Genomic DNA, 144,179 nt, shown 5'->3' with positions numbered 1-144,179 from the left:
AAAGCATCATTGACAGAAGTAAAAATTCTTAATAGTTTACATTTCTCAGTTCTAGTCAATATCTGATGTCCATCTGCAATCCTGTTTAGGTTTCATAGCATTTCTCCTCTCCTCCATTTCTCCATTTCTTCACTATATTCTTTTCCTTTTTCGGTTTAAGCAAGCTTGATTTTTTGTCAATTGCAAGTAAAATGTTTCACTAAATAATAATATAATCAATTAATGAAGACAATCAATATGAGGACACATGTAACATAGTAAATGCTCAATATATTTAATTGAACCTGTTATTGAAATGTTATGATCTTTATAGCTTTATTTCAGACAGTAACCTTTATCTGACTTTGTCTTCAAATTCTGGGAAACATTTCGCCACTCAAGTACTTTCTACAATGATATTTAATATCCACTTCAAATCTAAGATTATATGAAATCATTTGTTTTATTCATAGGGCCAAATATTGAGGTATTACCTTTGAATAAACAAAGTAGTAAGTCATAGTTACATCTAATGAGTTAGTATTGAATTTGTGCAGGCAAATCAAAGACCTCCTCTTATGCAGTAGAAATGCTCATCTTAACTGTTATGTTAGCTTGCCATTGATACCTTAATCTTATTGACAAAAACATAAAAGTACAAAGCATTATATCAGTTTTGTGTTGGATGTGAAAAATCTGAGAGAAATAGACAATTGACTAGGAATCATGTTTATTTTTTGTTTTATTTCCACAAATGGCTATTTTCATAAAACCTTGTTTATTTCTTGATTTGTATGTCTCTGATCAATTCCTCCCAGAAAATGTCAGGTTTTTTTTTTTTTTTTTTTTTTTTTTTTTTTTTTTTTTTTTTTTTTGTGTGTGTGTGTGTGTGTAGCATATCTACTTTGTATTTTATTGCTTTGTAGTTATTTAAAGTGGGAGTATAGGTTTGGATCTCTTTGATCAATTTCTTCATATGCTAGTCCCTTTAATTACAGTATTGATTGCAGCAAGTATAATGGCACCCGTGACTTTATATGACACCCCATGTCAGCCTTCAGAGGAAACAAAAGCTTTGTGAGTGGTTCATTACTATTTATTTCATGACCCTATGAAAGTTTACATGTATCATCAATAGTGATATGCAAAGATTCATATTTCCTTGGCATAAGTTCTGAAAGTTAAGACAATTGTCTAAATCTTTATAGTATTGATATCTCTCCATGTTCATTTCCCTTGAGAGTGTTAGTATTTCTTGAGTTCAGCAAGGTCAGATAAAAGCATTTCTTCCCTCCTCTTATCCTTGATTGGCCATTTTGTTATAAATAATAAGAGCAAAACTTATAATCAAGGAGCTTATAATTTAGTTTGTAATTCTAGGAGCTTATAATTTAGTAAGAGAAATAAGTCATGGATACAAATAGTGGCAACCCAAGATGGCCTATTTAGTGGCATATATAAGACTGAGGCAGTAGGGAAGAGTGATTTTGGAAGGAAAACCTGTGAGGCTGCTGGACCTGTCTGAATCACTTTTTAGCTGCTTTCTTGCTGGTGACTGGGCAATAAGTATAACTAATGTACCCTCATTTTTTTTTTCATCTGGAAAATTGGAATGATAATAATATTTATTTCATTTGGCTGTTTGTTAGGAGAAAATGAGATAGTACATATCTCTAGATAATCATAGCACTCAAAATGTAAATAAAGCCTAATGCCTGCAGTAGAGGAAGGAAAAGTTATTTTTAGGTAATAAAATCAGGGAAGAAGTCAAGAAACAGGAAACATAATTGTAGAATGTGTAGGATTTCAAAGACTGAGATGGTGGGAAACCCATTTAAGTGATGGATATCAGTGTATGGACATGTTACACATAATCACAGGAAACTGAATAAATTAGTCTGAGAAATATTTAATGCTTATTTGTGTCAGTTTACCTCTTAAGCTTTTCACCAAAAGACTCCAAAAGGCACAGGGGAATGTCTGACCCTATGGAAAGAAACACCACCGCCATCATAGCTACCATTTCCAAAAGAATGACAAACATTTATCAAGTTCTTTGAATCGCCTGGGCTTGGTGCTTCATACGCACTATCTCAGCTGACTGCCAAAATAAGCCATGGAGGTTATTCTGTGAACCTCATAGTATGAGATAAGGAAAGTGAGACATCATTAATGTGTCAGTACACGTGGAGCCAAGACTTTTAGGGCATATGACTTTAGGACCCTCTTTCTAAACTACTCTGTATCCTGCTGCTGGGAATTTGATCCTGGGTGTACAATTTTGGGGAAGTCTCCTGTTCTATTATTATTATTATTATTATTATTACATTATTAAAATATTGAATCTAACTCAATTGAATTATATAAAATATTATGTAGAAATGCTATATAAGCATATATACTATTTTTAATTTTTTTTTATTAATTATAGTGTTACATATGTGTCCTTATTCTCCCATTACCCCCTATTTTCCCATATTTCTATGTAAGTGTGTATATATATATATATATATATATATATATATATATATATTTGTTTTATATAATATTTTAAAATACTTTTTGTGCAAATGTTTTTTTTTCTATCTATTTAGTAGGCTAATAATATAACAAGACTGTTCATTTCAGAAAACCTTATATTGTTAAAGTGTCTCCTTTCAAGGATATTAAGATATAACCTTGAAAGAGCTTCAGGCAATTTTTAATTTGCTTGTTGATGTTGCTTTTTATATGAAATTCTTATTCAAGACTTTTGCTGCTTCGTTTGAAAAAAAATTATAAATCTGATGTTCTTTCCTCAAATTTGCATGATTAATTTTAAAATTTTCTATAATATTAAAATTTTTATGCAATTTTTAATTATGGTTGGTGATAACAATAGCATTATATAAGCCTTTCGTGAAGTTTTACAGGTTTTGTTCAGTTTATGCCTTACAGTTAAATATTTATTATGAGGAATCATGAATCTCATTTGAAGAAAACTTATAAATAATTTTTATGGGGTTTGTAAGCTATAAAGATCATAACATTTCAATAACAGGTTTAATTAAATATATTGAGCATTTACCATGTTACATGTGTCCTCATATTGATTGTCTTCATTAATGGATTATATTATTATTTAGTGAAACATTTTACTTGCAATTGACAAAAAATCAAGCTTGCTTAAACCAAAAAAGAAAAGAATACAGTGAAGAAATGAGAAATGGAGGAGAGGAGAAATGCTATGAAACCTTATTCAAGTTTAGAGTCTATAGAATTAATAAGGGATACTTTAAAAGAAGTCGTTGTAAATATCTATATCTATCACATAAAACTACATTCAGAGATCATAAGAATCTGGCCACTCAGTGTATATATACTAGAGAGGCCTGGTGCATGAATTCATGCAGGGGTGGGGTCTGGCCAGTTTGCCCTGATCAGGGCTTATTGGGCTGGGCTGGCTGTTGGGAGGGGCCGCAGGCAGTTGGCCAGCTGTCCCTGCCTCCTGATCAAACTCCAGGTGGAACTCCTGGTTGAGGAGACAATTTGCATATTAACTTTTTATTATATAGGAAACTTTCTTATTTTGCTTAAGCATGTGGCCAGAGGTAAATTTCTTTATCTGTCATAATCCAATCCCTTCCAATCTTAAGAAAGAGAAAACATGTGCCTTGTTGAAGCAGATGTAGCCAGTGCCCTTCCCATGTCCCTTCCTACACAAATCTGTACCATGAAAGCTGTTACTGTGATACCTGGGACTTTCTGCTTATGGGTTTCCATGTGGCTGTGATTGCATTCTTGCTCTATGCACAAGGAAAGTTGAAAGGACCAGAGAGTTCATGCTCCAGTGAATGACAGAGGGAGACTCACTGGGTAAATATCTCAGCCTTTTCACCCCATTCGTTGGGATAATATAATCTCCCCTATGTATTCTAACTTGCTTATTACTTGCTTAAATCAGTAACTAGCCTGGTAACCAATCTTTTATTGGCTTTTACCCTTCCTGTTATACTGCCCTACTCCACTAGTGATGGCTCCTGGGATGGCCTGGCACATAGAGTACCTACACTTGATTCCTTGTCTCAGCAGCTGTTTCTGGGAGATTCTAGAAAGTTGGTGCCAAAATTGTCATAGAAGCAGACCCTCAAAATAAGATTTGGGAACTGAGTTAGTAACTAGTCAGATGGCCATAGGATCTTATTACTGGTGGTGAGCTAAGTAGTTATAACTTCTCTTTTGCTAAAATTCTCACCTGTGTTGAATTGGCATGGATTTCAAGGAAAGCAGAAACCTTAGTTCAGATAATACCTCTAGCTTTTGGGGAAAAAAGGGTGATTATAAATATAAAGATATGATATTAGTTGGCATATGATAACTGCTATAGAATGTTTTTTGCATATATGTTAAAAGTGACAGGCCTGAGGCAGCCAATTATTGACTGGGAGCTTGGTATGATACAAAAATACTCTCCAACAGTGGGAGGTCAAAATTCAGACAAAAATACAAGGTGAGCTGAATCTACAACCTGACAAGGCTGCTACACTGAGGTCAGGGCCCTGTTGGGAAAGGAATGGACACTGACTTGGGATGAGGATATCATGGAGAATACTTTAGAAACAAAAGAATAATGTACCAATATTTTACAGCTTCTATGTAATATGTACAGTAGGAACTTGGAGAATATGCTTGAAATTGAATGTTTAGTGTTAGACTGTGAAGGAGGGTGGAGAGTCAAATCTAAGGCAAAACAAAAGAGAGTTTGTTGATATGAGGCATATTCTGAGATTCAAGATTAAGGTCCTGGCAGAGACACTGTAAGCCAGTCCTAATATTCTGCTGCCATGGCTCCTTACTATTATATTTGGAAAAAATGCCAATCCACAGCAAAAGAGGTGGATTTGCCAGAACTTGGTTGGAAAATAGTAAAGATGATTTCAATACTCTCAATGATATGGGATGTTAGAATGGCTTTACTATGAAATACTGAAGAATCAATGAGTTGACTATGCTCCCTGATAAGGCTCAGAGAGTCCTCCTTTCTCTAAAGTTATAGGGAATGAACTAGTAGAGTACATCAATATTGTTGAGAATTAGGAGCTCTTTTCCATAGAAGTTAATGATAGGAACTTATTGTTATACAGAACTGGGCCACCTAGTGTCAGTGAGAATGATGGTAATTTCTAATTGTAGAGGCCATGCAGCAGCACTTAACTATTAGAGATATGGATATAATTATTGCAATGAACAGGAAGTCAGAATGATAACCAGAAGGCCAAATCTTCGGGAAATCCTGGATAGCTAATCCATTAGAACCTAAAGAGACAGAATTGGAAAGCACAAAATCCCAAATGTAAAAGTGAAAGTGGTAGAAAGCCCTCAATAGAATACCACTGATTACCGAGCAGTCACTGGTGGCAAATTGATTGCGTTGGGGCCCTCCATACTGAAAAAAGGGAATTCATCCTTATTGGTATTCGAATGATTCCCCAATTTGTGTTTACATTTTCACTTGTAGAGCCTTTACCTGCACCAGTGCCCAGGGGTTCAAGATTACATACATTTTGTGAGCAATTGCCTTTTATTTATGCTGAAGAAGTTACAACAATGGGCACTTAGCCATGGGATTTACTGATTCCACCATAAACCATACTCTTTGGAAGTCACTAGTCAGATAGAACTTTAAGCAGGCTTCCAAGTAACGATTCCAAGTTCTCTCTGCATCTCTGGTAATGTATGATGTCCCTTTACTGATATCCTTCCCTTCTTTGACTCATTTCTTCATTCCCTACTGATATTTCCTAGGATCACCATCAGAAATAATATACTGGCACTTGAATCAGTGTCCCAGAGACTGCCACTGTGGAATCCCAAACCAAGAAACATATTTGACTTAAAAAACAATGGATAACTAAATGATATGTTAATAAATAACTTCTATCAGTTAGGTATGGGTTTAGCAACAAATAATAGAAAAACATACAATTAAAAACTTAAATACACAAAGATTGTCTAATATAACAACAAATTTGGAGATCTTTAATGAAGTACTGATATGGTCTCTCTATTATGCCTACAAGACCCCGGATCTTTCTCAGGCTTTCACATACACATTCTGTTGCATCATGTCATAAGAAAGCTGCTATATTCCTAGGGTTACATCATTTTCGCAGACAAAATGAAGTAGGAAAATTTTAGGGAAAAAGACAGAATTAGCAGACATCTGCTTACATTTCTCAGTGGGAATGATGAGAATATGGATCCCCTAGCAGAAAGGAAGTTTGGAAAGCTGAAATTTGAGTAGTTGAATTGATAACTTTTGCAGTTTTTGTAATAAAAGCATGGGAGAAAGAGGATGAAAAGGGAAGTATAATTAATTAACAACCATCCCACAGTGCTACCATATAAATAGGCTGACTCAGAATTTGATTTTAAAATTTTGTCCTAAATTCTAATCTAAATATTTTTTTCTGTTTTCCATAAGTAAATACCTAAGCTGAATGTTAAACTATAACTCTCTAGACTCTAGAATGTTTTTTAAAGGAAAGCACTTAAAATAATTTATTATATTTAGTTGTAAAGTTTTTCATGTCCTATTTATTCATTACAAATCTATATACCAAATATCTACTAACTTTCTTTCATGAACACAGCAGGCAAGATTTCTGATTATTAAGCTTTGTCAATAATTTCCAAATAATTTCTGATGCTTATATCTCTCCAAGTACAAAGACATTCAGAGTCTTTAGCCTCAAAAAAAAATGTAAATTTGTTGAATTTTAAAAAGCACAAAATATAAAAAAAAGTGAAAGAGAATATACCTGTTTCTGCCCATAACCTTGAGTATTGGCTATATCTCTCTCAGTAACTGTTTGCTGTCACCATGTCCCTCCTTTGTACTCATGCTATCTACAAAATAGCCTCAGATGAGAGTTGGCACTAAAAAATTTATTTTTTGTGTCAACAAATAATTTTTGCCTTTGCCAGTTTTATCTGTTAGGCTAACAGTATCACATATTTTTTAAATTGCTAGTTCTATTGGCACTCATATTTTTAAACTTCCTAGAAATGATGTAACAGCAAGATTTTTATCACCACAACTGGTAGACACCTGGGTCATTTCATTGACCATTTAAGGAAATATTCCAAAACTATAACAAAGCTATTTCTATGTGCTTATTCACATCACTCTACAAATTCTCCAAAAACTGTTTCTGTATTTAAAAAAACAACAGCAGCAGCAACAACAACAACAACAAAACAATCCAAAACAAACAACAAACAAAAAAACCCAAGGAGATTTTCTTTAGGTGCATAATATTTTTAAAACAAAAACAAGTATAGAATTATGACCAACATAAAAATTTTAAAGTGACCTTTAATTTACAAAGACAGTCTTTAATTATATCAATAGAATAGTTTATTTAAAATACAGTTGACCCTTACACTACATGGCCTGTGAGGATCAGGTCAAATTGTATCTCCAAAATCCGCCAAGGGGTCCTGGATTGTGAAAGGGCACAAACCAGGCCAAGGGACGCCACCGGTGCACCATCAGGGCCGTGGAGGAACAGTAGAAGGGCTCCGAGGCATGCCCGGCCCATCTCACCCAGTCATGATCAGCTGGACCCCAGCAGCAAGCTAACCTACTGGTTGGAGCATCTTCCCCCTGGTGGTCAGTGCACATCATAGTGACTGGTCCAATGGTCCAATGCTCAGAGGGACAACTAGCATATTAGGCTTTTATATATATAGATAATTATTTAGAAATATTTATGACCGTTTAACTTCTGTTCTTAAAAGTTTAGCTCCATTGAGGTAGAACCAATATAAAAAATTTAGTTAATTAACATATTCATCACCTCACATATTTTTTTCTTTGTTGTTGTTGTTAACAATATTTAAGTTGTACCTTCAGCCAATTTTAATTATATAACACATTGTTATCAACTATACTATTAATTTCCTAGATCCTAAATATAGATCCTTTACCCCCCTGCTTAAATTTATTCATAGGTATTTTAACATTTTTGATGCAATTATAATTGGGATTTTTTAAATAAATGAACTACATTTTTTTAAAAAATCGATTTTTATTGATTTTGAAAAGGAAGGGGGAGGGAGAGAGAGATAGACATCAACGATGAGACAGCATCATTGATCAGCTGCCTCCAGCACGCCCCCAATTTGGGATTGAGCCCACAACCTGCGCATGTGCCCTTGATTGGAATCAAACCTGGGACTCTTCAGTTCACAGTCTGATGCTCTATCTACTGAGCCAAACCAGTTAGGGTGGTATTGTTTTCTTAATTTTTCTTTCCGATAATGTGTTAGTGCATGGAAACACAATTGATTCAGGGTTTGTATCCTGAAACTTTAGTGAATTTATTAGTTCTAACATTATTTTGTGTGTGAAGTTTTTAAGATTTTCTTTATATAAGATCATATCATTTACAAATAGACAATTTTACTTGTTCCTTTCTGATTTGGATGTCTCATTTATTTTTCTTGCCTAATTGTGTTGACAAAAATTTATATTACTATGGTGAATAAAAGTGGTGAGAGTAGGCATTCTTGTCTTATACCTGATTTTAGAGGAAAAGCTTACAGCTTTTCACTATTGAATATGATGTTATTTAGCTGTGGGCTTGTGAGATAGAGCCTTTATTTTGTTGGTGTACATTCCCTCTATAGTTAATTTGTGGGGAGTTTATTAAAAAAGAATGTTGAAAATTGTCAGATGACTTTTCTGCATCTATTGAGATAATCATATGACATTTTACTTTTCATTTTATTAATGTAATGCATCACATTGATTAATTTTTGGATGTTAAAACAATTTTGCATCTTTGGCATAAAAGTCACTTAATGGTGATATCTGATCATTTTAATGTATTATTAAATTTTGCTTGCTGATATTTTGTTGATGTTTTTGCATATATGTTCATCAATGAAAAGGGCCTATAATTTTCTTTTCTTATAGTGTTCTTATCCGGTTTTGGTAACAGGCCTTATAAAATGAGTTTGAGCGTATTTTCTCCCCTCTTATGTTTTCTTTTGAATAGATTGAAAGTATTGCTATTTGTTCTTTAAATATTTTATAGAATTCACTGGTGAAGCTATATGGCCCTGGACTTTTCTTTGTTAGGAGGATTTTAATAACTGCTTCTATCTCCTTAAATTTAATTGATCTGGTCGTATTTTTCTACTTCTTGATTTAGTCTTGGTAGGTGGTATGTTTATAAGTACTTACGCATTTTGTCAAGGTCTAATTTGTTGGCAAGTATTTATTCATGGTAGTTTCTTATTATCCTTTGTATTTTTGTGGTATCAGTTATAATATCTCCACTTTTATTTCTAAATGTATTTGTCTCTTTTTTCTTATTAAGGGTAATTAATGGGTTTTTATTATCTATATTTTCAAAAACCAGATTTTATTTCATTATTTTTTTTCTATTCTGTTTTCAGTCTTAATTTATTTCCACTCTGATTTTTTACATTTTTTTTACATTTTACTAACTTTGGGCTTAGTTTATTATTTTTTCCTAGATCCTCGACGTATCAAGTTAGTTTGCTTAGTTGAGACTTTCATTTATTAATTTTTAATCTTCTCCAGAGTATATGTTTTTATATTATTTTTTAAAAAGTGAGTGGAAGGAAGAGGAGAGAGAGAGAGAGAGAGAGAGAGAGAGAGAGAGAGAGAGAGAGAGAGAGAGAGAGAGAGAGAGAAAGAGAGAGAGAGAGGCATTAATGTGAGAAACATCAATTGGTTGCACCCCCCGCCCACCCTCCACACACACACACACACATGCTCTGAAGGTGGATTGAACCCACAACCTAGGTATGTATCTGACATGAAATTGAAACCCACAAACTTTTGATGTGTAGGATGATGCTCCAACCCACCAAGACACCCTGCCAGGGCACCATGTGCTTTTTAAGTTTTCTTTGTTAGCTTAAGAGTTTTCTTTGTTAGCTCATTTATTTTTAATTATTGACACTATTACAGTTGTCCCTCATGATCCCCTCCTTTGCCCACCTCCACCCAGCACCAGTCCTCTCTCTCCTGGACTTCACCACACTGTTGTCCTGTCCATGGGCTATGCATATATGTTCTTTAGCTAATCTCTTCGCCTCTCACCTTCTTTTATTCAAACTGCTCTGACATCTGTCAGTTTGTCCCATGTCTCTGGTTCTATTTTGTTCGTCAGTTTATTTTGTTCATTATATTCCACATATTAGTGAGTTTATATGACATTTGTCTTTCTCTAAGTGGCTTATTTTACTTAGCACAATAATCTCCACTTCCTTCCATGCTGTCTCAAAAGGTAAGCTTCTTTTTCTTAACAGCTGCATAGTATTCCGTTGTGTAACTGTAACACAACTTTTTTTTATCCATTATCTTCTGATGGGCACTTGGGCTGTTTCCAGATATTGGCTATTATAAATAATGCCATTAAGAGCAAAAGAGTGCATATATTCTTTCTATTGATGTTTTGGGATTCTTAGCATATAGTCCCAGAAATGGGATTGCTAGGTCAAAAGGCAGTTCGATTTCAATTTTTTAAGGAAACTCCATACTGTTTTCCAGAATGGCTGCACTAATCTGCATTGCCACCAACAGTGCACTAGGGTTCCCTTTTCTCCACATCTTCACCAGCACATGTTGTTTTTTGATTTATTGATGGTAGACATTCTGGCATGTGTGAGGTGATACTTCATTGTAGTTTTAATTTGCATCTCTCTTATAATTAGTGACATTGAGTATATTTTCATGTTTATTGTTCATCTGTATGTCCTCCTTGGAGAAGGGTCTATTTAGGTTCTTTGCTCATTTTTTAATTGGATTGTGCATCTTCAGGGTATTTTGTATAAGCTCTTTATATGTTTTGGAAATTAATCTCTTATCAGATATATCATTGGGAAATATTTTCTCCCTTTTCATTTTGTTGATGGTTTCTTTTGCTGTGCAGAAGCTTTTTAGTTTGATGTAGTCCTGTTTATTAATTTTTTTTCATTTGTTTCTCTTTCCCTAGATGATATATTAACAAAATATTGCTCCCAGAGATGTCTGAAATTTTTCTGCCCATGTTTTCTCCTAATATTTTTATGGTTTTTTGAACTTGCATTTAAATGTTTTATCCATTTTGAGTTTATTTTTGTGTATTGTGTAAATTGGTGATCCAGTATCATTTTTTCCCATGTATCTGTTGAATTTTTCCAATACCATTTACTGATTAGACTTTCTTTACTTCATTATATGCTCTTGCCTCCTTTGTCAGATACTAATTGATCATAATAGTATGGATTTATTTGTGGGCTTTCTGTTCTGTTCCATTGAGCTATATGCCTGTTCTTGTGCCAGCACCAGGCTATTTGATTATAATGGCTTTGTAGTATAGTTTGATATCTGGTATTGTGATCTCTCTAACTTTGTTCTTCTTTCTAAATATTGCTGTGGCTGAGTTTTTTTTGGTATACATTTTTAGAATATTTTTTCTAAGTCTTTGAAATATGCCATTAGTATTTGTAGGAATTGCTTTGAATCTATAGATTGCTTTCTGTAGTATGTACATTTTAATGATGTTAATTCTACCAATCCATGAACATGGTATATACTTCCAATTGTTTATATCTTCCCTTATTTCTTTCTTCAATATCTTACATTTTTCTGAGTACTGGTCTTTTAATTCCTTAGTTAAGTTTATTTCTTTTCCAATTACCTTTTTTTTGTTGTTGTTGTTGTTGCAATAGAAACTGGAATTGTTTTCTTAGTTTCTCTTTCTGAGAATTCATTCTTGGTGTATAAAAATGCCATTAGTTTCTGAATGTTAATTTTGTATCTTGCTACTTTGCCTAATTCATTTATTATATCAAGTATTTTATTTTAATATATTTTTATTGATTTCAGGGAGGAAGAGAGAAGGAGAGAGAGAGATATAGAAACATCCGTGATGAGAAAGAATCATTGATTGACTGCTTCCTGCACATGCTACACTGGGGATTGAGTTGACAATCTGGGTATGTGCCCTGACCGGGAATCTAACCTTGATTTCCTGGTTCATAGGTTGACACTCAACCATCAGGCCGCTCCAGTCAGGCAGATCAGTAGTTTCTTGGGTAGTCTTTAGGGTTTTCTATGTATAACATCATGTCATTTGTGAATAATGACAGCTTTACTTCCTCCATTACAATTTGGATGCCTTTTATTTCTTATCCTTGCTTGATCACTGTGGCTAGGACTCCCAGTACTATGTTGAATAAAAGTGGTGAAAATGAACATCCTTATTTTGTTCCTGATCTTTAGGAAAATGCTTTTAGTTTTTGTCTCTTAAGTAGGATGTTGGCTGTAGGTTTGTCATATGTGGTCTTTATTATATTGAGAAATGATCCCTCTATTACCAACTTGCTAAGATTTTATCATGAATGGGTGCTAGATTTTATTGAATGCTTTTCTGCATCTATTAATATGACAGTGTGATTTTTTTTGTCTTTCATGTTTTTTATGTGATATATCACATATATTGATTTGCAAATATTTTACCAAACTTGCATCACCGGAATAAATCCCACTTGGTTATAGTATATGATCTTTTTAATGTATTGCTGAATCCCATTGGCTAATATTTTGTTGAGAATTTTAACATTTATGTTCATCAAGATTATTGGCCTTTAATTCTCTTTCTTTGTAGTGTCTTTATCTGGTTTTGGGATCAGGGTAATGTTGGCCTCATAGAACCAGCTTGGAATTGTTCCTTCCTCTCGCATTTTCTAGAATAGTGTGAGGAAGATAGGTGTTCTTTGAATGTTTGGTAAAACTTCCCTGTGAAGCTGTGCAGACCAGGGCTTTTGTTTGCTGCTTCATTTTCATCAGTAATTATCAGCCTATTCAGATTTTCTGATTCTTCCTGATTGAATTTTGAAGGATTGTATTCTTTTTTTTCTGGGACTATGTGCATTTCATTCAAGTTGTCCTGTTTGTTGAAATATAATTATTCATAGTATTTTTTTTAAATTATCCCTTGTATGTTTCTGGGTTCAGTTGTTACTTACCTCTTTCATTTCTAATCTTGTTTATTTGGGTCCTCTCTCTTTCATGATGAGTCTGTTTAAAAGAAAAACAATCACATGATCATATCAGTTGATGTAGAAAAAAACATTTGACAAAATCTAACACCTTTTCTGGATAAAAATTCTTATCAAGTGAGAGTAAAGGGATCATACTTCAACATAACAAAAGCCACATATGACAAACCTACAGCCAACATCATATTCAATGAGCAAAAACTAAAATCATTTCCCCTAAGAACAGGAATAAGACAAGGATTACTACTTTCACCACTCATCTTTAATTTTTTATATTATTATTTGGGTCCTCTCCTTTTGTTTCTTCATGAGTCTGGTTAAAGGTTAATCAATCTTGCTAATCTATTCAAAGAATCAGCTTTTTGTTTCATTGATCTCTTGTGCTTATTTTTAGTCTATATTCCATTTATTTTTGCTCTCATCTTTAATTATTTATTTTTTCATTCTTTCTACGTTCTCTGGGCTTTTCTTGCTTTTTTTTTTTTTTTCCTAGTTATTTTAGGTGTCACGTTAGATTGTTTGAGAGTTTTTTTCTTCTTCTTGAGATAGGCCTGAAATGCTATGAAATTTCTTCTCAGGACTCCTTTGCCCTATTCATGGATTTCAGGTTGTTTATTCATTTTCATTTGTTATTAGGTAATTTTTATTTTTTCCTTGATCTCATTATTAACCCATTTATTGTTTAAATGCATGCTATTTGATTTCCGTGTTTTTCTTTTTTTAAAAATATATTTTATTGATTTTGTACAGAGAGGAAGGGAGAGAGATAGAGAATTAGAAACATCGATGAGAGAGAGTCATCCATCAGCTGCCTCTTGCACACCCCCTACTGGGGATATGCCCGCAACCAAGGTACATGCCCTTGACCGGAATCGAACCCGGGTCCCTTCAGTACCCAAGCTGACGCTCTATCCATTGAGCCAAACCGGTCCCGGCTAATTTCCGGGTTTTTCAATGTTTTTAAGTTTTTTTGTTTTTTTTTATTGTAGTTGATTTGCAGTTTCATGCCATTGTGACCCAAAAAGATGCTTAACATGATTTCCAACTTCTTAAATTTGTTAAGAATTATATTTTGTTTTAACACATGGTCTATATTTGAGAATGTTCCATGTGCATTCTACAATGTATATCCTGCTGTTTTGGGGATGAAATGTTCTATAAATATCAATTAAACCTATCTGATCTAGTGTATTGTTTAATGTCATGGTTCCTTGTTGATTTTCTGTCTGGAAGATCTATCCAGTGATGTCAGTGTGGTGTTAAAGTCCCCTACTAAGACTGTATTGCTGTTGATCTCTTCCTTAAAGTCCACCAGGGTTTTTGAAAACATATTTAGATGTTCCTATATTAGGTGCATATGTGTTTACCAGGATTATAGCCTCGTTTGATAGATACCTTTAGTATAATGTAATGACCTTCTTTGTCTCTTGCTATGGCCTTTGTTTTGAAGTCTATTTTGTTGGATATAATTATTGCTTCCCCAGCTTTTTGTTGTTGTTTTCATTTGCATGGGATATTTTGTCTATCTTTTCACTTTCAGTCTGTATGAATCTTTTGTTTTAAGGTGGGTCCTTATAGGCAGTGTATGTGTGTGTGTGTGTGTGTGTGTGTGTGTGTGTGTACTAATAAAAGGATAATATGCTAATTAGGGCAGATGTCTTTCCGGATAAAGACACAGTGGCTGCCTGAGGCTCAGGCAAGCCGCAAATGGTGGCTGCCACTGCCCAGGGCCAGCCCATGGCTCAGGTATCCATGGTAGCCACCAGTGGCAGCAGCAGCAGAGTTATGGGGGCGGTACCTTCCCCTGATCAGCCAGGTCTCCTCCAACAGAGGAATGCCAGTCTGCAGCTTAGGCTGGAGGCCTAAGCAGAGGTAGTTAGGGGTGATCAGGCTGGGAGGGGGCCAACGTAGGGGCAATCAGGCCTGGGGGGTAAGATAGGGAAAATCAGGCTGGCAGGGAGATGTGGTGGGAGCAATTAGGCCAGCAGAGGGGCATGATAGGGGCAATCAGGCTGGCAGGGGGCCAAGGTAGGGCAGGCAGGCAGAGTGGGTTGGGTGATCAGGCAGGCAGGCAGAGGGGTTAGGGGTGATCAGGCAGGTGAGCGGTTAGGAGCCAGCAGTCCTGGATTGCAAGGCGGACATCCACTGAGGGGTCCCAGATTGGAGAGGGTGCAGGCCAAGCTGAGAGACCCCCCCAGCCCACTGAGCCTCTACTATATAGATATGCCATGTTTTGTTATCCATTCAGCTACACTATATCATTTTTTTTTGGGGGGGGGGGAGAATTTAATGTCACTGCAAAGGTTTACTTTCTGTAAGAGCCTCTGGCATAATCAGGAGGATGGTGCTGGACTCATTTGAGGGGGAGGTGCTGTTCAGTCTTCAGGAAAGATGGTGGGTGTGCCCCTCCCTCCCCCCTTCCCCCCCCCCCCCCCCACATTCATTTGCTTCTGTCCTGAAATTTGTCCCTGAACTCATCAGGCCAGAGCTCCTAGTAGTCAGGCAGGTTGAGTGTCTACATTAAACCAAGAGGGTGTTTCTATCAGCTCTGCCTTGAGGGGGAAGCATCAGTCAGGTTCCTGGGAAAGTGGAAGGAATGGCCCTGCTCCAAAGCCAGTCACTGACACCTCCTGAGACTGCTCAGAGTTCTAAGCTCTAGCTTATGCCTCTGTCTCCTCAGTAGGTCTTAAAATGCAAGGTGGGATGAGTGGGATTCCAGAGGGTGTGGTAATTGCTTTTCCCTAGGCTGCTGCTGCTGGAAAGGGACTGCTCCTCTTAAGAAAAATGACTATTGAGGTTTCAGAGGGTGATCCAGCACAAGGATCTGGCAACCCCTCTCCCAGGTCTCTCCTGAAAGCCACTCACTTTAGACATCTCAGGCAACTCCAGTTCCCATTGACCTTCTTCTATTGCAACCTAGTGTTAATGGCTGCAAGGGAAAATTTTGTGTGTTGGCCCTTTAAAAGGGTAGTTTTTTCTGCAGTGAGCTCTTTCTCTCCAGCAGCTTTTCACAGATGGATGTTACCTGGGCAACTACCTGTTCCTGGTCTGGTGCTCAGGGCTGGGGGAGCCTGGTGTGGGGTCTAGCCTTCAGGCCCTCAGGGGGAACTCCTGAAGCTGAGATATTCCTTTTTAACCTCTGTCAGCCACCCACCTGTGGGGCTGGGATTAGCCCCTTTCACATCTCCACTTTTCCTACCAGTCCCTGGGTGGCTTATGCCAGTCTTGGTTAAAGGTCTTCTCTTCAAATAGTTTTTTTTAATTGGTAATTCAAGGTGATTGTTATCCAATTTAGTTGTAATTTCCAGTTTGGTTCTGGGAGAAATTGCAAGCAAGATCCACCTATTTTGCCACAATCTTGAACAACTTTCTCCAAGAATTCGTTTTTTAAGAATTAAATAACTGAGTGCTCTGCTCACCTTCCTGCCCCTGGGGAGAAGACTCTGTAACCTGGCCAGATTGTTTCTGCTGCCACTGCCACTGTGCTGCCTGGCTCTGTGGTTCTTGTTGTCATAGCTGAAACTTTTTCTAAGTGCTTTGTTGTGGGGTCATGTGAGGATATAACTCAATTTCCCCTTTTAGTCCGTTGAAGGTTGTCTGCCTGGCCAGCGGCCCAAAGGAGCAGAGCAGCTCATACCTCATTGTCTTCCCACATCCTTGGCAGCTAACAAACCTCACCAGATTCTCTCTCCTTGGCCTGCATACAGGCTGCTCCCAGCATGGCTCTCCGCGCCGCCCTCCCCCCGTCCCCCCCCCCGCCGCCCCACCTGATGAATCCCTATCTGACCTTGGCAGAGTGTGGAAACTCACCATGAGCACCATGAGCTCGTAATAAAGGCTATGTCCTTCTTCTTTGGTCCTCAGGGTGGTTTTTTCAGACTATCAAAGAACAGCATGGTGCTCCCGGGATCGGAGCTCCTACATTACACTTGTTAAAATATATGACTAGTTTTAGACTAGTCATCCAGTATTAAGGAGAGAGTCAGAAAATATAAGATGAGAAAATAGAAGAAAATGAAACCATTTCAAAACCATATTGATTTTAGTGAAAATCATTTAATTTCTAAGTGTTTCAAAAGCATTTTCTGCATAATTTGTTTGATTGCTAGTGTATTTGAGGATAAGAACTGAAAAAAAAAATTTAAAGTATTTTTTGTTCTGAAAATTGTTATTAGAATAACGTTTCAAACCAATGCAATAGAATGGGTGCTTCAAAAGCAAGGAGCTTTAAAAAATTCCTCACTTAGTAGTAAGTTTGATAGTTTGGAAATTTAGGTTCATAAACACTTCAGTATTATTTGGTTGACCAATGTGTGACTTCTTAAAATATCCTGCATGGTAGCAAAGAGTCTAAAAGTGTTATCACTCATGGAAACATATTTGTTTTATAAAGGGATTGATTTGATACCTTTCAGAATATCCTAAATGAAGAAAAGAAGTAATTTTTGACATGAAAAGAGACATTTTGCATCCAGAAGTTGATTAAAGTTTAGTTTAACAAGTACAAGAAATTGGATCAATAAATTAGAAAATTTTAGCCATTTGTGTGTGTATGTAGAAACCCACACATGAAATCTATATGTTGATGTTGACTAATGTAACTCCATCAATTTAATAAATAAAATTTAAAAAATATAAATACAAAGTAAGTGTTATTCTTATTTTTAAAAAACTTATATTCTTTTAAAAATGCAGTAGGTACATTTGATTGTATATAAATTATACTTCAATAACTCTAATTTAAAAATTTTAATGAACTTTTGACAATATTCAAAAAGATTCCAGATGGGGCATGCTATTCAGAAACTATTAATAAAATAACTGTTGTATATGAATTTTAAACAAAACACAACCAAAATAAAAACTTAAAAAAGGAAAAGAAATTCAAACATTATATATATATATATATATACAATACACACACACACACACACACATATATATATATATAATGTACATATGCAAAGTGTGACTACTTGATATACATATATACATTGTAAATTACCACACCTCTTAAACATATCTATCAGCTCACATAATTACCATTTTTTTTGTGTAGATGGAGATAATGCTTAACATCTAAAATAGCAAATGTTTGATATGTTTGAATTTCTTTATTCTTCAAATATATGATAAGTATTAACTTATTAAATAAGTATTATTTAATGTGTCAATATATTATACACTTTATCCCTAGAATTTATTAATTTAACTGTTAAGTACTGATCTAGCACTCAACATAATTATTAACCTGTTAGGGTATCTTCTTTCATGTATATTATAAATAAGTCACTGACAACATTACTTTAAAATTTTTTTAATTAAATTTATTGGGATAACTTTGGTTAACAATATTAAGTAGGTTTTAAATTTAGATTTTTATAACACATGATCGGCATATTCTATTGTGGCCCACCAACCAAAGTCAAATATATTTGACCATCTTTAACCTTACCTCCTTCCCCCTGAAAACCACCATACCATTGTCTGGGTCTGTGAGTTTTTGTTTGTTTTTCTTGTTTGTTCACTTGTTCCTTTTAGTTTTATAAAGTCAGACAGAAAAAGTTAAGAACATTTCCTTTTTTTTTTTAATGTCCTTCTTTGGTCTTTGAAAACCAAACAAAAGAGAACAAAAGTGAACACATCTTCTTTTTAGATATTAAAATATTACCAATCAAATTATGGCCATGTCTAGGAACTCTTAGCCTTCAAATGCTCACTTAAATTGATAATATGAATCTCTGATTTGTAAAGTATAACTATCATGTGCAACTTATTAATATTTCCATGTTTAAGGGGTATACTTTGCAGTCAACTTTACTTACAGGCTATAAGCAAATTTTATTAATTCCTCATGTATTTTTCTTGAACTTTGTATGAAATTTACCATCTTCCTCCTTTTCCCCAGTTATAAATAGAGGGCCATTTTTTCCATAATTGAGAGAAACATTATTATGTTTAAAAAAATCCTAACTTCACCATTGAAGAACATTTTTATGTGTTCCTATGTTTTATTTAAATGGTTAAGGATGAGTGCCGGTAGGCAAGCAAAGGGTGGTGATATATTTAGAACTAACTATATGCAGAAAAAAACATATTATTACCCATTCAGTCAAGGGAAGTTCTACTTAAACTTAATTTTGTATTTTATATGGTCCTATGGATCTCTAACTTCTTTTGATTTGATATGTTCAAATCTCCTTATTCCAAATTTTTTATTGAGCGTATATTGCATTTTTTTAAAAAAATATTTTATTGATTTTTTACAGAATGGAAGAGAGATGGATAGAGAGTTAGAAACATCGATGAGAGAGAATCATCCATCAGCTGCCTCTTGCACACCCCTACTGGGGATGTGCCCGCAACCAAGGTACATGCTCTTGACCGGAATCGAACCCGGGACCTTTCGGTCCACAGGCCAACACTCTATCCACTGAGCCAAACCGGTTTCGGCTATATTGCATTTTTGTAAGTGATCTTTAAGATCTCTTTGAGGTATAAAATTCTATAATTCTATGATGTATATGAGCTACTACATTTTAGAGTATACAAATTGACTTCCAGTATGCTATAAAAATATTTTAAATTTTCACTTGAGGATGTTTTTATTAATTTTTAGAGAGATGAAGAGCTGTAGGGAGAGAAACATCAGTGTGACAGAAAAACCATTATGTTGCTTTCTATATGTGCCCTGACTACAGATTGAACCCACAACCTAGGCATGCATCCTATTGGGAATCAAACTCACAAACTTTTTGTGTTTGGGACAACACTCCAGAAAACTAAGGTTCCTAGACAAGGGATGCTATAAAAATCTCAACATAGACTATCCATAGTCTAGTTGCATAATATATCTTAATTGAATCATAAGAATTAAGAATTTTTCCTCTACTAGTTTAAATATAGGCATACATATAAATATAATAGTCTAAGTAAATAATCAATTATACAATTAAAAATACATACACAATACACACACACACACACACACACACACACACACACTTTCTCTGAGTGGCCAGATTATTATGATCTCTGAACGCATAATAATCTGGCCACTCAGTGTATAGCCTATATAATAAAAGGCTAATTGCAAATTGACCCCTCAATCAGGAGTTCAACCAGCAAGCAGACTGGCCAACTGCCCATGTCCTCTCTCCCTGGCCAGGTTGGCAGGACCCCACCCATGCAGGAATTCATGCACCTGGCCTCTATTTTATTTATATATATATATAATGTTTGGTATAAACTGTGAGTCCATCTATTATTATTGCAAAAATCTTGATAGCTTTTTGTTTTCTTTTTTTAGGAAAAAAATATAATACTTTTCAAATTCTTTCAAAGTGTGTTTTAAGTATATTCTTTCAAACATGAGGAACACACAAATCAATCAACTTTATTAGCTAAGGAATTTCCTAATGCCCAAGCTGCCCTAGAAATTAACCTATTGTCAATATGTGCACATTAAAATTTAAATGAAATTTCTACCTGAGTTAGTTGATTAGTGTTTGCTAAATTAGTCCACCTATTTTATTTGGGTTGGCAAGCACATTTTCCTACATGCCATGTGTCATGTGATTGACAGATTCGTTTGATGAAACTATAAGCAATCACTCATTAATATCTCTTTAGCCTGAGGCAACTTAATTTTCCATAACTGTGCTTTATATTGGGTCACCTATCCTGGCTTCCCAAAATGTTCATGATGTTCTCTAGTAATACCAGAAATTTGGAACCACCTGTGTGCATTCCTTTGATTCACAGGAGTACTGATGATTTATGCACCTCGTTCTTTAAAAGATTGGATGAAAGAGACTAGAATGCCTTGTGTTTCAAAGCACCATTGATAAATTAATTCTAGTATTACAGTCCCTGCAACAGAATTTGGTAAGGATAAAGCTTAGTTAGTTGTAGTATAGTACTTTTCAAATAACAAGCACTCAGCAAATAAATTGATAGATCAATTAGGTCAGTTTAGAAAATATTGGTGTTCTCTTGGGAAAGACCTCTTCAATATCATCAATGCTTATCATTAACATTGGATAACTCTGACAAAAAAATCCAAGGTCTACAGTAAATATTTGTTCTGTAGTAGTAAGGAGGAATCCTGCACCAAAGCAGCAGACATCCAATATCAATTAGTTTTCTGTGCTTGACTTGCTTTATGATTGAGAGTTTGGAAACCTCAGTAGAGAAAGAAAAATGGTTTATGTAATTTCCTTTGGCCTTCACTATAGCCATACAGGTTGCCATCTAAATCAACTTGCAGTTGACAGCAGCTGCGACCAGAAGTGAATTGCCTGTATTCAGATCCATGTGTCACGTTATGACAATGAAATTAGGGAACAAAATACACCAGTAATCATAATAGTATTTTGCCTTAAAGTAGAAAACTCACAACCCTCTATTATGTCCCTGAAAGTATTTACAAATGACTTGAATTGGAACAGATTATTCTTTCCACAAAATACAGTGCATGCTATTTCATCATGTCTTGTAAGGTTTTACAACCTTCAAAAGAGTTAATGTCCAATGGTTGATTGGTTTTATGCTTTTGCTGGCCAACTCATATTTTTTAGGCTTAACAATTTCCAGGGGCAGTTGCTGAAATTTCAGAGCATAAAGTATTTTAATATAGGAAAAGAAAGACAAAGACTAAAAAAGAATTTTGCCAAGGAACATATATCATCTCTTTGGCCAGAGACATTTAACTGATGTGACATAAAGAAAAATGCTTCATATTAGTGTTTTGTTTCAAGACATATATAATCATAATGTCATTTCTGACTCCCTTTTCCCTGATCCTGACATGTTAGCTATGTTCCAGTCAATAAGTTATAGAAAGGCTGTTTCATTACCTGGCATTAGCCTCAGAGATACAGACCATCCTCCTATATATTGAAAGGAATGTGAGCTATGTAGAAGGATATTAATGTGATGGAGAAATACCCAAATTCTTCCAACAAAATGGTCAGTGCTCCATATCATTACTTGTTGCCTGAAAGAGATATTTTAAAATATCTCCAAAATGACCCTTTCTTAGACTTCAATAACTTAACTCCTAACTAATTATACTGCTATAAAATGAGTAGCTAATTATGCTTCTACGAGGTACTCTAAAGTGTCCAATTATGGGTCTAATTAGGAGGGAAGGGCATAAAGTAATGGGCCTTTATTTAGAAATGTTATTCTCCTGATACCTTCTAAAGTGGTTTCTGTGTTTTGTTTTATGTATTACATTTATTGTACCTTTCTGCAACTTGCTCAGATTTATCTCAATAGGACAAACATCTGTCACATTTTTGCATACTGCTTTAATTTGATTGTCCCTGACCCCTTAGGCAAATACAGACAGGTGGAAAACATACTGGCTATTTCACACAACATCTGTAGTCACTTTAACCAGTCTTTTTTACGGCTTATCACAGCATGGGAGGGCTGCAGAAACCAGACTGCTTCTTTCTTGTTGTAGCAGAGAGGAAGAACCAGGTGGAATTCTCCCCTCTCTTTGCTCCAGCAACTCTGAACACTTAACATTTACAAGTGTTGGCTGAAGAGAACAGCTGCCTGGATGCAGGACTGGTCTTTACCACTTAGGGGAAAAGAGAAAAGTTAAAAATGGACAAGGTATGCCTTCTAATTAAGCCATTATCTTTACTATGTAACTTCAAAGGAATTTAATAAATGACCATACACACAAATACATGCTCATGCACACACACGGACACTTGCACACATACACACACATACACATTCACACACAAAATGTCTTTAGCAGCAATTTGATGTGATTAATGAGGCTTCTCTGGCACATCTTGAGGACAGCATATTAGTCTCAGTTAATGACTCTTGCATAGCCTACTCAAAGAGCAATATATCCTTATTAAATGTTTCTAGCATAGATCTTGGAAAGAGCTTAAAATATCCTGTGCTCAATGACCCTATTTCCAATGTTGGTGAAGAAACATACACTGAAATAGCCAGGAGTTAGCAGAACATGATTACTATAGTAAAATATTAAATTACTATAGTAAAATAGTAATAGGTATTACTATTTTTATTAAGCAAGACAAAACACACACACACACACACACACACACACACACACACACACACACACACAGAAATATAGATGCTCTAAAATGCTCTACATGACAATTCTAGTCTATAATAATTATTTAAGTCAAGAAATTTTCTTTGTAACTAAATTTTTACTTTAATCCAAGTCAATTTCCTCTTGGATTGACAACATTAAAAATGGAGAAAAATTGCTCAGCTATTTTGTTATATACACACTTCATATTCATTCTCCTGTCTTCTTCGCTATAAACTAAACTTAACTTCTTTATTTGTTTTCATTGGAATTAATTCACATCTTTTAAAGTGAGTTTTTCTTATTATTTTAATTTTTCCTGGACTCTCTAATATTTTCAGTGTGTGAAAAAGACTACCTCTATCACCCAGAAAATAATTAAATTATCTCAGGTGCATTTAAAAGTGAAGATTCTTGGAACTCCATTTACCCAATTAAAAATCTGTGGTTGGTTCCCTGATCAGGTGGCTAAGTCAGTTGGAGCATGATCCTATATCAAAGGTTGTGGGTTTAAACCAGTCAGGGCACATACCTAAGTTGAGGTTGAGGGTTTGATCTCTAGTTGTGGTTCCTGTGGGAGGCAACTGATCAATGTTTCTCTCTCTTTCTTTTTACCCTATTATACATATGGGCTATACATATAAGTATATAGTCTTTGGTTTATCTCTTCTCATCCCCCAACTACTCATTGAGGTTTGTCAGTTTGTTCCATACCTCCCTTCTTTTTCTAAAAAATTTTATTGATTTTTTTGTGTGTGTTTACTCCCTTTACTCCCTTCCCCAACCCCTCCACTCATGCCCTCACCTCCTGTTGTCTATGTCCATTGGTTAGGCTTATATGCATGCATACAAGTCCTTTGGTTGATCTTTTCCCCTACTCCCACCCTCCCCTACTTTATCTCTGAGGTTTGATGGACTGATTAATGCTCCTCTGTATTTGGATCTGTTTATGTTGTTCATTATATTCCATAAATGAGTGAGATCATGTGACATATCTCCCTTCTTCAAGGCTTATTTTGTTGGTCAATTCATTGTGCTCATTAGAGTCCACAAATAAGTTAGATCATGTGATACTTGCCATTCTCAGTTTGGTTTTATTTCACTTAGCATAATATTTTCCAGGTGCATCCATGCTGTCCCAAAGGGTAAGAGACCTCTCTGTTTTATAGCTGCATAGTACTTCATGGTGTAAATGTACCACAATTTTTTTATCCATTCATCCACTGATGGGCACTTGAGCTGTTTCCAAATCATAGCTATTGGAAATAATGCTGCTATGAACATAGGGTGCATATGTTCTTTCTGATTGGTTTTAGGGTTTTTAGGATATATTCCCAGAACTGCTAGCAGGGTCATCTTAGACCATCGGAAAACTCAGATTTTTACATTATGATTCATTAATAGTAGCAAAATTACAGTCATGAAGTAGCAACAGAAATAATTTTATGGTGGGGGTCACCACACATGAGGAACTGTATTAAAGGGTTACAGCATTAGAAAGATTAAGAACCACTGTCCTACATGTTTAAGGTTCAGTATTTGGAGTCATTTTGACTTTTTCTTTCACAATGAAGCATTGTGACTTCTCTCCTCAGCTGAAGGTTAATCAGAAGCTATTGCTCCCTCCCACGAAAGCCTGACTGAATTATATGCACTCCCAGAGCTCTCTGAGAATTTGGAAGTTCTTCCAATAAATTATTTTCAATTATATTATTAACATTTGCATTGGGATACAACTAATTTTCTATTGTTATAAATAGTATATACAGAAAGAGACTACTACCCACTAATTACCTTTCATTGGCCAAAGCAGAATAATATTCTATAAAAAGGAAAGGACAATATATTTTACTTCAATTTTCTCCTGTGATTTTTAAAAACTTAAAAAAGAATCTTTAAAACTTTTCTGGAAATCTTACTAAAGGATTTAAAATATAGATAATAATATAAATTATCTATTCCTGGTATATCACACATTACCTGTTTTCATAAATTTAGCTAATGGTGATCATATAATTTAAATAGCTACACACAAAATTTTAAAACATACATGTCACAACACTCCACCCAACTTAGGGTTTCCCCTCAAAACTTGGAAGTATTTTTTTAAATCCCCTGATTTTGATGTGATTAAATCAGTTCATATTTTTTTAAAACCTTGAGTTTGTATCTTGGGAGAAGATAGGGCCCTCTTTGACCGCCCAGATAATAGGCCCTTGCTTCTTCCTGCTCTACCTTCCTAAAGACCATTTCCACCTAGTCATGGGGTCTCAATTATCTTCCTCAAATTTGCTTCTTAATCTAGACTTTATGTACAAAAAAATCTTATTTTTCATGTTATCACTAAAAGTTAAGTCTCTGTCTCATTTTTCCTCAAACACAGTTGTGCCAATTTCAACACCTGGCCTTTATTTGTGTTGTTCTCTCAGTTGGAATGTCAACAGATATTTATTGAGCAAAATCATTAAGAATATGGCCTTTTGAAGTCATAAATAACTAAAGTGAGATTTCATTCCATCACTTCAGAGCAGTGTGATCTTCAGTAATCACTCTAAAATTTGGTTTTCTCATCTATAGCTTAGAATTAATGGTGATTGCTATGCAATGTTAAAATATAAACTGAAGCATATTGAAATTTTTAAGAGTTTATTTCATCAAAAATTGATCTAAATCAGACAACATCCAATCTACAAGTAGAAAGGAGCTCCAAGGAGGTGTACAAAATGAAAGACTGTTGTGTGCAAAGGAGGTCAGAGACAAGGAAGTGAAACTAGTAAAAACGTGGGTTGGTTATTTTAAGGTTACTTTCCCTTGTGGCTTGGTAGAAGTCTACCAGGTAGATTATTTAACTAGTATTGATCAGGCATTCTTAATGGACTAGTTTAAGATTCCATTTTTGGGAAAGCTGAAATTGTAATAAAGTCTCAGTTTAGAAATGTAAGGCTTAGCATAAATGATTTTGTTTTGGGCCTGCTGATTTTTATCTATTTATTTTTTAAAATAATCCCTATTAGATTAGAACATTAAATGATATAACTTATTTATTCATTATTTCCAAAATGTTTAAAGAATATTTTTGTTTATTTATTTATTTATTTATTTATTTTTACAGAGATAACAGGAGAGGGATAGAGAGTTAGAAACATCAGTGAGAGAGAAACATTGACCAGCTGCCTCCTGCACACTCCCTACTGGATATGTGCCCACAACCAAGGTACATGCCTTTGATGAGAATTGAATATGGGAACCTGAGTCCACAGGCCAATGCTCTTTCCACTGAGCCAAACCAGTTAGGCAATTATTTGCAAAATTTCTGGTACAAGTAAGTGATCAACAAGAGTTGCTTACTGATACATATGTTGGGAGAGGGGGTGAGGAAGGGCACGTCTATGATTCATTTTTGGAGGGTGGTAAGTACTAAAAACTTGGTTATGGCATGAAATAGTATTTTATATTTTATACTAGAGGCCTGGTGCACAAAATTCATGCACGGGGGCAAGGGGTTGTCTCTAAGCCCAGCCTGCACCCTATCAAATCTGGGACATCCCTCTCACAATCCAGGACTGCTGACTCCCAACTGCTCACCTGCCTGCCTTCCTGAGTGCCCCTAACGACTTCTGCCTGCCATCCGAATCACCTCTTAAACACTCCCCTGCCAGCCTGATCACCCCCTAACCACTCCCCTGCCAGCCTGATTGATGCCTAACTGCTTCCCTACCAGCCTGTTTGCCCCTAACAATCCTCCCCTTCAGGCCTGGTCACCCCTAACATCCCTTCCCTGCAAGTGTGGTCACCCTTAATTGCCCTCTCTTGCCAGCCTGGTCACCCGCAACTGCCCTCCCTTGTTGACCCGGTCACCCCTAACTACACTCCACTGCCAGCCTCATTGCCCCCAGTTGCTCTTCCCTACAGGCCTGGTCGCCCCCAACTGCCCTTCCTTGCAGGCCCAGTTGCTCCCAACTTCCCTCCTCTGCTGGCCTAGTCACTCCTAACTGCCCTCCCCTGCAGGCTTGATCACCTCCAAATGCCCTCCCCTGCTGGCCATCTTGTGGAGGCCATCTTATATCCATATGGGAACAGCCATCTTTGATCACATGGGGGCAATCATCTTGTGTGTTGGAGTAACAGTCAATTTGCATATTATACTTTTATTAGATAGGATAGAAGCCTGGGTCACCAGGGTGTGTGGCTGGCCTGCAAACCACCACAGGCACCTCACCGAGCCTGCTCCATGCCCCAAGGGAACCCCTATTCTGATCTGGGACATCCTTCAGGGCAAACCAAACTTCACCCATGCACCAGGCCTCTATCCTATCTAATAAAAGAATAATATGCAAATTGATCATCACTCTAACACACAAGATAGCTGCTGCCATGTGGTCAAAGATGGCTGACCCATGTGGACATAAGATGAACTTATTTCTGCTCTTATATTTATTATTTCCTTTGTGCTGCTTACTGTGGGCTTTTCTTATTACTCTCTTTCTAATTCTTTTAGCTGTAGGGTTAGATTGTTTTTTATCACCATTTTTTTCTTGTTTTTTTGTTTGTTTGTTTGTTTTTGTTTTTTGGGGGAGGAGGCCTGTAGAAGTATGATCTTACTTCTTAATTCTGCTTTCACTGTACCCCATAGATTTTGGATTGATGTGTTTTCATTGTCATTTGTTACATGGATGCTTTTTATTTCTTCTTTGATCTCTTTGGTAACCCAATCATTTTTTAATAGCATGCTACTTAGCCTCCAAGTGTTTGATATTTTTATTGCTTTTATAATACGTGATTTCTAATTTTATGCCATTGTGGTCTGAGAAGATGCTTGATATGATTTCTATGTTCTTGAATTTGAAGAGATTTTGCCTGTGTCCCAATATGTGATCTTTTAAAAGTTCCCATGTGCACTTGAGAGAATGTATAATCTATAGCTTTGGATTGGACTGCTCTGAAGATGTCAATTAATTCCATCTGATCTAGGGAGTCATTTAGGATTGCTGGTTCTTTGCTGATTTTTTCTTTAGAGAATTTATCCAGTGTTGTCAATTTATCCAGTGCCATAGTAGAGAATTTATCCCTACTATGATTGTATTGCTGCCGATCTCTCCCTTGATATCTTCCAGAAGATTTTTTAAATTTTTTTTTTAAATGTATTTGGGTGCTCCTATATTGTGTGCATATATGTTTATCCGAGTCATATCCTCTTGTTGAAGTCTTCCTTTGAGTATTATGAAGGGGCCTTCTTATTTCTTATTATGGCCTTCACTTCGAAGTCTATTTTGTCAGACATAAGAATTGCTACCCTAGTTTTGTTGTGTTTTATTTTGTTTTCATTTTCATTTGCCTAAAGAATTTTTTTCCATCCCTTCACTATCAGTATGTGTGAGTCCTTTGTTCTGAGGTGTGGCTCCAGTAGAAAGCAAATATATATGGGTCAAATTTTTTTTATCCATTCAGCTATGCTATGTATTTTAATTAGAGCATTTAATTCATTTATGTTTAAGGCTATTATTGATAGGTACTTGTTTGTTGCCTTTTTTATTCTTTATGCCTGGGTTCCTTCTTCTCTTTCTGTTACTTCTTATTACAGCAGTTCCTTTAGCCTTTCTTACATTGCTGGCTTGGTGATAATAAACTTCCTTAGCCTTCTTTTGTTTGTGAAACTCCTGATTTCACCTTTAATTTTGAATGATAGCCTTGCTAGTTACAGTGTTCTTGGATTCAGTCCTTTGCTTTGCATCCCTTTGTATATTTTATTCCATTCCCTTCTGGCCTGATGTGTTTCTGTTGAGAAATAAGCTGATAGACTAATAGAAGAACCCTTGTAGGTAATTTTATGTCTCTCTCTAGCAGCCTTAAAAATTCTGACTTTGTTGTTGACATTTGCCAATTTAATTATGATGTGTCTTGGTGTCAGTTTTGGGGGTTCATTTTGTTTCAGACTCTGTGTGCTTCTTGGACTTGGGTGAGTGTTTTCTTCCCAAAATCTAGGAAGTTTTCTATCTTTATTTCTTCAAACAGGTTTTCTTCTGTAGTGCTTTCCGGCATGAAACAGCCCATCAACCCAGTCCCCAAGGGCTACCTGGGGCTATTCGGAGTCTTTATTTTCTCTGCAAAGCTCACAACTGCACTAGATGTCCCGAGGCTGCTGGGAGAGCCTGGCTCTTCAGGAGAAAAATGGCTGCTTGGGTTTGGAGGGTCCAAATGTTTTGATTCCAGATTCCCAATCATCTCTCCCTGTCTTGCTCCTCTCCACAGCCTCTACCCAGTCTCCACTAAGCTTCACCTCCACCTGCACCACAGCCTCAGTGAGTGTAATTGAAAGGTCCTATGAACTGGGTTTAGTGAATAAAAGCAAGGACAAAACAGAGGCAAAACAGCTGGGCAACTGCTAGTTTTCCTCTCCTCCCTCCCCACCCCTGCACCACACTGCTCAGGCAACTCTTCAGGCTGCTTTTCTGGACACAGTCTCTCTCATCTGTGGACTTAGATCTAGACTCCCCAGCCACCAGCAGCCCTGTGTAGGTGTAGCATAGTTTTTTAACCCACTCAACTGCTGATCGGCACTTAGACTGTTTCCAAATCATAGCTATTGTGATTGTGTTTGTGTTTTCTTGTGATATATCCTTTCTGATTGTGTTTGTGTTTTCTTGTGATATATTCCCAGAAATGGGTTTACTGGTTCTAATGGAAGTTCTATTTTTTATTTTGAGGAAATGTCATACTGTTTTCCACAGTGTCATACTTCAGCAGGAAGGCAGGGGAGGGTTGAGGAGGAAGGTAAGAGATCAACCAAAGGACTTCTATACATGCATATACTAATAAGCATATCCAATGGGCACAGACACTAGGGGGATGAGGGCATGTGCCGGGAGGTGGGAAAGGCCAGGGGAGGTTAGTGGGGGAACAGGAAGACATAGGTACTACTATTTGCAATACTTTAAGCAATAAGAAAAAGGAATAAAAAAATCAGGATAGTTTAGGGAGCCTTTGGGACAACTAACTTAAAGACTACCAACATTTAGAACATTTACTAGTACATTATGGGGGTGCTAGGAGCAGAGAGAGAGCAAGAAATTAAAAACCCATTTAAGAAAAATAATGATGGAAAAATCCTTTAGTCTGGTGAAGGAAATAGACATACAAGTTCAGGAACTGCAGCGAGTCCCAAACTAAATGAATTCTGAGAGGCTCAACCAAAACACTCAAAATTAAAATGACAAAGGTTAAAGACAAAGAGAGATTCTTAAATGCAGCAAGAGAAATGCAGTTAGTTACAAGGGAGCAACTATACAATTGTCAGTTGATTTCTTAACATAAACTTTGCAGGCCAGAAAGGATTGGCATGAAATATTCAAAATGATGGAAAGCCAGGACCTACGATCAAGATTACTCTACCCAGAAGAGGTATCATTTAGAATTAAAAAAATAATAATAAAAAGCTTCATAGAAAAGAAAAAGCTAAAGGAGTTCATTACCACCAAACCAATATTACAAGAAATGTTTAAGTGTCTTCTAGAAGAAGAAGAAGACAAAAGATAAAAATATGAATAATAAAATGGCAATGAATACATATCTGCCAACAATTAGTTTAAATGAAAATGGATTAAATGCTCCAATCAGAAGACATATGGAGACTGAATGGATAACAAAACATAACCCTTACATTTGCTGTCTACAAGACACTCACTTTAAATAAAAAATGCACAGACCAAAAGTAAATGGATGAAAAAATATATTTTATGAAAATGTAAACAAATATAAAAGCGCTAAAATAGCAATACTTCTACCAAACAAAATCAGCTATAATGAGATAACCAAGGACCCAGCAATTTCACTTCTGGGTATTTATCTAAACTAAACCCAACACATGAAATTGAAAAGACATGTATTCTTATGCTCATTACAGCATTATTTACAATAGCCAAGATATGGAAGCAACTCAAGTGTCCATCAATGTGACTCAGCCTTTAAAAAAAGAAAAGAATGGAATCTTGCACTCTGCAACAACATGGATAGAGAGGATATTGTGCTGAGTGAAATAAAACAGAGAAAGACGAATGCCTCATGATTTCACTTCCATGTGGAATCTAAAAAAACAAAATACAAAACAAAAAAACACACACAAAATAAACAACCAAGTAGACCAGAAACAAGACTCATAAATACAAAGAACATTTTAACAGTTACTAAATAGAATAGGACACTGGAGGGACAGAAGACAAAGGTGAAGGGCTTAAGAAGTAAAAATCCATAATTACAGAATAGCCATGGAGCTCTAAATTATACTATTAGAAATATAGTCAATTTTATTGTAATAATTATTTGTGTCAGATAGATAACTAGATTTATCAAGGTGATCACTTTGTAAGTTAGATAGATGCCAAATCAGTGGGTTGTATACCTGAAACTAATGTATTATTTTATGTCAATTGTAAATAAAATTTATTTTTAAAAAGTTTGTTGTGTTGTGTGATACATAAATTGGAAATTTATTTTTTTTCTGTAGAAAATAGTAAAAACTATAACATTTCTATATAAAAAAAACTATAACCAACAACCCCATTTAAACCAAGCAGTAGTTGACTGATACATTTTAAATATGGTTTGAATTCTGAATTCCAAGGGAAATTTAGCTTCATTTATTAAAACCACATTTCCTTAAAATTAAGTTACATGAAATAAAATATCCAGTTATCTTCTCCCTTATTCTTGATTTATGCCTGATTATTTTTAAAAAATTAAATATATTTTATTAATCTTTTACAGAGTATAAGGGAGAAGGACAGAGAGTTAGAAGCATCGATGAAAGAGACATCGATCAGCTACCTTCTGCACACCCTCTACTGGGGTTGTGCCTGCAACCAATGTACATGCCCTTGACCGGAATCGAACCTGGGACCTTTCAGTTCACAGACTGATGCTCTATCTACTGAGCCAAACTGGTTTTGGCTATGCCTGATTATTTTTTTAGGTTAATCCACATCAAGACTTTACCTGTTCCTTGCTAAGGGAAAGGTACTATTTCCTTTTAATCTGCTTGACAAGGTACCATTCCTACACAAATTGTGAAATGTTTTAGTTGTTATTAAAGTGTGCTCAGTATTTGAGTAAAACCAGAATCTAATAAATTGTAATCCACAAGGCACATGAGTTGTCTGTCATCAAGTACCTAAATCCCTGTGGCTTGATGGGAAGTCATGAGGAACAGGAGAAAAAGTGATAAAATTGACAGGTGGATCAGGAACAAAAGCCAAGAGAATTTCTGATAACAGAGAACAATTCAGTCAGGATTCAAGGATAGAAATGAAGTCCAAATAGAAAAAAGGATGCTGCTTCAAGAATCAAGAGTTCAGTTGGCTATTTATTGCAAGGTGATCATGTTAAGAGGCAGTTAGATATAAAAACTTAATTAAAAGAAGCAAGGCCTTAGAAAAAATTTCTGTTGTTCAAATAATTAAATGGAAATAAGGCAGGCCATATAGTTTAACTTCTTCCATCATAGTCTATTCCCTGAGATTCCCAGTACAGAATTTCTAGGAATTTAGGTGATAAGATAATGCCACTCTCATGCACCTGCATCATGCAGAAAGTTTCTCAGAGGAGTAATATTTGAAAACTCAGACAAACAGTGGTCTGCCCAGGGCTACATTAAGTTTTACAGGGTCCTCAAAGTAATGACTTAAAATAACCATATAGTTTGTCTTAAACAAAATGTCTCTAAGCAGCTAAAACTTTTCAAAGGAGTATGACAGGATGAAATAGATTTTATTCTGTGGCTATAGAAACTAGGCCTTTGAGAAACTAAATTGGATCATTATACCTAAAAAAAACTCCAGTTTGCATTAGAAGTTAACCTCCAGAAACATTAATGACCCATTAAGTTTTCACCACTAAATGAATGCCTTATTATTATACATCTTCATTTGTTCTTCTCTTTGCTCTTCAACAGATATGATTTTTTTCTTCTTGCTTGTTAAAATGTTTTCAGTGTTTTTTTTCTTTTTATTCTTAAGCAATGTAAATGTCAACCTTCTGCTCCCTTAATTTCTTCTTGATAAATAATGTTATTCTTACAATAGGAAATAGAGTATATTATAATCAAACACCATCTATCCAGCCTCCTTCCTTATAAAGTTATGGGACCATTTTATACATTTAGAAATTCTTAAAGACACTGCTTTCTATTAAAATACTTCTTTATATGTATATGTAAATAGATAGATATAGATATATAAAATCTGTGAAGAATTTACTAAAGCATGAAACACCACATATTGAGCAGCTAAAAATATTATCAAAATGCATATAATGATGACTAATCTATATTTTTCCTATCAAATGTATCACCATCTTCCAAATATAGAGCATATCTTGCATAAAAACTTTAGTATATCTCTGCTAAGTTTGAAATCTTGCTTTGAAACATTGCTCAGTATTAATTTTCAGACATGTAGGTAAGGAATGCCAAGTACAGAACAAAGTTTTGACTACTCAAAGTGCTCCTCCAGAGATGATTTGTGGTTTCTTGATTGGGCAATTGCATTAATGCTGACACGGAGAAGGGAAGAAATGAAGAGAAGTTGATATGGAATGTTAGTGAAAGATTCATCATTCTATTATCTAAGCACTTGTTCAGTGTCTATAGGGTGCTAGGCTGAGGATATAACAGTGAGTCATACAGCTATAGGCTCACCCTCAAGGAGCTTATGACCTTGGCTAATCACATAGGAAATTATTTCTTCTGTAGTAGAAATTCCATAAAATTTTAGGATCTAAATCACACATCTATAGTCATTAATTTCTAATAAAATTGTAGCTGCATCTTATTAGGATCCTATGACTCTAAATTCTCTAGTCTGAATAACTTCCCAAGCAAAGATTTGTATAACTTTTTGTGTGGCAATTTTCTGTTTCTAATTAATCTGTCTATGATATTATGTTCAGTATTACCAGACTCTTAGCCTGCAGTTCCCTTTCTTCTTGCTATCTGTACAGGTTCTGATACTACTGTGATCTATTCTTTTCAATCACTTTCTCATGTTTTCTCCCAGTGATCTGGATAAAAACCTGCTTTGGCCTATGCAATGTGCTCAGTCCTCTACTTCCAACCAGGTGCTGTTACCCCTGCTTTTGGGTACTGGATGGTAGGAACACCTCTTTTATACCATTATTCATTGATTCCAGAGCTTAAGCACCACATATAGCTGTGACTTTAGGATCTTCCCCTAGGCCTGGCATACTTCTCTGCTTGTTCTTCAACATACACTCCAGGTTTTATAGTTTTCAGAATTCATTCATTTAACACATATTAAGCTAATACTAGTCATTGTGTGTGCTCTGGGTAGTCAAAGACTAATGTGATACATTTTCTGTTTTCAAGGAGCTTAGAATAGAAATACAGAGAAGTCAAGTGACCATTATAACTTTTAGCAATGAAAGTTAAGACATACAAATGGCCAACATATATATGAAAAGATTCTCAATTTCACTGCCTATTAGGAAAATGCAAATCAAAACTACAGTGAGATAATACCTATTAGAATGGCTATTATCAACAAGACAAGTAATAATAAATGTTAGAAAGATTGTTGAGAATTTTCACTGGGTGGAATGTAAACTGATACAGCTGCTATAGAAAATAGTATGGTGGATTTTCCTAAAATAATTAAGAATTATTATTAACATATAACCCAACAACCTTTCTTCTGGGTATCTATCCAAAAAGTTGAAAACATTTGTTTGCAGATATTGGTACCCTATGTTTATTGCAGCATTATTCATGGTGGCCAAGACCTGGACACAACCAAAGTGTTCTTTAATATATGATTGGGCAAAGGAGTGGTACATATATACAATGGAATACTACTCAGTTATAAGAAATGAGAAAATACTGCCATTTGTGACAACATGGATAGACCCTGAGAATATTATACTAAGCAAAGTAAGTCAGACAGGAAAAGTCAAGAATCAAATTATTTCACTTATAAGTGGGGTATAAAATTGAAAGCAACAGGTGAACAAACAAGACAAAACAACAAGCAAAAACTCATAGACACAGCCAACAGTCTGGTGGTGACCAGAGGAAAAGAGGATGGGGGAGAGGTAGTCAAATGTAAAAGGAGTCAGATATATGGTGACAAAAGGAGATTTGACTTTGGATAGTAATTGCGCAATGGAATGTTCAGATGATGCATCATAAAACTGTACACTTGAAATCTATATCTTATTTACCATTGTCACCCCAATAATTAAGAAAACAGAAATATAAAGACTAATGACTGAACACAGATAGAGAACATATGATTGACTTGCCAGGATATGGGAGACAAATCAAAGCAGGCCTATCAGGGCAGTGATAAATAAACTAGACCATAGAGTTCTAGTAGAAGCTATTCATTAAAGTGGTATAATGGGACAGTGGAGTTGAGGAAAGGATGATGATATTAGGGAGACAAAGGGGACAGAAAGGAAAATCAGCAAATATAAATGTCAGGATATAAGAGAGAACATGTTCATTCTAAAATTGCAGAAGTGTGTGCATTAGTTTTGTGAAAAGTGAGAATAGAAAGAGAAAAGACTAGACAGGTCATGGGTCCAGGTCAATATTTGTATTCTTGTGTATCTTATCATCACTTGCTGCCTTATATGAAGGACTTATTGTCAGCTGTATTTTTCTGCACTGACATTTCTACATTCTCTCAAGGTTTTCCAACATCATTTCATAATTTCATTTCTTTTAATAACTAAACACACGTGACTAGAAATGTGTTTTGAAATGTAGGTTTATGCCAGGTCATAGAGTGTCCTATAACTTCCATATGCCACACAGAAAATTCTGGCTGCCTTAAATGGCAAAACAATGAGTATTTTTAATGTTTGGATAAAGTTACATCAGCTATGTTTTATGAGGTTGACAAAATGAGATATTAATTGGTGAGGGGTGAAATCTGAAGGATAAAGCAGTTGAAGACCATCTCATGTAGTGACTGAGAACATGGACTCTTGTGGGCTGACTCCCTGGGTTTGAATTTATTCTTTCACATATGAGGGAGATTGTCTGGGAAAGTTACCTCACTTCTCTATACCTCAAAGGAAGGATTATAATGGGAATAACTATTTCAAAATATAGTTGTGAAGGTTAAATAAATTAATACAAGTAATGTACCTGTAATAATGCTAGATACATGGAATCATCCAAAATATATTTATTTATTATGTCATCAAAATACTCCATGATGATAAAGACCCATGGTGGCACACAATGATTCATTTTAAAACAATTCCTTTAAAATTGTGTTTATATAGCAATTTATGTCTGGTGATTTGAGATTGGTATTAGCTTTATATTTGTATAGTTTCCTGGGGCTGCCATAGCAAAGTAATAAAAATCGTGTGGCCCAGAAAAACAAATATATCCTATCACTCTCTGGGAAGCTAAAAGTCTGGAATCAAGGTATTAACAGGGCCTTCTCTCCCTGAAACCTACAGGGGAAGGGTTCGTTTTTTTTTTAAATCTCTTTCAGCTTCTGGTAGCCCCAAATGTTCCTTAGCTTGTGGCAGTATAACTCCAACCTTATAGGGCATCCTCCCTAAGTCTCTTCACATTGCTTTCCGATGTACATGTCTGTGTGAAATTTCCTTCTTTTTTTTTTTTTTCTGATAAGGATGCCTGTCATACTGGATCAGGGCCCACCTTAATGAACTCACCTTAACTTGATTACACTTACAAAGAGTCTCTTTCCAAATAAGGTCACATTCTGAGTTATGTTAGGGCTTCAACATATCTTTTTATGGGGAACATAATTAAATTCCTATCATTACTTCAGTTATCATAGTAAAGTATTAATTTTCATAAAATTTTACCAGTGAGGCTGAAATTTAGTAAATAAAAAGTATTATTACCAATCAAAAGTAGTGCATGGTGCCGAAACCAGTTTGGCTCAGTGGATAGAGCGTCAGCCTGTAGACTGAAAGGTCCCGGTTCGATTCTGGTCAAGGGCATGTACATTGGTTGCAGACACATCCCCAGTGGGGAGTGTGCAGGAGGCAGCTGATTGATGTTTCTAACTCTCTATCCCTCTCTCTTCCTCTCTGTAAAAAAATCAATAAAATATATTTTTTTAAAAAGTATTGCATGGTTTTATTAATATAGGGTTATTTTCCATATTAGTTTATTGTTCTAGAATTAGAAAACAATACAAAACATCTACACTAATAAAAGAAAAATATGCAAATTGACCATCACTCTGCTATGCTACCAGCCAATAGGAGTGAGTATGCAAATTACCCAACAAAGATGGTAACACCCATAGTGGCCAGGCAGTGGGCACCCAGCAGCCCCAAACCCCAGATCAGGGACACAAACCCGCAGGGAGGCCAACACGCAACAGCCCCAAGCCCAGCCATGGTGGCCGTGGGGCTGTGGGGGGCCGGATTGGGACACAAACCTGCAAGGAGGCTGGCACTCCATATCCCCAAGCCCTGCAGCTGAGGTGCTGGGGCTGCTGGGGGTGGGGTGGGGGAGATGGGAGGAGGCAGAGGAGACACAAATCCACAAGAAACCTGTGGAAAGAAAGATAAACTATCATAATGTTATATCCCTTTCTACAAGATGAGAAAACTGCCCCTGGTTTATTTAGTGATGTGGCCCACACCTTTCTTCAAGCACAGGGTATGTTATGAACCACTCTCAGGAAGGTCTGGTCTAAATACAGACTCCAGGGAGTAACACTACTGTGGCAAATCATGTAAGAGAGGAAACAAGCTTTTATTGGGTTTATTCTGAAGATCAGAGAACATGCCACCCCAACATATGCTATGTTGTTATATTGATGATCTTGAGCTGCAGATGCTTGAAAATGCACACAGAAGCTTTCACTGAATTCTCCTGATCTGCCTAAAATCGGGCCCCCCTAAAGGATCTTAAATGTCATAGGTCCCCTTGATAGGAGAAGTGTCATCAGGCAAAGGAGACTGACTCCTGTCACAGGACAAGAGAGTAGAAGTTGACATCAAACCCAAGCTTTGCTACAAACTATTCTCCCCCACCCCCATTCATCTTTCCTAAAAGTCATTTACTCTCCTCTAACAGGCCTACATCTCCCATCCCCTTTCCCTAGGAAGAAGGTTTTTAAATCTGCATTCTAAGCCACTTTGAAGAGTTACTTATTTTTCCCTGGGATCTCCCACATGTACACAAGGTACACATGTTAATGAACTTTTTTTTTTTTTTTTTCTTGGTGATCTCTTTCATTACAAGGGCCTCCACTAAGAATGCAGAAAGGTAGAGAAAAACTATTTTTCCTCCTCCATAATTCTATCTCAGGAAATCAAGTCCCCAGCTGAACAATGATGTTGGCTTAAGTACCAAGCAGTCCCAGCTGATCGGAGGGAAGCTTCTAGGGAGAAATCAATGATATTGGCATCAAAGTGGGACGGAAGGCAAACTCATGGTTGCTGGCGGGAGATTAAAGTGGTTCAACATTTTTGGAGGATGATTGGCAAATTTGATAGAAATGTTCAAGGTACATCTAAGGGTCTTCTGAGAATCACATCTGCTGAGATAGAGCACAAGTGCATAAGCCCTGGTCAGAACCCAGGATGCTACTGTGGGCTCCCCTTCCACAATAGGAAAACCTGGGAATAACCTGCATTTTTAGGACAAGGTGGCATCTATACTAATAAAAGGGTAACATGCTAATTAGACTGAACATCTTCCAGATGACTTCCAGATATTCTTCCAGACATCCTTCTGGACAAAGCTATGTTGGCGGGGCCAAGGCAGAGGAGGTTAGAGGTGATCAGGCAGGCAGGGCAAAGCAGTTACAGGTTGGCAGGCAGGGGAGAGCAGTTAGGAGCCAGATGTTGTGAGGGGTCCCAGATTGGAGAGAGTGCAGGCCGAGCTGAGGGGAAACCCTTCCCATGCATGAATTTCATGCACTGGGCCTCTAATATATATATATATATGATGTCATATAGCAATGCCTGGCTTCCTCTCCATAGCAACTAGTCTTCTTTTTTCTTGCAGTTTCTTCAGCCCAGGAGCATGACTTGCTTTATAGCCAGGTGCAAACATTTTACATTTTAACCAAATGTCTGTGAAGCATTTTTCATGCCTCATCTTATTTGATCCTCACAGAAGTCCTGGAATAGATAGGAGACTTGGTGAAATCCTATTTTCTTTTCATTAGCCGGAAAACGGAGATTTAGAAAGTTTAGAAACTTGACCGTACTGAAAAGAAGTAATAAATGGTGAACCTTGAAAATGATTTCAAGTTTTCTCACTATGCAGAATATAGTCCAACACTGCTTCAGTTAAATAGTTTACCCTTTGTCCTCCCTGCGTGATCTACAATAATAATCTGCTTTGTGTTGATATTTACTACTGTGTTGCTGACAATTACCTGAAAGGGAAATTGGGGTGCTTCACTGAGCTGGAAAAAGTTTAGTTAAATCAGAAAGCAGGTCTAAATAAGCAGGTTTATTCTATATATGTAAAATGCAAAGTTGACTTACCCATGCACAATACATAAAAAGCTCTTGCTGGTGCCAATCACACACATATGTTTCAATTTGTCATTGTTGATCCAGAATTTATTTGACACTTCTATTATAGAGAAAGGGTGAATAGTGATGTTAAAATATTTCTTCTAATAAATTTCCTTTCAATGTGCACTAATTAGTGCTCTGGACCACTAGTTTTAAATAAGAAAGTGGTGAAGAAAATTAATGAGTTTATTTTATTTTCTTGTAAAAAATAGCATAAATTTAATTTGTGATCCATTATTTTAATATGACTGAAACCAAAACATTACCTCAGAATTTTGATAGAAGCTAAAAAGAAAAACAAAAAAAAGAAAAAAACACTATGATAAGAGAAAAATATTAGATCTGATATGAGTACGGGGGTTTTCAAAACGACTTCCACTTTTAGAGAATTAACCTTGAGAGCTGCTTTTCCATGAAAAACATACTTAATCTAATATAACGTATAAGGAAAGGATGGGGTGGACCATACATTCATCACATTCTAAAATAATGTAGTGGCAGAAACCGGTTTGGCTCAGTCGTAGAGAGTCGGTCTGCGGACTGAAAGGTCCCAGGTTCGATTCCGGTCATGGGCATGTACATTGGTTGCGGGCACATCCCCAGTAGGGGGTGTGCAAGAGGCAGCTGATGGATGACTCTCTCTCATCAATGCTTCTAGCTCTTTATCCTTCTCCCTTCCTCTCTGTAAAAAAAATCAATAAAATATATTTAAAAAAATAAAAAATAAAATAAAATAATGTAGTGGTACTTATACATTAATGTCCACATTTTTCATATTAAAACTACATTGATGAAAACTGGAGGAGGAAATCAGTAACCAGAAATTTAAAAAATAAATTCATAATGATATTTAACACTTAGCAGACATTTTAAAAAAAGATTCACTTTTGAATTTGTAAGGTTTATAGAACAAGAAGAGGAGTAATTGTATTTTAGATATTTGTTAGGACAAGCAAATAATGAATAATAAAGTCATTAAAAGCAATTTTACAAAAGGGAGTAAGTAGTAAGTGCTAAGAGATTAAAAAATCCAAATTAACCATTTTTTTTTCTTCTTGTACTACATTACACTCATACATATTGATTTTTTTTATATATGGGAGAAGGGTAGAGAAATTGAAAATAAAACTACTAATGACAGCTTTATCAGATATGATCCAAATGTTACTTCATGTCAAATAAACAAACAACCACAAGTGATGCTCAATAAATAATTAAAAAGGACAACATTTTTTGACAGGTTATTAAAAACTCATGTTGATGATTATCTGAAAAATGACGATAGTGAAAAAAAAATTTAAATCATGAAAAAGATTAGACATAAGCCAGATGAAGAAATGTGATTGGCCTTCCTTTTTAAAAGACAAAGAAAGGTTATGAGCAAAATATGCAATTTACAGGAGATAGACTTTAGAAAAGGCTTTCTCTGAAGGATTGAATATCAGCTGCCAGCAAATTAATTTGATATTATCATGAGAAGGCTAACCCCTATTTTGTAAAACTACTGTTTGGAATTCTCTGCATTGTTTTAGACGGCCTCTTATTCTAAAAAATAACTTTGCTTTCTAGCATGCTTTAGCTTGCTTGAATAATGAGTTAGATAAACTTAACTGTCTGACCTTGTAGGCCAGAGACTAGATATGCCCATAATTTCAATGCCATGCCAGGTGCATTTTTTAATTGGATAGAACTGTGTTGTTTTCAAGGCCAGCAGCGAGATAACCAGTAAGTGCACACTGGGCTGGCTCTTTAAATAATAAAAAGGTAAATTCTGCTTGTAGCCTTGCTTAGAATTTGAAATCATTTTCTCTAAGCCCACCTCAGTGAATAAAGTGTGACTCCAAACTCTCCGGCATTGTTTGATTATTCCAGTTCTCTGTAACAATCAGAAAATAATGTTCATGTTGATAATAAATAAAAATGAAAAGAGAGGAGGGAACAAAAACTTTAATAGGCATTATTATATAAGGCACTTTGTAACTGTTATCATATGGATTCTTTATAAGAATTTTGTAAGATACATGTTATTCTCAGTTGACATATGAGGCATAGGAAGTGCAAGTAACCAACTCCTTGTTACATAATTAGTGAGTAGGGCAATGGCATTGAAATACTTTCTCAGAGTCTGAGCCTACTATCACATAAAACATCCCCAAGAACAAAACTTATTTTCCAAAACTTATATGTAAAAATGTCACATTTTCTATCCACTGAAATTTCTGAGGGCCTAGAGGCTTTTGTCAGCTATTCCCCAAGACAGCAGTTACTTGTTTTAGAAAATTGTAGTTTATAAGCTTTTGAATAAAGCAGAGCACTTTAGCATAGCAAATGACATGGAAAATACATTTGATTTAATGCTGTTGATGAGAAAGTATCTCCCTTTCAACGTATTATTGAAATGGCAAGTCCACAAATGTCACTACCACTCTCAGACTGGGCACAAGACCCTGCATCTGGGCCTGCTGAGGAAGAATCAGAAGCCTTTCAGAGAAGCTTTCTGAATCAAAGTGCTAGTTCCTCCCATAGATTCTAGCTTCCCTTCTTCTGCAGCTTCATTAACCTTTGTACGACATAAACATTTATAGATGCAAACCTCCCATATCAATCAACTCTAGTCACCCAATTTTAAAATCAGACTTGTTAGTGACATCTCTGGGTTTGTAAAGAAAATTATGGTAACTTAAATTCATAAATATTCCAGAGCATATGGAAGAAATGGGGATGGTTTCTGTTTTGGACCTGTGGCCGTTAACTGGTTAACTGCATATTCCATAATTTAAGATTTTCCTCAGAGCCCTGCTTCAGTATTCCTTCCCTTTCTCCTAGGTTTGTTTGCCTTTTGTTTCTATAAAATTAGTTCATGAACTTAGTCCACCCCTGCTCCTTTCAAACGGTTAAGTGGAAACAATTTGGGTAATGCATTTTAAGGAAAAATGACCTTATTTGTACTCAAATAATTTTGAAGAAAGTCTATGGTTTTATTATTTTGTGTATGTCAAATGTAATTTTATTGGAATTAAATCAATGAGAGAAGAAATGAAAATTAAGAAACTGTGAATAACACATTTACTTTGTTTAAGTTGTTATTCCAATTCTAGGAAACAAAGTTCATGGCAAACCTTTTAAGACTACTTAAAGCCAGAAGTGTCAAGGTATGAAGAAATATAGATGAAAAAGCTTTTATCAGAATTAATGGCAAAGGCTTCTTGGTCATAGGTCAAACAATTTAAATACTTAACTGTTTTTATATTTTTACATATATATTCATAATTACTATTGTAGCCAGTCTCCAGGAAGTTGCCTGAAAACCCTTGTATGTGGGTATTCATGGCTATCTGTTTATATCCATTGAGTCAGGCCTGATTCAAGTGATCAATAGAATACTGGAGAAGTGACACATAGTCACTTCTGGAGAAGTGACTATGTGTCACTTCTCCAGTAGTCTACTATTGATGCCTTTTTGAGGAAACTCTATACTGTTTACCCCAGTGGCTGCACCAGTCTGCATTCCCAACAACAGTGAAGAAGGGTTCCTTTTTCTTTGCATCGTCTCCAGCACTTGTCCTTTGTTGATTTGTTGATGATAGCCATTCTAATAGGTGTGAAATGGTACCTCATTGTTGTTTTGATTTGCATTTCTTGAATGATTACTGACTTTGAGCAGGCTTTCATGTGTCTCTTGGCTTTATGAATTTCATCTTTCAAAAAGTATCTCTTTAAGTCCTTTGCTCATTTTTTGATTGGGATGTTTATCTTTCTTTTGTTAAGTTGTATGAGTTCCCTGTAAATTTTGAAAATTACACCCTTATCAGAGATAACATTGGCAAATATGTTCTCCCATGCAGTGGGCTTTCTTGTTGTTTGTTGATAGTTTTTTTGTTATGCAGAAGCTTTTTTATTTTAATGTATTGAATAGTCCCATCCCTTCTCCATCAGTATGTGTGAGTCCTTTTTTCTGAGGTGGGTTTTCTGTAGAGAGCAGATATATGGGTCATGTTTTCTCATCCACTCATCTACCCTATGTATTTTAATTGTGGCATTTAGTCCATTTACATTTAAAGTTATTATTGATAATACTTGTTTGTAGACATTTTTATTCTTTATGCCTATGTTCCTTCTTAGCTGCCTATTTCTTCTTTTTAAAGCAGACTTTAGCATTTCTTGCATTCCTGGTTTGGTGGTAATAAACTCTCTTTGTCCTTTTTTGTATGGGAAGCTCCTGATTTCCCTCTCAATTTTGATTGATAGCCTTGCTGGGTACAGTATTCTTGGATTAAGGCCCTTCCTTTGCATGACTTTGTATATTTCATTCCATTCTCTTCTGGCCTGATGTGTTTCTGTTGAGAAATCAATCACTAGTCTGATGGGGGATCCTTTGTAGGTAATTTTCTGTGTCTCTCTGGTTGCTTTTAAAATTTTTACATTGTCATTGGTGTTTGCCAATGTAATTATAATGTGCCTAGGTGTTGGTATTTTGGGGATCATTTTGTTTGGAACTCTATGAGCTTCTTGGATTTGTGTGGATTTTTTATTTCCTATATTAAGGAATTTTTCTGTCATTATTTCTTCAAGCAGGTGTTCTATTCCCTGATCAATGTCCTCTCCTTCTGGCACCTTTATTATATGAATATTGTTTTGTTTTATGTTGTCCCAAAGTTCCCTTAGGCTCCTCTCCTATTCTTTAAGTTTTTTTTTTTGTTGTTGTTGTTTTGTTTTGTTTTGTTTTGTGGTTGTTTTGTGGTTTTTTTTTTTTTTGCTTTTTACTAGATGCTGCTCTGCTTGGGTATTTTTTTCTGCCTTGTCTTCTAGTTCACTGATGTGATCCTCTGCTTCTTTCAGTCTACTATTGATGCCTTTTATTGAATTCTTTATAGCAGTGATATCATTTTTCTTTTCTTCTTAGTTCTTCATTTCCTCTTGGTTCTCACACATATTGTTGAATTTGTCTCCCATTCATTTCACTTACCTTATGACCATTTCTCTGAACTCTTTCTATGACAGGTTGCTTGACTCCATTTTGTTTAGTTCCTTTTCTGGTGATGCCTCCTTTTCTCTCATATGTGGGTTGTATCTTTGTCTCCCCATGATCTCTCTTCTCCGGTTATCTGGCTATGATTTCTCTCTCTCATACATTGATTTAAAGGCACAAAATACTACACAACTATGAACATCACACAAGGTACTGAATAACAATATATTCATGATACTACTAACTTCAAATAAAGGTGGCCACCAGAGAAAAGAGAATTAAAGGATAAGAAAAAAAAGGAGTGCAAAATTGATATTGTGAAAAGAAAAAAAAGTAAGAGAGAAAAGAAAGAGAATAAAAAAATGGGGAGTGAAATATTATATGGTGAGAAAACGCCAAGAGAACAACCACTAATCCCCCAAAATGCAATCAACACTCAGAGATAAATACAAACTACAAACAACAACTAGTAACAACTGAGGAGAGCAAAATCCGACAAAAAAACAAACAAAAACAAGGAGTAACAATCTCACCAAAAAACACAAGAAAAACTAATCTAATTAACAATCAAGCAAACATCAATCAAGATAACAATCAAGACAGAGATAAAGCAAGACAAAACAAAATAAAATAAAATAAAAAACAGAACAGAACATAACAAAACAACAACAGAAACAACAATAACAACAAAACACAGACAAACAAAAAAAAAGGCAGAGAGAAAAAAAAGAATTGGATTGTGAAGAAAAAAAAAAGAGAAGTGTGTATGAACTTAGAGCAGGTGATCATGAATTATATATATAAATAGGGTAAAGTTTTTTGGAGTAAAAAGAAGGAATAGGGAAAATCTAAGGCAGGAATACAGTAAGAGAAAGAAGACAACAAAAGGGGAAAAGTGAGAAAGAGAGGGTTGAAATAAAGGTAAAGTTGAGATAGAGTAAAATAATGTTAAATGAAAAATTAAAATAAAATGTAGAACACTAATACCAAAATAAAATAAGATAAAATAAAATAAAATTATACTTTTTTTAAAAAATGATAAAATAGTAGCTGTAATAATACTGATTAAAAATAAAAATATAATAATTTAAAAAATCAAGTGAGGAAAAAGATTAAAAAAATTAGTTTCTTAAGTAATAGGTGAAAAAAAAAATGTGCATTAGTGAAGATCATTCCCTTCCTCTACTGTTTTGTTTGGCACACCTGTTTCCTGTCAGGTAGCCAGGACAGTATTGAAGTTCCCTGCATTCCACTGCTCTTCTGTGTTGTATACCACAGTCCTGATTTCCAGCAGGCAGTATTTATTTGTTTCTTAGACTCTTTTATTTGTGTTTATACAAGAGTCAATTTGTGATTCAACCCCTGGGTGGCAGTGTTTCTGGATTGACCTCTAGAACTATTAGTCCTCTCTAGCCAGTATTTAGATTTTATTTTCCCTATCACTCTAAATACTGGTTTGGGAATGTGGACTGTCCAGAGCTGGTTTTTTGGTCATTACTCCCAGCTCTGATCCCCAGGTTTCACAAAAACAACTTTACTCTGCAGTTTCTGAGAGTGTCCCCAATTGGGTGATTCTATGCACTAGGCTTAGTAATTGAAAGCAAGAATTTAAAGATAAAAAAAGAGCTAGAGTAAGTGCAGGAGCTTGTGACTTTTACCCTCTGGCACTGTGCACAACTCTTGGAATGACTCTGTATGTGCATCACACCCCCTTGTTTATAGTTTTGTTTTGTTTTTAGAATCCTTATATTTGTGGGTTCGGTTGTTATTACACCTCTTTCATTTTTGATTTTGTTTATTTGGGTCCTCTCTCTTTGTTTCTTGGTGAGCCTTGCTAGAGTAGAGGTTTATTAATATTGTTTAACCTTTCAAAGAACCAACTCTTGGTTTTATTAAACTTTTGTAGTGTTTTTCTTTTTCTTTTTGTAAGTGGAGGGTCTCTGTCATTTATTTCTGCTCTGATCTTTATTATTTCCTCTGTGCTGCTTACTCTGGGCTTTTCTTGTTACTCTCTAATTCTTTTAGTTGCATGGTTAGATTATTTATTACAACTTTTCTTGTGTGTGTGTTTTTTTTGGGGGGGGGAGGGGTGAGGGAGTAGGAGGCCTTATAGAGCTATTAACTTTGCTCTCAAGACTGCTTTCACTGTGTCCCATAGATTTTGCATTGTTGTGTTTTCATTGCCATTTGTTACCAAGATTTATTTCTTCTTTGATCTCTTTCGTAACACAATCATTTTTTTTTTTACTAGCATGCTATTTAGCCTCCAAGTGTTTCATATTTTAATTGTTTTGATTATAGTTGATTTGTAATTTTATGCCATTGTGGTCTGAGAAGATATTTGATATGATTTCTATCTTCTTGAATTTGAAGAGCCTTTGCCAGTGTCCTAATATGTGATCTATCTTAAAAAATATCCCATATGAACTTGAAGAATGTATAATTTGTAGATTTGGAGTGAAATGTTCTCAAGGAGTCAATTAATTCCATCTGATCTAGGGAGTCATTTAGGATTGCTGGCTCTTTGTTGATTTTTTGTTTAGAGAATTTATCCGGTGATGCCAGTGGGATATTAAAGACCCCTACTATGATTGTATTGCTGTCAATCTTTCCCTGATATCTTTCAGAAGTGTTTTTTAAGTATTTGGGTGCTCCTATATTGTGTGCATATATGTTTACCCAAGTCATATCCTTTTGTTGAATTCTTCCTTTGAGTATTACGAAGGGGCCCTTCTTATTTCTTGTTACGACCTTCACTTCAAAGTCTACTTTGTCAGATTTAAGAATTGCTACCCTACTTTTGTTTTGTTTTGTTTTCATTTCATTTGACTGAAGAATTATTTTTTCCATCCCTTCACTACCAGTATGTGTGAGTCCTTTGTTCTGAGGTGTGGCTCCAGTAGAAAGCAAATATATATGGGTCATATTTTTTTTTTTATCCATTCAGCTATGCTATGTATTTTAATTAGAGCATTTAATTCATTTATGTTTAAGGTTATTATTGATAGGTACTTGTTTGTTGCCTTTTTTATTCTTTATGCCTGAGTTCCTTCTTCCTTTTCTGTTACTTATTTTTACAGCAGTTCCTTTAGCCTTTCTTGCATTGGTGATAATAAACTTCCTTAACCTTCTTTTGTTTGTGAAACTCATGATTTCACCTTTAATTTTGAATGATAGCCTTGCTGGGTATAGTGTTCTTTGATTCAGTGCCTTGTTTTGCATCACTTTGTATATTTTATTCCATTCCCTTTTGGCCTGATGTGTTTCTGTTGAGAAATCAGTTGATAGACCAATGGGAGATCCTTGTAGGTAAGTTTCTGTCTCTCTCTGGCAGCCTATAAAATTCTGACTTTGTTGTTGACATTTGCCAATTTAATTATGAAGTGTCTTGGTGTCAGATTTTTGGGTTAATTTTGTTTGGGACTCTGTCTGCTTCTTGGTTTCTTCAAACGGGTTTTCTTCTGTATGGCCCCTCAACCCAGTCCTTGAGGGCTCCCTGAGGTATTCAGAGTCTTTTTTTTTTCTCTGCAAAGCTCGCAACTGCACTAGATGTCCCGAGGCTGCTGGGAAAGCCTGGCTCTTCAGGAGAAAAATGGCTGTGTGGGTTTAGAGGGTCCAAATGTTTTGATTCCAGATTCCCAATCATCTCTCCCTGTCTTGCTCCTCTCCACAGCCTCTACCCAGTCTCCACTAAGCTTCACCTCCACCTGCACCACAGCCTCAGTGAGTGTAATTGAAAGGTCCTATGAACTGGGTTTAGTGAATAAAAGCAAGGACAAAACAGAGGCAAAACAGCTGGGCAACTGTAAGAGTCTCTCCCCTCCTTTCCCACCTCTGCAACACCTCTTAGGCAACTCTTCAGGCTGCTTTTCTGGAAGCAGCCTCTCTCAGTTGTGGACTTAGATCTACACTGAGTGACCAGATTACTATGATCTCTGAACTCATAATAATCTGGCCACTCAGTGTATGTATGTGTGTGTGTGTGTGTGTGTGTGTGTGTGTGTGCACGCATGCATGGGTGCATGTATTAGAGGCCTGGTGCATGAATTCGTGCGTGGGTTGGGTCCTGCCAGCCTGGCCAGGAGGAGGTCACATGTGCTGCTGCCCAGCCTGCCTGTTGGTTGAACTTCCGGTTTGAGGAGACAGTTTGCATATTAGCCTTTTATTATATAGGCTATACACTGAGTGGCCAGATTATTATGCGTTCAGAGATCATAATAATTTAGCCACTCAGTGTAGATTTCCCAGCCACCAGCAGCCCTTTGGAGCCTCTTCCACAGTCGGGTATTAACGTGTTCCCAAATGACTCAGACCTGGTGCAGGGCATGCTTCTTCTGAATCTCTTGTCCCAGTGGTAGTGTGTGTCTCTTTCCAGCCCAGATGCTGATCCTACCATTCTCCAGGTGTCCTCCGCCCTTCCTGGCTGTGGATTGTCTCACCCGCTGTGTCTAATTTGCCAACTCTGGGTGAGTGTCATTTGATTCCTTTATTCCCTCTATCTGTTCCATGATAATAGCCAGGACATGTCTGCCTATTTGGCCTCCATTTTGAATGTCTCTCTTCCTTTATTTTTTAGAGAAATTATGGAGTTATAATCAAGCCTCACTTCCTTCTTTCCCTTCTTTCTTTCCTTCCTTCCTTTTTTCCTTCCCTTCATTCTTTTCTCTCTTCTTTGGTTCCTGAAGCATTCATCAAATATTATTTCCATATATCCATACCCTTAAATATATTGTTATGTTACAGGATACAAAATGATTAAACTAAAATAGATTGTCAATATCAAAAGAAGCTTAAAAATCTTTACTATACTCGAAAATAATCAAATATTTTTATTGAAAACATATAAAATAGTTTAAAAAGTTTCAGCATTTAATTAGATAACAGAATAAAACTATAACAGAGAAGTTAGATACTATTATGTCCTTTTATTTACATTGTATGCTTATTTGAGGAGAAAAAAATAGGGTTTTTTGGGAAGTAATTATTTGACTTTCTGTAGATAAAGGATATTAAGGTACATTAAATATTGTGGTCAATCAATAATGAATTTTATAATAATAAATTTAGGCTTTATAAATACATCCCTCTATTAAAATTATTATACAATATTAGTATACATTTCTGGTTGTTCTTTAGAAAACTGTTCACATTTACCTTGTGGCTTGTGCTATATATTTGAATATAGACACATTTCAAGCATGAATTATATTATCTGAAATATATAGTAATGGTTAGAAGTAAAATTATTTCCTAAAATGCTTTTTTTTTAACACTCATCAAACTCAATCTGAAACAATACAAATCCAAACAGAAGAATAATTCAGAGTTCACTTTTCAGCTACAAGCTAACTAACAACTTCAACAAAGAAGTGGTTTATAAAGTGTCTCACTCAAGTGTTTTAGGTTAATTCCAGAAACAGAAAAGTTGAAACATTGTCACAATGGAATAAAATTTTAAGAAATTCTGTTTGATGTATCTCTTTGCTTTCCCAGGAGTCCTGAAATTGTTATCAGCAAAGTGAACCTGGTAATGTGCCTTTTTCTCCCTGATGACTATCTGGTTCATCAGTTTTTGAACATCTGAGATTCAGTCTTAAATTCCCTTTTGAGAAATGAATTCTCATCACAAAGGCCTCATGGGTGTCTGTGTGTGGGAAAATATTTTTGATCAATTAGGAATTAATGATGAACTTGTAGGGGAAAGAAGAGGACATAATCATAAAAGTTGAACATACATCACTGAGAATGACTAATGCACTCCTATTAGCATAATTGATCACATTATTATAAAATGGGGGTACCCACAATTATCATTTGGAAGCTTTTTAAGGAAATGATGAGGTCCTGTAAGTTACAGCCTCAAACATTACTCTTGAAATCCCTTCAGTGATAATTTGGAAGCATGTATAAATGAAACTGTTAGAGTTGAAACTGAAAAAAAAATATTTTAGTGCAACAAAAATAGAAGAAAATCACATTAAAATGGAAAATCAGCCGAAACCGGTTTGGCTCAGTGGTAGAGCATCGGTCTGTGGACTGAAAGGTCCTGGGCTCGATTCCGGTCAAGGGCATGTACCTTGGTTGCGGGCACATCCCCGGTGGGGGGTGTGCAAGAGGCAGCTGGTCGATGTTTCTCTCTCATCGACGTTACTAGCTCTCTGTCTCTCTCCCTTCCTCTCTGTAAAAATGAATAAAATATATTTAAAAAATGGAAAATTAAATTATATTCTTGGGTATTAGACACATAAAAGAAGCTCCAACAATCTATAGCTAAGGCTATGTATTTTCATTACACCTAAGTTTGTTTATTGCTTTCTCATTCTTCTAACAGCAGTCTTATATAAAAAAGTGCTGCTCTATGTTTCTAAAGGTGATTATAATATTAACTAAGAGAAGCCTGGGTCCCTTGGCTTGGCTGGCAATCAGGGCGACTGGAGCCTTCTGCCCAGTCCAGATCAGCCAGATCCCAGCAGCAAGCTGATTAGAGTGTTGGAGTGTCTAACCCCTCTTGGTCAGTATGTGTCATAGAAACTGGTTGAGCAGTGGACCAATGGATGGGACACTTAGCATATTATGCTTTTATTATATGGGATCATTAATTTGTAAGTTTAATACAAGGAATATGACTTAATAATAGTACCTATCTGTCTCACTTATCTGTAGGTAGGCCAAAAACCACACAAAAATTAAATGGCTTACAAAACAATTTATTATTTCTCATTGTTCTGGGAGTTGACTGGGCTTAATGGAGAAGTTCTCATTCGGGTTCTCTCACACAATCCTAATCAGATGTTGACTGGGACTGCCACTATTTAAATGATCAACGAATTGAATATCCAAAGTGACTCGTGGACAGGTAATGCTGTCTGTGGTTTGGGAGCTCAGCCTGTCTATGTGGTTGGGCAAAACCAGGTTCATAATTTAAAGACCCAGTGTAAAATGATAAAAATTATTAAGAATTTCAAGACAGTGACTGCAAACTGCATGCTCATGAATATAGCTCTGGTCTTGGGCTTTTCACAGTAAATTGGTAGGTTCTGGGAAGTGTCACAAGATAATCCTTTCCTAGAGACTCAGCAATAAATTGTAAGTAAGGTTTCTTAAAACCTGGTTGGTCACATTTCTTTTGGTAAAAGGGACATCACAAAGCCAGCCCAGGGAATTAACCCCCCCCCCCTCTCTTTTTTCTTTATTGATTAAGAATCTCTCTCTTGATGTTAAGAGCAGCATATCTATATAAGGTGAGGAAGAATTGATGACATTTACATTTAGATATTACGTACCACAATTCTTTGATTTTTTAAAGTAATTGTTAAGGGAGATAATTCATACAAGTCCATAAGTAGAATGCCTGTTTGGTGAAAGTGCTAATGTAATCACTCTTATTATTATTCCAGATTATAAATTTAGGGAAGTAACTAAAGTACCATGACATTGTATATCTACTATCTATCTGACTGAATTAAAATGTATGTGCATTTTATCTTGCTTATTTTATGAAATCTATCTTGGAAAAATATTAGAAATGCTAACAGTTATTGCAGCTGGATTCTATGACTAAAGCACATTCTTAAGATATTTATTAATGAGTTTAATATTATTCTCAATGATAATAAGTCCTTCTCTTTTACCTAAAGGTATTTTGCAGAAGTGAATAGTTTAGTCTTGACTTTTATGCCTATTAAATAACCATCTGCTATCTGTAGACTATTGTATGCTGCATTTATCACAGATGAGTGCATAACAAAAAAATGAAAAAATAAGTTGTCTTAATATAATACTCTTTTCTTATACTTTGCCATAAAGTGCCATATTTCTTGAATGCATCTCAGCTAGTGTGTAACTTGGGATTCCAGGTTATAAAAGCTTTTTATAATCTTTAGTCATTTAACACTATCTACATCTCACTAGATGGCTTTTCTTTTCAGTTTGTGCCAAAAGCAATATAATTTTTCAATTAGGAAGCAAACATGCTTTTTAAAATGAGATGCTGTTTCTGACATCCAAGTTTGTTTATAGGAACCAACAATATTCTAGAAAATCTTGTGTATAAAGATAATTATAAATGAAAAGAACTGCTAAATGATGATCCAGGACACCACAGAACAATTTATTCTGCTGTGAAAAAGACAAAAGGATATGCTCATTTACAAAACTTTGTTTAATCTATTGTGTAAGGCCCTCAGAAGGCACAGAAAATTTTTTTTAAAGTCAGTACAAAGAAGTTAAAAATAAAAATAAAATATATAAAAGTCAATACAAAATAATGTCTACATGTGTTCAATTAAGCCATTGAGCATATTCTAAATTTATGAATTTATTTTTAATAGTTTATACTTTTTAATGGGTTGCTATACTTAGTTTATTAGAATGTTCTCTTTCTGAGCTTGGCCCTTTCCTTATTTTCTCTAGACTCTTATTCACTTTCATTATATTTTCATACAAGGTCTTATCTCAAAGATGCCGTATATACCATAAGTAACAGGGTCATTAAACATGTTTTCATTGAAGCATAATAAACATAAGTTGCATTAATTAGTTAGTTTCTGAATATATTCTTATATACATCACCCCACAAGTCATTCTCATGCTTCTTTCTAGTGACTAATCTCGTCCCCACAAAAGATAACAACTCTCCTGACTTCTACCAACATATATTAGATTTCCTTGTTTATATATTTTATATAAATAAAATCAGACAATATGGACTCTTTTGTGCATGTCTCCTTTTGTTCAAATTTATAGTGGTGAGATTCATCCATTGTTGCATATTATTATACTAGAGACCCAGTGCATGAAATTCATGTGGTTGAAATTCATGCACTGGAGGGGGGTCCCTCAGCTCAACCTGCCTCTCTAATCTGGGACCCCCGGGGGGATGTCCGACTGGCAGTCAGACATTCCTTTCACAATCTAGGACTGTTGGTTCCCAACTGCTCACCTGCCTGATTACCCCTAACTGCTTTTGCTTGCCAGCCTGATCACCCCCTAACCACTCTCCTGCCAGCCTGATCATACCCAACTGCCCTCTCCTGAAAGCCTGGTCACCCCCAAATGCCCTCCCCTGCATATTTCCTCTTTATTAAATAGGATTTTTTCTTTAACATATTGGACAGTGTATTTGCCGTGTCTTGACAAACCAGTAAAAATATAAACTCAAACTAAAAGTGTCATAAAATAAACTCCTTAAACAGGAATTTCATGAGATCTTGGAAAGGTGATATCATGTGGTTGTTTCTTCCTTCTTTTTTTTTTTTTTTTTTTTTTCCTTGATGTTGCATCTTTTGTCCTTTCTTTCTTTCTTTCCTCCTTTTTTGCTTTTGTGTCCTCTCTTTCTCTTAACTTTTCAGTCGGTAGAATTGTCAGTACTTGAATCTGTCTTGCTTCCAGAAGATGCAGAAGAGGGAAACACACTGTCATCTGAAGAAAAAGATGATCTATGTTGGGATGGTGGTTTTGCTCTTTTGCTGGTTTGTTTGTCATTTCTGCCAGCCCCAGCATCTTTAGGACTTGTGCGTGGGCACTTCTTATTCATGTCTACAAAACCTCCCTGCCTTGGTGAAAACTATAGGGAAAAGGCCTTTCTGGGTGGGCTCAAGCTCTGCCCAAGGTGTTGAGGAACCAGGGTGGGGAGCACCCACCACCGCCCTTGCAGAGCCAACCTCTGGACCTCGGGGTACTCTTCAGTAATGTAACTGCAATGTCCCCGTTTACCTTCAGAAATTAGTTGTAAGTTACTTCAGATGTGAAACCCTACCTCAAACATTTACTTTATGGTTTCTAAAGATTTTAAACAAAACCCATTTACCTCCCAACATGGTCAGAAGTTTCTACCCAGTGGGAGAGGTTTGCTGGGCAGCATAGCCCAGATAACCACCCCCTCACCCCCCAATCTCCAATCACTCCGCTGAGGGCAAGGGACTTTCCAAGGCTATAGGTGTGTGGGGGGGGGATCACTCCATGTGGGCTCAGGCCTTTTGGAGGCTGAAACCCCAGGCTGCCTCCCAGACCTACACACCCCCGCCCGCCATGGATGGGAGCTGATCACTGGATAGAAGGAGGATAGGCAGTGCTGGTGCCTCCCAGGCCCACAGCTCAGGCCCAGGCCCTGACTAGAAGTGGATCTCATGGGAGAGGGAGACTGGAGGTAGGGCACAGCCTGGGTAGCAGCTGGGAGCAGATTGTGCAGGGGGAGGGAGAAGGTTCGCGTGCTGCCTCTGAGGCCACTGCCCTGGTGAAGGCTGGGAGCAGATCGCACCGGGGGTGTGTGCCTTCTCCCAAGCAATGGCCTGGTTCGCGCTGGGAGAAGATCAGCCGGGGGTGTGTACCTTCTCCCAGGCCACTTCCCTGATTTTAGCTGGAAGCAGATCGCACCTAAGGTGTTCATGGCCTCCAAGGCCACTGCCCAGGTCAAGGCTGGGAGCAGATCACTCTGGGGGTGCACGCAGGCTCCCAGGCCAGGGCCAGGTTGGGCCTGGGAGTGGATCCTGTGGGTGGGGGTGGTGGTGGCCGCCTCCCAGGCCAACTGACCAGGCCAAAGTTGAGAGCAGATCAGCTGAGGGTGTGCGGAAGCCTCCCAGGCCAACAGCTCTGGCTGCATGCTGCCTGCTCTCAGCGGCAGCCTTCCCTGGGACAGGGGACATTGGTAGGCCTGAGAGGAGTGGGTGCCGCCATTTTGTCATGGAGTGATGGTTAATTTGCATATTATTCTTTTATTAGATATTCTCATTATTATATTTCATTGTGTGAATATATAACAACTTATTTATTAATTCTATTATTAGAACTTTATGTTGTTTCCAATTTTAAGCTTTTTTTATCTTGTGCAACAGTAAACTATCTTATATGACTTTCTGTGAACCTCAGGACACATTTCTAGCAGTGAAACTGCTGGGTCATAGAGTATGTGAATGTTTAACTTTACTATATGCTAACAATTTCCCAAGCAGCAATACCAATTAAGAGTTCTACTAGTGATATATTAGAATTCTATGGGCTCTGCATCTTTGAAATCTTGGAATTCGTATCTCTTGAATTTTAGTTATTCGGGTCAAAGTGTAGTGCTGATAACTAATGAGTTTAATCACATTCCATATGTGTCTTGTCCATTTCGGTAACCTCATTTGTGAAGTGTGTCCAAATGTCTGAGTCATCTGCCCATATAAATTAAAACATATAATTATTAAGGAGGATCACTTGTATTTTAAAATTAGTTTCAGGGAGTTTTTGATTTGTATGTTTTTTTTTAATCTTCTAAATATTAGTATTTTGTGTATGTATGTATTGTGAAATTCTTCTCCCACCTTATGGATTGTCTTTTTATACTCTTAATAGTATCTTTTAATGAGTAGAGTGCTTCAATTTAATATAGTTCAATGTAACATTATTTTCTTTTTTGTGTGTTGTGTTTAAGAATACCTTAAAGATGTTTTATTTTTCTCTAAATGCTTTCTTTTATATTTTCCAAACTTAGACCTATACACTATCTTGAATTAACTTTTGTGCTTTATGAGAGGGAAGTCCAGTTGACCATGCATCGTTTATCAAAGAGAATGAATCCTTTCTCCATTGTAACACATGTCAACTTTGCCTTGAATCTAGTGGTTATCTACACTAATAAAAGAGAAACATGCAAATTGACCATACCTCTGCTATCCCCACAAGCCATGCCTTCCAGCCAATCAGGAGCGAGTATGCAAATTAACTCAACCAAGATGGCTGCCGCCACAGAGTGATCAGGAGGCTTGGGTTTCCCCAGAAAAAGAGGAAGCCAGGCTTCCTGCCCACATGGCCAGACCTGGACTCCATGCAAAGATACAAAGATTCAATTGTAGAAAATAAATAAATCCCAACAAAAATGGTGGCAGTCACAGAGCTGGAGAGAGCAGGAGGCTTGAGTTGCACCCAGTGATGAAGGAAGCCAAGTTTCCCTCAGCCCTGGCCTGCCCTAGCCTCTGCTCAAGGCTACAAAGTTTTAATTATAGAAGATAAATAAATCCCAGATACCAGGGCCTCTGCTTGGGTCTCTGGGGGGCATGGCCAACCAGCAAACCACCACAGACCTCTTGCCCAGGCTGCCCCTTACCCAAAGGGACCCCCACCTTGATCTGGGACACCCTTTAGGACGAATCAGCCAGGCCCCACCAGTGCAGCAGGTAATAAAAGGGTAATATGCAAGTTGACTATCACTACAACACACAAGATGGCTGCCCCCATGTGGTCAAAGATGGCTGCCCCCATATGGACACAAGATGGCCACCACAAGATGGCCATCAGCGGAGGGCAGTTGGGAGGGACCAGCTCTGCAAGGGAGGGCAGTTATGGGCTATTAGGTAGGAACCAGGCTTGCAAGGGAGGGCAGTTGGAGTGATTAAGCCTGCAAGAGAGGGCAGTTAGGGGTGACCAGGCCAGCAGAGGAGGGGTGTTGGGGGTGACTGGGCCTGCAGAGAAGGGCAGTTAGGGGGGACTGAGGCCTACAGGGGAGGGAAGTTAGGGGTAATCAGGCTGACAGGGGAGAGGTTAGGGGGTGATCAGGCTGGCAGGCAGAAGCAATTAGGGGCAATCAGGAAGGCAGGAAGGCAAGCAGTTGGGAGCCAGCAGTCCTGGATTGTGAGAGGAATGTCATGGGAGGATCAGGCCTAACCAGGCAGTTGAACATCCCTTGAGGGGTCCCAGATTGGAGAGGTTACAGGCTGGGCTGAGGGACAACCCCCCTCATGTATGAATTTCATGCACCAGCCCTCTAGTTATTTATAAGTCTGTTTCTGGATCCCATATTCTGTTTATCTACTCCTGCACCTAATCCACTGTCTTTATTTAAAAAAAAAAAATTTAGAATAATTCAAATAATTTAGATTATTTACAAAGGAGCAAAAGCATTATGATTTGTCCTTAGAAAAATTTATAATGTTTCTATAAAGTTACTATAAATTCAAATTTAACATATTGAATAATAACAACTTTTATTACTTTTCATTTAAATATAAAACATATACTTTTCTGCATAAAAGTTTACTATTTCATAATATGGCACTTATTTTATTTTTTTTCAACAACTACAGTGTGCTTATACCAGGAATAAAAAATGTAATTAAGACTTGCTTTCTGCTCTCAAGATGTCTAGAAAGGGAAAAAATTATATAAACATTCCAACCACAATATGAGGTGATTTGCTAGTTCTGTGAAATAAATATCTAATAGTTTGGAGTTTGGTGAGAATGGTGACCATGAGATAGTCTAGAATTTGGAGAAAAGCCCAATGGCATTTCTCAGGAAACTGGTTAGAGGCCCGTAACAGATGGAGTTGGATCCAACCAGTTTATTATTTTATAGAACAATTAAATTAGAGAGCAACAAGGGGAAATGTTGAAGATATCAAAGGACATATAATTTTATTGTTATGTAAGCCATCTAGTCAAGGAGATGAACATAAAAAAAATCTTCTGACAGAAATAAAATAGAAGGGCCAGGGGACTAAAAATTCCTAAAAGAACAGGTACAAAGGGAATTTTATACTGAGAAAGTACCAGGATGGTAGAATGTGGTCATAATGCTGAAGCAATTAATGGGTCAGATTTCCTAGACATGAGTCCGGACTTAGGTTCTTGCCATATCTTCAGAAAATGATTTTCCAAGATTCACCTGGGACGATGAGATGTGGAAGAAGACTTATTTGCATAAATTTATATGTCTCAGATTCCAAAGTTCTCTGCCCCTTAAGTCAGTCCTGGAAAAGATGCAGCTGGGATTCTAGCAGAGCCAGAAACAGGCCAGTGTCCGGAGTTTCTGTTCCATGTTGCAGCCAGGTGTTTAATTAGCATGCCAACTAATTAAAGTCTATTAGTCCAGTGTGGAGTCCATCATGGCCATGTGCCATGTGGGCGCAGGGGAGTGCATCCCTCTGCAGCAGGAGTCCCAACAGATCCTGGCACTGAGAGGGAGAAGAGAGAGAAGGGTGAAACTTCCTTGGTTTGGAAATTTAAATATTTAGGTTTTACATATTTGCAGTGGCCACTGACTCCATTTCAGGTGTTACTGATGGGAAAGCATCTTCCTAGATCACTCAGACCTTATTGAGCATGGGTCTATCTGGTCTTTCCTTTCCTCCTCTCCTGTTACATAATAACCAGGTTATTACAATGGCATCAGTCAAGAGTGGGGTTATTTGAATTCAAATTGGGGTGGATGGGTAATTTAAGGTGATATGTTAGGAGTGGAGGATTTGAGAGGAGTTTAGGTTAAAATGACTAGAAATAAGGAAAAGTAATTGAAAGATTAGGGTACTGATTGGTCTTACAGACACTGAAGTAATTCAGGACTATGGCACAATATGGAGTAGAATGAAAATTAATAATTCTGGTATAAGGTTCCCATGAAAAGAACAGGGATTATTAGCTGAGGATATTAAAAGGGTGTTATTGCCAGATGTGATTAATCTCCAAGTGACAGTGATTTAGACATAACTGTGATTGAGTAATGACCCAGAGTATTATTGAATAGCCAGATGTTCTACTTATCTAACAACTCTGCAATAAGTGGAATCTGTGACATTGAGTATCTTCCATATGAGAGTGTTACATAGTCAAGCTCCTCTTAATAATATGGATACTTGTGAGAAATGGGCCCATAAGTGATTTGTCCTTGGGAGAGCAGATTTAGTCACATCCTTACCCCCACCCTCACCTACCTTCCCTCTGAGGTTTGATAGTTCATTAAATTCTTCTCTGTCTCTGGATCCATTTTTGTTCATCAGTTTATGTTGTTCATCATATTCCACAAATGAATGAGATCATATGATATCTCTCTTTCTACAACTGGCTTATTTCACTTAGCATAATGTTCTCCAGGTCCATCCATGCTGTTGTCAATGGTAAAAGTTCCTTATTTTTTATAGCATTATTTCATTGTGTAGATGTGCCACCATTTTTTAATTCACTTATCTGCTGATGGGCATTTGGGTTGTTTCTAAGTCTTAGCTACTGTGAATTGTGCTGCTATGAACATAGGGGTGCATATATCCTTTCTGATTGGTGTTTCTGTTTTCTTGGGATATATTCCTAGAAGTAGTATTACTGGGTCAAATGGCAGTTTCATTTTTAACTTTTTGAGGAAAATCAATATTGTTTTCCACAGTGGCTGCAACAGTCTGCATTCCCACCAGCAGTGCATGAAGTTTCCTTTTTCTTCACATCCTCACCAGCACTTGTCCTTTGTTGATTTGTTGATGATAGCCATTCTGACAGGTGTGAGGTGGTACCTCACTGTTGTTTTGATTTGCATCTCTTGGATGATTAGTGACTTTGAACATGTTCTAATATGTCTCTTGGCCTTCCTTATGTCCTCTTTTGAAAAGTGTCTATTTAGGTCCTTTGCCCATTTTTTGATTGGGTTGTTTATCTTCCTTTTGTTAAGTTGTGTGAGTTCCCTGTAAATGTTGGAGATTAAACCCCCTTATCAGAGATAACATTGGCAAATATTTTCTCCCATGCAGTGGGCTTTCTTGTTGTTTTGTTTATGGTTTCTTTTGCTGTGCAGAAGCTTTTAATTTTGTTGTAGTCCCATCTGTTTATTTTCTCCTTAGTTTCTATTGCCCTCAGAAGAGTAGGTGGAATGGAAGGAGAAAGATTGATTGCAGGAAACTTAGTTGAAATAATTAGTAGTGATAATTTAAGAAAAGACAAATACATTGGTAATTGGGAAGAAGAGAAAAACCAGATATTATAGATACTTCAGAGGTAAAATATAGTATATTTGTTTTTGAATGGCAATGAATATGGGCAGATAGAGAGCAGTAGTACTTAAAGTTACCTAGTTTTCAGGTTAGAAGTCTGAATGAATGCCAGGTGAGTTGATTAACTGATGGAAGTAGAGGAGATAGCACATATAAGGCTGGGTATTTTGGGATCTCTTTTTTATGCTTCCTCAACATCCAGTATTTTTTGTCTGAAACAATGCCATATATTGCTTGGGGAATTATCCTGCCTCCTTATTATAGTCACTAGAGGCCCAGTGTACAAAATTCAGCATGGGGAGTCCCTCAGCTGGCCTGCACCCTTTCACAATATGGGACCCCCTCAGGAGATGTCTGACTGCCAGTCCCCCTCAACTGCTCCCCTGCTGGCCTGGTTTCCCCCTAACTGACCCCGTGCTGGCTAGATCACCCCCTAAACATCCCCGGCAGGCCTGATCACCAGCTAACTGCCCTCCTGCCAGCCTGGTCACCCCCTAACTGCCCACCCCCCGTCAGTCTGGTCACCCCTAATTGTCTGGAAGATGTCTGGTTGACCTGGTCTAATTAGCATATTATCCTTTTATTAGTATATATTGTATTATATGTAGCTGACTCCATTGCAAGTACCAGAGATGGCCAAATGCAGTATGAGGTATTATTGGCCCTTCAGATGGAAGTATTGGCAAGAGAGACTATTTTTTGTGTGTTCTTAACTGCTAAGAAGAAATTGTGTAAGTCTAAAGCTCCTGGTCACCCTAAAGAATAAAGCCTGTATTGAAGACAGTTGATCTCTGTGATGAAAAAAAAAGTTTTTGATGACATTTCTAAGCTCCTTAATATAATCATCTCAAAGTTTATAAATTTTTGGAATATATATATATATATATATATATATATATATATATATATTTAACAAAGCCAAAACATTTTGTTGTCTCTTCTCTTTTCTTAAAATTCTCTCTCTCTTTGCCATTTTAAAGTCTTAATGTTGTTGAGGAAGGTGTGTAGGGGCAGTTGTTTTTTTTTTTTTTAATTAGATATGTTAAATTCAAGGTGCCAGTAATAAAATTAATAAAAATGGTTAGGATACAATTCCTAATAGAGAGTCTGAAATTCAGAATGGAAGTCATGGTCAGAAATAAAAAGAGAAAAACTATATATAAAAATATTTTTGAAGAAATGGATGTAGAATATTCATCAGAATGATAAAAGAAATCAAGAATTGATGTAGCTGGACAATAGAATCTCAGAAAGCTCCAGTATTTAGAAGCCAAACCATAAAGCAGAGAAAAAACGGTATAGAAAGAATGGTTAGAATGACAGACAGTTGGAAGTAACTGTAGGCAAGGAAAACAAGTTTACAAGGACAAAGCACTTCTGGAATCTAGACTAGTGCTACTCAAAGTGCCCTCAGAGAAACTGCTTCTGGGTAGTGACAACATAAGCAGCTATAATAGGATGTAAATCAACTTGGCACACTGTCTAGTTCAGCTAACTTTTGTTTTTGTTTTTGTGTGATAAGACTTTATGTGAGGGAAGAATGTGTTGATTTGCATTCTGGCACAGGCTTCTTATCTCCGACTCAGTAAGTTTGCTGGTCACACTTTGAGTGGCTTTGATTGACCATTGATCTCTCTGCTGCTGATTATTCTGTAATATAACCAGATCAGTACATGGTGCATATCATAGGAAAACATATAGATTTTAATAATTATATAGACTTTTAAAAATGAATAAATGACAGTAGGGAATAAACTAGATATATACAGGTATGTGTTATCCAAAGAGAAGGATGTAGGAACTCTTTGTAATGAAGGAATTTCCTGAGTAATTTTGAAAAACAAAATTCTTAACAGTACAATGCTTTTGTTTAAAAAAAAAAAGTCTCATTTGAAATTCAGATATCTCAAACTCACTAACTGTGCTGTCTATGAAAGCAGAGGGGTGATGGTAGGATGGCAGAGTGCTCAGGTACTCCTCACCTCTGGGCCACCCCTTAAGAATCTAAAATGGAACCACAGAATTCTACATTTCACACTTCAAAAACTGCTAGGGTTGACAATAAAAAGCAATTAGTTTTGAATTCTGTATTAATGCTTGAGTGTTACACTCTCTAGTTCAATGACCTGAGGAAAGCCATTTAAGCTTCTTAAGGCTCAGTTTCCTAACCTATAAAACTGGGATGTAATAGCAATTTTAAAGAGTGGTTAGGATGATCTAACCATCAATTGGCATAAGTGAATGTGATTTGTGAGGTGTAAGGACTTGACTAATATCACAAAGTAGGTTAGCATTTTATTTGGAGAGGACCTCTTTAATTCCCACCACCACCCCTTTGCTTCAGGGAGCTCTGGCAGCAGAAACTGTGTGGCCTCAAGTTTGTGCTTGAATCTTTCAAGTTCAAGAACTCCAATAAGCCTGGCTATTTCTAGGCAAGTGAATGGAAAGCATGAAAAATGAGCATCATGTATTAGTGAAGTCTTATGACCATGATCAGCAACTTGACAAAGTGTGTAAGGCAGTCAGAGTCCATACAACACTATCAAGAGTATAACCTAAGCCCTAACTGATTTTGCTCAGTGGATAGAGTGTAGGCCTGCGGACTGAAGGGTCCCAGATTTGATTCTAGTAAAGGGCATGTACCTTGGTTGTGGGCACAATCCCAGGAGGGGATGTACAGGAGGCAGCTGATTGATGTTACTCTCTCATCAATGTTATAACTATCTAACCTTCTTCCTTTCTCTCTGTAAAAAATCAATAAAAATATATTTAAAATAAAAAGAGTATAACTTAAACTTTTAGTCATGGGGAAAGCACTAACATAAAAATGTGTTAAATGTATCTTAGATCTTTATTTTCTCACTTTCCTTATTTCTGATCTCAAGAGCTGTGGGTTTATTCACATAAATCTTTAAGCAGTACAAAGGTTTCAGAAGGTGGACATTTGGCAGTAGTTATTAATAAGCCCAACTCCTACACTGGAGATATCCTCAGGTTTTTGTTCTCCAAGCCCTGAGTATCTGCATCTGTGCCTTACTTGGGTGTTTAAAGAGAACTCAGACTGGATCTGTTAACCAGGAGGTTGACAGAATGCTAAACATGCAGAGAGAGCACAACTCGTTTTTTTCTCAAAAGCCAAATTCTACCTGGCTTGCCTAATCCCTATTCCTCCTCCCTGCCACCATGTGCAGCAGAGAAAATTGATAATTAGTGTCTTCAGCCCTCTGGACATAATGCTGCCCTGGATACCCCAAGGCAACTGTTCCTGCACTCCACAGAGTTAGCACCCTTCTGGGCCACCTAAGCCTAAGAAGGAGATGCAGAGTGAGGAGCTGTTTTCAGACACTTCAGGAAGCACCTAGCTTCAAGACTTCCATGGCTGGCATTTGAATGATTTTATTCCAGGACAGCAACAACCATCCTGAATGTATTGCAGGTGTTTCTGCTTGGGTGAAAGAAAGGGACAGAAATGGTGGAAAATGCTGCATGCTGATAATCAATTATCATTACTAAATTGACATCTTTCATAGTAAGTACATAAAGTCCAATGTCAAAAAGCCTGGGTAATAACTATCTGTTTATGCCTGATCTTTAGTAAGTTACATAAATCAATAACTTGGTTTAGGCTAAACTATGTCATAAAAGAAATTATTTTGGTCCCAATCCTGTAGTATAAAAAAATCTGGTTCAGTGAATTCTGTTACCAGACTATCCAAACATTTTGAAAGCAATTTAACCAGTTGGTATATGGTATATTTAGAGTTTTAAACTTCCCTAAAATCAGCATTTGAGGCACAGAAAGACAGTAAATTTTTCAGAGTTACACAGCTAGAAAATAAGGAAGTAGGGTTGATCCCCTTAAAAAACAAAGGCATCATGAAGAAGAAAGCATTTGTGCTACTCTGACTCTTGGTAACTTTGTGGAACTGTATGGGAATAGATGGTGTCATTTTCATTGATTCACATACTTTTGAATCCCACACAGCAGCAGGCATTAGACTCAACAGATTGTTCCCTAATCATCCAAATCCATGTAGTTCCTCATGAATAAAAGTTTTTAATATTTTAAAACTATTTAGAGATTGGCAGCTGGGTACTCTATTAATTCCTTTTGGAGCATGCCTCTTAAGATGGGCCTTGATGAATGCAGCATTTTATTTTAATTAAAATACTTAGTTCAGGGAGTATTTATTAATGATTCTAACAGCAACAGATGGTCTGTGTATGTGTTGTAACAATCTTTACCCAAAATCAGTCAAAATAATTAACAAAATGTAAATTATTAAACACTTAAATATGTATTATGTATCATTACCATTCCCATAACATATTTTAATTTTTATGAAAAAATAGACATGACAGTTAAATAATAATAATGTATAGAATATTGTACAGCAAATGTTTAGGAAACTAGATTTTTTGTTTTGTTCTATTAAAAATATCATCTATGTTGGTAGCATTTTCTAGCATTCCTGCCATCTAGAAATGAAATTAAACCCAAACTAATATTTACAAATGTTCTATGATAAATGATGTTTTCATAAACTTAATTTTTCCCTTAACTATTCTAATTTTTTTGTATTTAACCTAAAACAACCAAATTGTCACATGAACAATTACTCTGAGTTTCAACCTCTTAACAATTACAGTATTCAATTGAAATATATTTTCTTACAGTTAGATAATACTCATAAATCAGTAAATACAAGTGTGATACTTTATTATAAATGCACTATTTTTTAATGTGGGGAGGCATTGAAAACTTCTATTTTGCCTTCGAGCAACTACCTTCTACATAAACAACAAATGCTGATTTTAGGGAAGTTTAAACTCTAAATATATCATATACCACCTGGTTAAATTGCTTTCAAATTGTTTGGATAGTTTGGTAACAGAATTCTCTCAACCAGTATTTTTTTATACTACAGGATTGGGACCAAAATAATTTCTTTTATGACATGGTTTAGCCTAAACCAAGTTATTGATTTATGTAACTTACTAAAGATAAGACATAAACAGATAGTTATTACCCAGGCTTTTTGACATTGGACTTTATGTACTTACTATGAAAGATGTCAATTTAGTAATGATAATTGATTATCAGCATGCAGCATTTTCCACCATTTCTGTCCCTTTCTTTCACCCAAGCAGAAACACCTGCAATACATTCAGGATGGTTGTTGCTGTCCTGGAATAAAATCAATTCAAATGCCAGCCATGGAAGTCTTGAGGCTAGGTGCTTCCTGAAGTGTCTGAAAACAGCTCCTCACTCTGCATCTCCTTCTTAGGCTTAGGTGGCCCAGAAGGGTGCTAACTCTGTGGAGTGTAGGAACAGTTGCCTTGGGGTATCCAGGGTAGCATTATGTCCAGAGGGCTGAAGATACTAATTATCAATCTTCTCTGCTGCACATGGTGGCAGGGAGGAGGAATAGGGATTAGGCAAGCCAGGTAGAATTTGGCTTTTGAGAAAAAAACGAGTTGTGCTCTCTCTGCATGTTTAGCATTCTGTCAACCTCCTGGTTAACAGATCCTGTCTGAGTTCTCTTTAAACACCCAAGTAAAGCACAGATGCAGATGCTCAGGGCTTGGAGAACAAAAACCTGAGGATATCTCCAGTGTAGGAGTTGGGCTTATTAATAACTACTGTCAAATGTGCACCTTCTGAAACCTTTTGTACTGCTTAAAGATTTATGTGAATAAACCCACAGCTCTTGAGATCAGAAATAAGGAAAGTGAGAAAATAAAGATCTATGATACATTTAAAGAGTTTAACCCTTTGATAGTAAAGGTCCTCTCTCCCAAACACCATCCAATCAATTTTCTCATAGTTTATGATGTGTTCACTCTTTTTTTGTTAGTGTTTGCTAACTTAATCATGTGTTCTGAAGTATAAAGTTCAATAGATTTGACTCAAATTTATTTTAGTACTAGTGGCCCTTCATGTACAGGGGATGGGTGTTTCTCAGGTCAGCCTGCACACTTTCCAATCTGGGACTCCTTGAAGCCTGCACCCCTTCTAATCTGGGACCCCTTGAAGGATGTCCTACTGCTGGTTTACAGGGATCGGGCCTAAACCAGCAGTCAGACATCCTCTCACAATTCGATAATGCTGGCTCCAGCTGCTCGCTTGCATGATCGCCCCTAACTACTCTTGCTTGCTGGCCTGCTTGCCTCCACCTTCCCTCCCCACTGGCCTGCTTTCCCCCAACTGCCTCCTTGCTGGCCTGCTTACCCCCAATGGCCCCGCCCCCCACCAGCTTGATCACCCACAACTGCCATCCCATCCTGGCCTGATCACCCTCCAGTGACCCAAGATCCCAGGCCCTCCTTTTTTTCTTTCTTATTTTCAGCACCTCCTTGAGCGGAGGCCAGGGCTAGCTGGAAGCAAGTATCTGGGATTTATTTATGTTCTATAATTGAAACTTTGTAGCCTTGAGTAGAGGCCAGGGCCATCCAGGGAGGGGGGAAAGCTTGGCTTCCTCCATCACTGGGGCAATCCAAGCCTCCTGCTTGCTCCAGTTCTGTGGCTGCCACAATCTTGGTTGTGTTAATTGGCTTACTTGCTCCTGATTGGCTGGTGGGCATGGCTTGTGGACATAGCAGAGGTATGTTCAGTTTGTATGTTTCTCTTTTATTAGTGTAGATTCCTGTTAAAATACTCATACATACATTTTTCTTCTCTTGTTCTTATCCATTAATTATTTTTAAAGGAGTTAGTTTATTCCACTAACTCAGCACATAGATGTTAATCTTTTAATTTTCCATTTTTACCTAATCATCTCATTTTCATTTTGACCTCAAGTATACTTTTAATAGCACTTTAAAAAAAAAAAGTTGGATTCAATTTACCCTTCTACTCATGAATCTGTGTGCCACATTCAAATGCTTAGTCTTCTAGGCATTTCAATGGCTCTTCACCTAACAGTCTTAATGTTTTCTAGCCATTCAATCCTTACATGCATTTCTTAATGTCCTCAAACTTTCTCCATTGAGTATACATCTTAATAATCTTTTAATCTTTTTTTTAAACTGACTTCTCAAGTATTTTTTTTTTATATTCTTCAGACTAGATATGATTACTTATCATATGAGAAGAGAGACCCTTTTTACTTGGAGGCTGAGCAAGGTGTCTGCACATAGTTGATGGTCAAGGCAAGCTTATTGGATGAAAAATTGGAAAATGAGTGAACAGGGCACTTCCAATTATTTTCATGATTCTAATTCCAGTCAAGAAAGGATGATAGATGCCTGGTTGGTGTAGGTCTGGTGATGGGGTGTCATCCTGGACACTGAAAGGTTGCTGGTTCTATTCCTGGTTAGGGCACATAACAGGGTTTCCTGCTCAATCCCCAGTAGGGGACCGGAAAGAGTCAGTCTATTGATGTTCTGTTCTCACAACAATGTTTCTCTCTCTTTCTCCCCCATTGTCTCACTCTAAAAGTCAATGAAAAAATAAGAAAGGAAGGTAAAAATATTGAGTCTCTTAATATAGAACTCATTAAAAAGAGAGAATATCAATTATTTTCCACAAAACTTAACATAACATATGATTTGAAAATACTAATTGAGCATTTAAGCCAGTTACAAAAACCTTAAATTTTCAATCACCTTTGATAGTACCACCCACTGAACATACAGCTTAGAGATGAGATTTAGGTACATTGATTAAAGCTGTGCTTTGAATTTACTGAATAAACCATTCTTAAAGTATCCCAGATCTTTTTTAGTTTCCAAATTCACCTTTGTTGTCTTATTGGAACTAACTCACAGATGTGAGGATTGGCATTGGATGGACATCATACAACTTTATAATTTAAATGTGTGATTACATTGGCCAGAGGTCATTATTATATATTAAAACCTTTCTTACCAATTCTACATAAGCCAGAAAACTTAGAAACAAATTTTATACATATGTGTGTGTGGGAGGTGAGGGGGGGTGGTCGTGGGAAATGAATACCAGCAATAGAATTTAAGGACATGAAGGCCAAAGGTTTGCCAGTCCAGTCTGGAGTGCTGTGAGTATTGTATTGGCGGGTTACCTTTATTTTCTTGCACTTGTTTTGGGAAAAAATAATTAAAGCTATCTCAGAAATTATACATAAATAGGCTAAGAAAGACTTCAAAATAAAATTATCCTATACAGGAAATCTGGTAATTTCTAGCTAAGTAAATCAGGATGCACCACTCAGGGACATCACAAGCATAGATGCGATGAAACTCATTTAGTGGCTTACATAGGAGACCACTACCTTCATAGTAGATGATAACAAAAAGTGTAATTTTCTAACATAAATATACACAAAATACATTGTATAGATATTGTTTATTGTCTGTAAAAGCCACTCTCATTTTTCATTGCATATTTAAGATATTTTATGAAGTAGAGGCCTCCCAAATTGAATAAAAATGGACTATGGCCATGATTTTAGGTGAGCTGATGTCTTAGTTTTGGCCTGTAAAATATAAAGGGAGGTTTACTAGAGACTTCTGGGAAGGTTGTTCTTCACTGATAAATCTTTTTTAAATAAGCTAAGTATTGAAATAGGTTGTTAATGTGCTAATAGATAACCAAAACAAGAAACAATGAATAAAATAATGTTATATCCATGTCAAAATGTCTATAATTTTGAAAAAAGAAAAACACAAAAAACTTGTAAAGTAAAATGTTTGCATTAAGGTATTTAAATTAGAAAGCTCAATTTTCTGTTTATTACCTGGTCCTCTTTATTATGAATTCATTTAAAAAAAACAACAACAATATAATGTGCACAGCACCACTTTATCTTTTGTCTATGTCCAGTGGATTTAGACAGCTCTGCCTCCTGGTTTTTTAATATCCCATCTTTCTTATTCTTGATCAGTGATGCATCCAGAAACTTGAACACTGGAATAAAGATTTACTTTTCCTCATCCAGAAAGTTCTTGCCCTTGAGCAGGATTCAGTGGAAGCTTGCAATATTTGAAGCAGTCACCTAGCAGTTGTTTAACATGGATGAGGATGCCCTACAGGCTTATATTGAAGGAGTTGGAGCACGTTGTCAATTATTTCTGCACTCAGGGCTACAGACTAACAATATGCTTTATTGAGGGTACAAATCAGCTGCAACCCCACAGGCACTCCAAAGCAGCATTAATGGTGGGGAACTGAAAGTTTCAATAAGGTTGGTTTTCCTTGGTAGTGAGCTCCTACTGATGCAAAGTTGAACCAGGATGTGACAGTTCTTGGTGAGATAAGTCAGTGCATCAGCTATGAAATTACCAGATAAAGTATGGCAGCAACAAGACATCAAATTATAGCTCAAACTCGAAGGTCTGTGTACAGCCAGGCCTTTATGACACTGAGACCTGCATCTTACTGCAAGAACACTTAAAACAATCTGAGTGTTCTTGAAGATGTTGCTTCTCTGGAATAAAAATGTGGCATGAATTTGCCATATTAGAATCCCATATTATAGTCATTTTGTTATGTTCTAACCATGGAAATAAGGAATGGAGTGTTAAGGCATCTAATTAGAAACTCCAGCGCCAATCTTTGCTGTGGTTAGGAATGTTCATGGTGAACACATTTATTTAGTTACAGAATAAGATAGTGAAGACATCACCCATAAATATTGTATGGGGACCATTGGTAACAGAGACACAGATCTAAAAATTTTGAGGTTAAATTAGTTCTAAGGCAACAAATGCCAAAGCAGTCCACAAGACAGAGCCTACTCACATGAACATCATTAATTTGTCTAACCAGATTGAATCTTCCCTTCATCAAAAATGCTGTGCTCCTATACAGGGTGCTATGGGGTGATCTCACTCCTAGCATTCAGGTATTTCTTCTGTTGCTTTTCATCTCTGATGTAGAAAAATTATATTTTTCTCTTTTATAGTTCTGATGAAGTAGGAAATATAGGTTCTTATTTGTTTGTTTGTTTGTTTATTTATTCATTTATTTACTAGAGGCCCGGTACATGAAATTTGTGCATGGGGGTGTGTATCCCTCAGCCCAGCCTGCACCCTCTCCAATCTGGGACCCCTCAAGGATGTCCAACTGCCCGTTTAGGCCCGATCCTGATGAGGATCGGGCCTAAACGGGCAGTTGGACATCCCTCTCATAACCCAGGACTGCTGGCTCCCAACTGCTTGCCTGCCAGCCTGATCACCCCCTAACCACTCCATTGACAGCCTGATTGATGCCTAACTGTTCCCCTGCCAGCCTGATTGCCCCTAACTACCCTCCTCTGCAGGCCTGGTTCCTCCCAACTGCCCTCCCCTGCTGGCCATCTTGTGGTGGCCATCTTGTGTCCACATGAGAACAGAATCTTTGACCACATAGGGGCAACCATCTTGTGTGTTAGAGTGATGGTCAATTTGCATATTACTCTTTTATTAGATAGGCTAGAGGCCTGGTACATGGGTGGGGGCCAGCTTGTTTGCCCTGAGGGTATCTCAGATCAGGGTCAGGGTTCCCTTGGGGTGTGAGGTGGCCTGGGCAAGAGGACTGTGGTGGTTTGCAGGCCGGCCACACCCCCAGCGACCTAAACAGAAGACCTGGTATCTGGGATTTACTTATCTTCTATAATTGAAACTTTATAGCCTTGACTGGAGGCCAGGGCAGGCCAGGGAGTTTGGCTTTTTCCATCACAGGGTAAACCCAAGCCTCCTGCTTGCTCTGTGGCCACAACCATTTTTGTTGAGATTTATTTAACGTCTATAATTGAAACTTTGTAGCCTTGAGTGGAGCCCAGAGCTGGCCAGGGCAGGCGGGCTTCCTCTTTTGCCAGGGAACCCAAGCTCACTCCATGGCTGGCTGCCATTTTGGTTGTGTTGATTTTCATGCTCGCTCCTGATTGGCTGGTGGGTGTGGCTTGTGGGTGTAGTGGAATGATGATTAATTTGCATGCTACTCTTTTATTAGTGTAGATAATTTTTTATTGTTTTAGATCCTCTGAACTTTTTGTCATTCCTTCCATTCTTGACTTAGAAATTAGTAGATTGGGTTGTTAGCCATGGTCCTACCCAGGTCCTGACATTTTACTTTTTTCTCTCTCCTTATCCTGCTCCTTTGTCCTCTTTTTTGATATCCTTAGAGCAAATTTTAAATACCTTGGAATTTGGAAAGTGTATGGAAGGAAACTGTCTCTGAAAGATTGTTTCCTCCCCAAATTTCTTGTGTATTCCTTGACTTCTGATATCTATATGGTTGGGATTTTACAATCTTTCCCCAAGGCAATGGATCTGGGTTTAGTCTGAAGGAAAGAAGATCCATGAAATAAAAATATAATTAAGGAAAATGAAAATTGTAGGGAACAAAACCACACCGATATATTAAAATATTATTTTTGTCCTTTGTCAAATATAGTGGTAAATCCACTTTAAGTTTTGAGTCTTTTCTTTTTTTGGTTACATCTTCACTTCTTTTTCTTCTTGTCTATTTTGGTTCTGGATAGGGACCTAGCTCACTCATACTATATGTGATGGTGTATTAGTTAGGATTGTCCAGAGAAACAAAATCTATCTATCTATCATCTATCTATATCTATCTATCTATCTATCTATCTATCTATCTATCTATCTATCTATCTATCATCTATCTATAATTTATCTATCATCTTATCATCTATCTATTTATCTTTCTTCTTACTTGGAAAGAGAATTGATGTAAAGTATTGACCCAAATGATTATGAGGCTGAGCAAAGTCCAATGATCTGTCATCTATAAGCTGGAGACTCAGGAAATTTGGTGGCGTAATTTTGTAGTTCCAGGGCTTTAGAGCTGGAGGGCTGACGAGCCAGCATCTGAAGGTCTAACAACTAGAAGCACTAAGTGTGGGAGAAGACTAATGTAGCTCAAGCTGTTAGGCAGACAGTAATTTAACCTTCTGCTGACTTTTTGTTCTATTCAGCACCTCAGTAGATTGAATAATGCCCACCCATGAATATGAGTCCGTCTGCTTTACTCAGTCGACCAACTCAAATGTTCATCTCATCCAGAAATACCCTCATAGACAAACCAGAAATAATGTTTAACCAAATATCTGGGCATCTCATGATCCTATGAATTTGGCACAAAATAAACTATCACAGAGTGTTACTAATTCTTCTCTCCTGGCAGTTAGCTTTCTTCTTTGCTACTAATGAAGAAAATGAAGTCAGTAAACTTTTTATTTACTTTTTTGGTAGAGGATTCTGATGCTCACTTTTATGTCACCTTGCCTAGACTAAAAGCTAAAGTCCAGTCTGTAGTTATTTAATCAAATGTTAATAAATATATCGCTAGGAAAGTATTTTGTAGCTGGAATTCAAACCCATAATTAATTGGTTTTAAATTAGGGGGTGATTATACACAGTCTGAGTAGGCATGAGCAATCAGGTGAAAGTTTTCAAGGGCAGGTTGAGGTTTCCCTGAAGAATTTCCACATGTGAGCCACAGTTTCTGTTTGTTGCCTGCAAGTTTCCTTTCCAACCTGGTCTTTCTGACAGTCTGACTCCAAATTTTAGCATTTCCTAGCCAACCTCCAGAATCATGTAAGTCAATTCTTTGAAATAAATATATATCTCCTTGCTGGTTCTGTTTCTTTGGTTGAACCCTAACTGAATCAGGGACAAAGGAGTTGGTGGATAATAATGACTTAATATATTGTCTTCTTGTGAAAAAACTTTTGCTTCTTAAATGCCTTCAAATGGTCTTCAAATGTTGGCCTTGTATGTTGTGCCCAGTATGATTCTTGATAGTGCCATTCATATGTATAATGCTATAAAGACCACCTCTGGAATTTTCAGTGTATTAACCTTGGTTTCAATAATTTCCTCTGAAGTGGTGAAAATGTGTGAATTTGAGGCACTATAGAGTCAGCTCCCTGGAGCTTCAGATACACCCAGGCCTGAGAAAATAGTATTAAATCAAGCTGTTGAAAAAACTGCAGAGGTGAAGGATGGCTTTTACTCATAAGGAATAGCTGCCATTAAGGTTATGGAGTTGTTTTCCTAAAAGCATGATACCTTTCAGATGGAGGCCCTGGAATGTGGTACTGAAAACTGGATTTCTAATTCTGGTATTGGAAAATAGCATAAGTGAGGCCATACCAAAAGGTTGGTGGTCTAATCACAAATCCAATCATTATGAGATGTGCTTTCCAGAGCCTAACACCACATTTACTGAATAGAATGAGATTATGTGCCCAATAATTTATTGCATTTTCAATTTTTTTTCTTCCTATATTTCCTCACTTTCTGATAGTGTTGTTAATTTCATTTGAATAATTGAGGAAGAAACTCACAATTCTGATACATTATTTTGATGAAAATGGTATTGCCTGGCTTAGTATAAAATGTCTGCATATCTTCGTCAGGTCTTCATGGGAGTTTTATTTAAGTTATTTAAATAATATTTCAAAGCACCCTATAAAATAATCTGGAAGGACTGAACTACTCAAAATAATTTTAGAAAACTGTTCAGCTTTCAAATCCTATCCAACTATCAGGACTGCAGTGTCAGATCACCCTGCACCACATGTGTGACCTCATGGCATGCTGTCTTTTTAAAAAGCATGTTCTGTTTCGCTATCTCCACTTCTTTTCTCCATCTGCCTGCTGACCCATGTGGCTGTTTTAACATTCACCTCAGTGGAAGCCTCCTACCTGCCTGGCCAGCAGAAAGTAATACAATGACAGCAGTTTCTGTGGGACTGCAGAGGAGGGGATGGGAACCCTTGAATGCCCTGTCTTTTTCTGAACAGCTAAAATTAAGATAGAGGACAGTTCCAGGAAAAGTCATGCCCTGGAATTTTCAATTGGCACACAGCGGTTTCCAGAGTGGATGAAATAAATGGGCAACCTATTTCAGGGCAGTTTCCTTTCTGGAAGAAGGGGCAATTTGTTTTAGGGTCACCTGCTGAGTAACTATCTGCATAAGAAACCAAATAGTTTCCTAGCACAAATGACTCACCACAGAATCTGTGACCACTCAGGAAGGAAGATGAGTTTGTAATGAATCAGTCTGTGAACACAATGATCCAGATTGTGTTCACCTCAGTAGTCACCTAAAGGGCGTTCTGGGTGGTAATCGCTTCCTTTGAGAACATGCGAGGTTATTTACAGACTGATTTTCATCTGCATTTCTTCCATATTTCCTGAGATGACATTGAATTAGTGTAATTTCTTCAAATAATTGTGTGAACTGTTATACTGTTTACTGAATTGTCACCTAAAGCAAAATAACATTTTAAAATAAAATAGCCAAAATTTTAGTTTTACTTTCCCCCTTGAAAATGAATTTTGCTACACATTAACTGAAAGGAGAGTGAGAGGTAGAGAGAGAAAAAAAAATTAATTTTCTTATTAAAAAAGGTAATCATCTTTGGATAATCAACAGAGGCACTGTGAACTCTAATTATTTTGAGTATATAAGGCTGCAAAAATTATTTGGGGAATATCACTGATATAATTAAAAGTGCATTGATAGTTTTTGAAAACACTTCAATGGCCACATGATTCATCTGATGTGCACATTCACACAAAATCGTATTAGAGTGGCTGCTAAATTTTATTTTGAGGTTATACATTTATTAGAACCTCAAGTTGACATTTAAAAGTCTCATGTGTGGTAAAAAAACAAAGTTTGTGTTACACCTCTGTGAATTGCAATCACCAAGTCTCATGTAGCTTTAAAATGTACACGATAACATTTATGGAGGATGAAAGCTGTGTTCCCTGCAGCCTTGGTGGTATTGCGTCTCTAGTGCTCTAACAATCCAGTCTGGTGGCATCTGCAGCCCTGTGGTAACTCAGGAAACCTGCCTGATGGAGCACCTCTGGAGGCACAAGGCTGGGTTTAAGTGATTAAAAAAAAAAAAAGGTGAAAGAGCTAGCTAGCCAAGGCTGTTAGTGAACTTGCAAAATGATCTTTCTGTATAAACAGAAATTGTCACAGTGAAAAAGGGAGACAATTCATCCATATCATTGTGTCAAAAAGTTTTTCTTTTTGTTCACTGATGACCCAAAGATCATTCTTAAAAAATGGAACTGGTCAAAGGCGATCAAGGGCACCTCATGATTTGGGGGAGAATTCAAGCTTTAAGACAGCTGACTACTCTTTTCAATAATAGCGGTCTTTTTAATCACATTCAGGTCGATAGTGAAATATTTACTGCAATGCTTCCAGAATGATTTGAAGCCAGATCCTTGGAGAGCATTGATAATAGGAGGCATTCTTATGTGAGGTGTTGATGTGCCTCTGGAAAAATGCCTCCAATATCAACCTGTAAATCACAAATAATCAAAAGTGATTTTAAGAGTTTTCTTTGCCCCCAAATAAAATTACCTGGGTCTAAAAACAGGATATGGCAATTCTCACTGGGGGAAAGGAAAATGTGAGATTTTAATATGTCAGTAATGAAGCTCAAAACATGGTAAAGCTCAATTATATAAAATTTGAAAGACCTATATACAAAGGTTGTTTTTTTAAAAATAAAAAGTGTTTTTTTTATTATTATGATGTTTGTTATAATTGTTGCTATATCTTTTGTTCTCTCTCCTTCTATCTTCATTCTGATTTTTCCTGTTCTACCGTGTCACTAAATGTGCTTCAGTTCTGGGATAAAGATTATGAGCTTTTCTATATTTAATTGATCTCATCCATGAATTTATTAAAAATTAAATATCTAGAATGCTGTATTGCTAAAAAACAAGTGCTGGGTCAATTTAAATTATTGATGTATATCTCCAGAAAACAAGCTTAATAGCTTATTATGAAGCCTATTTGAATGAAAAGACAAAACCGTCACTCACAGAAATTGTCTAGCAGCACTTCACAGACAATTGCACAAATTATCCAAAAGCAACTGTGACATGAGCTCCAATCCATTTATAATATGACATAGATGATATGGCCCACTGCTTATAGGGCCATATCTCAATTATTTTAAACAGAAAACTTTAACAAATGCACTCAATTAGAGCTCAGTTTTATTCAATTGCAACCTGGCCAAGGCAATGTCACTTTTTAAAGGAGCAAAATCTTTTCTTCAAACAATTATGGGACTTGAAAAATTCATATGTAAGGAGTGAAGCTATAATTCTAAAACACTAAAGGTGCTTCCGCAGAAATACCTAGTGGCAAATATGTCTTGTGCAGCAAATAATGATGAAGAAAAAAGTTTTGATGGGTTGTGATGTTACCAGTGGGTCATTTAGAAGGGCCTAAATAGTAAGTTTATAAATTTCATCTTTAAAACTCAAAATTATAGACTGAAATTATTGTATAAAAACATTTTGTTTTATATGCTCATGATAAGTAAGATTAATAGTTTGTAATTGGTAGGACATCAAGATAAAAATACATATCTTGTGTATTTTTAAGAAATGATTTATGACTTTGAATTAATTTAAAAAGAAAAACATATAGATGGTAATATTGGTGCATTCACATAAATTATACTTACAATTATACATGGTTGAACATACCTGCCAGGTGTTTTAAAGATCTACATATTATATTATTTTTTATTTTTATTAAATTGATTGGGGTGACACTGGTTAACAAAATTATACAGGTTTCAGGTGAGCAATTCTATAGCACATCTGTACACTGTATTGTGTGTTTACCACCCTAAGTCAAGTGTCCATCCATCATCATTTATACCTCCATACCCTCCTCTATGTCATATTATTAACAGTATCAATTCAATTAATCATTTGCAGAATATTTAAAAATTCTCCTACAATATTAAAGAAGAATCCTACATGTGTGAACAACATAACGCTTTATAAATAAATGTATCTGTCAATTTTTAGAAGGGTATTACTGGATGCTTGCATAATATAATTGTCCTTCTTGATTGGCTTCTCATTGGCAATACATTACAAAAATATGAGGATCAGAGTTGCATGATTTTGCACAAAGCATTCTACAATTTATCAAGATATATGTTAATATGTATATGTATATACATAATTACATGTGTTATATATGTACTAGAGGCCCGGTGCATGAAATTCATGCACAGTGGGGGGGTTGTCCATCAGCCTGGCCTATACCCTCTCCAATCTGGGACCCCTCAAAGGATGTCCTACTGCTGGTTTACAGGGATTGGGCCTAAACCGGCAGTTGGACATCCCTTTCGCAATCCGGGACTGCTGGCTCCTAATCACTTACCTGCCTGCCTGCCTGATTGCCCCTAACCACTCTGTCTGCCAGCCTGATTGCCTCTAAATCCCCCACTCCCCGCCAGCTTGATCACCCCCAACTGGCCCCCATGTCAATGTGCTCGGCCCCAACTGCCTCCTCTACTGGCCTACTCACCCCCACCTTTTCTCCCACTGTCCTGCTTGCCTTCAACTGCCCCACTGCTGACCTGATAACTCCAAACTGCTCCCTGCCTGCTGTCCTGATCACCTCCAATTGGCCCCCACTGATAGCCTGCTCACCCCTAATTGGCACCCCTGCTGGTCTGCTAACCCCCAACACCCTCCACCACCACCACCAGCCTGATCACCCACAACTGCCCTTCCCTCTTGGCCTCTAACCGACTCTACCTCGGTTCTGCAACTATGGCTTTGTCCAGAAGAGCATCCGGAAAGTCTCCTGGAAGGTCTCTCAGTATAATTAGCATATTATCCTTTTATTAGTATAGATAGAGGCCTGGTGCACAGATAGGGGCCAGCTGGTTTGCCTTGAAAGGTGTCCTGGATCAGGGTGGGGGTTCCCTTGGGGCATGGGGCAGCCTTGGTGAGGGGCAGAGGGCTGTTTTAAGGCTGATTAAGACCCCCCGTGGGGACCCTCACCCCACAGGGGTGTGGCTAGTCTGGGTGAGGGGTTGAGGGCCGTTTTCAGGCTGGCCACACTACCTTCAGGGATGGGGTCCCCTCTGGGGTGTCTGGCCAGCCTGGATGAGGGGCTGATGGCTATTTGCAGGCTGGCCAAGCCCTCCAGTGAGGACCCTCACCTCATGGGAGTGTGGTCATTCTGGGTGAGGAGCTGAGGGCAGTTTTCAGCTAGCCATGCCCTGCTGGTGATCCAGGCTCCCAACCCCTCTTTTTTTACTTTTTTTTTTTTTTTTTTTTTTTTTTTTCAGCACCTCCTTGAGTAGAGGCCAGGCCTGGCTGGAATCAGGTATATGGGAATATTTATCTTCTATAATTGAAACTTTGCAGCCTTGAGCAGAGGCCAGGGCTAGCCAGGGCGGGCAGGAAGCTTGCCTTCCTCCATCGCCAGGGGCAATCCAAGCCTCCAGCTTGTGCCAGCTCTGTGGCTACAGCCATCTTGTTTGGGTTAATTTGCTACTTGCTCCTGATTGGCTGGTGGGTATAGCTGAGTGATGGTTAATTTGCATGTTTCTCTTTTATTAGTGTAGATAATTTAGTATTCAAGTTCAGACTCATATTTAGCTTCCATCCCCTTGTGCAGATGCCTAATTCTTTATGGCTGACTGGATTTATGTCTGTTCTGAAAAATTGTCTTAGTAAATGTCCAATATTTTTTATATCTCTATGTAAAACAAGATGATCCATTAGCATTGTTTATCCTAATACTCCAGTATATATGAGTGTATTTTACTGTCTATGTAAAATTTCATTATTGATCATGTAATGAAAATTTCAGGAAATAGGTTTATAAGCACTAGCTAAAATAAGAGGGTCATTTAGCTCCATGGAAAGAAGGCTTAGAGTTGAAAGTGTCTAATGTTCAAACTATAATAACAAAAGCTGGATGAGTACTTATATGACAGGTCAAAAAGAAATTGGTGCAACTGCTAGTAGTAGTGAGGAACTATATACTAGACTTGCTGAACCTGGGATTGTATTCACTTCTGAAATGTTCTGTGGTTGGCAAAAATCACAGTTCAAACTGTCAATGTCTCTGAGAAAATAAAGAATTAAGGATCAAATATAGAAAGTTCTATTTTTAAAGCTTTTTAACTAGACATAGTATATCTCTTAACTATAACACTTGGATTCTTCTTTTGTTTTGTTTTGTTTTTTAGTTTTCACAAGAAGTAAACTTCTGAACCCATAACCTAGGTATGTTTCCTGCCTGAGAATTGAATTTGCCACCTTTTGGTAAATGGGACAAAGCTCCAACCCACTTAGCCATACTAGCCAGGTCAATTGATTTATTTTTTTCCTGTCCCTGTCCCCCCCCCCTCCCCCCCCCCCCCATTCTCCAAGTATGGATTTCTGATTGCTGACATAATTTTATAATTAACTAGAGGCCCGGTGCATGAAATGTGTGCATAGGGGGCTGTCCCTCAGCCCGACCTGTACCCTCTCCAATCTGGGAGACCTCAGGGGATGTCCTACAAATGGCTTAGGCCAACTCCCCATGGTTCTCTGCTTTCTGTGAACCTGCCTACTTGATGCCACCATAGGCCTTGGTGTCTTCTCTCTGTGGGGACCTGCTTGCCCCTCACCACCATGGCCAGGGTCAAGCAGGGCCGGGCTGTCTGTTCACCATGGGAGATTGGGGAGATGCTTTCCCTTGCCCCTGTGGAGAGAGTTTAAAGGACTGGGGGACTCCAGTGGTAATGAGGGGACTGGGCACCCCCATCTGTGGCTAAGGGCACTGCCATCTTTGTCATAAAGTGATGGTCAATTTGATTAGTCAATCTTTATTAGATATTATAAGATTATATTGAAGCCAAATTATCTAAAAATGAATCAAATGTTTAAAATTTTTAGCAAACAAGTATAAGACAGTGTTCAACTATATTTGTCACCCAGCTGGTGTTGCTCAGTGGTTGAGCATCCACCCATGAACCAGAGGTCATAGTTTGATTCCAAGTTAAGGCGTATGCCTGGGTTGCAGGCTCTATCCCAGTCAGGGGCATGTAGGAGGCAACCAATCAGTAATTCTCATCATTGACGATTTTACTCCTTTATCCCTCTCTCTTCCTCTCAATGAAAAAAAAACAACAACAAAACACACACACAAAAAAAACCCCACATTAATTAAAAAACAAACAAACACACAAACAAACCAAAGCTGTTGAAGGTTAAGGGTAAACTTAATTCCACCTGCATCTTCATTTTTATTTTGTTATTTAAACTACGAGTGTATGAGGTAAAGAAGGGTATATAATGTTTTAACCATATAAAATTTTGGGTAAAATTAGTTGCTCTTTCTCATATCTCCAACAATTTCATGTTCTTAAACAGTGATCCCTGTCTTCTTCCTAAATTTACCATTCTGGTATCATCTTGAAAATATGAGAAGAAAAAAAAAAACCCATGCTACTGGGAAATAAATTCTATTGTGGGTGACAAAATGTTAACTCTTACTAGAGAATATTAATGCCCTTCTTAGCTTTTATATAATAGGCCACCTTTGCATTATAGATGCTCTTTTATTTATTTTGTGGTTCAGCTATTAACCTAATATAAACTTACAAGCTAATTTATTATTGGATTACTGATATTAAAAGGCTAATTATATTAAAATTTATAAAATTCCATGATAAATAAAAATTTTCAGATCTCTATAATTATTCAAGACATTTCATAAAATTATTTTGCTGATATTTATATATGTATACATATTTGGATAAATGTATGTATAGATATAAAAAGGTGTATCTTTTTTTTTTTTTTAAAAAGTAATACGTTTTATTCAATGTGCCAAACTACTTGTTCTAAGACATTTACCCCAAAACTTTCCCTCTCTAAAGATGATTTGGTAAAACTTTCTTTTTTATAGTTGTTCCACTCAACTAAATACATTTCTAGATTGACACTGCGCTTTAGAAAATAAAATAAAAAAAATAGTTTTAGTACATAGTTAGTATTTGATTTGATATTCCTTTAAATTAAATCATGACCCAGAAAGATGCTTAAAAGAGGATTTTTTTCCCCCATCGCAAGCTGTATTCTATGGAGCTGCTGCTCTGTGAACTAACTTCAGAAGTCTATGCTATGTGGGAACCAGAGGCCAAGATTAAATTTTTCTCAGACTCCTCTGTGAGCAATGGGAAATAATATGTCATAGTAATTAAAGTCTTCCACTGGTGGAAAGGGAGCACAGAGTTGTCATTTCTACTCATTTTGTGGAATTTCTTTAATCAGTTACTTCCTTGGTGAGAACATTTGACCTTATATGTGCCAATAAATGTCTTTATACCTATATATTCAATATAAAAATATTGTAACATAGAAATCCACACCTGAAACCTATATGTTCATGTTGACCAATGTCAACCCAATCAACTTAATAAATATTTTTTTGAATTATATATGAGCGTTTATTCCAATACTGCTGGCAGTATGGGCAAGCAGCTGTTCATACACACACACACAAAACAAACAAACAAACAAACAAACAAACAAAAAACACCTGCTTTGCAAACCCCCCATAAGCCAGCTGTTTACTAGTATTTAGGGTAAGACAAAGATTACATAGAAACCACAGGCATGGTGAAGTAGGAGCTGTGGTGAGACTTCACTGTTTGGGGAACAAGGCTGTTATTCTTTCCCTGAGAATGGACTCATTCCAAGGTTGACTCCCAGGTCCCAGGAGCATGCAACTCCCTGCCAGGTCAGAATGTCCTTTCTTTAACCAACACAAGGCAAATCATGGTAACAGAGCATGATTATTATTGCCCTTAACATTTCCCACTGCTATTTCTATCATCTCATATATATGAAATTAGTTTTAGATGAAAAAGTATCATCCTTTTGGACTGCACTTGCTTCTGCCTTGAAAGCAGTTCCCAGGGATGGAATTCACCAAGTGCATGATTTTGGATATGTTTTCTACCAACTGGGAATTGTCAGAAAAAAGTTAAAACAGCACATTATTTTAAATTCCTCACAACTGTGGTTATTCTGTAGCAGTAAAAAACCTATTGCTGCCTGATTTTCTAGAACTGCCTCTCTGACCTGGATTAGCTCTTGATTTATCCCAGGTTTGGCCTTGGAGGTGGCATTCAGGGCTTTTATCATGCTATAAGCCAGCCGCTCACTTCTACATTAAGAGAGCCTAGCAATGCCAGCATAACAAAGCAATATAGTCAGCAGGGCTCCACAGGTGGAGATCCTCATTGCAGTCCGGTGCCATGACCTTGAGAATGGCTCTTTTAGTTCAGACCCTGTGATATTTCTAAGGCATAAAGACAGTCAGTCATCCTAAGGAACAGGGCCCCTGGTGCTGTTAGCAGGGATAAATAGTTACCCAATGTGTCATAAACCAACCAGCCAGCAGCTTAGTATGTCCATTACTATAAGGGAAGGTGACATTATCAGAACAATTAATACTGTAGTTATTAGATCCTGAAAGACAATAACTAGAACACTCAGTAACAGTCAGACATTTGCCACAGGGAACTGCTGCAGTAACATTTCAAGGAAACATCCCTGCATCCTTTTCCCAGACAGTAGGTCCCAACATATAAAGATCCCTATATACGACTCCCAGAATGAATAGAATAAATCTATATATTATCAATAGGATTCTCCTACTTAGCAAAATGTAAAGGTCCATTCTACACAGATTTCTCCATTGCCAGCTTCAGAGCTATTAGAGTGGTGAGAAGCATGCCTCGGGGTCTTGCCCATTACTCCTCTGGTTGGCGCATCATCCTTGCTTTGCTCAGGTCTGACTAACTGCCAACCACATCCCCTCAAGGATCTTGGCTCTGGATTCTTTCAGAGGAAAGGGGTGCTGGATCTCTTCTGCAACTGCTTCATGCGGAAGAGGGGTGAAGTTTTTCCTTTAGAGCCAAGAACTCCTTGTTCTCTATCAGAGGGACGATGAGGCCTGGTCATGGAAGGAGGCAGCAATGGTATCTAGAAGGTGGTATTCTCTGAGTATGAGTAGGATTTGTAACCTGGTGGAGACAAACTGTTATAAAATTTAGTATTATTGATCAAAAATTAGAACAGCAACTTCTTTCCTTTGATGGAAAGAGAAAAAAAAACATTGTTTTCCTCCCTAAAATGACACATATTTATATTAAAGAGCCAAATTAAGACCAATGTATTAAGTCTAGTTATAATTTTGCCTGATTATTTGCATGAACACAATAAGAATAACAGTTGATCACATAGGTTCTTTTAAAAAGATATGATTTGCTGGGTGGAGAATCCAAGATGGCTGCACAGGTAAACACCTAGCCACAGCTGCACACAACAATTTCAATAAAATACAACTAAAATATAAAATGCACATTACCCAGAAATACAGGAAAGTCGACTGACTGGAAATTCTACAACGAGAAGGAAAGAGAAAACCAGAAGGAAGAGCGGAGGAGCTGTAAAAGCCTAAGGTATGGAGACTCAAGGTGCGTGCGGAGAGGACAGAGCCGGAGAGGAGCGGCTGAGTGCCTGGCTGGAGTGCCCTAGCGGGAAGGAAATAAAAGCTCCGACTGTGCTGGGCCCCAGTTCCGACTGCTCTGAACCCCAGTTCTAGGCCAGACCCTGGGGACCCAGGCTCACACAGAGGGAGCTGGACTGCGAGGCAGAACCCCGGGGGAGCGGTGAAAGGAGGTCCCGGAGGAGCACACATTGCGCGCAGAGAAGGGACGGTTGGCTGTGCTGCGGGATTGCCCTGGCGGGAAGGAGACAAAAGCCCCAGACTGCTCTGAACGCCACCTCCAACCCCACTTCCAACTGAACTGAACCCAGTTCCGGGCTCATTGGGGGAGAGCCTAGACTGTTTGGTAGCAGACGAAAATCGAGGGCACCTTTCTCTCAGAGGTGCTTGCAATGAGTACTGAAGGACCCTGGAAATTACTGAGACTCAGGAACTGCATAGGGCGGGGCTGACAGAAGCCAAGGCTGTAGGCTCCACCCTGAAACCCCACCCCATCAGAGAAGCTGAGAAAATGCAGAGACAACAAAATAGATCACAAAGGATAGAAATGGAGGACAAAAAGCAACTGGATATAGAGTTCAAATCTACACTTATAAGGTTTTTCAAGAATTTCCTAGAAAAGGTTGATAAGACCTATGAGGATATGAAAAGGGATCAACTTGAATTAATAAGGAATCAACAAGAAATGATAAGGGATCAACAAGAAATAGAGAATACATTGTCTGAAATAAAAAAAATTAAAAAAAATAAAAACAGAATGGAAGATCTCAAGAATCAGGTCAAAGATCTGGAACATCAAGAGCCAGAAGACAATCCTCTGCAGAAGCAAGAAGGCACGAGAATCCAGTAAATTGAAGATAATGTAAGAAACCTCTAGAACAACTTCAAGCAAACCAACATCAGAATTATGGGGGTCCCAGAAGATGAGAGAGAGCAAGATATCGAAAACATACTGAAAGAAATAGTGACAGAAAACTTCCCCCACCTGGTGAAAGAATTAGACTTACAAGTCCAGGAAGCGCACAGAACCCCAAACAAAAGGAATCCAAAGAGGAACACACCAAGACACATCATAATTAAAATTCCAAGAGCAAAAGACAACGAGAGAATATTAAAAGCAGCAAGAGAAAAGCAGGTAGTTACCTATAAAGGAGCACCCATACGATTGTCAGCTGATTTCTCAACAGAAACCATGCAGGCCAGACGGGAATGGCAAGAAATATTCAAGGTGATGAATAGTAAGAACCTACAGCCAAAGATAATCTACCCAGCAAAGCTATCACTCAGAATCGAAGGCCAGATAAAGAGCTTCACTGATTAAAAAAAAAAAAAAACTAAAGAAGTTCATCACCACCAAACCAGAATTATATGAATTGCTGAAGGGGGTTCTTTCAGAAGAGAAAGTAAATAAAGATAAAAATTATGAACAACAAATATGTAACTATCAAAAAGTGAATCTAAAAACCAAGGAAATTAAAAAAAAAATCTGATGAACAATATTAACTGTTGAATATAATAGAATCAGAGGTATGGAAGGGGAGTGAACTGACGATTCTTGGGGAAAAGGGGAGAGGGGGATGTGGGAAGAGACTGAACATAAACTGTGCACCTATGGATGAGGACAATGGGGGGTGGGGAAAGGGCAGAGGGTGGAGTGGGAACTTGGTGGAGGAGAGCAATGGAGAGGGATGGGGGAAGGAACATTTGTAATAATATGAACAATAAAAATTTATTTAAAAAAAATAAAATAAAAATAAAAAGATATGATTTGCTGGAATTCCATGATCAAGCTTTAATTAGGCTCACACGGCAAAGAAGCTGAGCCATCCTGCTGCCATGAGGTTTGCCTGCACTACCTGTAGGCAGGTGAATTCTTCAAGGTGAGGTTTCCAATGATGTCTTAAGGTTCCTTCCTTGCCATTTCAAACTTTGTTCCTTACCTGAAAAGACTTCCATGAACCATGCAACTAGGCTTTCTCCAAGGTGCTCTTATTGTTTCTATTCCTTCAAGCTTTCTGGTGACATCCAGAGTCCACGCATGTCTCTGCCAAACATGACATTCCAGTCAAAGTATTGGTTAATATTGCCACAATTGGAACAGATCTTATTGAATTCATGCAAAGAAATGTATTGTCACTTATTAAGAACTAGAGGCCTGATGCACGGAGATTTGTATAATAGGCCTTCCTTCCCCAGGCTGCCAGCACTGGCTTCCGTCTGGAATCCAGGACCTGGGCCTTCGCTTTGGCCACTGCCTTCCACCTACACTTCACCTGGAACTGCTCTCCTAAAGCTCCCTCCACCCCCTGCTCCAGGTGTCCTGCCCGGCCCCAGCTTCTCTGCACCTGCACATGCGTGCTGCCCAGAGGCCTGGAGCAGCCGGGATGGGACAGAACACTTGCAACCCCACCCAGCTGCCACCACCCTTGTCACATCAATTTTTATATCTCCTCCTTATTGGCAGTGAGCACTGCCATATTTTTTTGTGGAGTGATGGTCAATTTGTATATTTCATCTTCATTAGATAGGATTGCCAAATTCTGGAGGGACAGTTAGGGAGAAAACTATATAATTTGCCAAATTGCTTTTAAAATGCTTCCTTATGTCTGAAAAATTAAAAGTTTAAGAATCAGTGATACTTTCAACAAGTTACAAAAGTTATATAACTATTTTCCATTCATTCAGTCTCATAATTTGTATTTTTTGTTTCTCCTGATTTTTCCTACCAGTAATTTTATAAATCCAGATATTCTGTAGAGTTCTAATAATTTTCACCCAATTCAAAGGGGATGATGTGAAAATGTCAGAGTCCTTTCCATGGTTCCCTCAGAAGATGTGTATTTTCCAGATGCATTATAACAAAATGGTGATTGTTTCTAAATGACAAGACTAAATTTAAAATGACACAGTTATGGACTTGATTATAATGGAATATTGTCCTTTCTGCAAAATAAAATATTCCACAATATTATACCTAACAATTAGTTATAAATTAAAGCATAATAAAGTTATTATTATTTGAGAAAGCTTGCCATGTACCTTAAGCAGAAAATATTCCTTCATCAGAGAAAACAAATTCTTGAGACATTCCAGGGCTTATTGGACTGACCTGAAGTCAATTCTAGGTCAAGAAAAAGTTTCTTAAAATTCAAACCCTGGGAAGATTGTCAAACTTTATTTTTTCAAAAGATTATATATCATTATTATTATGTATTCTAAGTGACAAAAAATATTAAAACACAAACATAGGCTAGCAATTTTCAGTTTCCATGATTAAAAATATTTTTTTTTTAATTAAGTGTCTAATTAACTTATAGAAGTTTTGCTTCCTGGGTAAAAACAGGAGACACCCTTTCCCTTTTAACAGACTAGAAAAGAACTAACCAAAATGAGGTTTATTCTCTAACTTTATTTGTCCTTGTGTGTGGTCAGCAAATGATACTAATTGGGTTTCTGCTATCTCCCTGAGTAGGTTGATATAAGCTATTTATTTACCCTCTGGTTATGTCCTTGGTTTAGGGAATATAAGATTTACTAGATGGCTCCAAATTACTGTTTAACCAGTAACCATATTCTACTTGTACTAGCTAACTGACCTGTGTCATTTATATAATTTTTTTCAACATTTCTCTTTATAAAATTCTACAACTTTCAGAAACCATCTTCAAAAACCTTATAACTTTAAAAAATAACCAGCTTTAGCCAGGACTGGTTTGGCTCAACGGATAGAGCGTCGGCTTCGGGACTGAAGAGCCCCGGGTTCGATTCCGGTCAAGGGCATGTACCTTGGTTGCAGGCATATCCCTAGTAGGGGGTGTGCAAGAGGCAGCTGATCAATGACTCTCTCTCATTGATGTTTCTAACTCTCTATCTCTCTCCCTTCCACTCTGTACAAAAATCAATAAAATATATTTTAAAATAAATAAATAAATAAATAAATAAATAAATAAATAAATAAAAAATAACCAGCTTTAGAACCCACTTTCTTTTCCCTTTAAAATTCATCTCTATGCCTCATGTCTTCTATTAACCAAAACCATATATTTTTTCAAATTAGTTAGCTTTCTTAATCTTTAGAATCCTTAATTTTTACATAGCATGTAAGTAATTAACATTCTCAGATTAGCAATACATTCATATTTTTAGAGATATTTCAAATAAAATACAAGACATTTAACAGAGTCAAAGCCATCCTTTAGATTCTCCTACATGGCAAACTCAGATTAATATTTCAGTATCCTGATTTTTACAAGACACTAATTTGATAATTTTTACTATTTAATCCACCAACTCAAAAGTTTTAAGTTACCAAAGTTTTTGGCAAACTATGTTCAGGCATATATTATTATCACTGAAAAAGCTTTATCATATACTTTCATCTTAGTTATGTTTATTTTGCCTTAATAACTTTGAGATTTACAAGCCAATTATTACCCAAGGCATTTTTTTTAAATTTAATTTAGTTTTTTTTAAATTTTTTATTTTTAGCAAATTTTGTAACAGGGATAACTCAACAGCCTTCAGTAACTTTAATGTGAAAGTATTATTTTATTTTATTTTTCCTTACAAAAGTGGAAGTGGCTCCCCCACTGCTATTTCTGCAGCCCGCCGGACGGTACTTCTACATATCTGGTCCTCCTAGGAAAAAAGACTTGGGGGGGTTAGAAGGTTTTTTTCATATACATATGTTTTGTTTGTTTTTTTCTTTCTGAGTAGACTACCAATATGGAATCTTGCATATAAGAAGGAATCTTAAAAACAGAAACAGAAAAACCACTACAGTAAATGAATGAGTACTCACAAAAGGGAGGACTGGGACATTAGCTTTAGAATCTTATCTCACACTAACCCAGCACAGCAAATGAGTTCTGAGTGCTGCAAAGCCTAAACAGCAGAGACAGAGGATTTCCTATGTTCATAAAACAGGGAATAGCAAACTAAAGTCCCCCAAAGGTAAGAAAGCAAGCAAAGAAGATCAATCAGTAACCAAGTTACATTACAGACAGACAAGAACTTTCACTAGTCAAGAGTTTCCAGTGGCTGATGCTGTGAGAGGGAGAGCAGGAAGGGTCCCCATGATTAATAATTCTTGGCAGTTCCTGCAATTCCTGCCACAGGTAGAGAGTCTGCCACAGTACCTGGAACCCCTAACAAACAGAAAGGTTGCCCATCTTTAAACAATTGAACCAAACAACAAAGAAAACAACAATCAACAGAGACACTCTTCGTACAATATTTACAGGTACATACAACCCACAGACAAAAGCTTCACACCATGCTCCTTTTCTGACCAGCCACAGAAACCTCAGAATGCCCTGTGTTTAAAACTGACCCAAGCAGAGCAATGCCTCTTATCTCAGAGTGGATCAGACTAAGAGCTCAGAGACCAGGCAAGGAGCACTGAAGTTTTCTTCCCACCTGGAGCTGATCAGGCTCCTCCAGATGAGAGGTAGTAAAATGTCTCCAGTGTCATGCACTATAAATGCCTCTTTCTACAAAAACGCTTGATTCAACTTGGGTCTCAGGTATGATGAATGGGATTGCTGAGATTGAGGCTGGGACTCAGACAGGAAAATTCCTGGCAGCACTGCAAATGAGTCCAGGCCTCAGCCTCAGGAACTCCTAGTTTAGGCAGCATGTGGGATCCTCCATACTCACCCCAGAGGAGTTCCTTGCCTTATGTTCCCTTTGTGGTTGCCAGAATTACATAACTGGACAATCAATGGCCCCATGTTGCCTGTCACTGCTTGAACCAATTAAGCAGAGACAGGGATGAATTATATATGAGCATGGGAGACCAGCAGGTCATCCACAAAAACCTGCTCTCTAAATAAAGATTTTTTTTAAAAGGCAATTTATATTGCGACTAAAACACATTTGAGTTAAGCTCAGCATTAGAAAAATTAAAACTCAAGAAATCAACCCTACCTGATTTTAGAAGTAACCATACCTAAAGCATTGAATATCTTTCTTCCCTTTAGGAAATACATATTTTGTTTCCTTTTCTGTCCTGCTTGCTCCAGAGAGCTCTATAAATATATAAATATATAAATATATACTTTCCAAGATTAATGCAGAGATTTTATGTATTTGCAATTGTGTACCATTATCTTTTGTATAGCACTTTGGTGTCTACAATTTGGAGCTCAGGGAAGTTAAAATATCACCCATCATCGTTTTGAAAACACAGTCTTCTTAGGGGTTAAAGTCAATCACTAGGAGCATGACTTCCACCAATAATTCTACACCTGGGAAGACTTAAATTGAATTTTAATCAGCTTCTGTACATGTGTAGCTCTTCAGAGGAAGTTTTTGTTTTGTTTTGTTTTGTTTTTCCACATGAGGTACAAAGAGACAGTAGCTGAAATGGAATCAGTTGCATCAAGTAGCTTGTGTGCTGATTAAATTTAAAATTAAGACATTTTTATTCCCTGATTTCAGATATGTGAAATGGGAAGGAAGGTGTCCTGTATCTTAGCTATAAAACATAAAATGTGAGGAATGAAGTGCTTCACTATTCATTTAAAAATGAAGAAGAATAAGAGTCTCTGTAACATAGTATTGGCAGTTTCCAGAAATCAGCTTTTGTACAATGAACTAAAATTTCAAGATGCTTTGCTGGTTCTAGATTTCACTAAATTTTAATAAGAGGGATAGCATAATTTTGTCTGAAAAACAACACTGGAAACTCTAAAAATCATTTAGTTATTTATTTACCAAGTTTTCCTTAAAAATAATATTTTTTAAATAAATAGAAATACAATAAATATCTTCCAAAAGATTCTGTGGTAACAAGGTTAGTATATATCATGTGACAGAGGAACAAATGCTTATATGATTCTTCACCTATGATGTCCCACTTATATATTGGCATTACAAGTTCCATTCAATAATTTGAAATAATTTTAGTTTACTTAAATGGTTTGCTCAAACTATATTATTTTAGAAGTGAAAAGATGAGGCAGTCAACCTCAGTCTCAGTAGGGAGAGACATCATTCTGTTGCAATGTAGTAGATCCAAACACTACATTTTCAGTATGCTTTAGAGATTTTTTACTTTTGTTTTTCAAAATCATATACTAAAATTCAATATTCTCCTTTCAAATAAAGTAATTCCCCATTGTGTTGAAAAGTTGTTCTAATCCATTTTGAATTTAAAGAGGAAAACTTCAACAGCAGTCAACAAATAAGAAGCACACTGGTTTCTTAAAATTCTCTCTTGAGTATTGTCCAAAAGACTCCAGGGATATGGGTAAATAGAGTATTTTAAGAGAAACAAAAACATACTTCAAAAATGAGGTATTGAATTTCTTCCTGATTTTTTAATGTCTAGGCCCTGTTGAACTAGGGAATAGGGGTTTTAAAAGCCTGTATCTTCTTTTTATAGTGGATCTTGGTTGCATAGACTTCAAATCATAAAATCACAGAAACATCTGAAATTCCATCTTATTCTAAAAAATAAGATATTGAAAAAACTAAGCATGAAGGATTGATGGAAAAAATCTTGACTGGAAACTAAATTATTGGTAAGTGCTCATCAGGTAAAAGGAGTCCAGGTCCAAAGACAACAAGGTACTATAGGTCCTGTCATTTATTTATTATTTATTCATTTATTTAAACTCTTTTTTTCAATTGCAGTTTACTTATGAAATTATATTAGTTTCAGGTCTATATCCCAATAATTAGACATTTATATAACTTACAAAAGTGATCACCCAATAACCCTAATACCATCACATCAGTCATCATACCCAATTCTTACATTATATGGACTGTATTTTCTCTGCTATATTTTACATCCCTATGATTATTCTATAACTACCAATTTATAGTCTTTAATCATTTCACCCATGTCCCAAAACCCTCTTCCATCTGGTGACTATCAATATGAGTATCTATGAGTCTGTTTCTGTTCTGCATATTAATATTTTTCACATATTATATAAGTGAAATATATGCCATTTGTATTTCTCTGACTTATTTTACTCAGCACAATATCTCCTAGGTTCATGCATTTTGTTGCAAATGATAAGATTTCATTTTATTAATGGCTGTGCCATATTTTTTTGTATATAGGCACAACTTCTTTATTGGTTAATCTATTAATGGACACTTAGATTGCTTCCATATGGCCATTGAAAATAATATTGCAATGCATATATAATTGCATATGTCTTTTCAGTTTAGTGTTTTGGGGTTTTCTTTGATAAATACTCAAAAGTGGAATGATTGGGTCATTTCTTGTCTCCTATTAAAGTCTCCTGTTTTAAAGTCTATTTTGTCTGGTGGAAGTATTGCTACACCCAACTTTTTTTTAGTTTTGTTTTATTTCAATTTTCATGAAATAACTTTTTCCATTTCTTTACTTTTAGTCTGTATCTTTTATTCTGAAGTGAGTCTTTTGTAGGTAGCATATGTAGGGGGTCTTGTTTTGTTATCTATTCAGCCACTTATACCTTTTATTGGAGCATTTCATTGACTTGCATTTAAAGTGATTTTTGATATATATGTATTTATTGCTATTTTATTCTTCATTTTTTTTTTTTCTATCATTTTTTCTTTTTATTCTTAAAGCAGACCCTTTAACATTTCTTGTAATACTGGTTTGGTGGTAATAAACTACTTTAGCTTTTTTCTGTGTGGGAAACTCTTTATCTGTCCATCAATTCTAAATGATACTTCTTTAGGGTAGGGAAATCTTGGTTGTAGATGCCAACTTTTCATCATTTTGAATATTTCCCTCCAGACTCTTCTGCCCTGCAAGGTATATATTGAGAAATCAGCTGACAGGTTTCTTTTTAAATATATTTTTTACAGAGAGGAAGGGAGAGAAATAGAGAGCTAGAAATGTCGATGAGAGAGAAACACCGATCAGCTGCCTCTTGCACACCCCCTACCGGGGATGTGCCCGCAACCAGCGTACATGCCCCTGACCGGAATCGAACCTGGGACCTTTTAGTCCGCAGACCGACGCTCTACCACTGAGCCAAACCAGTTTCAGCAAGCTAACAGTTTTAGAGGAAATTTCCTTAAGGTAATTAGCCCTTTTCATGTGGTGCTTCTAAGATTCTCTTGTTGACATTATAATCTTTGGCATTTTAATTATATATCTTGGTATGGACCTCTTTGGGTTTGTCATGTTTGGAACTCTCTGTACTTGCTGGATCTATTTTCTTTACCAGGCTATGGGATTTTTACATCATTTTTTTTCAAATACCTTTTCAGTTTCTTGCTCTCTTTCTTCTTCTGGCATCCTCATGATGCAAATGTTGGTAGGCTTAAAGTTGTCCTGAGGCTCCTTGCATTCTCTACATTCTTTTAGATTTTTTTTCTCTCTTTGATTCATTGTTATCTGCTCTTTATCTTTATCTTATAAATTACTTATTTATCTTCTTCATCTATTCTTCTCTTTATTCCCTGTAATATATTCTGCATTTCAATCATATTCTTCATTTCTGTCTAGCTCATTTTTACATCTTTTATCTCCATTTTTTACATTTCTTTATATATTTTTTTACTCTTGCAAAGCTGGTTTTATTTATTTATTTATTTATTTATTTATTTATTTATTTATTTATATTGATTGTGGTCTCACATAATTGTCCTTATTCCCCCATTCCCATCCCAAACCCCTCCCTAGATATGCCCTACCCTCACCCCTTTCTTTATATCTTTATTGAAATTCTCACGGAGAACTTTGAGCATGACAATAGAACAAACAATGTTATTGCTGCCCCCTTTTACATTAAAACTGTGGATGTAAGGTTGTAAGGCCCTGAGCATAAGGCCTTCCAGCGTGGAATCGTGATGGCCATAGGGCTAATGAGAGTTTTCACATACAACCTAGCACCTAAGTGCCATAAAAACTATGGCATGAGATGAGTCTATGGAGAAAGTTTTGAGTATTCCAGCATGATACAAGGAAAGCAGCTGAGGCTCCCTGAGTCTCAAGTTAGAAAGGGATTAGAAAATGCTAAGAGTGTCCACCAATCAGCAGAGAACTGGGATTGTGACTAGGCAGACTTAGAGAACAAGGTTTTGACATCAAAAGTTATGATGAGACATGCACAGCAGATGCAATGGATATAGTGGATACCAGAACACACTAAAGATCAGGCCAAGTTAGTCAGTAGGAAAGAGGATGGTCTGTAAACCATATGCTTCTCTACTGAATTGAGGACATTAAGAAAGCTTATGGGAACTGAAATCATCTTGAATGAGAAACTGAAATCATCTTGAATGAAATCATCTTGAATGAGAAAAATGAGAAGATCTTGATTTAACTTAGTTGAGATAATAAATTTTACCCACAGATAACAGTTATTGTCCATCTTGATGTTATTTTTTTTCTTTGCTTTCAAATTGAAGTGGGCATTTAGGAGCTAAGCTTCTTTCAGTTTTAATCAAGTGTAAATTGTATGGCATTTCAATATTACCATCTATTTACTGAACTCTAATGTTAGCTATTTTAGATTGTTTTTCTATTTTAACTAATTTATTTTCATTAACACAATAAATACCTTGAACATACTTTTTAGTGTGTCTACTGCTTAATTTATAATGATAAATTTCTAGAAGTGCAATTACTGGGTTAAGACATTTGATTATTTTAAAGGTTTTATTACATATTTTAAATTTCCTTTGAGAATAGGCATAGCAATTTATTCTTCAATTAAAATTGTCTAAGGGTTTCTATTTCCCTGCTCTAATACAGGACAATAGCAGTTAAAATTACTTAACAATTTGAAAGACCAAGACATGACAGTTACTCTCATTTCTTTGATTACTAAAAAATGCCAATACCTGATCAGTGACTATAGAGGTATTGGCATTTTTTAGTAATCAAAGAAATGAAAGTAAAACTGGCATGTCTTGGTTTAACATGATTACTAAAAAATGCTAATACCTCTATAGTCACTGATAATATTGATTATAGTTATAGGTTTTATAAAGTTTTCTTCCAGTTTTTGAAGTAAAACAAAAAATTTTACAGGAAGCATTTATTTTGCTTCTCAGCTTGGCCCTGTTCATGTGTCTGAGTCTGTCTCCATTTGCTCTTACTCAATAGGACAAGGCGAGGCCTATGTTTAGAAATGGAGTAAGTTGGCTCCAAGTCCATGTGAGTTCCTATTCAAATGAGTCTATGATGAAAGAAGAAGAGAAAGTTACTATTAAGATTTGCTGGAGTCTTACTTTGCTTCACTTAAAGGTCTAGTTGCCTGAGGGAATCAAGGAGGGAACTTCAGCTGCTTGTGCATACCTGGGAGGGATCTCTGTTGCTGTTCTGAAGGTTTTCTTTTCGTTTTTTTGTTGCAACAGATTAAAGTTAGTTAGAGCACAAAAAGTGCCCCCTTTATAACTGGCACTTTGATGGTAAGAGAGAGAATTTAACACATTGACTCAAAATTGAGTCAGAATACATACATTAAGACTTTTTCCTTCAGAGCATTTAATGGTTTATATTTCCATCAGCAATTTTTTCAGAGGTACCTTAATTGGGTAGTTCGAGGACTTGGAAGGTGTTGGGGTCAAGTTGTTGCCCCTGGCTACCATCTTCTGAAGGCTTGACTGGGCCTGGAGGATCCATTCCCAAGGTGGCTCACTTACATGACTGTTGGCAGGTATTATTAGCTCCTCAGTGACTGCTGTCAGAAAGCTTTACTTCCTCTCCATGTGGGCTTCTCTGTAGGCTGTTTTAATTATCCTCACAATGCTGAAGTTGACTTGACCCAGAACAAGTAATCCAAGATGAGACAGAAACCTCCATAACATTTGTGATTTAGCTTTAGATAACACACTGTAATTTCTTCAGTATCATATTGGTAATATAAGTCAGCCTAATTAATTGTAGAAGAGATCTCTAGAGGGGTCCAAAAGTCAACATCTTGACCCCTTTCTGCATGGATGCCAGTCTCACCCCACTTGGGTTGTGGATTTTCATCTGGCTGTCCTACACAGACAGACTCTTCACCTCCACATGAGTTCAAACACACTACAGGTGTCTACCCCTTTAAAAAAAAAGATTCTTTAAAAAAAGATTCTTTATTGATTAAGGTGTTATATATGTGTCCTTATTCACCCTGTTCAGCCCACTCATGTTCTCATCCCCCTGTTGTCTGTGTCCATTGGTTAGGGTTATTTGCATGCATACAAGTCCTTTGGTTGATCTCTCCCCCTTTCTGAAGATGTTCTGTTTTTCACACTCTACTGGGCTCTGAAAACCAATGTCATGCTTCCCCTGTGTGGACACCCTCCTCACTATTGTAGAACTCTGGCAGTTCTCTTTGGGCATCTGTGGCAATAACTCCCACAATTCTTAACCACTTGAGGGAACATATACTTACCTGTTCATTATCACCAATAAGGGAAAGCATAGGACCAGAGGAAAGAAATATAATTCTTAATCAGAGAGGTATTGTTAACATTTCCTTAAAAATCAGGAAACCAATGAGATAGCAAACATCACATTCCTATTTATCACTACACTGGATGTTGAAACACATAATAACACAAAGATGGGGAAGACAAAATCACAGTATTATCATTTGAAAATAACATGAGGCTTTACATAAAGCCAACCAAAAAGAACGTATAAGTAAATTATTAGACACAATAAAGAAGTTTAGCCAAATGGTTAGCTATAATATCAGTACAGTTAGTGCATACAAATATATTAGTACATTTCTAGTCACCAAGAACAACCAAAACCACAACAACAACAAAAATAGGGAAAATTAAACAACAACAACAACAACAACAAACAACAACACACACACAACATTTTACAATAGCAACAGAAATAATTTGATACCTTTAAATAAAAACTAGAAAACATTTACAAGACCATGTAAAATAACTAATTATATTGAAAGACATTAAAGGAAACAAAGAATTGAAATGATAGCTCATATTCATGGAAATATAAGACTCAGTAACAAAAATTTAATGTATTTTTATTTTAAAAAATCTTTATTGTTGAAAATATTACATATGTCATCCTTTCCCCCCATTAACCACTTACAACCCCTCATAACCCCCAAACACTTCATCACCCCATTGTCTATGTCTATGGTTGTGCATATATGCATACAAGTTCATTGGTTGATCTCTTCTCAGCCTTTCCTTTGAGGTTCAACAGTCTATTCATGTTTCTATGTGTCTGGGTCTATTTTTGATAATCAGTTTATTTGGTTCATTAGATTCCACATATAAGTGAGATCTGTTGGTGCTTATCTTTCTCTGACTGGGTTATTTCACTCAACATAATACCCTCCAGGTGCATCCATGCTGTTGCAAATGGTAAGAGTTATTTCTTTTTTATTACCATGTAGTATTCCATTGTGTAAATGTACCACAGCTTTTTATCCACTCATCCCGCAGCATGCCCAGACTCTGACAGGAGGGTGATTTTTTATATACATTTTACTAATTTTCTTTTATCTCTGACACTTCTATTATAGAGAAAGGGCAAATAGCAATATTAAAATATTTCCTCTAATTAATTCCCTTTTGATATGCATGAATTCTGTGCACTGGGCCACTAGTGTAAAATAAATAAAAAATGGAGTGAAGTGTTGGTCATGTCAGCTGAATATTAATGCCTGTGGGATCTGGCTTAGGATCCCACTCTTCATGCTTCTTATTATGTATTTAGGAACTAGGCACTGTCAGGCACTGTCCTTTGGCTTTTAGCACCCTGCTTAATGCTCCAATCGACCCACCTGTCCACTGCTTGTGCCTGTCTCCACAGGCCTTGGCTTCAAGCAGGAGGGGCCAATCTGCCCTCTTTGCCTATCTGCCAGCTGTCAGTCTTTATCACTCAAGAGTCTGTTTCTGAGAGGGCTTTAGGTGGGGTTGGTGTTTCACTTTCAGGGAACATGATGTTGTGTTTTGTTTTGTTTTCCAGTCCCAGAGCAACTCCTCCATGAGGGGCACAGAACATTACTTTGCCCTTGGCTAAACAAAGGCCCTTGTATGGAGACCAGTGGAGTTAGCTGGGATGCTGGAGTTCTTACCAGACTGGTTCCTAGAATAGTGGGGCTTATGGTCTCTCCTCCACTCCAGTCACTGAGGGCTCCTTGAGACTCTTCAGACCTGAAGCTTGGTATCTGCCTTTGTTTCTTCTGTAAAGCTCAAAATGCAGGATGTTGGCAGGCTCTATCATCTAGAGTGGGTATTTTGTTTTTTCCCCCCTTCACCTGCCATCTGGATGTTTGGAGGAGGTAGCTCCTCCCAGGGAAAATGGCCATTTTGGTTTGGAAGCTTATGATCAACTCAGTTCAGGACTCCTGGTTACTGCATTTCCAGGTTTCCCTGCCCTGCTTCCCTCCCCTCCCTTTCCCCAGGCACCTCAAGTTCGTGCCTCCCTCCATCTGCCAATGCCTCAGGTGTGTTGTTGCAAGTGATAACTCCTGTGCTCTGGGTTTAGAGATTTAAGAAATCAAAGAAAAGAAAAGAAAAGAAAAGAAAAGAAAAGAAAAGAAAAGAAAAGAAAAGAAAAGAAAAGAAAAGAAAAGGGAAGGAAAGAAAAGAAAAGAAAAGAAAAGAAAAGAAAAGGAAGGAAGGAAAGAAGAAAGAAAGAAAGAAAGAAAGAAAGAAAGAAAGAAAGAAAGAAAGAAAGAAAGAAAGAAAGAAAGAAAGAAAAGAAAGAAAGAAAGAAAGAAAGAAAAGAAAAATTGTGGCTTTCTTCCCCACTGGCTCTAATCTGCCATGTCTAGACTCCACTCTGCCAGCAGTCTTGCTACCTTTTGCAGCTGCTTAGATGATACAGGTGCTGTGGGTCACCTTTTGCAGGTCCAGAGGTGCTGCTGGTTGGACACTACAAGATGTGGGTGGGTGTGTGTGCTCTGAAAACCTCCCTCTTGGGATCTCCCTATTCCTACCCAGTGTCCACGTGCCTTCTGTTTTTCCTTGTTATGTCACCTCCTCAGCTGGACTGCAGTTGGAAATTCCAGGTGAATATTCTCAAATGTAGTTGTATTTGCAGCCTGACCCAGGGACGAGGTGCCAGACAGGTCTGCCTATTCAGCCACTATTTTCTTCTCTCACTGTATTTTTCTTTTGATTTCTAGATTTTCTGAAACTCAACTGAAATGTTAAAATGGTAGTTGTGGATATTAACAGAAGTTAAGACCAAGAAGGGAGGGTTTGCCTTCTCTGATTTTGAGGCTTCTTATAGAGCTAACTAGAGGCCTGATGCACAAAATTCGTGCAAGGGGCTTGGCCCTTGCAGCCCCAGCTTCACCCAGAAAGCCCTTCGACTGTCCAGTCTAATTAGCATATTACCCTTTTATTATTATAGATAATTTCAATGGGCAAATATATTAACCAACAGAACAGATTATAGAGCCTAGAAACATATCAATTCCATTAAAATTGAAGTGAAACCTTTAAGTTTTATTGAAAGAATTAGACCATATTTCCACTTGAAAAAGCTTAAGGAGTGGCCCAGCCAGTGTCGCTCAGTGGTTAAACCTATAAACAGTTAGTCAGGGTTCAATTCCCAGCCAGGGCACATGCTTGGGTTGTGGACTCCATCCCCAGTAGGGGGTATAGAGGATGCAGCTGATCAATCACTCTCTCATCATTGATCTTTCTATCTTTATCTCTCTCTCCCTTCATCTAAAAATCAATAAAAATATATTTTTTAAAAGTTTTAAGAGTAATAACTATAGAGACATAATGGATAAATTTGATTTTATTAAAACTAATAATATTCATTTTATTATAAAGTGAGAAAAATCACATACCGAGAGAAAATATATGCAACACAAATCAACAAAGTAGCATAAACATATATACATTGCTAAGAAGAAAAATACCAAATAGAATAATAGGTAAAGACATAGACAGTTGTGGCATACAAATGCTGGGGCAGTGGTCACCATATTTCCTTATTCTTGCTATTCAAATATTTGTGTAATCCCCTCCCTTTGAGTGTATGCAGGACCAGTAATTTGTTTCAAACCAATAGAAGATGGCAAAGGCGATGGAATGTCACTCTAGGATTATGTTGCATTGCATAAAACTGTTTTGCTGGCAGACACATACTGGAGACTCTGCTTGTATTCTAGTTGAAATAAGCTACTGTTTTGAGGAAGTCCTTTTAGCACATGTGTCAAACACAAGGCCCGCGGGCCAAATCCAGCCCGCCAGGCCTTGCAATGTGGCCTGCACCGCGCTGTCATCACTGCACTCCGCTGTCAGTTTATGACATTGTCAGTTTATGACTGTTCAGTAAACCATTCGGCCCGCGATTTAGGCTGGATTTTAGATTTTGGCCCCTTCTCTGATTGAGTTCGACACCCCTACCTTATAGCAATGAAATGCTGACTGCCTCTAGGAACTGGGGGTAATGTCTAGGTCATGAGGGTGTTTTCCAGCTGACGTAGAAAAGCCCCTCAATGCTATAGTGAAGGGAAATAAAGTCTGCCAACAATCTGAGAGCTTAGAAATGAAGTCTTTTCATTTTGAGTGTCTAGGTGAAAATGCAGACTGGTTATCACTATGAGTGTAGCCTTGTGAGACTGAGCAGAAGACCCACTTAATTCATGCCTAGAATCCTGACCCAGGGTAATTCTGACATAATAATTGTGTTTTTGTTTTAAACTAAGTTTGTGGTAAGTTGTTACACAGAAATAGATAAGTAATACATGTATTTAACAAAGCTCAGAAAAAAATAAACATAATGGCCAAGAAAAAGAAAATTAAAATGACTTCATTAGTCATCAGGAAAATGCAAATCAATAGTATTGTTAGATACCTTTAGCCTATCCAATGCACTGAAAAAATCCTACCTTATAAAAGAGTAATATGCAAATTAACCATTACTTTGCTCAAGCCATGCCCACCAGCCACACCAACCAGCCAATCAGAGCGAGTATGTAAATTAACCCCAGCCAAGATGGCTGCAGCCACAGAGAGCAGTTGAGAGAGGCTTGGGTTTTCCCAGCAAGGGAAGGTCAAGCTTTCCACACACCCTGTCCAGCCTAGGCCTCCACTCAAAGCTACAAAGTTCAATTATAGAAGATACATGAACCCCAACAGAAATGGTCCACTGCAGGCTACAAAGTTTCAATTGTAGAAGGTAAATAAACCCCGGATACCAGGGCCTTTGCTTGGGTCACCAGGGGGCATAGCCAGCCTACAAACCACCACAGTCCCCTCGCCCAGGCCACCCCACCCTGATCTGGGACACCCTTCAGGGCAAACCATGCACCAGGCCTCTATCCTATCTAAATAAAGAGTAATATGCAGATTCACCATCACTCCAACACACAATATGGCTGCCCCCATGTGGTCAAATATCCTGCCCCCATGTGGACACAAGATGGCCACCACAAGATGGCCAGCAGGGGAGGGCAGTTGGGAGGCACCAGGCCTGCAAGGGAGGGCAGTTGAGAGGGACCAGGTCTTCAGGGGAGGGCAGTTAGGGGTGACTAGGCCAGCAGAGGAAGGAAATTGGGGGCGAACAGGCTGGCAGAGGAGCAATTAGACATCAATCAGGCTGTCATGGGAGTGGTTAGGGGGTGATCAGGCTGGCAGGCAGAAGCGGTTAGGGGCAATCAGGAAGGCAGGCAGGTGAGAAGTTGAGTGTCAGCAGTCTGGTGGGATTGGGTCTAAACAGGCAGTTTAACATCCCTCGAGGTGCCCCAGATTGGAGAGGGATAAGGCTGGGCTGAGGGACAAGTTTTGTGTTCCAGGCCTCTAGTGTATACATGTAAAAATAGCAAGTACTAATACAGAAATGAAAAACTTTTGACTCATCTTCAAAAACTTTTGAATCATCTTCTTTGAAAGTGTAAACTGTTTCAACCACTCTGCAATTCAGTTAGAAATTATCTTGGAAAGATGAGCAGTAGACTTGCTCCTAGAATAATAGGATCAATGCACTGTAATTGAGAAGGCATATATAGGTAATGAAAGTTCATTCTAATGTTCTCATTCTTGTTCTGTGTTTTGATTGACAAGTGTTCATTTTGTTGTTATACTCCATAAATTATATATTCTAAATATTCTTTGAATGCTTTGTGAATATTTCAAATGTTATATGATTAAAAAGTAATAAGGGAAAGAATAAAAAAGAAAACCTTATAACTATTTTAAAGATTTAAAGAGATAAAAAAGAGGCAAACTCTGTTCTTGGAAAATAAATATTAAAAGAAAACACAAACTCCTGCCGTGTGTGTGTGTGTGTGTGTGTGTGTGAGAGAGAGAGAGAGAGAGAGAGAGAGAGAGAGAGAGAACACATATATAAAAAATAAGCAAAATTGTGATGAAGCATGATAATACCATTAAAATATATCACCTTTCCAAAAGAAAATATCCATACAATAAAATTTACTTGTACTTTTCATCTCCACTCTTCATTCTCCTGTACCTAACACTCATTGTTTCATGGGCTGTTGCCATGACCTTCATCCAGGACTTAAAAAAATATTATATCCCCAAATTTCTTCATTGAATCAGAGATCTTATAAAATACATTAATTTGCCTCAATCTGTTTTTTTTTTTTTTAGGAGAATGTTTAATGTTGTTCAAAGGTAGATACTATAAGCCTTAATGTTATCACTATTGAGTATTTATTAGAACAAAAAGTAGCATGATCAGAAATAATGTATCAAATCTGTATCTAGTTAATCTTTCTTTTAGTTTTATTTTCTTTCTATAGTACATGATAATGGGATTCATTAAAATTCTAAAAACACACAGAATCTTCCAAATAAGACCACACTAAATATTAAAATTGAGTCTTTGACATATTAGGAATGTCAAAATAGCATTTTTGTTAGCTGAGGTCAACTCCATTTACCTAGTAACTATTTTTTTTCACCCATTTTTGCCAACAATTAATAAATTATAGTATTTCAATGAAATATTTTATAAATTAATAGTAGATATTTTGTTTGTGTTTTCCATAGATATTCAAATTTTTACACATAAACATATACAAACATATATAAATATATCAATATAGATATTTATACATACTTGTTTACTATTTCCTATAAGGTTTTAAATAAGACATGACCTCTAAAGTAGGCAACTGTAACATTTTTTTTAAGCTGAAAAGTAAAAGAAAAAACTAGAAGTGTCCTTGTACAACTTCAACATCTTTTTGACTTTCAGGTAAAATTAAAGACTTTTCTACAGTTTATTCACATTTTTATATTGAACTTATTTTAGTCTCAGCAGAACTATGATATACTATTCTCAGTGGAATAAGAAACAAGAAACATGGATGGCTTAATAGGGAATTTGACTTTGAATTTATTTTCTATTTTAGCTTCAAGAAATTTTCACAAAGACTGAAATGTTTTGGGCTGTTTTTGAAAGAACAAACAGAATTCTCCCTGCTCATATACTATCTACAGGCTAAAAAGCACTCTGACAGTAAAAAATAAAGAAACACAAAAAAACCTTTGAGATGGCAGAATGGAACCCCAAGTACAGTACTTCCCCTAGCATAAAGTCATTGAACAGTTCCAAGTCCTTTGTTCTTTCTAAGCCTACTTTGAAAAATGGGAAAGTTAAAGATTGCGTACGATATAATGGGATTCTTTGTGCCCTCTTTTATGAGAACAGGATATTTTGTGATTGAAGGAGTTCATGAAATGTAGCTATTGTAAGTCTATCTTTTTCTTTGAGTTTGAACATGGAACTAGGTTAACTTTTTTGTTCTTCCATGTATTTATAGATCCGTTATCAATTATTTTTATGAATAATTATTTCTCTTTAATTTAATGTCTCTATCAAGGTAGATGCAACTTCTGAGCATCAGATATATAAGGTAACCTTCTTTCTACCAAAAGTAAATCAATTGAACATCAAATTATTTTGTTGAAAGTATTACATATGCCTCTTTTAATTGTTTTTTAAAGAGGATTTTACTTTATTACTTTAACAGTTTTGACTTTAAACACCATAATATTGAGTGAAAGAACACCTCACAGCCAGTTCTAAGCTTAGTTTTATACTAAAATCCCTGGAAAGTATAGTCTTATGCAAGGGAATAGTTGAGCTGAGGTTTGGCATCTTTAACTAAAAATAATTTTCATTTGAGATTTACATATTATGTTTTCATTTTTATTGAAGGCAATTACACTCTATTCCTATAGGATTAACAAACAAACTATTATGTTTTCCTTATCTAGTAGTTCAATGCATTTGAACAGAAGGTATAAAACTAAAACTAATGTCTTAAAGTGTCATGGATATGTGTTTTTGCCAGGTGTATATTGGAGAACTTATGGTATTCATTTAGGCTAAGACTAGATGGGAAGCAACAGGATTTGCTGGGAATGATTTAATAAGACAGCTCATTTACACTACTGAGTAGCAAATATTCTGGTATAGGGGATAGAAATATACTTTCCTTACAAGTTGAAGTTACATTTTTAAAGTATTATTCACAGCTTGACATGATGTGCTTTTATTTCATAAGGACACTATGAAACTATTTGAATTTCACATGAAATATTAACTAGACCAAGGGATAGCATAATGTAATTTAAATTCTATCTTGATAGGCAATATACATAACTAAACTTACATGAAAGATAAAAGGCCCCCCTGACTCAAGAGTAATTTAAAATGATACAAAAATAGTAAAATTCAGATATAGTTTTATTAATTAATTTATTAACTAATTTTATTATTTTGTTTTTATTTTGTCTAGTTCCTACGGACTGCATTACTATTCAACTATCAGTTGTATTTATTAGTCTGACATTTCAATACATATTATTTTTGTTGCTTATGGTTACATTTAAATGGCCCTTAACTATGTGGCCCTTTTGAAGCTTTTCTGGATATGAGCAGTCTTCTTTCCACAAGAGTTGATAGATTGTCAATTATAGTTTATGTTAATCATATTTCCTGGAATTTAAATAATTGCTGAATGATTTTGATCCCATATTGCTGACTAACTAAACATATATCCCTAATAATTTTTCTGGTAAAGAATATTTTAAGGTCACTGTGATTCACCTGTACGTTATTGGCATTTGTTGGATGCAGCATAAACCACAAACAAATAGGCACATTCCTGAGATTATATGTATACCTTGATTAGGACATTGAAAATACTAGCAATATAATACAACCCCTGGATGATAACATTAATTACTTATAATGAATGGTTTAAAATTTAATTGACTACATTTATAACAGTAATAAATGGAAAATGGTATTCTATTCTCCAAGCATTTTTCAAAAAATTAATGAGGCAATAAGAACTTTGTAAAGCAGGTAACCAATTGTTAATTGATCTGTTATTAGGATTATATTAAATCAGGAGTAATATATTTGTTTCTAAATGTCTTTAAAATGGACAAGGTAGTCACACTTTTCTTGAAAAATATTTAGTCTGTTGCTTAGGTAATCACTTAGCCATTTATTATAATAGAGTAGTTGACAGATCATTAGTGAAATAAATATATGATCTCTAGGAACTCATATCTATCTACATGTACTATCTGTCTTGTGATGTGAGAATATATCATAGCCCTCAATAGTCATTCCTCCAAAGTCTTGATGGAAAGAGTGTTATGTTGGGGAAAATAAATGCAAATTACCACCCTGTGAGAATTAATTTGCTTTGATTTTACCAGAAAACTTCTAGATATATTTAGCAGTATTCCGTTGTGAAGCCCACATGTGAGCTAGCTAGCAGGATAAATGGCATAATTCACCTTTCAACATTACCTTGTTGGCATCCTTCAAACATTAAAAACTATTAGGATCCATTATAGTGCTTTTACCCATTTCTCAACCCACATCCATAATTTAGCCCTAATTATTTCTACGAACAGGGAAGTATCTTCAGATATTGCAATTATATTAGATTCATCCTTTTGTATTCACCAATGTCACTTTTCTCTTATTTAATCATATAATTTGTGGGGGTTTCTAACTTAATTCTTTCTTCTCAATCCTACACTTGAAATATGAAGTAACTTTTTATGATTTGTCTCGCGTTTGTTCATACACTTTTCAGAAATATTTTTTTGAATAATTTTTACATAAAACATCAATCTGCCCAAATTTCTTGTATTGGTTTGTTTTAGAAATTGAATGAGCCATATGTGTTCATCTGGCATGCTGTCTTTTTCCACCCTAATAAACGAGAGTATATTAATCATGTAGTGAACCAATAAAAATGAATGCCTGATTAACTTCCTGACTAGAATTAATTACAACAGAAGCAGTTGTTCTTACAACATAAATTAGAGCTTATAAATGATATGAGTAATCAATGAATTACTATTTCTTATATGGTGTTAAAAATGTGTATTAGATGTAGTTTATTCACACTAATAATAGGTTATCCAATGGTGATGAGATTCAAATTTCTAACATATATATCCATTTTTTATGAAAGTTGAAATAAATCAGAGTTATGGATTTTTAGTTTACTTCCTGTGAGCAAGCTGCCTATGCTATTAATTCTTATTTTGTGTCCCTAATTATTTTATTCAACCATAAGATTGTTACTGTGTATTAGACTGAACATGCAGTATTGAAGTGTTTCATAAAAGACATCATAAAATAAGAGGCACCAGTCATCTGGCATAATTATTTCTTTAAATTCCTACAACTGCTTATTTTAATTTTCTTTTCCAGTAGATTATCCCCTACATTATTTTTCATGAGGATATACTTTAGTTCAAAAATAGAGAACCATTTTTATTGCTTTTCTGGACATTTATCATTGCATTCTCTTGAGGAAAAATTGAAGAAATTTTTTCACTAGTTCTCTTATTTAAAAACTTTTTCCAGTTTATTATGATTGATTTTGTGCTATTGTGTCACTTTTATGGTTGTCCCCAAAGTCTACAACTATCTATTTCTCATCTAACATACTTGTGATAACATGCTATCAAAGTTGTAGTGGTGTTTTTTGTTTAGTTTTTACAATTTCTCTTTTTGTAGTTTTATCATTTGTTTTTCCTGATGCTGAATGATATATAGATCACTAACTTATTTGTGATATAATATGAACATGTGGGGTTTAATGATGCTTATTTTATTGGATTATTTTTCTCTTTCTAAACTTTTCAAAGAAAAAAAAGAAAACAAAAAAAACCTACAATATTTTTCAACATGACTTTGAAACACAAAAGGAAACCACTATGCATAAGCACATATAAGCTTTTTATATGTGCTTATGCATAGTATGTATATAACCAGTTTTTTATTTTATTATTTGGAGGATTTGAGATAAACAGTTACTAATGTTTAAGAATTTATAAAGATAAGTATAATTCTTTGTGAGTTGTGCTGCATCTCATTTATTTTCAGCCTTAAGAAATTTCCATTCAAGGATGCAAGTTTAAAGTTATAAAATATTAATGTTTTTCAGTGATTTCTTCTTTGGGTGAAAAAAGATTAGATAACTAGGACAAATTCCTCACTGGGAACAATTAAAAATTTGAGCAAAATACATTTTGAAACAATTTATTATATCTTGTTTATTACAAACTAACCCCAAACTAAATGATGTATTAGGTCTAGTAATAATTAATGTCGTTTTCTAATACTTTTTTTTAAATCGAATTTATTTAAACAATACAACAAAATTTAATCAACAATATAGTTGCCGTTGTTTTCTACTACTTGTGCCCAACGCTCAGGAAGCATTTTAATCCCTCTGTTGTAAAATTCTTGTGATTTTGATGCAAAAAATTTGGTCAATGCATTTTTGAGGCATTCTTCATTATTAAATTTTTTTCCAAGAAGAAAGTTTTGCAAAGAACGAAACAAATGGTAATCGGAAGGGGCAATATCAGGAGAATATGCAGGTTGAGGGAGAACTTCCCATTCCAACTGGCGCAGTTTTTCAGCAGTGATTCTTGCAGTATGCGGTCGTGCGTTATCGTGGTGAAGAATTACGCCCTTCCGATTAATCAGCGCGGGTTCTTTTTCTCTTAAAGCTTGGGCTAACCTTTCTAATTGGGCACTATACACTGCACTTGTAATGGTTTGGTTAGATGGTAAAAGTTCATAATGAAGAATTCCACCAAACACACAACATCACTTTTTTCGCATGCAAGTCAGGTTTTGGCGTGGGCTGCGGAGCCTCATTTTTGTCCAACCATTGAGGCCGCCTTTTCAAATTAACATACAGCACCCATTCTTCATCTCTGGTAACAATTTGCTCTAAAAACGGCAAACGGTTTTGACGAGAGAGGAGCGAACTGCAAATTGTGACTCTTTGATTACGGTTGTTGTCGGTCAACTCATGAGGAACCCATTTTCCAAACTTTTGGACTTTGCCAAGTGCACGCAATTGATTGGAAATTGTTTTTTGTGAACAATTTAAAGTTGTCGCAAGCTCTTGTTGGGTAATTTGAGGATTTTGCACCAAAAGAGCTTGAAGAGATTCTTGATCAAAGTTGGACACACGGCCTCGACCACTCTTGTCATCTAACAAAAAATTTCCCTCGCGAAATTTCTCAAACCAACGCTGGCATTTTCTGGCGCTAACTGCATCTTGACCAAGAGCACTACAGATGTTTTTTGCAGCCTCACTTGCTTTTCTTCCTAATTGGAACTTGTAAAGCATGCAGTGCGGAATATGCTCTTCATCCGCCATCTTCTTAGCCCTAGTTTTGCAACAAAAACCAAACCAAACACAAACTTTTTCAAGCAAAACTTGTTAATTGCACTTCACACGTTCTGCAGATACCACGTGTTTGAAGGTTATGTCAATACAAGTCAACGCCAAGCAAGATTTTAAATGAATGTTAAAAAACGACATTAACTATTACTAGACCCGACATTAATTATTACTAGATAAAAGAGCAACAATTTATCTAATTCCTGGGTTAAAATTTTGCAGATAATTCTGTTATGAGCCAGGTTTGGTTGATAAAAGCTAACTTCACATTTCTTTCAGGTGATGTTACATGAAGCTGTTACTTGGCTTCGTTGCCTCATCGGAATGCCTGGGATTACTGGACTCTCTTTCCACAGAGTCTTTCATTCTCTGGCAGGGTAGCCTGCTCATATGTGGTTGTAAAGCTCCACTAGCACCAAGTGGAGAAGCTGTAAGAAACAATTGAGTCTTGTGTTTGAAAGCCTGGAATGCTATTCTGCAGCATTCTATTAGCCTAGGTAAATAAAAAAGCCAGAGAAATTTAAGAGGTAGGGACATAGACTTTGAGATTCCTGTAGAATATTTTTGCCATAGAAAGATTCCACAAAGGAGTGGGGCGTTACATGGCTATATTTCAGGGAGAGAAGGACAACCAAATGATTAAATTGACATTTGGATCTACTCTTTTCCTTCTCATCTCATAATTGCAGGAATAAGATGGAGATTCCAATATTTTGAGTTATGCCTTTGAAAGCTTTGCAGAAAGAGAGATTCAAAAAGAGAATCCCAAGATCCACCAGGAAGGGACTCCTTCATAAATGCCCTATATATTGGGATGGACTTTGAGAGCTACAAAGTAACAAATCTCCTGACAGGAAATAAATTCCAGATTAAATTAAATTTTGCTCTGGAGAAAGAGACCGTCTTCTAGGACTCAAATAATAGCTGGGATTTAATGTAAAACAAAAGGTAAATAAAATAAAACAAACAAACATAAAAGTATTGTTCAAAAAATCAAGAGAAAAGTTGACAGCAGAGGTGATCCAGATAAAATCCAAGTTCTTTAAGTTAGTTTGCTTAGTATGTTCAAAGTGAGAAATTATTAGGTTTGGTATTCTCAAAAAGAAAGTTTAGTTAAGCAGTAACTGAAAAATCTAGATTTGAAAAAGAAAATGTTATATTTGAAATTTATAATTCAGAAAATTAGTTTTGTGGGATAGATAATTCACAAACTTAAAGATCAGTAGAAAATATCCAGAATGAAAAATGAAGAGAAAAAAAATAATTAACAAATATAGAAAGGAAGGTGACATGGAGGATACATTGAAAGAGTATAAATTAATTGTGATTAACCCAACCCATATTTGTGCAAAAGCAATATTTAAAGGGATAACCACTGTAAATTTTCTGAAACTGATGAAAGTCTTTAATTTTACCAAAATGTATACAGGATAAGTAAGGATAAAATTTTAAAAACCTCCACATACTCTCTAATGAAAGAGTAATGTGCAAATTAACCATCACTTCGCTATACCCACAACCCATGCCCATCAGCCAATCAGGAGCAAGTATGGAGATTAACACAACAAAGATGGCTGTGGCCACGGATATAGCAGGAGGGAGCCTTCAGTTTCCCCGGCTATGGAGGAAGCCAAGCATTCAGCACACCCTGGCCAGCCCAGGCCTCCTCTTAAGATTACAAAGTTTCAATTATAGAAGATAAATAAATTCCAACAGAGATGGCTGCCACCACAGAGTGAGCAGAAGGCTTGGCTCAGCTCCAGGCTACAAAGTTTCAATTGTAGAAGATAAATAAATCCCAGATATCAGGGCCTCTGCTTGGGTGGCTAGGGGAGCAGGGCCAGCCTGCAAGCCACCACAGGCCCCACATCCAGGCTGTCTCACACTCCAAGGGAACCCCACCTTGATCCAGGACACCCTTCAGGGCAAACAAGCTGGCCCCCCACCAATGCACCAGGCCTCTATCCTATCTAATAAAAGAGTAATATGCAGATTAACCATCACTCCAACACACAAGATCAAGATAGCTGCCTCCATGTGGTCAAAGATCCTACCTCCCTGTGGACACAAGATGGCCACCCCAAGATGGCCAGCAGGGGAGGGCAGTTGGGGTGACCAGGATGGCAGAAGAGGGAAGGTGGAAGCAAACAGGCTGGCAGAGGAGCAGTTAGACATCAGTCAGGCTGGCAGGGGAGTGGTTAGGGGCAATCAGGCAGGCAGGCAGGTGAGCAGTTGGGGGCCAGCAGTCCTGGATTGTGAGAGGGATGTCCGACTGCCTGCTTAGGCACAATCCCACAGGGATCAGATCGGACATCCCTTGAGGGGTCCCAGATTGGAGAGGGTGCAGGCTGGGCTGAGGGACACTGCTCCCTCCCCTCCCCTCCCCCCAATGGATGAATTTTGTGCACCAGACCTCTAATTTATTAATAGAAGAGCAAACTACTGAAAACCAAAAACATACAAAAATATTAAGATGGATTAAATAAAAAGGATTATATTTAAAGGCTCAAAAGTCTACAAAGTATGTTTTCTGAGAGAATCAGAGAGAATCAAAAGCACTCAAATATTTTCATTGCATGTCATCAAAGAAAAAGAAATGTTAACTATCATCAATGCATTATTATCACTCACATTAGTTTCCTGCTCCTGTTACATGAATTACACACATTTATTATGTTACATCAGAAATCCAAATGGGTCTCACAGAACTACCATAAAATCATGTTGGGCTCTAAATGGATGTTTGTTTCCTTAACTTTTCTTGTTTGTAGAATCTGCCTACATTCCTTGGGTCATTGTTCCCTTCCCCTATCCTCTCAGCCAGGAACATAGCATCTTCAAATTGCTTTCTAATTTTGACTCCTTGTGTCTGTCTTTACATTGCAAAGAACCTTATGATTATAATGGGTCTATTTTAATAATCCAGGATAATCGCTCCGTATTAGCATCCTTAATTTATTCATATCTGCAAAGTTTCTTTTGTCATGAAAAGTAACATATTCACTGATTTGGGCGATTACAATATGTTCATATAGGCATAACTTGGAGGTATCATGGGTTTGGTTCCAGACCACTACATTTAAATGAGTATCACAGTAAAATGAGCTGATATCTTTTTTTCTGGTGGAATGCCTTGCCTTCAATTTATTAAAAAGAAATCCACGAAAACCGTAACATCTGTGAACTCCAATAAAGTGAAGCACAATAAAATGAGGTATGCCTCTATACTATTTTGTACACCACACCATCAATCTTTAGATCCAACTCAAGTTTTATCAATAACATTCTTTATAGCAAAATATCTTGAATCATGGCTTGCATATAGTTATGTGTTTTTTGTTTGTTTGTTTACTTTCACCTAGAATAGTTTCTAGGTGAAAGGAAACAAAGGTTTATTGTTTATAAATCTTCATGATGATATTTTCTTCGTTTTTCATTCTCTCAGATAGCAACCTATTTTAATTATATGCTGACAATATTCTCTTTGATCACTTGATTAAAGTGGTGGCTGCTATAATTCCCTACTTTAAAGCTACTCCTTTTTCTTTTGGAATTAGTGAGCATTCTGTGTGGAGGTATATCAGGACTATATGAATATCCCATTTTACCATCAAACTTCCAATGTATAAATGTATTTATATCAGTAAGACTCCATGGCACTTATTTGATTACTATTTAATGGGTTATAATCTGTTACTATCATTATCTTTTTTGATGCTCACATGGCCTGTGATTGAGACAGTGAAAAACTCCTTAAACTAGTTTTAATGACCCATCATTGTTTGAGAACTGTGATTTCTAGCTGTGCCACAAAATCAGCCATTTCTCAAGGAGCATTAATTCATTTTGTCAGAAAAATAATAATTAAAACTAATATATATGGATGTTAATTGTACTTATTACTCTTTTGGTACATTTTAGTTTTCCAGGTCAAAACTTTTGGGAAAGGAGGAGGAGAAGGAGAGGCTCAGGAACATGTTTTTCCTCACATTAATTTAGGTAAAATCTAAGTATAAAAATGTCCCAATTTTAGTTCAGAATATAGAACATTAGTTCTTCTTCAAAAGTTCCTTCATTCCCTTTGCAGTAGCAGCCTCTCCTGACCTCTGGTCCCAGGTAGCTAATGACCTGATTTCTTCACACCCCTTACCTATTGCCCTCTGGGTTTCCAGATGCAGGCTCCAGAAAACCCCACAGAGGCACTTCACGCACAGACTGCCTGGGCAGGCCCACATCTTGAGAGTGAGCACCAGTGAAGTCCCACCCAATGGCCAACACCCACGCATGTACATGGCAAGCCCTTCGCAACCTCCATCTACCACCTGGCCCTGGCCCCATCTCCCAGAAAGGTTAGTGTGCTGGCACCAAATACCCCTTCCTGGGTCCCTGCAGAGTGCTGGTTGGCTCCGGTGGGTGGAGGGCACCAGCAGGTGCTGGCCTGACCTGTTCGGTTCCAGCATCCTCACACTTGGGCCGGGAGTTGGGTGGAAAAATCACCCCTTATGCCCTGCAGGTACAATCTACCGTGAACAAATGCAGGGTGCAACGTTCAGCGTGATGGGGATAGCCTTGACACCTATGCCGGCCTATTGGGATTCCTGCCCGCCCCCCTCCCCGCATCAGGGCCACTTTCCACCCCTTAGCCATTGCCATGCTTCTTCGGATGCAGAATTGAAATACCAAGAACACTCCTTACCCGGGACCATGATTGGCTTTTCTTTCCTTCCTTCCTACCACCCCAGCTTCCACTTTCAAGCCGGACTAGTCTCCGCCTCCGGAGAGATCCTGGAAAAAATGAGAAAATCCCAATCCAACAGGCGGATCTCCCACGCGTGTCTGTGGCCAAGCCCATGGTGCCCGTCCCGGGCCTGTCCGGTGTCTGGGTTCCCATGTTCCCCGCGATCCCTGGTGGCTCCTGTGGGAAGGCAGACCCGTGGACAGGCCCCTGGTGGTGCTGCTACCCAGCCCCAAGGATGCCCACAGCTCAGCCAGAAATTGCCGTGAGGCACATACCTCATAGCCTACAGGTGCAATCTCCGGGGAACAGATGAAGCGGGGACACTCAGCATAACTGGGATGAACCTGGTATTGCCTCCCAGCTCCTGGAACTCTGCCTTGGGCATCGAGATCAACTCTCATCCTTTACTGATTGCCCCTGGGATACAAGGAAAGCAACACTCTAAAAGTGGCTACAAGGTGGCAACTGACAATTGGGGTAAAAAGATGGATCTGAAGGGTGGGGGCATGGGCGAGAGAGCACCCCTGCCCTTCAAGATCCCCAACTTTGCATTGTTCACCTCCCAGTGTCTCTTATCCAGCTCCAAATGGTGGAAAGTGTCCAGCATGGTCCAAGACATCCACTGGGGACTTCCCGGCCAGCAAGGTGCAATCCTGGCTGCAGAAGAGACATTTGGAAATATTTTTTTCAGGAAGCTGCAGAGGGGAGGACAGATTCCCCACATGACTTCCCCATGGCTCACAGGGATGTGGGAACTCCCCAGCAGGTGGGCTGGGGCTCCCAATTTCCTTACAATGTGCATGAATCTGTGCACCAAGCCACTAATGTTAAATATATTTTCATATGTTTATTGTCCATTTTGGTATCTTATTTTAGTGAAGTGTCTTTTCAAATATTTTGCCATTTATTAATTGAGTTGTTTGTGTTAATTATTAGAGAATCATATTTTTTAGTGTATCCTGGATGCACATCCCTTTCCAGCTGTGCTTTGCAAACATTTCTCCCAGATTCTAGTTTGTGTTTTGTTTTTATAACTGTGACTTTCTTTCTTTCTTTTTTTTAATATATTTTATTGATTTTTTACAGGGAGGAAGGGAGGGAGATAGAGAGCTAGAAACGTCGATGAGAGAGAAACATCGACCAGTTGCCTCCTGCACACCCCCTACCGGGGATGTGCCCGCAACCAATGTACATGCCCTTGACTGGAATCGAACCCGGGACCTTTCAGTCCGCAGACCGATGCTCTACCACTGAGCCAAACCGGCTTCGGCTATAACTGTGACTTTCAAAGAGAAAGTTTTCTTAATTGTGATAAAACATATTTTATAATTTATTTACTTTTATGGTTTATATCCTTGTGTCTTATTTAAGAAATCATTGCCTAAACTAATGTCTTTTGTTTTTCATAGACATGTCATTGTTTCAGTTTTTACATTTGGATATAAGATACATCTTGAGGCTATTTTTTGTGTAGAATGTGAGGCAAAATTTAAGGTTTATCTTTTTCTATGTAGATTTTCAGCTGTTCCAGCTCCATTTGTTGAAAATGTTATCCTTTCTTCCATTGAATTACTTCAGCAACTTGACCATATAAATGTAGGTCAATTTCTAGATTTTCTAATCTATTCCATTGATATCAGCCCTATCCTTTATCCCATATTACATTTTATTGATTACTATAGCTCACTATAGTAGTGAAATATATTTAACTTTGTTCTTCTTTTAACAACGTTTTTTGCTAAAACTTTTTTCTTTCACTATAACATTTGAAATAGGCTTGTCACTTTCTGGAAAAAAATGTAAGATATTTTATTCAACCATCTACAGGTCATAAATCTGAGATGATGAAGGTTGAGAATAAACCAGACATTGACAGGTGTATAGATATGGAAAAAGATTGTATCCAAATGACATATTTTGAGCCTCTGAATTGAGTAGCTGTTTGATTTTCAGTTACTTGATATAACAAATTATGTTCTTGAACAAACTAATTGAAATTGCTATGTTTCTGTCCCTTACAAATAGTAGTTCTAAATTTTATATCACCATCATGATTATTCTAGAATTATTTTCCCCAAAGCTATAATTTTATATATATATGAGATCAGATAAATTTTTAAAATTTTTCATCACCTATAGGAAAATCCCAAAGTTTTAATCATGGGATTTCAGATTTTCAATTATTGGGCCTTGCTATAATTTTTAAGATACATTTTTGACCCCCTCTACCTCACCTCACACAATCTTGGTCTAATCATATTGAGTCTCTCATTCAATTTCCTGCACACCCTGAACAAAGCATTCCTCTGAAACATTTTTATGCTGCTGCTTCTAAATTTGGTGCTTGTTCCACTTGTCTTTGACAATTGAACTTCTAGTTATACCACATTTTTATTATCCCTACAGGTTTTAATAGCACATTAAAATTGATGTTTTGGGTACATATCTCTTTCCTTCTAGAATATGAGCTCCTGAAGAAAAAGGTCTATCTTTGTATCTTTCCAAGGCCTAGAAAAATGTCTTAAGGAGGAAAAGTATTCGTTAAATCAGTTGTAAAAAGCAACTTAAATTATTATTCATTCTTGGAAATAAATTAAAAAACATAACAAATGTAAGAGTTTTAGAAACAACTGATATTACAGCCCTGTTTCTTTGTTGTTCTATTAAAGTGAGAAAGTTTGAGGTCTATTTTAGATATTACAAACCTTTTAGTTTTGAAGGGCAACTTTGTTGCTATTTCTGGTCTTTTAGTTCAAAGGTATATATTTAATGTTGGGTTTCTCTATTTTAGGATTATAGGAACGACAAGTATATCCTGTTTAATAAAAACCCCAGTGACCATAATGACATAACATTTGGAATGACCACTTGACCAGTCGCTATGAGATGCACTGACCACCTCTTTGTCCCTCCCCAGCCTGCAGGCTCTGAACACAGCATGGTGAATGGAACCATGGGGAGCTGGGTGGGTGGTGGTGGGTTGTGGTGGGGCATGACTGGGACTGGTGAGTGGGCAGAACGGCCCACTTCTTGGTCCCTCCCACCTTCCTACAGGTCTGATAGCAGCATGGTAAATAGGGAACCATGGGGAACCAGGTGGGTGGTGGCAGGGTGGGACTGGGGACTGGTGAGCATTCAGAAGATAGCCCTGATCACAGCCTAGGCCTAGGGACCGTACCCACACACGATTTTGTGCACTGGGCCTCTAGTATACTAATAAAATAAAAGATACTTGAATTATTACTTATTTTCATTATCTTTGTATTAGTTTGGATATAGTAATAGATTTATATACATTTATCAATAAAATATGGCTTTAGAGTAATATTGCACAAATTGAAAACATTATATGAAAATTTGATATATTTTATACCCAGATTAGAAGCTTTTATTTATCTTGAAAAGTTGTTACTTTCTTCACCTTTTTATTTATTATAAGATAATGGATGGCAGTTGTGAGTAAAGGTCTATCTAGTTCAGATATACTTTTAGGTCCATTCTTATAACTAAATAAGTTCTTTAATTCAGAAATTTATAAAGATGACAAAGAAGATAAATCTGAAGAAATCCACAACCTATATTGGGACTACAGAAATTATTCTACACAGAATTTAATTCAGAACTAATTTATAAATACAACCTGAATAAAACTCTATAGTATAGTTTTTTCTTTTTTTAAATAGAAAATTATTTTTAATAACTCTGCTTTAGAAAATGGGCAAGTATCCTTAGCCTGATGTGGCCAAAATAATTGTCTCTGCATCCCATGTCTTTGTGATTAGGGCTGTGCTGGTGGCATTGGAAAATTGGCTTGCACTGGTTCTCAGGAGCCAAATGTTAAATATTCAGAAATTTTGCATATTAGCTGTTAAAACATCATTATATACTAGAGGCCCAGTGCACGAAATTCATGCATGGGCGGCGGGGAGACACGTGGAGTGGTGGTGCCCCTCAGCCCAGCCTTCACCTTCTCCAATCTGGGACCCCTCGAGGGATCAGGCTTAACTGAGCAGCCGGACATCCCTCTCACAATCCACGACTGCTGGCTCCAAACTGCTCTCCTGCCTGCCTTCCTGATTGCCTCCAACCACTTCTGCCTGCCAGCCTGATCATCCCTAACCACTCCCCTGCCATCCTGTTTGCCCCCAACTTCCCTCCTCTGCAGGCCTGGTCACCCCTAACTGCCCTCCCCTGCAGGGTTGATCACCCCCAACTGCCCTCCTTTGCAGACCTAGAGCCTCCCAACTTCCCTCCCTTGTTGGCCTGATCACCCACAACTGTCCTCCCCTGCTGGCAATCTTGTGGTGACCATCTTGTGTCCACATGGGGGCAGGATCTTTGACCACATGGGAGCAGCTATCTTGATCTTATCTGTTGGAGTGATGGTCAAACTGCATATTATTCTTTTGAGACAAAAGAAAAATTAGAAATACTAGATTCTGTCATTATTATAGATTTTTATATTTTATTCATCATGAATTTTTGTTTGATATTTTGAATTGTAATTTGATTATTTAAAAATATTGTATTGAAATATTATTTATCTTATTATTGAGGTTTTTTGTTCCCTTAAATTTTGTGTCATATGCAAGTGTCTTACTTAGCTCCCTCTAGTCCTGGCTCTGTATAATAGGGCTACAGGAACTTGGATAACAGCCATTGTTCTGATGAAGTCATTATTTCCCAACCCTAATGGGAAGGGGAACCAGAGGAGTTAACATTCATATGTAATGGACAAAAACATACTTTTATAGTCTTATCTTAGGGCTAAGTTAATTCTCTTACTCTGCAGAATAAATATATCCTGAAAGGAACTAAATGATTTGGACAATCCATATATGGTAATATTGCATTGACAGGCACTGACCACCAGAGGGTGGCACAGAATGAAGTAAGGCCCTGCTAGCAGCCACTAGGGACCCTACACATGCACGAATTTCATGCACTGGGCCTCTAGTGTCATTATATTAAGCAGATGGGATGAAGTAGAAGCATTTATGCTTGTGGCCTTATTAAGATACATGCAGTCCAGAGGGTGGTCAATAAACCCTATGAAGATTCAGGGACTTGCTTATTAGTGAATTTAGCTTCAGTGATCTAATATATGCCAGACATATGTACAGTAAAGGGTAGTTTTTGTATCTTTTTTGCTGTTGTTGTTGTTAATCTTCACCAGAATATCTTTCACTTTTTTTTGTTGTTGTTGTTTTGTTTGTTTGTGTGTTTTTTTAGGGATAGTGGAAGAGAGAAGGAAAGACAGAGAGAAACATCTATATGAGAGAAACACATCTATTTGTTGCCTCCTACATAAGCCCTAACCAGGGCTAGGGAGGAGCCTGCAATGAAGGTATGTGCCCTTGACTAGAATCAAACCCAGGATCCTTTGGTCTGCAGGTGGATGCTCTATCCACTGAGCCAAGCCAGGTAGGGCTATTGTACAATATCTTTTATCTTCCACCACTAAGAATGGAAACACAATTCCTGGTAAAAGAGTGACATGGAAGGCTAACAGAAAGCATTGTGTAGAAGGCTCTGGCAATAGTACAAGTAACTTTGTTACATGGAGCCCTTGCTTGATGATAACATAGCATACTCTGTGATATTCAAGGTATCTATCTCTGTGGTAGGCAAAAATCACTATGTGGCATTATCACATTACCTAAGTAGAGAATTATAATGTGGACCCTTCAGTGTTCTGAAGCAAGGCTATGTCATCTGTAGAAGAAAATTATTTTCTATTAAATTAGCAGCCATGACATGCTAGGGGTCTTTATAGAGAACCTAAATGTATATCAGGTAACCATGCAGAACTGGGTTCTGCCAGACTCATCTAATCATAGGTTGATCAGGCCCCGTGGCAATTCATCATGGCAGTATTATTCATGATCATGGCCAGAGGGCACAGGTAAGCAACATAAGCAGGTGGCTCATACTGATATCATTTACCACTGTTTCACTGGAGAGTATGACATAGCATGAACCTCTGGTGCATGGGGAGTTGATTATGAATAGCTGATGGAGGAAGGAAAGGCTGAGTTTGTGACATAAAATGAGTTGGCTTGACATGCCAGCTAAAAATCAGGGGTAGGCCTAAAAGACAGAGGTGAGGAGAATTCTTCCCAATGGGTATAACTTTGAGAAGTGCACATCTATGTGGAGAAAAGTGACCTGAGGTTAGAATATATGTAGGTTCATGGGCAGTGATGGATGAGTCAGGTTTTTCAGGGGCTAGAAGGAGAAAGTTTTGACAGTCGGGAAAAATACTTTCTGGGATTGAGTTATATAGATGGACCTATGGGAGTGGGCATGAAGTGTAAAAAAAAAAAAAATGAGTACTTGATGACAATTTCTTCCATGTACCATCTATCATAGAAGAAGCACTAAACAATCTAGTACACAGAATATCTTGGCCAGTTAACTTCAACCAGATTTGGTCACCAACCACCCATGGGTACAGTTAGGAAGGATATATTATACATTCAAGTAATATCACAAGCCATCTTGTGGTTCTCCTTTTGGCAAAAAGGGAGCATAAATTGAAAAGCCAAGTTGGCAGGCAGGTTGAGTATGGCTGTCCTCAACAACATGGACTCCAGTACAACAAGGCTGAGCGAGTTACTGCTGCTGCCAAATGTGTGTTTCCAGGAACAAAGAGCAATGCTGAGCCAGTAGCAAGGCACCTTCCCTCAAGAAGGCCAGTAAGCTATTTGGTAGCAATGCAATTTCATTAAAACCCTAGCATTCTAGAAAGGGCAGCAATTCATCTTCATTTAAATAAACACATGCTCCACATAAATGGGTTTGCCTTCCCCACGGGGCCTCAGCCAGCTCCACAACCCAATAGTTTATAGGTTGTTTTGCCAACATAAAAGTCTGCTTAACATTGTGGAATCCACTTTACAGTGCACCGAGTATGACTGTGGGCAATGGCCATTTGTCCATGGTCATATATACTATACCACCTAGATTTTTGCAGCATGACCACACAACGAAATGACCATTTGAAAGTGTATATTAGACACCAGTTTATAGATGGTGTTTTCTAATATTGCTGTTCCTTCCCCAAAAGTGTAGCATAGAATTTAAATCAACAATTATCATCAGGTGTTATGTATAAATGTATGCATCTGAGAACACAGGGGAAAGAATGGCCCCATAAAATATTATTTCCAACAACTCACTTGAGGAATTTGTAACACTCATCCCCATAACTTTTGATCAGTGGGTCTAGAAGTTCTTATTTTCATAAGAAAGTTCTATTAGGGAATACAGCAAATATTTTATTACACGTTAAGCTATGGCTGCTAACTCATTGCTTTGAGCTTCTTTTACCAAAAGACAAGCAAGCATGAAAAAAAAAATCACTATCCTGGCAGGGAAATTAATGATCACTACCAGGAAGATATAAAGCTGTTGCTATATACAACAGGTTCAGTTAGGAAGGATATATTACACATTCAAGTGATATAACAGGCCATCTTGTGGTACTCCTTTGCTCAATTCTGAGAATAAATGGGATATAAAGCAGGCATATCACTAGGCACACTTTCTCATTAAGGATGAGGGTCTAATTCACCAAGTAAACCACTCTTTTCAGCAGAAATTAATCTATAATGGTGGTAGATGAGAGAAATAATGAATATCAACTGTGGTCCCCTGACCAGCTGTAGAAGAGGCTGTAGTTCCTTCTACTAACCTTGTTATTATAAATTTTTCTGGAAGAGTAGAAAAATTTGAATGCTGAAGTAGCTGCTACCAGGTGGGGAATATTTAGTATCTGAAGTAATTGGATCAGAGTTGCTCAAGGAGTGGCAATAGTGAATATTCCAGTGCCTTGCTCAGTTTTCTCCTCAGGACCGACACATGTATTTCTCCAGATACCAGGAAGACTAAAAAATAATTCCTTCCCCAAGAATTGTCTTCAGCTTGAACCCTTTGAATGGTTGACTTGGAAGTACAAAACCTAGTCCCCTTTGCCTGTATTTTGGACAACTGTGAAGGGCTGTCAATGCTCTGTAGCCTCATTGAATTGACTGAATCTTTCTTGCAATTGCACCAGAGTTTAATTTATGCCTCTGCCTTATCAATGACTCTCAAGCAAACAGGTGTTATTTTAAGAGCACTTATTAATAAAACTCCTTATATGCAAATCTGAGAGACTCAAAACCTATTCTCTGGGGAAGCTGACCTTCAAATTGCCAAGGCTCATTACATATTAAATAAATTTAAAAGAAGTTTTCGACATAAAGTAAATTCCTCTCCTTAAATATTTTTACTCTACTTTCTTCATTACTTTTTATTTCTGTTTCTGTTTGTTTTCCTTTTGCCAACTGCAGTTAATTTATACTATGAAAATGATACAATTTAGGAGACTTGTTCCTCCCTCTAGTGTTTGGGGGGGGGTTACTAATAATTATGTGAACATGGATGATTGATTTTAAAAGCATCTTAACATTTTGAAATATTATTTTCCTTTTCACTATGTTTTTTTTAAAAAAATTGATTTTAGAGAGAGAGGAGTGAAGAAGGTGATGTGAGGAACATTGGTTGCCTTCCATATGTGCCCTGACCAGGAATCAAACCACAGCCTGGGTATGTGCCCTGACAGAGAATCAAAACCTTGACCCTTCCATGCATGGGACAATACTCCAGCCAAGTGAGCCACATGAGCCAGGACAATGTTTTTATACTTTAAATGACATTGTATTTTGTGTTACAGAGTTACTGGATTTGAAGAAAAAATACAAAACAAATGTTTAAATCTTATGGGGTGGAGTCTTGGTCATTGTGAAGATTGGTGCAAATTGTATGGATATTGTTTGATAATTCTAATGAGATAAAAGAATGGCTTCCCCATGGCAACAGATCATATAACAATGATGCAAGTAATTCATTATATTCTACAAGCATCTGCAGTATTTGTGATATGAGAATTTATAGACATGATTCAATTCATGATTCTTTCATTCAGCAAATACTCATTGAGTGCCTATTTTGTGCCCAGACCCTAGGGATATAGAGATTAATAACATAAGATCCCAATTCTTGAACAGTTCAGAGACTAGTGGGAGACAGATCTATACACAAATATTATAGTACGAAAGATCTGTTATAATAGAGAATAAACAGATTGCTGCTGATGAATTGTGTAATGATCTTTTATGGACGGGATACACTTCTATAAAACTTAAATGTCAATCACTTTGAGTATTTCTGCATTATAATAAAAGCAATCCTGATCTTCTGTCTTAAATCAGCAAGGCTCCTCCTCAAAACCAACAATTGTTGTAGCTATTCATATCAGCTCTTAGGTTCTGCTGGAAAATCCAGGGAAAGTTGGGAATTATTTTATGACTACAGATAAGTAATATCCTGTATAAGATGTTAATTCCTGTAACCAACCTACAATTTCTTTGTCCTCTTCTAAATTCATGCACAATGTGTTCTCTCTGATAACTAAAATGCAGAAACTGCCTGAAGTCAACAATTCTTTCTACCATTTTCTAATTTCAAACCTCACTGAAAAGCTAATGTTAGAGGGACGGGAAGAGGGGTAGTTGATGGGTCAGGGTCTATGAGGAGGGGAGGAGAGTGTCTAGAAAATTGAGTGCTTTTGAGATTAGTGAAGTAGCAAAGGAAGATTATCTTGAACTAAAGGGTAATGAAGGTCATCCAAACTGAGACTGTTTTGAGAGTGAAAATTGTTGTAAAAACTAATTCAAATTAATTCATGTTTTGAAGACTTTATTTATAGATTAACCAATTTGCTTCATAATATTGATTTAGTCTTTAAATAGTTTTATTCCCCCCCCCCAAAAAAAAAATAACAACAACAGTCTTTCTAAAAATAAAATTCAGATATACCAGGTATATTAAAGGCATGTTAAGATCTTCTCATTATTTGTGCATTAAAAATAAACAGAGCCGAAACTGGTTTGGCTCAGTGGATAGAGCGTCGGCTTGCGGACTGACAGGTCCCAGGTTCGATTCCGGTCAAGGGCATGTACCTTGGTTGCTGGCACATCTCCAGTAGGGAGTGTGCAAGAGGCAGCTGATCAATGACTCTCTCTCATCGATGTTTCTAACTCTCTATCCCTCTCTCTTCCTCTCTGTAAAAAAATCAATAAAATATATATATAAAAAAATAAACAGAATAGTTATTCTTGGTATATACTCATATGTTTAATTGAGAAAGTAACCTTTCTATAGATACTAAGGTAGATAGCAAGCTTGGTGAATGTTAGAGAATCAAAAGCTCTTTCTTCAAAATGTATCTTAAAAGACTTGTCAAATTAAGTTTTCACTAATTATAATTTATCTAAATCGTTTGTCAAATTTGTTTACATGATGTTTTAAAAAACCTGAATTTTATTCCACTTTGGTGCAGCATATACATTTTCAAGTGAAAAATCAAAATTTCATCAAAAATAATTTTTATGCATAATATATTCTGAATCACAAAACATAATTTTCAAAATGAAATTGTGTACATGATTTGTATTATCATATTTAAATGTATTCAGTTTCTCCTTTGCTTTTGTAGGGATGAATTTTTATTTCTACTTAATGAGCTTTTGTTCAATAATTTTAGTTTGCTAAAAGTCTTTAAATTAAAGATTTTTGGTGATTCATTGTCTAAGTCCATTTGAGCTGCTATAATGAAAATATCATATATTAGATGGCTTAAACAAAGATTTATTTCTGTAATTTTAGAGCCTGGGAAGTCCAAGATCAAGACTCCATCAGATTTTGAAGAAACACAAAGATTCAGACCCTAATATCCATTTATTGAATAATTTGAGTACTGTTTGACAGTTGACCTTGAACAAAGTATAAGTAAAATTTAGAAGCCTCATTTATAAACACAAGTAATGCCACTGTAAAAATTACAATGAATTACAAAGTAGTTATTAAAAAATTCAAATGTTCTAAAATCTGATGGATTCTGGGCAGTATAGAAAGAAGACACATGATTCCTAAATTTATCTCTGCTCCATAGATTATTTATTTAGAGACAAGATTTTCCTCCAATAAGCTATGGTTGCCCAAAATTCAAATTCATATGATAACCACAAAATAAATCTGCAATTTTGAGTTTTAAAATTAATTTATAATATATATAAAAGCCAGCAACCGGAATGCTGTAACAACCAGAATGACCTGTTGCTATGATGTCCACTGTGGCCTGTGAACCGACCTGATTTGGGGTGGGGCCAGTTGGCCAACCTTCCACAGTCCCTTCCCCCTGCTGGCCCCACTCCTGATCAGCCTGCATTCCCTTCCTCTGGCTGGTCCCACCCCTGATTGCTCCCCTACCCTGATAGAGGGTAAGGCCAGCAGCCAACTTTATGCAACCCCTCCCCCCAGCCAACCCCACCCCAGATCAGCCCCCCACCCTGACCAGGAGCAGGGCCAGTCAACTGCCTGCAGCCCCTCCCTCATCTGACCCCATCCCTTATGGGTCCCTACCACCTCAATTGGCCTGTGGCCCATCTGCCCAGCCAGCTCCACCCCCGATTACCTCTCCATACACCAATCAGGGGTGGGGCTGGCTAACCTCCCACAACCCCTCCGCCACATGTTAGCCCTAAATTGAGCCCCCTCACCCCTATGGGAGCAGGGCCTACTGGTCAATCGCTCATGACCCCTTCCCTCAGCTGGCCTGGCCCTGATTAGGCCCGGATCATTGCTGGCCAGCTGGCCAACCTCCCACCATCTCCTCCTCCCAAAAGGCCTGGCTCCTATCCCCCCCCAATTTGGGCAGGGTCAGCCAGACCCCACTCGTGCACTGGGCCTCTAGTATTAAAATGATATACTATTTTAATAACTAAATGATCTTTCAAAAGTCCCGAAGTATTTTCTTCACACCCCCAGAAGAATCATGTTAGAATCTGTGAGGCAGAGGTAATGTCAAGAGAAAAAAGAATTTCTAATTTCTGGTTAGTAGTGCTCAATGCTGGTATTCTTAGAATCCAGTCCCACATGGTTCTGCCTCTGTGCTGCATGTATGTGTTTCAGTCACAGCTAGTGGTGATCTGGAATCAGCTCTTACCAATTTGCTGGGGCAGTGTGTGTGCATCTCTTTCCAGCTCCATATTCTCTAGCTTCAGTTTGGTAGCTTGAAATTGTCCATTTTGGACTATTTACACCACAGAAATCGGCAAATGCTACAAGTCAGAACTCCCCACATACCTACCCTACCAGTAGAGCTGGTTGTTAAATTTTTAGCAGCAAAACACTGAAAGGAGCCTTTCTGTGAATCATTTCTAGACACAGCATTCAGCTATTCCTAGCTGAAGATTCTTTACTTGAAAAATAATTTGTAATAGGGTTGTTCATGGTCAGGGTGAACCACATATTCTGGTTTGGTAGGACATTTCCACCGAATACCTGCTGTGCCTGAGTCCTGTCCTATTTAACATTTCAACCTGAAATATTCACTTTTGTAACAAAGTATGAACTACAAATAAATCCAATTAATTCTTGCATTAAAATCAGTCAGGGCCTCGTCAGTTTGCTCAATGGTTAGAGTGTTGGCCCATAGACCAAAGGTGCAGGTTCAATTTTTGGTCAAGGACATGTACCTCAGTTGCAGGTTTTCTAGGGCATGTGCAGGTCACAATCAATGTGTCTCTCTCATGTTCTTATCTCTTTCTCTCTCTCTCTCTCTCCCCCTCCTCCCTCTTTTTATCTCTTTCTTTCTCATCTAGCTTCCACTCTCTCAAGAAATCAATGGAAAAAATATCCTCATGTAAGGATTAAAAAATAATCAGTCAGGATGGGTTTGGTAGAACTTCACATTTTATTTCCAGCTTCTGCCATGATCTTGCCCTAAAATACAATGCTACGATCAGGATTCTCTCTTGATACAAGTCTAAATGAAAAAGATGGCCTGCAATACTCAATGCACTTTTCCTGTTCCTTCCCCCACACAGCATATTTTATACTTCTCTTTTTTAAAAATATATATTTTATTGATTTTTCACAGAGAGGAATGGAGAGGGATAGATAGCTAGAAACATCGATGAGAGAGAATCATCGACCAGCTGCCTCCTGCACACCCCCTACTGGGGATGGCACACAACCAAGGTACATGCCCTTGACCGGAACAGACCCATGCTCTATCCACTGAGCCAAACTGGTTTCGGCTATACTTCTCTTTTAAGGACAGTATGCCAAGTGCTTGCTGATGATAAAATGAATATACTCACACATCAGCAGGTTTCAACTCAGCTAACTTCTGGGTATGGGTAGTGGTAAGGAAAGAATTCTACATTGCTGCCCCTGCTGGATATTCAGAGTATTAATTTTCCATGTTAAAAATATGTACTGATTTAGGCAGGAAGCTAAGCAGAATGTGGCATCTTATTTTTCAGATATTATCCCAGTGGAGAATGTATTTTACAGTTTCACTGAAACTGAATTTTTCAAAGTACTAAAACAGCTTTTAAGTGATTGGGTACCAATAGTTTTGAAACCATAATGAAATGTTATTGCATAATTTATACAAGTTACTTTCTATAGCCAAATGTTGTTATATTCCACTAGCTTTTGGCAGATGAGCTCAAAATGATATTTTTGTAATTTACACACTAGTCCCTGTGACTCTATCTTCATCCAAAGAGATAATAATTAATTTAATTTTATGTAGCATATTTAAATAATAATTAGGTATTTAACATTTAAGTTTCAACAGGTGTATTTATTTTTTAAATTATTTAAAGTATTACATGTCTCCATTTTCCCTGATTGACCCCTATCCCCCGACCGCTCCCAAACCCAGGGCAGTCCCCCACCACCCCAGTGTCTGTGTCCATTGGGTATGCTAACATGGATGTATGCAAGACCTTTGGTTGATCTCTAACAACCCTTCCTCTGCCCCTTGTCTCTGGAATTATTTTTGTTCATCAGTTTATGCTGATCATTATATCCTACATATGAGTGAGATCATGTGATATATATATCATTCTCTGACTGGCTTATTTCACTGAGTATGGTGCTCTCCAGTTCCATCCAAGCTGTTGTAAATAGTAAAAGTTCCTTCATTTTAATACTAGCGTAGTATTCCATTGTGTAAATGTACTACAGTTTTCTAATCCACTCATCTGCTGACGGGCACTTAGGCTATTTCCAAATCTTAGCTATTGTAAATTGTGCTGCTATGAATGTAGAGGTGCATATATCATTTCTGATTGGTGTTTCTAGTTTCTTGGGATATATTCCTAGAAGTGGAATCACTAGGTCAAATGGGAGTTCCATTTTTAATTTTTTGAGGAAATGCCATATTGTTCTCCACAGTGGCTGCACCAGTCTGCATTCCCACCAGCAGTGCATGAGGGTTCCTTTTTCTCCACATCCTCTCCAGCATTTGTTTTTTGTTGATTTGTTGGTGATAGTCATTCTGAAAGGTGTGAGGAGGTACCTCATTGTCATTTTGATTTGCAACTTTGTGATGACTAGTGACTTTGAACATATCTTCATATGTCTCTTGGCCTGTATGTCCTCATTTGGGTCTCATTATATACATCACTCTGGAAATTTAACAGTGGAATGAATAAGTGTCTTTTAATTATGTGTTATATGAATATGCTCACTTGAATTTATTTGCATTTATCTGTGTTCTTCACCAATATAAAAATTTATCTAAAGCAGGGCCATATCTTCTATTGTGATTTCTTATTATAATATTAATCCTTCAAATGCAATATATTTTGAAAGATTGACAATCAAGAATATTGTATGAGATTCTCTGAAAATTACATGAAATGATTGGATAATTTACCTCATATAGTTTATAAGATCACTAAATATCACTATATAACAAATTTGGGACATTTAACATAGTGATAAGTATGACAACATATACATACAGAGAGGATTATGGGCTTATTAACAGACATATTTATATTAGTATATTGAATTTATGATGATATTCCTCATCTACTTTACACACGTATTTTCCACACTGATTGAAATTCATGATGAAGTAGAATAGATTATAAAATTAACTTCTGATAATTTTCTCAAATTACCAATATGCACAAAGTTTCACTAGGAAGGTGGAATGAAATTCAGGGACATCAATCTAAAAACCAAGGTACTTGTCTATTTATCTAGATAAAACCTTCATACTGCTATTCAGTACCCCTGCCATTATATTTACAACCTTTTAACAATTGTTCCCAATTTGAAGAGAAAAAAGGATGAGGAAGCCCTTATGTAAATTTGTAACCTAGTATGCCTAATAAGTCCATAGGACTTATATTATTTGGAGCAGCATTTTATTATGCAACATGGTTTTGTTTTCACTTTTAAAATTAATTAATTAATTATTTTAAAAAAATCTTTATTGTGGAAAGTATTACATATGTTCCTTTCCCCGCCCCCCCCCCCAATGACATCTTTCAACCCACCCTTACCTACCTCTCCAGGCCTTCACCAACATGGTTTTACTTGCTCTCTTATTTCTGTTCATTAAACATGAGCACACCATTCTATCTAATAAAAGAGTAATATGGAAATTAACTGTCACTTCATGATAAAGATGGCAGCACCCACAGCCAATAAGAAGGGAATATGCAAATTGATGCAACAAAGATGGAGGGGCCATCTGGAACTATGAAGTCAGCTGGAGTAGGTGAGAGGCTTGGCTTCCTTAGTTGCCCCAGCCTGCTCTGTGGCTGCCACCCAGACAAAGCCATAGTGGCAGGGCCCAACCCGTAGTGGTTAGAGGTGATCAGGCCAGGAGGGGAGGGCAGTGGGGTGAGCAGGCTGGGAGGCAGAGTGGTTAGGGGCGATCAGGCAGGTGAGTGGTTAGGAGCCAGTGGTCCTGGATTGCCAAAGGGATGTCCGACTGCTGGTTTAACCGGAAATTCCCCAATGGGTCCCAGATTAGAGAGGGTGCAGGCTGGGCTTAGGGTCACTCTCCCTGTGTGCAAATTTCCTGCACTAAGCCACTAGTAATGAATAAAACATTTATATGCCATTTATTTCATCCACTACTAATGTGCCAATACTGATCATAATTGAATTTGTGCTCTCCCATATCCATGACAAAATCCATTTAAGAGACACCTAAGACTTGTTGAGCAAACAAAAGGTTCATTTTCTCAGAGGCTGTCAATATCTGTATATCTTTTGGAAACTTAAACACTTTATTTTGGAGTAGAGAACATAAACAATACTGGAATTTGACCATTTGTGGATAAAACAAATTCTGAGTTATCATTCTGTAATGATAAAAAGCGCACATTTTCAGGAATAAAAATAACCAGAAAGGATTTGTGAAAGTATAGGGAATTTTATTTCCATCTAAGTCATTAGATTGTGTAGTATTTCTAAATAATAATAAGTCAAATATATTAATATGCAATGACTGTCTCAATGACCTGATGCCATAAAAAACTAAGGTATTACACAGGGATAATTTTTTAAATCCTGAATCTTACCACTTCAAACAAGAACATTTAAAAATGTTAATAATATTTTTGGGGATTCTTTCTGACATGTACTATACCTTTTCAGGTGAGGAAAAAAATCCTACTATACTTACACTACCACAAACAAACAAAAAATGAGGAATTTAATATTTTGGATTCATGTTAAACTTTCAAGTAATCTAAACTATTAGTAATATATAAAATATAAATAATACATTAAAATAAAAGAGGAACATTACTAAAGTTACAGTTCTTGAAATTGAATCTAAGTAGAATTAAAATGATCAAGAATATTAGAACTCTCCTTACAAGATTTTGTTATAAAGTATTATCTAATTGTAAAGATAAAATGAACATGTATGAAAGGAAGACCCATCTATTCCTAAATTTATTTTAATGTTAATTATATCCACTAACTTTGTTGATTTGCATTATGTAATGAAAGATGGAGGTTAAGGAAAAAATTGTAATGAGTGGCCATGTTGGTAGAGCAAGAATGGAAAGTAGCAATAGCAGATGCTTTCAAGTCTCTCAGAGGAATTTGAGAGATTACTCTCCTGTAATCAGAAATTACTTCACAAAAGCTAATCCATAGTTAATAGTATCATCATCATAATTATCATCAACACTTAAGAAAGGAGATGAGATAATCATTAAGTGCCAATTAAGCCAACTAGAGAGGGTCTAGACAAGCTTTGTGAAAGAGATAAAAATTTGATCCCTAAGAAAGAAAAGGACTTAGAGAAACTGAAAGAAAAGCAGTCTATGTTCTTTACCTAAACAAAGGTGTGAGCAATAACACTAAGAGAAAGTATGTATTTTTCTATATTTAGGGATGTGTAATACTTATTCCTCATAAATGTGTGTGACTACACTTCCTTAGGAAGCCAGTTGAGTTAAAACACTATATTTTTATAGCTAATAATTCAGTGTCCCAATTTGCATACAATTTGCATTTCATTGCCATATCTGTCAATCAGTTCTGGACATCAGCCAGTAAAGTGAAAAATACTTATACTTACATTAGAGGAGGAAAATTTAAAGAAAATAAAATCTTGTGATTTCAACATTATTATGTGTTTTAAGAGGTAGAGCATATGGATTTGATTATAATTATGATTAAATTCTCTAGGTATTTTATGAGCAATAGAGTTATCAATCACATTATTTAAAATAAGACATATTTTAGTCAAATTTTACATTGCAATGTAATCACATATTTATAAAGAATAAGTTTTAATGAGGAAAATTATTCTTTGAATTTAGATAAGTAGTCTTTTTTATTTTTTAAATGTGTTTTGTTTGAGGAGTGATTTTTAAGATTAAATTATCAGAGATAAATATATAATGATTCATTTATGATTGATAGGAGATTAATCATGACTAATATAAAATTATTCATAGCATACTGATTAATAATTTGAGTTTTTAAATGGCATAGACCTGAATTCAAATCTCATTTTTCCAATTTATTCCTGTTTGAACTTGGTGAACGTGGTTTAATCTTTAATAAAATAAATTAGGATAATGATCAATATATGCCCATTAGATTTTTTCTTTTTTTCTGTAAGGATTAATATAATAATATATTTAATACATTTTCACTGTACATGACTCAGAGTTATAGCTCAATAAATATTAGCTCTTTATCTGCATTTTTCTTTGCATCTTACTAGCATATTTTTTGTGTGTTCTGCAAGTTGCTCTTGGTATATTGGAAGCCTGGGTCATAGAGGAAATGGGGTAACAATTTCATATATGCTTAATGAGTTTTCACTAGTCTCTCAGGATTGTAAATACTTTCTCCCTAAAATTGCCTTTCAATACTTACTCTTGGTTCCCTTTCAGATTTCTTCTTGCAATGGTAGTGTTACAAAATTATTTCATTTGAACTCCTTTGTGCTTTTCTATAAGATATTTGAACATACGCTTTACTGGTTATTTAGGCTAGCTTTTTGTCCTTGACTCTTTTAGTGAGGTTTTGTCAAACAGGTTCCATATAATATGATACATTTGTCATGGCTATACCAAATGTTTAAAGTTTTCTGATACATATTGCCAAATGGCTCTCAAGAAATGTTGCATAATTCCATCAGTGGAATGTAAAAGTTGGCAATATTTTAAAGTCTAATAGTTTTTAAAATTTTTGCACTGGTGGAAAAAAAAACAAAAACCCGACTGAGGTACAATAGACATTTTATTCATACAAGGTATAAGATACTGAGTGTATTACAGGTGCTCTGGGCACCCATTTTTCATCTTCATAATCAAATAGCTGGGTTATACTAATACTAATGAAGTATACTTAATAAAAATATAATGCTGTATGCAAAGAACATATAAATGTGTGTGTGTGTATGTTTGCTACATATATCAAAAACAATAAAATATTAAATACTAAATTTAAAATACAAGTCATATCTGTAAAATGACTATTTGCAAAAAATCTTGTAAGTTATTATTATGCAAATATGTAACAATCTATCAGCATCTGTCTTAGGTAGGCTGCAGTCCCTACTGGAGGACTAAGAAAAGTAAATTTTAAGAGAGAAAGAGATAGAAGAAAAAGAAATGACAATTATTCCAATGTAACTAACTCAAGTCCTCAAAAAACAGGAGTAATTGAATATCTTTGCATTTAATCCAAGGAAATAGGTACCATATTTTTATAAAGATATCAACATTTTACCCTGGCCGGTGTGGCTGTTGGTTGGAGAATCATCCTACCCTAAAAGGTCTCAGGTTGGATCCATAGTATATACAAGGTGTGGGGGGGAGGGGGAGGGGGGTGCAAAAATCAATGTTTCTTACACTGATGTTTCTCTTTATTCCTCTCCTTTTTTCTCTCTGAAATCAATAAAAAACATATCCTCAGTCATTGTTTTTCTGTTTGTTTGTTTGTTTTTTCATTTTATGTTTTTTGTTTTTGTTTTTGCTGTTTTGCTCTTGGATAGTGTCCAGTCTTTTACCAGTATAACCACTTAACTGCCCTGCTACTTGCCTTACATTCAGTTGTTAGTTGTGAGTGCCTTGTCATGTTTAGCTTGAGTACCTTGGTTCAGATACCAATGCCCTGTCTTTTATTCTGGGTGTATTTTGTTGAATTCCAGATATAATATGACATGCATTTTGACAGGATAGCAACATTTTTAAAAATAAGACAGAAGTAACTGATACTTAAAAAACAAACAAACAAACAAAAAAAACTTAGATGAAACAAATTGCATTTCATCACAAATAATTCTAGTAAATTGAAAAAATAATAACTACTTTGGTGAAGGAAATGTAATATGCTGGTTTGGATTCTAATCAGCAGTTTAAAAGTTTCCAGTTGATACATAAAACTATGAAATTAAAATACAAATACCATAAACTTGACAAAAGATTGGAAATGTTAATATGCAGTAATGTCCACATTCATATATATATATATATATATATATATATATATATATATATATATAAAAGCCTAAGCAACTGGCCACTGACCAACCGGCCCCTACCTATGACACCCACTGTCCACTAGGAGACAGACACTTAACACAGTAGTGGAAACCACAAGCATGGAAACATGTAACAGATTGGTGAATCTCAGAAGGAAGGAGGGAGGGGGAGGGCAGGAAGAGAATAACTAAAGATCTTACATGCACACTAAAGGCCTGGTGCATGGATTCATGCACTGGTAGGGTTCCTCAGCCTGGCTTGCAGGGATCAGTCTGAAACTGGCTCTCTGACATCTCCTGAGGGGTACTGGATTGCGTGAGGGTGCAGGCCAGGCTGAGGAACCCCACTGGTGCATGAATCAGTGCACTGGACCTCTAGTATAATCAATAAGAAATTGAAAATCAAAGGCCCATTCAGTCATTATATAAATAATATGTAAGATCATTAAAGACTAATATCAATTTCATTTCTGGTTGGTGACTTAAGGGAAGTTATACAGGCAGTCCTCAGGTTACATCAGAGATCTGTTACTATGGAGCGATGTAACTAGATTTTCGCTGTAAGTCGGAACCCACCTACATAAACATCTACATCACTCATGGAGCACATACACAGCAGCAATGAAGTGAGACAGTAAAAAAATAAGTAAATAAAAAAAGATAAGAATTCCTGATCTTTACTAGTGGTAAATAAATAATAATAATAATAATAATAATAATAATAAAACATAAAGCACATATGTACATATGTTGAAATGACATAACTTTTTTTTTAATATAAATACTATAAATGGGAGATGGCAAATGTAACCACAAAACAATATAAGTCTAGTCTAACATAACCTGAGGACTGCCTGTACATAATAAATATGAATGTGGATAATAAATTTAACACGGTAATTATGAGCAATTGAAAAATTTTCCTTTTTCACTAAGTGTATATGGTTAGAAAAAACACACCAAGCCAACAACAAAGAAGAAAAAGGGACTATCTGTAGTGGCTATTAGGCATCGGAACTGATTCTGACAAGAGATAGGCTGGTTACAGCTTGACAGGCCTCACATGCTGTCACTATCTGTTTGTGGATAAGGTGCAGAAACACACGGGATGCTGTAAAGGACTGTGGATTGAAAGGCAGGTGATTGCTGATTAACGGATCATTGTCTACAAAGATAAGATCTCCAACAGTAGGTTTCAGAGTTCTGTTTCTTTTAAAATGGCCCATTCAACAGTTTTATCCATGTCTTTTCTGAACACACAGAAGTCAAGATCATCTTATTTGTAGGTGATACAAATCTAGATAGGTAGTTAATACATTGCAGGCAAAACTTGGATTCTAACTATCTTGGCAAATTTGAAGAATGGCCTGTGTGAAACAAGAAAAAAAAAATGTAATGTATAGTGCAAACCTCCACACTTAATCTAATAGTTTAAAAGAGAGAGAAAAAAAGCAAACCTGAGTAATAACAGAATTAAAATCAATGAATTAATGCCATTTTACATAAACATGACTTTGAGGAGCTTGATAATTTTAAGAGCAACACAAATTAATATGATTTAAGGCTATCACAAATTAATTTAGGATGCACTGATACAGACATAATGTACAGAGCAAGACTAGAATATACTGTGATCTCCACTAACTAATAAGGAATACATTCTGGAAATGTAGTGTAGAATACTAATAAACTCACTTTCTTTTACTTGGTGTCCAGTTATATGAATCACATTTTACGGGAATGGCAGACATAGTAAAGGTTACTTAGGATGATAAAAGAAAGGTACTATTTGGAACACTCCAATGACATAAGTATTGAAGCACATGCTAATTGTTATATATGGGAGAAGAGGCAAGGATCAGGATTTGAAGGATTAGTGAGTAGGACACAGTGTCTCACTGGAGCTCAAGTTTAATTGATGCCAGAAAGAAACACTGTGTATTTGAAATCCATGCCCATCAAATGACAACCTTGCTCAAGAAATGTGTTTTAGTCACAGATGTTATCAGTTGAGACTTAGACTGCTCAGGGGAACACCATAATTGAAATAACAATAGGCGAGTCATTGCAGTAAAGCCAGGAATTACCAGTAACACACCTTAAATGCCAGAAACAATTTTTCTGACAATTTCTAAGCATGGTAAGATCACCCATTGTTTTCAGTTATCAGGAAAATCATCCTGACACTTAAGGGGCATCTCTCACAGGCAGGCACAGCAGTCACATGGCTCCTGGTAGAGATCTGGAATCCTCTTCCTGGGAGAGCAGCAGGATGTGCAGTGCTTCCCTGCAGGAAGACCGTGCTTTCCCAGGCATGGTCAGAGACCTTGCCCCAGACAAAGGGAGTGTCATATGAGACCCTGGAAAGAAGTTTTAAGAGCTATTACGAATTCCAGCCACTTCATTTTTCCTTCTGCCATGAGAACAAGATAGTAACTTCACAGCAGCCCGGATTCCAGGGGACAGGATGTATGGAACATAGCTGAAGACTTGCTATAGATGTCCAGCTGATATATAACCTGAAGAATAAAGAAGCCTTGATTTTGTTGGCCCACTAAAGTTTGGAGATTGTTTGTTACTGAAAACTTCCCTAGGAAAATCTGACTGAAGAAACACAGAACCCAGAGAAATTGTCTGTGACAGGGAACTGAGGTCAGGCTCTTGCCTGGGACACATCAAGCTTCCATTTTGCTGTGTGACTGGAGAAGCTTAAATAAGAAGCTGGCAATTATAGAGCCCTGCTAAAAGAAGGCATGAAAGAGACATAATTGCTGACACTGGTCAAAGGTGGTTTAAAAGCTTCAGTTGTCTCCAGAAAGTAGAGCTAGAACAAAAACAACAGACTTGTTCTCAATAAAACGAAAAAGATGATAAAAACATATCTTTGCCCTAATTTCTCTCTTTCAGTGCTTTTTATTTTTCTTCTTGTTTTATTTCCTACAAAAACTAAACAGCATGGTTTCTTACTGCTTCTATATCTACTTAAGATATTTAGACATACCATCAATGCAATGAGGATCTTGTAGTAGAAAAGAAAAATGCTAATTGACCATACCTTCTCTATGCCCACAGCCAATCAGAGTGAGTATGCAAATTAACCCAACAAAGCTGGGGGTTAATTTGCATATGATGAGGAGTGAAGACTGAAAACAGCATGGAAGGAAGAGGGAGGAAAAGTGGAAAGCATGGTGGCTGCCAGAAGGAAAGTGCGGGCGGGGTGGATGGGGTGGGTGGGGCGGGGTGGGTGGCAGCAGCAGCAACAACAATGGCAGTGAGGACAGCAGCTGTCACAGTGGCCACAGCAGCCACTTGCAGGAATCTTCCTGCATCGGGCCCCTAGTATCAAATAATTGGCCTAAGCTTGGTTCTGCTTTATATGTATACTAGAGGCCTGGTGCATGAATTCATGCACCAGTGGAGTCCCTCGGCCTGGCCTGTGAGATTGGGCTAAAACTGGCTCTCCAACATTCCCCAAGGGGTCTTGGGTTGTGAAAGGGTGCAGGCCAGGCCAAGTGTACAACTGGGGCCAGAGAGAGATGCGAGAGGTTGGCCAGTGGGGAGGGACCATAGAAGGGCTCCAGGGTGTGCCCAGCCCATCTTGCACAATCTCAATTGGCCAAACCCCAGCAGCAAACTAACCTACTGGTTAGAGCATCTGCCCCCTGGTAGTCAGTGCATGTCATAGTGACTGGTTGACCAGTCTACTGTCTTTCCCCTGGTGGTTAGTACATGTCATAGCAAATGGTTGAGCAGCCTTAGCATATCATTAGCATATTACACTTTGATTGGTTGAACAGATGACTGGACACTTAGCATATTAGGTTTTTAAAAAAATATATATTTTATTGATTTTTTACAGAGAGGAAGAGAGAGGGATAGAGAGTCAGAAACATCGATGAGAGAGAATCATCGATCAGCTGCCTCCTGCACACCCCCCACTGGGGATGTGCCTGCAACCAAGGTACATGCCCTTGACTGAAATCAAACCCGGGACCTTTCAGTCTGCAGGCCGACGCTCTATCCACTGAGCCAAACCGGTTTCGGCATAGGATTTTATTATATAGGTTTATTAACTAGGGAAAAACCTTTTAATCTCTCTGAATCTCACTTATTTATTAACCAGTTGTGATCATATTTCTTCTGCCTATTTTATAGTGATGTGGAAATGATGAAACAAATGTAAGTGAACACATTTGTAAATAATTTTGGGATACTAAAAATACACATTCTCTACTATCATCATCTACTTTGTCATTACATCATCATCTCTTTATAGATAATTATACTAAAAAAAATGATTACATCCCAATGTAGTGTTAAATAGAATGAAATTACTAGGTAATGTGGAAATTAAAATGGGATTTTTTTTCAACAGATATTACCAGGGTCTGTCTAACTAAGCTATAGTACTTAGGTTCTATAAGCATAAGTATTTTCCTATCTGCAAGAATTCTTTAAGGGAAAAGATTTAGTAATTGAAACTAAGCAATGAGAATTTAAAATATTATCTTTTATAATTCTCTATGAAGAGTATTGATTATGTAAAACAACTAATGCATGTTTGCTACTCATTTTTTATATGCAGGATCAATATTCTTATTCATGATATGTGAATTCAAATGGAAGGACGATAGTGAATTGACCAATAACACTAAATTTGATGACAATGTAAAAGGCAGAAAAATAAAACTACGAAGAAATTTGGAAGTAGGCTTTGTACAAATATAAGTTGGTACTAATCAAAGGTTACTAAAAGTAATTCAAAGAAATGCAGATGGAGAAAGTTGACTCTAGACATAATGTAGTATGTGCACTGTCCACTTGACTTTTTGCTGTTGTCCAACTCTCTAGAACTTGCCATCTCATTATTTTCAAATACCATGTACTCTTGTTCTTCTACATGGACCATATTTATGTGCCACATTCAGCTTTTTTTCAGCTTCCATCCTTTCTCCCATTCCCATTCACTTCCAGGCTATTAAATTGCTCATCCTCCCTCATCAAATGCCTCACTCCCTTAACATTACTTATTTCAGGGATCTGTTCAAGTGACTTGCTAATATGTAACTAGTAACTAGACCTTATGGCATTGTGAAATAGTTTATTTATGGATTAACTTATAGTAAAATTTCAGACAGTATAATAAAGTAAAATGAATTAGTAAGGATAGTAAGACACAGTATCTGAGACCAACTATGTAAACTGTCAATTGCAATCAAATTAAAAAATTGGCCTAATTTAGAGAATTATCTGGATATTTGCAAAGTTAGAAAAATATATGAAAAATCCTTAAAAAGGAATAGATTAAACCCTATATGTAATCACTAGTTAGAAAAGGCTCTGTAAGTTGTTTTGTTTTTTCTTTACAGAACTTTATTCATGAGAGATAAAATTTTCTTTTTATTGTTTAAAGTATTACATATAGTAGTACATATATCTCCTTCTTCCCCCCATTGACCTTCCCCAGCTTCCCCTATCCCTTGTAGATTGCTCTGTAATTTATGCAATTCTTTCTGACAGTTTTATGTTCCATCTACTTTCATACACAAAGGTGCAGCTTTGGTTTAGAATGAAACTTATACTCTTCATATGCAATACAATATACCCTCTGAAGACAAGAGGGTTTGGTAAGCACCTTTCAAGGAAAAAAAATTAATGCATAGTGTATTCTATTTGTAATGTATTTGAGATCTTGAAAGTTAGTCATGTTGTGCTAGAAGGAAACATAAATTTAAAAATAGTTAATGGGTTTATTTGTTTTCTCTCTATTTACTGTACATTGTCAAAATGGATGTGTGGTGGTGTAATAAATGGGATCTATTTCTTGAAGCTAATAATTAATGCTGAGTAAATCTGAACTCAGATGCTATAGTCTGTTAAGTTTTGAACTATGATTATAATCTTTTAACAGTCCCAGAGACAGGCTACATTTTTTTTTGTTATCATAAGCCTGAAGAGGAGACACAGCGGAAATATAAAGAGGTTTCCATAGCTCTCTCAAAGGCTCTTGTTAAAAGGCCAAAAGTAGTGAGTTAGAAAATCTAAGCATGCTTTATGTTTTTGACTTCTTGACTATTAAATATTTAGAACTGTCAAGCATGAGACATTTATTGAAATAAGTCAGGAAGGAACCAGAACTTAACAGTATAACCAAGTGAAAATAAATAATCTTTAAAGACTTAGTAAAGGCACATGTTGCTGCTACTAACTGGATTATGTGAAACAGAACAGAAGGTGACCCTACTCAGATAAATATTTTGATTTAATACCACATCACAAAAAAGAACATCTCTGATGTTAGCAATACCTTAAGCTTTACTATTTAACGATATATTTGTATCATAGCCACATTTAAAAGAGAAAATCAATGTAAGTTAAGTGCCCTTTATTTTCTAATCCACATATTATAGAAATATGTTTATTTTGCATTCCTGTATTTGCATACACATCACTCTCCTTGTTTCTTTGATAAAAGTTTCATGGGCAATAAATTATAAATCATGCTGATGTATAATTTATCCCTTTAAATACATATTTTATTTTTGGCTTTTTAAATGAAAACCGTCTTTAGCTTTGTATCTTAAGAGGTTCAAATTTAATACTTTAGGAAATTCATGAATAAGGCATGTTTCAATGTAATTTGCATTTTTATAGTGTCTCCTGTAGAACAGTATAGATTTTGCTTTCTGAGTGTACTCTTTCAAGCAGACACAATTCCCTTAAGAATAAGCCTTGAGAAATTCACTTGCCCTTCATAAAACATACATTTCATTATCTCCCTATAAATTGGACACTTCCCTAACATGCGGTGCATTTGTGTCTACTCTCTGAATATTGTAATATCCTCTAGTTCACAAATACACACTAATACAAACAGAAAATGACCATTTTATTGTGTGGAATTGAATGGCAAGTGACCGGACATGAATCCAAAATGCATTCTACATTCAAGAAGATAATCTTGAAATTATACAATATTTTACATAAAGAAATCATGGAGAGAAATTCATTTTCCTTAGCTATAATCACATTTTAGATTTATTTTAATATGTTAACATATTAGTTAAGGTAGCTATGAGTTTATAAAATATTTATAATACCAAACTAAAAACCTTGTTAATAAACTACAATGGAAGTGACTTATACTGTTAGAAAATGAAGTTAAGACTATAGTGATAGCAAGAGCATATATAACATTCTCTTTTCTCTTGCCCCTTTTCTTGGTATTCACAAAGCTTTTGTTATATAATTAGAGGAGGACCTGCATTTTTCTTGAAGCTAGGGCACTAAGACAGAAAAACTTAGATATCTCTCTGGGAACACTGTTCTAATATAAAATAACTAAGTTAGTAACTTCTAATCTCCTCTCATTTATTATTACTCTTTTCTATTATTATCAGAAAACGCTATAGTTATCGTCAATTTTAATGATATGATTTCTTTTTCTCTTACTTAAAGATCTCTATGTATGTTACTGTTTCTCTAATGGTACCCCCATTCCTAAAAAATGTTAAAGTGCTTACCCCAATGAATATTTCTTGAGTGAAAGAACTATGTGTACCTCATTCATGCTTTAGCTCTAGTACTTATTAGTTGCCCAATAAGTAATCTATACTAATAAAAGGGTAATATGCTAATTAGACCAGGAGACCTTCTGGACTAAACCATGGTAGTGGAGGTGAAGCAGAAGCAATTAGGGGTGATCAGGCCAGGAGGGGAGGGCAGTTGGGAGTGATCAGGCTGGTGGGGGGCAGAAGGGGGCAAGCAGGCTGGCAGGGGGTGCCATTTGGGATGAGAAGAACAGCAGTGGGGGTCAGTTGGGGGTGATCAGGCCAGCAGGGGGAGCACTTGGGGGAGAGCAAACCAGCAAGGGGAGGCCGTTGGGGGCAAGCCGGCCAGCAGGCAGAATGGTTAGGGGCAATCAGGCAGGCAGGCAGGTGAGCATTTAGGAGCAAGTGGTCCCAGACAGTGAGAGTGATGTCCAACTGGCAGTCAGACATTAGTCTGGCCTAAACTGGCAGTTGGACATCCTCTGAGGGGTCCCAGATTGGGGGGGGGTACAATTGGAGAGGGTGCAGGCTGGGATGAAGGACACCCCCTTGCCCCCACCCCCGTGAATGAATTTTGTGTACCGGTCCACTAGTTAACACATAAGTGACTGAATGATAGTATGTCATCTGCTCCCTGGTATACATTTTTGTTTAGGTTTGTGCTCCAGTAGAAGGGGCATGTATTAACTTCCTAAGGCTGCCAGAAAAATGATCATAAACTTGGTAGCTTAAAACAACATAAATTTATTCTATCATAGTTCTGGAGGTCATAGGTCATAGGTCTAAAGTCAAGTCTTGGCAAGGCAACACTTCCAACCTTTGAAGGTCTATGGGAGGGGAGTATCTCTCCTTACTTTTTTCAAATTCTGATGGCTCCTGGCATTCCATGGTTTGCATAGCATAACTCTAAACTCTGCTTCCATCTTTACATGGCTCTTTTCCTGTGCCTCTGTGTTAATTTCCTTCCTCCTTTTTATTTTTGCACACTTATCATTTGATTTAGGAACCACCTTAAGTTTAGGATGAGCTCATCTCTAGATTTTTAACTTAATCAAATCTGCAAATTTGGAAAAACCCTTTTTCCAAATATTATCATATTCATAGGATCTAGAAATTAGGTCATGAGCATTGCTTTCTGTAGAGCATTGTTATACCTGCTATGGGCTGAAACTAATTAAAATAATTTTATGAGATTTGTGGAACCCTGGGCATGAACTCAGCTATTTTGAGGGTCTAGATAAAAAGAGTAGCATGGAGTGGATAAAGAGTTATTTTCTCTAACACTACATGGAATTCAGTAGTCTGGCACCCAGGGGACCACTGGTTTTGCTGACGTGAGGAAACACTGCCTTTTGTACTGACAGTAGTGTTCTGGTAGTGGCAGAAGCTATGGTGACATTGTGATAATTCTTCCAGTAGCTTCACAGTTAGAGGACATGGACAAAGGTTTGAGAGGGAAAAGAAGTTGGAACTTAGGAGACTGTAACTGAGAAAGGTTTGTGGGGACTCCCTGAAATAATAGTGAGACAGCGTGAGGGGAAAGTGGGTCAGCTCAGATCCACTGAGATGGTGAATAAATATCAAGGTGAACCTATATTTAGTCATGGCCTGATAAGATCAGGTGATGTTTAGTTTATAGCTATAATTCAAATTAAAAAATGAAATATTTTATGAATATGTGGAATAAAATATGTAAGAAATTTTCAATTAATCACATGAATGTGAAAGGAATAAGATGAATAGTTGAAGTTCAGAGAATCATACACTTAATTTTAGCCTTAAGTTTATCATTTTTTTCCTTATGAACATCACTATAAAAGAGAATGAATGAGTGGCTTGGGTCTCTCTCTCTAATTGAAATACCTCATAGTAGGCCTAATTAAAAAATGGCAATATTAAAAAGCATAATCAGTCTTATATTTAGATAGAGTAACTGGTTTAACTTGACTAACTACCCATTATTGTGTCATAAATTGGGTAGGTTAAAATAGAAAAAAAATATTGGAAAGTATAATATTTTATATTATCAGTCATTTTCAATCACCTTAAATATATATTTTTTATACTTCCATCATAATAATGGACTGAGACAATGTTCTTGTATGCAAAAGACTTATTAGCGAGGCATGTTGGGGGGAAACCCACAAAAACAAAGAACATGAAATCAGAATTCCTAAATTGAATCCTAAATAGGTCATATAACCTTGCATAAGTCACTTAGTCTTTTGATAAATTTAAAGGGCTTTTCAAGTTCTACTATTCTGTGATGCTAAAGAGAAAATAGATAGCAAGATCTTTCTGACTTGCTGCTGTCTCTTTAAGTCTGTTTGTGGCATGGTAAATGAGGTGTTCTATATACCAAAGAATCAGCTGAAATGTTTTGGCAGGATTCCTGGATTCTGTAAGAGATATTTCCAAAGGAGTTTCAAGGGAACCAAAGTCAAATTAGCCCAATTTGCCTAAGGCTAACAACAACAGATAGTCAGGCAGAAAGGGTGAGTACAAGAAGTAGAAGATTTTAGATTTTATATGTAGAGAAAAAAATGAATCTGTGGGCTATTCTTTCTTTTTCATAAAGTTTACTAGTTAGATATTGGAAATGAATATTATGCTTGTGAAGAATATACCATTTTTAAATCGTTTAATTGTCTCTCAAAAGTCACATTAATGTGCAGATTGTACACCATATGAAGAGTTGGCTCTTGGATTTCCGTCCTCCTTTTTGTCCTTCTTTCATCTTATTCTTCTCTTTCCTTCCTTTCCTCCCCCCCGCTCTTCTCCCCTCCCTTTCCATCCTCTTTTCTATTTTCTTTTCTTTTCACCTTTCTTTACTTTACCCTTCATTTTCTTTCCTATCTTAAGGTCATTGCATACGAACTAAAGACTTTCCTCAATCTTGAAGTTAGATTTAGTTGCAGTTCCTCTCTAACATTAGAGGAGAGCATTTATTATAACTTATTTATGACAAGTGCATATTTCAAATAACTTGGAATTTATCCTAGGGTAAAAAAAAGGTAAAAGTAAAATATTGCTAGCAATTTCTTAAGAGAAATATTTAAAACAGGAAAAATTACCACTCCTTTTTGGTAACCAGGCTAAGCTTGCTAGAAAATAAGAAAGGTCCTCACCAGTATTTAATATCAAAACCAGTTTTCTGCTTAAAAAAATTATTTTGTATAAGTTATATTTTCTCATATTTTTTTACAAAACCAGTGAATAAGAGCCTAGTCCATTTTGATAAGTCATTGCATAATTACTAAGTTATGAAATATGAAAACATTTTTAAATTAGCAATTGAAATTAAAACATGAAGTTTTAGAGATAATTAATAAAGAGAAAGATTAGAAAAATACATAATATAATAATGGTACTTGCTTATTATATTTAAAACATTAATTTAATACATGCAATTCAGATTTATTAAAGAAATAAATTCTAAATGATTATTAAGAATTCTTCCATATTTATATTTTATATGAAGAAATTATGATCCTCATTTAATAATATCAAATGTAATATAAAGTCAACTTTTTATTTCCATAGTAGACATATAGGTTTTGTCCTTTCTTCATCCTACTTGTGTTACTTGAATAAAAATGAAGTCTTTAATGACAAATACAAGAAATTAACACAAAAAAGGAACACATATATGAGACATATTCAAACAATAAGATATACACACTTGCTAATAAACTAGCAATTATTAAGAATAATG

This window comes from Pipistrellus hanaki (genome assembly GCF_964339955.1).
Source record: "Pipistrellus hanaki genome assembly, chromosome: 2".
Classification (NCBI taxonomy): domain Eukaryota; kingdom Metazoa; phylum Chordata; class Mammalia; order Chiroptera; family Vespertilionidae; genus Pipistrellus; species Pipistrellus hanaki.
The sequence above is the reverse complement of the archived record's forward strand: the minus strand, read 5'-3'. Positions refer to the sequence as shown.